Below are 144,179 nucleotides of genomic sequence, written 5' to 3' on the forward strand. Positions count from 1 at the left end.
CCTTATGAACTGTCACTGGCTTGTCTCAGTGACTGGCTCTCCCATGAGAATGAGTAGTCATTGGATATTATTTCTCTTTCCTTTCTCCAAGAATAAATTATTGTTAATCGGCTGTGACTTCCTACTCTCTCACCAGCATGAGAGGACACTAGTTTCTCTGTTTACTTCTTTGTAATTAAGAAATTAGACACAACTTTGGAGGTCTGAATGCATGACAATGTAAGGTGGAAGAAAATGTTCAGCCAAGTATCATAATCCTAAAAAATCCCTTTTTTTTTTTACCTTCCTATGACTTGGAAGTGCCAGACAGGGTTAAATGTGCTCCAGTCCTGCTGGCAGCTGCTGCCTGCCCCAAAATAAGGGACCCAGGGAAGCTGTGACAAACAGGGATCACCAGGGATGCAAAGGAGGATCTTGGATGGGAGTAAGGCAGAGAGTGGTGGTGTGAGATTTCCATGGCAACAAGGTGCCTGACTATGGGTCATCTGCAACTCCAGTGCAGAAATAACTCCACGAGCCTTCTGTAAATAAATAAGTGCCTGGAGCTTGATCCTTCACTGGTATAAGTTCAGACTTGTGTGGTTGCTTTTGATAGATGACTCATGCTGTGAACATATAGCTTGTGGAAAAAGAAAAAATAACTTACAGTTCCCTGGTGCTTTTTTAATGCTTATAGAAAATCTGTCTCTTTTTAGTGGAGGTTATTTTTTAAAAATATAAACATAAGTTCCTGAAGATATAATAATTGGTAACATAGCAGTTTGGTTTATGAGATCTACTGTGTCTGTTATGAAAATCTTCCATATCTTACAGTTCGTAAGAGTGAAGGTAGAAGCATACCAAATCCAATGTTTTTGATTAAAAATTTCTGTCCTCTGAAGAACATTCCTAAAGTCAAATCCTATTTTGTATCATATGTGATGCTTTAAAAAAATGCTGGACTCCACTGCTTAGAATTAGAATGAATGTGTTAGAGCTAACTCCTGTGTTTTGAAATAAACCTTGAAAAATGACTATAAAGTGGTGCTGATAGTCAAACCAAGCATAAATCTATAGGTATCTGATAAAAAATAAAATGTCAGAGGAAAAGCAGAAAGGAAAAAATCCTATCTAGTTCTCTTCTCTGTGCTAAGACTCAGTGTAGACTTAGACTAACTTGTGACACCATCTTTTCATGGCAAATGTTTTCTAAGGTTCCCAGTGTCATAAATAGTATCCATTAGCATCATCCCTTTGGTTTCCTTAGTAACTGAGTCAATTCAATGATAGTTTCATCGGCACAGAAAAGCACCAGCTACCAGAGTTATGGACAGAAGTACAAAAAGCAGGTAGGATGGAATCTATTTGTCTACAGACAAGCTTTATTTCTTTCCTTGTTTCTATTTTATGAGTTGCAAGCCTTTAATCACAAATTAAGCACAAATCTCTTGAAACTGTGCTGTGCTTGTGCATCAGTGATGGTTGATGCTGACTCTAAGGGGATTCTCAAATCCACTCAGCCCAGCTGCAAGAATCTTGATATTTTATCTTCACAGCCTGAAAACCTTCTTTCATTTTTGGATTGAGTGTGAATATATCACTTTCTTTTTTTGAGTATTAATTAGAAACTTTCAACATTATGGTAATGCTGGGACTTGTTTCAGCTTTCAGTGGGTAGAGGAAAGGGGCCTGGTTGCTCCTGCTGCTTTCTTCATTCCTTTCCAGTACAAAGGGGTCACATGCAGTTTGTGTTTTCTGTCACTCAGATCCACTCTGAAGAAGAAATTCAGAAAGCAAGTAGGAATTGCAAAAGGCTGGTGTTCATAAATTGTTCTGCAGACTCCACTTGTGCAGGAAGATGATATGGCTGGAAGATGCTGGAAGATGCAATCCTTTTAAATATATATATTATATACATATTTTATTTTCTAGAGAAGCTTCTTTAATGTCCTGCTAAAGCTTCAGGACAACTCTGTGTGGTTCTGTCTGCAGAAAGGCTTTCTTCTCTTAATTTGCACTGCATTGTCAGTACCAAATATCACTAAGGAGGGAAGTAGTGCTATGATAGTGACTTACTGGAAAAGCTCTATACTATTTATAGGAAAAGTATTTTTTTTCTCTTTATTTAATTTTTTTTTCCATTTCTTCAGTTTGACAGATGGATGTATTCTGAGGAAATACCACATGTAAGATGAAAACATGATTGTGTCAACTGCTACTCCTGAAACACAGACAAAAGTTTAGTGTTATTACTTTTGTTCATTTAGATACTTAAAAAAATACTAAAAACACAGTTAATATCAAACCCCTTGAAGTAGGTCCAGAAGGTCTCTTAGTTTCTTGTGGAAACTTCCCAAGCTAACCATGGAACATAAAAAATTATTAAACAATAAATTCACTGCATACTTTACTTAGTTATGATGACTACTGCTCCTAAACTTCAATGGTTTCTGTATCCGTTCTACCAATCCCTAAGCCCACTGCCATGAGTAAGATTTCTTGCAGGTTTCTGAGTTCAGTGTTGGAAAAAATCAGGTGGACGAGTCAGGCTTGCTCACTGTCATGAGTGCTGGGAATAGTGCTCACCCCCTGAAGTAACGGGACACAGTAGCATGAGTCAGTGGCTTTTTTGGGATTCTGCTTTCCCCCAGCCACTTTGTGATTCAGTTCCTACAGTTGCCATGAAGGAGCTGTGACAAGTTCAGCCTGATGGCCACAGAGAACTATATTCCAGCTTAACTGAGGCCATGAACTTTTTAAGAATGTGAGAATGTCTTCATAGTTTCAGTAATGTAGGGATTGGAAGCTGTTCAACAGTCTTCCAGCACCATTACCTTAGTTCTAGTGGAACTTCAATGTGGCACTTGCCTGTTGGGATTCCAGTAAGGATATAAGCTCATTTGATCTGAGGTGGAGGAGGAAAAAGGCATGGCCTCTTAGGCATGTTAGAGTTGTTGCTCAGTATCTCATGTTAGTGTGGACATTTGTCATCAGTTTTTGTTTGGCCATGGTGTAAGGTAGAAGTATTCAGTGTGTATGCAGATGATTTTTTTTTCCCTCCCTGAGTGTAACAGACCAACTAGTTAGCATCTACCTGGATGCATATAGGTCACCTGTCATGACCACATGTCTCTCTTGTGACTGTGTAAGCATTTTTCCCCCACACACCTTCTTTTTTCTTTCTCCCTCACATTTGCTTTTTTTAAGTACCTTGATGTTTTTGGCAGAACTCAGCACAACAGATCTCCTTCCTACTGGTCAGCTCTGGGATGAGCTCACTCCTACCTACTGGTCAGCTTTGGGATGAGTGATTATCACTATCCTGAGCAGCAGTTGCTCAGGGAATTGCATGTTATGGATTTGATGTTTGTATGTTCAATGAACATGTTAAATGCAATTCCAAACAGGTTAATAGTGTGAATGTTTGGCTGAAAAATAAAGGTTTCCCCCCTACTAATTACCATTCCCAGAATTAAATTTTTTGCTCTTGCAAAATCTCAGGATGTATTTGCAGACCTGAAACTTAAACTGTTGTTCTTTACTCAATTCGCACTGTTTGGTGGAGGGTGTGGAGAGAATGCAATTTTGACACTAAGGTAACTGGGCTATGAACACAACATTTTAGATCTGTGGGAACATTTGGAAATTTGTTCATGAACAAACTTCCAGGTACTTGAAAGACCCCAAATAATATTTGGCTGAGCCACTTTGTGGTTCTCTCAAATTCAGGGAACTCTCAAAATTCAGGGAAATCTCTCAAAATTCAGAGAAACTTAATTAAAAGCCTAATTAATTATTTTGAGATGAGATGCACCTGTATCCATGAGCTTTAAAGCATGGAAGCCACCACTGATGCTTCAGGTTTCTGTGCTGTCCCTCTTCCATGGTGATAGGAAAGTGCAGTTTATTTACAGTTGATGCAACAAGGTAATATTGATGAAAGCAGTTGATATATGTTTTCACTAGACATACAGATACCATAATGATGGTACAATTCAATGGATGCTCCTAAAAATTGGTAGGTATGAGTCAAACAGGTCTTGACTTTCAGTGCAATCCATATTCTTAGTTAATGCTTTTTGATTGCTAATGCAAATAAAGGGTGAAAGTGTAAGCAGCATAACAACAAGCAAGTAATTTTCTATTGGCCATGTGACATGGGACTGTGTGTGTATATCTTTGCAAAAATAAAGGCTACAGAAAGAACTTAAAACCAAATTAACTGAGCTATTTTTTTTTTCTTCATTCTTTTAAATAAGTGGTTCGTGAATCAACTATCACAATACTCGGGACTTCTGATAATTAGGACAAACCACATATTATATGGGAGTTCTGCTATGTTTAGATATCCAGTGGCCTGGAAAAGAATTCAAAGGATCTAAGCAGAAATGAAGTTTAAAGGACCTTCGGGGCAGGAGAAAGAGGAGATTTTCCAGAAATGCTTGTGAAAACAGCCAGGACTATTTCACATGTGATGGTCCCAATTCAAAAGCACTTTTGGAAAGCAGGAAGAAAATTTTCTGTTGGAGAATTGCTTCAATTCTTTGAATTTCATCATTAATGCTTGAAAATATCTTCTCTGTAGAAGATTTGTATAATATTTAATTGCTCTAATTATAAATATTTATTATAGAAGCAATTACACTCATACAACCAGGACATATGCAACAAACTGGTCATAGCAGAGATTTAATTTCCCCTTTTCAGATGGTGTTTCCTCAAGGAAATAAAGTGCAATAATATTATACCACATAAATATTACTGAGAATATGTTACATGTGCAAGGGCTTCAAGAAGTGAAAGTGAAATCTTTACCCAGCAAATTAATCTGCAAGCATAGTTACATTCGCTGTAACTAAAATGCTGCGTGAAGGCATCGTATTTAAAAAATACCCACAACATCAAGAGATTTCATTGGCATTTCAGAAACAGAGGAATGTTGATGTTAGGTTTCATGTCTTGTTCCACTCCACCAGCCTTTGTAAGCTACTTTGTTTGGCACTACTTGTGTCAACCACCTCAAAATAGATTTGGTATTAAAACAACATCAGCCTAAGTGCTTTGAGCAGTCATCCTTATCATGAGAGGATCTGTTAACTATCCCATGAAATGGACTTGTTGGAAGCAAACAGCCTGGAATAGGGAATGAATTACTTGCCTGCCATCAGCCCTCCTTTGACAGTGTACTCAGATTGAATTCTAGTCTGGCAAAGTGTGATAGAAATATACAGCTTGCTCATGCAAAAGTGTTCACAGCCACTCTTCTCTGCGAAGATCTCTGGTGAGGAAGAGCAGAGCAATGATCCTGCAAACAGCTCTTTTCTTGTAAGGCATGTCCCATGTTCATCTATAAAACATTTTTACTAAAAAAAGAAAAACAAAAAAACAAAAAGCAAAAAACCCTGTAGAGTGCATTTAAAAATAACAAGAAAAAGTCTACTTTTTTCCCCTACTAGGAAGCCATTACCTGGCAAAAATGGGAGTCATTGCACTCCTACTGTTGAGAGCCTGAAAGATGCTCTGCTGCCAGGTGAATGAGCTGTGCCCAGGTACCAGCAGACATATCTTCTTCCTGTGCTCTCCAGGAGTGGCTGTCTTGCAGTAAGAGAGTAATTTCCAGGGATGTGTCTACTTTAAGCTTTCGTGGCTTCCTTTCTATTCATGCTGAGCCTGTGTAAAGGTTTCCATATACCCCCCTGATGGGCTTGGGGAAGGAACAATTTTTCGTCTCCCCTGCCTTCCTCCTCCCTGTGAAATGTGCTATCTGACACTTTTACAAGCACAGAGAAAACAGAGCCAGGACAGTCCCTTGATTCAACTTGTCTTGCTGTCAAAATGGGTTTTAAAATACCCTGTCAATTAATCTCACTGAAATGTGAAGGTTCTACTAGCTCTATGTCCTAGTTTGGAGGACAGGTGTCTGCTGAGAAAGGCAGGAGCTTCTCTTTGAAATGGAGAATGTAAACTCCCTCCCTTCAAATTATTATAACTTTGAAATCAAACGGCTCTCAGGTAAAGATATGGGAATTAGGAATAACAGTTCTTTTCTAGGGAAATTAAAATAGAAATACAATACTACAAAGAAACAAACCCCAAGCCCTGACAAAGCCAGAGTACAACCTGACACCCCGTCAGGCAGGGTGTTGGTAGCAGCCCCATTAAATGGTGGCTGCAGTCCTCTTGCAGTGACAGATGTGATTCAGTTGAAGCAGTGCTCCTGCAGAAGGTGCAGTTTCCTTCTGGAGGTCCAGTGGTGATGTGGAGAAAATCCAGCTTCCCTCTGGAGTCCAGTGGAGAAGGGGTTAGCCTGGTGTCCCAAAACCTCTGTTTTTATCTTGGTAAGAAATGTTGGGCCCTTCCCCCTGGCTGGAGCGACTTCCTATGGGATGAAGTAATTTTATCAGTCACACAGTGGGACTCAGTGGGCCATTAGCAGAAAATGACTCGCTGGAGGAAGGATGGGTTGTGAAAAGGTAAAGAACAATGCCCCGCCTGGTTTCAATGGATGGCCCATTAGCAGATTATCTGCCATTGAGATAAGGATCACTGCCCCCACCCTCAACAGATGGTGATAGAACAGATCTTTTATCACACCCTGTATTGTAACCCAAGACACTCTATCCTTGCAGCTCTGTGGCTAATTCATTTCTGATATGGAGGTGGGTTAGTAGAAGTGGCAGCGGCAAATTGCCCTCCTATCACTGCAACAGAAAAGTTAAAATTGAGTGATGCCCCATATACTGCAAGCTAGGAAGCCTTCTGCTAAAGAGAAAACAGGATACTTTAAATTAATGTTTTGTCCCTTGAAATCTGCATGCCATATTAATAAGGTGATTTCATTGCTATCTATACACCACCAGCCTGGTCTGGAGTTGATTACTCAGCACCCATTTGACTGGCAGGAACTGAGCGGGAGACTTTCCTTATATAATACTGGTAAAAAAGATGAAATTGGTGAAGCATTCAGGCTGCTAATCCAATACTTAGTCATTGCAAGATTCAGACCCTGGTTTCCTATGATACTGCTGAATTTAGCATTCAGCTTAATTCCGTTTTCATTCACCTTCAGCCCCCAGTGAAATATCATTGCCCACCTACAGGTTCATTTGACAGCATGAAACAGCAAAATTATCCTTTTCAGAGCAAGTATTTTAATTTTGGATTGCTAATAACCATAGCACAGTCATGATGTGGTGATGTGGAAGTGCCTGTGGTGTCAGCAAGCCACAGAAACCATCAGTGTTTTATGAATTTACCAGAATGCTAACCTTTCCCCAGGAATTTCCTGCTCCCTTCTTGGAATGGGATTTCAAAGAAGACAAGTACTTATACTCAGAAACAGCCTAAGAATGAAATGTTCTTCCTTGGGCTATATCAGGGTTCATTCATGCTTGTGAACATCAGGGACTTGGTTTGCAGAGCAACTTGAATGAAATGAGGCATTTTCCAACAGAGGTTCCTAACAGTCCTTTCTGAAATAAATGGAGTGGCTGATGGCTCTCAGAGCTGCAGTTGGTGAGATACAGTGTGTTTTAGCTAGTGTAGTGATGGGGTCTGCCTTTCTTTTCTACCACAAATCATATCACACTGAAGTATTTTGTCAGGAAATACTTAACAAGTATCACAAATACTGTTTAATCTCCCTACCTTTCTAAAGAAACTTGTATTTATTGTGGCTGTAAAGACTGGCAATTGAACTGGCTGATGTACAGATGTATTTTGGCTAACAGGAGAAACTTTTTTTTTTATTGACCATTCTTCCATTAGCTTTTCCCACAACAGAACCTGAAATATTTCCTATATGGAAACTTTCTCTGAGGGTAATATGCACTTTTAGAAGAAAGAGCTGCTAGACACCTCTCAGCAACTGCCTTCTTTAGTGTTTAATTAACTATCTAACCTCAAGTCAATATCAGAGCATTTTCCAAGAGTGTTAAACCTCACGTTGCAAGCAGTTGCATAAGTGCACCCTTTGAATAACAGCATCTGTTGCCCTTTGTTTTGTTGCCTGTACATCTGTGGCACCCAAGAGGCAAAGGTGTCTCCTGAGGGCCATCTGACAATGCACTGTCACAGGCGTGCACAAACATGACACTCTCGCTGTGCATTTCCTCATGGTATTAGGCACAGCACCAGAACATGAAGAATGAACACTCTTCTAATAAGAGAAAATCAGATTTTCTTTTTATTTTTGAGAGATGTGGGAGATGATGTGTACTCTTGTGCTAATTTCTAGTATATTCTTGATAGATAAAACCTAGAAAACTCAGTTCCTAAGGGCTTTGATTCCACCACACCATGAATCTGAGTTATAGTTGGCTTCCATATAGTTGCTGCGTGTGTTACCTCTATTCGTGCATTTGACATCAAGTTTGTAACCAGGAAAGCAAAACAAGAAAAAATACAATGTGGTAGGTTGCATAGGAAGTGCCTTAGTATATGTACCATATCCTGTTGGACAAAACTGTATTTCAGTGTGAATCTCTTTCTCCACCTGGAAGTTGAGGTTAAGATGACTGATCTCTTTTGTGAAGTACAGTAAATTCACGAATACAAGCCGCACTGAGTATAAGCCGCATATCTGGGTGTTGGCAAATATTTCGGTTTTTGTCCATAGATAAGCCGCACACGAATATAAGCCGCTCTGTCGTTCGCAGCGAGGACCTGCGTGCAATTAGTAACAGAACCGCGGGAGGGCGGGGTTTACTGGCTGAGCTAAGGCTGTGCAGGCTCGGCCCGCTAGGGGCTGCTGACGGGGCCAGGTGGCCCAGCCCGGTGCTGCCGCTCGGGGCCGGCCGCCGCTGCCACTGGGCTCGGTCACCCCGGGTCGGCGCTGCCCCACGGTGGCAGGCAGGGACGGAGCTTCCCCCGCTCCTACAGCAGCGGCGGCGGGCAGGGACGGAGCTTTCCCGTGCCCGTGGCGCTGGCGGCAGGCAGGGACTGAGCTTTCCCGCGCCCGTGGCGCCGGCGGCGGGCGTGGACAAAGCACCCCGCCTCCTCCCCGGGCCACAGCAATGGCTGCGCGGGGCTCCCGTTGGCTCCCGGAGCCGCGGCAATGGCAGCGCCCCCCCCCCCCCCCCTCCCTGAGCCGTGGCAATGGCGGCGTGCCCCCCAACCCCCCCCCCCGTCCTCCCCTGGGCTGTGGCAGAGGAGGGAAGAAGAGAGCTCTCCCGCCTCTCTCCCCACCCCCCCGTGCTGCCTGCAGGGAGCCAGGGCAACACAGTAACACTGTAACAATCGTGGAATGCCGGCTTTTACTGGCAGGTGCTTGGCTCGGCGCCCTGGCTGGCACGTCTGGGGTTGTAAATGTCAGAAAATTATTCACATATTAGCCGCCCCCGACTATTAGCCGCACTTCCGGGTTTCCACCAAAATTTTTGTCAAATTGCTGCGGCTTGTATTCGTGAAATTACTGTACATTAATATCTACTGATGAAAAAAACAAGATAACACATAGACTGCTATAAAACTTTGGAGTAAAATTGTACCTCACATTAAAAGTGTTTCTATTGCCTTACTTCCCTAAGTATATCAGTTCTGCCGAGGCATAAGCATCAAGGAATAGATATGATAGATCATTAATTGCAAAATTGAATTTCACTGTTCCAAACTTATTTTTCCATTAGCTCAAGCACCTAGTAAACACCCAAAATGTGTTCTTGAACAAATGAGTTCTTGGAAATTTTCATGTTGCAGTCAATGAGCTTGTACTTTATTTTAGAAAGGAACAGCAAATTGCATCTCCTGAGGTTTAAAAAAAAAAAGGCAGAAAAAAACCCCTGTAATTGTTTGTTTGGTGTTGGGTTTTGGTCTTTTTTCATGATGTAAAAAATACCCATAAATATTCTTAAGGAAGTCAGAATAAACAGAATCTTGATCTCCTATATATTGGTGGGGGTCTTATTTATTTATTTATTTATTTATTTATTTATTTGTGGGTTTCCTGTCTGTGATTGGGGATTTTTTGGTTTGTTTGTTTTCTTTTTTTAAGCATACAAGAATTGGAGTAAATGATATTTCAACACACAGAAATTGGAATTTTAAATACTAGGTAATCATAAACAAATAATATGAGTCCTCCTGTTTCCATCAGAAATCTTGACTGACCTAAGCCTTTACTTCTTTAGAGACGTTAGAAATTAAGTACACTCATAACATTATGTCTGTGAATTGTATCTATTGAAATAATTTACAGGTAAACAGTCTTTTAAAAGCAAATATAGCTACAGAGAAATGTAGTTAGAGTAGCTGAGAGTTAAGAATCTTGTCTGCTAGAGCTGTTAGGGACAGAAAGAAATCAGGTTAAGCATATTTATGATAAGACTTTCATCAGTGCTTCTATAAAGCCACAGCAAACAATGCAAGTGTGACACGAAATCACAGCCATTTCAGATTGTTTATGCAGGAGCTCTGGTTTATGCAAACCTGAAATGCCCTTGGGTGTTTAAGAAACCAACAAATTGACCTGAAAGTGTTGCTTCTTGTAACATTTAAATACATTAAATTAATTGTCTCACAAATGAAGACCTTCAAGTAGATTTTGTAATTGCTCAGATAGGGTCTATGGTATGAAGACCCCATTCAAAAGACTCTTATTCAAAGGAAGGCCAGAACTTTGGAGAAGAGGGGGACCCTGCCTATGGGAAAGGAAGCAAAATGGAAATCTACCATAGATATATATCAGGGCTAATTAGAGGTTAATTAAAGTAGATAGATGACTTTTCTTTTGTACATTAAAGATGCACAAATACTGACTTAGGTCTTGTTGCAGTGTTAGGGTTTTGGGTAGTGTTGCTGATCTGCTTTTCCTTATCAAGTTAAGTATTAGGTTAAGAATAAGTCCACCAATTTCCAAGGAAAAGTTTGATCTACAAGTAATATTTGGAGGATATGTAAATTCTGATATCCTTAATGAGATTTGTTTAGATCTGTTCAGTCTTTCCGCATTCCACCAGGCTCTGTTCCAATGTAGTATTTTAATATATAGTGGGTAACCCCTCCCTACCTCTGATAAATCAGGTCCAGAGGATTACCTCATGTAACCACAGTCTGAACTTTAATCACTCAGTGCCAGATAAAACTTGATAGTATGTTGGAAAGTTTTTCTTTGAGTTTTCATATTATTACTTAGTAAAGTGTTCAATTCTCTTTGCTGCTAAGCACTGGTAATAGTAGAAGACTTGAAGTTAAGGAACTAGTCCAATTATTTTTGGAGCATTCTGGGTCCATTATAAGTAGAGGACATAAGATGGTTAGATTCATTATAGCATAATATCTTTTCCCATCAGAAGCCCTGGAAAATAGGATAGTTCTGGCAGTGCACATCTTGCACTGAGAAACTATCAGGATATAGAAAAGGATTGTTTGGAAAATGGTACCTAATTTTAAAGAATTTAATATTTTTCCCCTAGGCACTTGTAATAGTATCTCCAAGAAACAGATTTTTTCTTAACCATTTCATTTCTCTTTTCTTTCTCTACTTTGGTGTTTTCTGCAAGTGCTGCTTTAGACAGAGTTCTCAGTCACAAACAAGTTGCTGTTTTTAATGTATTTTTGCTATTTAGGTTTCCAAAAGTGATTAATTTTTTGTCAAGACCCCACCCCAACTATTCTCCCTATCTCAGAGGGCTTGCATGCTAGATTTTTTCCTTTGTTTTGTTGGTTTTTTTTTTTCTCTTCCCCCCCCCCGCCTCTTTTCTTGGTTTTTGGGGTTTTTTTAGTTTTTTTAGAGGCTGGAGAAGGGGGAGGAATTTAATTAAGCCCTCTCTTCAGACGAATCAGGGAAAAAGAGAATCTTATAATGTTGCCCAATAAAATGAGATCTGGATGTTCTAACTCATTTTGAACCATTAATTAGCAGTAATTTGATGAGGATTAGTTGCCATAAACAGACTTCAGGATTTTCTAATTGATCTTTTCTTTGGATGGTATATTTTCAAACATATTAGCCAGAACTGACTTCTGTTAAATGTACCCAGTTGTCCCTGCCCTAAACATTTGGCCCCATCCTAATCTGTGACCATCATTACACTCACAAAAGCATAACTAATTTTGGTATGGGATAACTGATAAAATAGTCTCATGCCCATTTAGTAAATAGCAGCACAAAGATAGTAGCATAAATGTGGTAGCAGCATAAATATAGTGATAACTGTGATGTGTGGGAGACCCTGAATGGGTAGAGGATTCCACTGAAGAGGTATATCTTAGCTTAAATCATATCTTTACATGTTTATTTCACAGTGTCATGGCTCTTGGTTTATTTCCTGGATTTTTGATGTCTTAGGTAGAATTGGTTAATCCTTTCTATTCAGATGTGAAATGTTTGTGGGTTTGTTTTGGTTTTTCGGGTTTTTTGAGGTTTTTTGTGTGTGTTTGGTGTGGTTTTTTGTTGTTTTTGTTTTGGTGGGTTTTTTTGTTGTTGTTGGTTTTGTGTGTGTGTGTGTGTATGTTTGTTTTGCTTTTGTTTTTCTTAAGATAATGTCTTCCTTGGGACATAATCTTCCAAAGATTCTGCCCTTTCCAGCTAGGAGGGTAAAAATGTTATGGTCTGGGGTGCTACTCTTAATAATTAGGCTTCTGGCATGGAAACAGTTAATTATTCAAAACCAGGATTTCACTGAAGAAATTATATAAATAAATAAATTATATAATATAAATAAATAAAATATTTTATTTACTAACCCAGATTTTCATGCCTCCAGCATTTTTGGTGTTAAAATAAGAAACAGGCAAAAAACCCTAGAAGCCAGGGTGTGAGAACAAACAATGATAGTGCAAGAGCATCCTTGGTACCTTATTTGTATTGTACTGGGAACAGTCTGTTCAGTTATCAGCATCAGGGTGGCTGTGATCTGTCATGAAAGTAAAATTGGAACCACTGATAGGACAGCCCTGTGCTTAGAGACACGCACAGCTTGCTGCCGAGTATCTACTGGTCTGCTTTTGTGACCTGATCTGAGCTAGAAATTCTGCCCCTTGCTCTGCTGTGTCCAATAGAACAACTTGCTCCCAGGGTATCCCCAAAGACAGGTGCAGCAAAATTAATCCAGCCTCTAAATGCAATTAAAAAAAAGAAAAAGAAAAGAAAAAAAGGAAACAGTTTCTTGTTTTTTTTTTTTTTTACACCAAACTGGCTGCAGTAAACCTGCTAAACCAGAGAAAACTTAGATTTGTATGCATGAGCAGTAGCTGCCATTTAGCTTCCAGTCTGTAGAAAGGAGATAATGAGAATCCATGGCCAGGAGGGAGGATGGGAGGGCAAGGCCTCTTTTCATGGCTTATTGCTACTAGACTGTCAGGTAGAGGTAAAACTGCAGCTTGACTGCTTATCTTGGTGCCTTCTCCATCCTGTCTCTTAGCAGCTCTGACACACAGTGCTCCAAGAAGGTCACAAATTGAAGAATTGACCTTGCAGCAGGGCTTTGCTGTTTAGGGGTTTTTTATTATTATTTTTATTATTTTGGCAATGTCAATTTTATCCTTGCATGAGTTAGGGGAGTGTGTATCTGAACAGTATGATAAAGTACAGGCTATGGAACTACATTATGGTTGTCTTCCTGGTAGCAAACTTTGTCAGGGAGAGTTACAATGCACATGTGGATATGTTGTGGTTTAGGAATGGTATTGCCTAATTTAATGTTCCCACTGAAACCATTCCGAATTACACACCACCCACTCACTCCCCACTTCCTCTCCCTCCTCTCTGTGGAGAGGAGAATTGGAGGCACAAAAGGTAAAAATCACGAGTTTCTGTAAGAACAATTTACTGGAAGCAGCAATGAGATAAGAAAATGAGCCAGAACAGTGACAATATTAATGACCAAAGTGTGCAAAATACAAATGCTCACCATGATACCATGCAGAGTATGATAATTCCTGACTGCTTCCATGTACCTCCACCTGTGTTCCCAGAAAATGATGTGAGGTGCTGTTGAAAACCACTGGTTCTTAGCCATGCACCCTCCTGGCTACTGCAAAAAGTAATGGTTCTGGCTGGAACCAGGAGAGGATATTCTTTTTCTGCAAATAAGTACATAAACCTGCCTGATGTACTAGGTTGTCTGTCATATCTAGTGTCACTTAAGACCAGGGTTACTCTAGAAAAGGTTGGCTGGTAGACTTCTGTTCACAGAAACATAGAATATTCTGAGTTGGAAGTGACCCATAAGGATCATTAAGCCCAACTGTTCCACGAATGGCCCATATGGAGATCAAACCCGTGATCTTGGTGTTATAAGCACTATGCTCTGACCAACTGAGCTGATGTCAGTGTCAGCTTTCTCCTTTCCAGCCCCAACCATTATGTGATTCTATGGTTCTGTAACACAGTTTGGAGTCAGGAAACTCTGGTCTTCTCTCTGATCTTGACCAGAGCCTTAACATCTCAAAAATATCAGATTTCCACTATTCCCTGGTGATGATAACTCAGAAAGCTTTCTCAGAAATGCTCTGCAGTGGGGTTGCTGAGCAATGATTCCTCACAGCTCAGCAATGACCACCCCTTTACTTTGGGGAGATGAAGAAGCTTAGTTTCTTTTACAGTTCAAGCAGTACGAACCTTTTGGTATGTGCAGTATGGGGGTAAAGTCCCTAAAGTCCCCTCCTAAATGTGAATACAGAGCAATGGAATTTATGCTCACAATCAGGGAAGGGAACTCTGTTTGCTATGATACCAAGATCCATAATTGCTCTGTAGCCCTGAGAGTATCCCAGGAGCAATGCATTTGACTTTATGGTCCTAATCTGGGAGCTGACCTTTCCTTTTGGAACGACTGTTTGTTTCCCTCACCTACATGAGAGCTGTAGGTATGCAGTGAAAATTGTGATTAGAACTATGCAAACTAGAGAAGGAAAGGAAGGAGGTGTTTAAAGAAGGGGGTGAAAAGCTCAACCCCTCTTCCCAACTTCTCCTCAGATTTCCCTTGAATTGTTTGTTTTTCTCATTGTCTTCAGTCAGAATGGAAAAAAGGCTCCAGTTGCAGGAAGAACTGGGGATTTCTAGGCATTTTATACCAGCTGAGCTCATGATGCTGTTTTAATAGCCTATTGGAGATGACTCAGCCAGCTCAGACTGTGTAAAATCATCAATTATTTATTTCTAAGTTTCGTGCATTGCTGGTCTGTGGAGATCATTAATGTCTGGATAAAAAATTACTGGAGAGAGGTGGTGCCTTGCTCTCTTGCAACATCACTAAAATTTTCAAGTAAAGGTTGTAAACAAGGATGCTCCTCTAGAGCAATTGCAATCTGAGCATTTAAGGGACTATTCCTAATTTAGTATTCTGTGTTCTTTCTCTCTGCTTACGTAGTCAAACAGCAATGCTTGCTGTCGCAGTTGAAAAGACCTAAATTCATCCACATGCAAATTTTTGTGTTGCATATTACGGTGGCTTGGTTTCCTTAATAATTCTTCCCTGCTGTTGCACAAAATCATGTTACTCAGCTGTGACTCACTGGGCATCTGTTCACGTGTCATTTTGCTATTAGAACTTAATTGAAATAAAATGGGGCATTCTCTCTTCTATCCTCTGGTCTAGGCACTATTGTGATTTGCACTTTTTAAGAGATTTTTTTTTCTATTTAGATAGAGATTTTGCATTTGCAGCTGTGATGTCTTTGAGGTTTGTTAAAGTGATGTGTTTGTGTAGAGGCTTGTAAAAGTGTTACACTTTTAGCTAACTGATGCAGTTGCAGAAACCAGTACTCTGGTTTTTGGGTGCAGTGAGTCCTTCTACAGCATCCACAAAAGCCACAGTGTCGGTGTTAGAAGGTGCAGAGAGCTTCTTTCACTGAGAAAATTCATTCAAGCCTAGATCCTCTAAATCCATATATGTAGGAAGCATATGTAACACTTGTCCTTGTGTTCTTATCTGCAGCTCTTTTCCTATGTACTTTTGTTTTTAACAGAGCATCTCGTGTGTAAATACAGGTAGAAATTAGATGTTACTCTAATTAAATGGGGAGCAATCTACTTAGTGGTACCCAGTCTGTGCCAGATCTTGGCACTACAGCTAGGTCTTCAGAAACATCGTCTGCAGTTCTTCACAGAACTGTTTTTAGCATTAGTGCTTGCACTCCTACCAAAGATTTTAGTTTGCCAATAACATTTATATTGTAGCAGGAAAAATACAACAGTACCCAAAAAATATTCTAGTGGTGCAGAATCTATAGCTATGCTTCAGTAACATCACCATGTGGAACAAAAGGCAAATAAATAAAAAAAAAAAATCTTAAATTGGGGATCTGGCTTATTTTTTACTGTATCCAAGATGAGTAGTAGTAACTCAGCCATCAGGATGTATTTTATTAATTTTGACACTGTATTTGGGACCAAATTCAGTTCCCATTATGTAGCATTAAAATGATACTTTGCATATGCTGCTTGTGGGTGTTTGTAAAAAAGAAGCTGTCTAGAGGATTTTATAGTACCCTGAGACTGAGATATGTCTAAATAGGGGTAGGTGACGGATGGATTTGAAATATGCAGATATTTGAGCTGTTAACTGGTAATGCTAATGCCTGGAGTGATTTCTCATGTATTCTTAGTCTGCTTCTAAAGGGAGAAGGCTCTGTGCTCTCCAGCAACTTTATAGCTTCAGTCAGGCTTTGCCAGGAATGCATCTTGGTATTGTCCTAGGTTGGTGAATGTTATAAGGGATTTCAACCTTACCTCTGAAATTTGATATTGGGAGTTTGACCTTCCAGATTTGATCTTGGGTGCTGTGAGGCTTTTTCACATAGAATAAATTTCACTGCTCACCACCCCCTTTTCCTTCTCTCCTTAACTTATACTACTGAACCTAAAAGCAATTCATATTTGGCAGAAGTTGAAAGACAGTGATAAAAACTGATCCTAAAATGAATGGAGTCACTTGTGAAGGTTAGAACAACAATGTCAGAGCAAGAGGAGGTATTTACTTTCTCTGTGCGTGTGTGCTTTTTTCCCAAGCCTCCACAGTGAAAATAGCTCATCAAAATGTGCATAATCAAGCACTTTCAATGAATCATCAAATGCCATGAAATGTCATAGCAAAAAATTATTCTTGGGCCACTTGCTGAAAACACTATGCCTACTGATTTCCCCGGGTGGGTATGTGGCAGGACAGAAACGTGATGTGGAAATGCAGAACATGGAATCCCACCTTGTGAGAGCTCTACTTCCCTTCACTTACATCTTCCAAGGCATTGCTGTCTTCCATTTCTTCGGTGACTTACAAAAAGCTCCCTGTCATTATTTGCCATAATGCTCCCAATGTCATATTTAAAATCAAAGTAATTTTAGCAGAATGTACCATGTATGTGATTTAAAGGTCTCTCCATTTAAGTCACATTTTGCTTGATTATAAATAAGACTTACCCTACTACTTAGTTCATTATTTCCTTTTCTCTTATTAGTAAAACAAAACTTCAACCCTAAATGTAACCTAGCCACAAGGTCAAGGATCAGGACCATCAAGGAAGAATATAGAGAGGACAAACTATGATGATGGTTTGTTGGTCTATCATGTGCAAAACTGATTTTCATGTGCTGTGCTGTTGGAATTCCTTGTCTTGTTCTCTTTGTCCTTTTGTGCTGGCCCTCAGAGACCTGTGCACTTGTACAGAGGCAGGTTTGCCATGATGTCCAATGTTGTCAAGCTTTTTGCACCGCTATGTATTTGAAGAATGCAGTTTTCCATAAGTGCTGTACTGTGGCAAAAGAACAGGGCTGTGAAGAGAGAGTGGAAACCATGAGAGGGGAAAGCACCGGAATGACATATTTAATTTTCATCATCTTTGACAGCTGCTTCATACTGAGAGCAAATAAGAGTACCAATGACAGTATTTCTAGCTAATCCAGGTCTGGCATCTGCTTTTGGGGGGGCATTCTGCATCGCAGTTCTTCTTTGGCAAGTTTTCCCACCTCAGAAAATCAGTAAACAGGAGAGTTGCCTTGTACCTTTCTAAATCTGACACCCTTACAGATGTAAAGCAGCACCTGTGTGTTCAAAGAAAACATACACAACCCCCAAAACTTTCTGAAATCTGGGTCATGAATATAGATGCTCAAGTAAAATGGCTTAGCCTTCAGTGTCCAAACCTCCCTGTATCCGTGCCCTCTCTGATCACCAGTGCTGACCCTGCTGCCTGAGGCAGATGCTGCCAGAGGAGCTGACTGGGCAGCCTGGAGCCTGGTGGAGAGCAGCTGCATTTTATCTTCTCTGCCTCCTGCTTCAGCTGCTGCAGCATTTCGAAAGGGCAGGCTTAATGAGCTCTGTGGGGGGAGTGATATTCACACAAATCTTGATAATATGCTTTGATTAATTCAAGAGCTGAAGGTAGATGAAAAACATTTTTTTTTCTTTCTTAAATCCAGGGTATTACTTTATTGCTTTATCTTGCCTTTAATAGCACAGTGTATGTAAACACCTTTCAGTAGTGCACAAAGGAAAATTATTAACAAGGATTACATCTTTTCACTTGAAACACGTATTAGGCTTTCATGTAAAATCTGGTTTTCCTTCCCTCAGAGTGGGTATAAAAACAAACAAGCAAAACCCCTGGCATAAACCAGTCAATTTCCCATTATAATCAGTTTGGGAGTTGGGTGCCTTCCTGAGGTTTTCAAGCTCAAAGGGAATTCAATTGTGCCAAGTATTTTTTTCCATGTAATGTTAAAAAGTACATTAACCACCCTCACCAGTTCCAGTAGGAAATGAACTGCTCCCTTTCATTCTCTCTTTCCTGTTCCATCCTCCATTATTATTTCTTGCTTATTTCTTTGAAGTGGTGAGGAGCACTTTTCCCTTCTCTCAGTAAGCCAAATCCATAGAGGAATAGGAAAAATGAGCCCACCTTTCCCTGTGAAATTATATTTTTTTTTAACCCTGGGGTGACTTATTTTCAGACTTGGTCAGACACAGAAGTCTTTTACTCCTCTTGTACTGTGTGAATGGACTCAAATATTTTTTGGACTTATGTGTCTGAGCTTTGTTTATAGTGCCAATGTTTTTAGTGATTTTTTGTTTAGAGGTGTCTGTGTTTGTTTCTCTTGGATTGTGGGCAGTACCCTTCTACTTCCAGTAGGAACAGTAAAGCAGAAGATGCCTCCTGCAATATGAATGTCACCACAGTGGCCTTAATTTGTTTTCCTCTTGCTCAGTTTCCATCCCTCCCCCCCATTTCTGATGTTTTTATTTTTTTTACTTAACCAACTGGTCTTTTTGGTGCTGCTCCAGTCAGCAGCTTTGTATAAACTGAGTGAGCCTTCCATTTTTTTTCCTTAAAATATTTAATATTATGTAGATTAAAAGAAAGCTGCAGAGATCTATCTTAGGGTACTTATAAGCCGTGCAGCCATGTGATGTCAGCTTGCACATGCTGGCCAATTGGCAAGCTGCTGAATTTTGTCTCTGAGCAGTCGTTGCTTTCTAAGCAATTATTGGCAATGTAAATGCTGACCCTTGCTGCTCTAATTCTGCATGACCATGTATAATTCTTCTTTTGCTTTGAGAACTCTGCTTTGAGAGAGGCAGCGATATTTGAACACTAAAATTGTGTTAAAGGCTCAGATTACATTATTTCTGAAAAAACTTGAGGCTTTAGTGGAATTAAATGTAGCCAATTATGAGACAGAGTGATCTGAATTTTTTCTGGATTTTTGTTCACTCATGCCCTGAATAACATGAGCATTTCTATACTTTTTCCCTGCTACTGAATGCAGTTTTTTGTATTCTTATTAGGATTAAATAGTTATATAACGTACCTGAAATCTTCCAACTCTTGATTTCATTGATGTATTTTATCACCATTTTTTATAGACAAATTGCACAACTTTCCACCTTGGAAAGAAATCAGAAATACACAATTGTTGTATTTCAGCAAACTTATTCTTCATGCTTGCTTGAATCCTGAAATGCTGTTTTTTTTTGGTGCTGTATCATGTCTGTTTTCTATCAATATTTAGAAAGCCATTTTTTTTTCTCTTTATGTATTTGTGGAGGGTGTGGTTTTTTAGTGCTGAACTCTATACTCTGAAGAGAATTTGTGTAGAAACAACTTCAATTGTAAAGGATAAACAATATGTTTCTAGCCAATTGCAAGGCTAGGCACAAGATGTTGCATTTGCCTTCAGTCAGTAACTTAATGTGTGCCCTGGCAATGTCTCAATCTGTCTATACCCAAATAACACAAGCATCTTTGATGTGTACTTATATTCAGTCCTTTGGGAGAAGAGCTTTAAAGAAGGTATTTTGGTTAATGAAAAAGTCTGTGTTATATGGGTCCTGTGGAAGGATGATTTGACTTTTGAGCTTGAAGAAAAAATTAGTACACCAAAAAAAGTGGGTCCCAAATTGACACCTCTGGGATTGAATACCAACAAATAGTGCTGGATTAATATATTTCAGTCTGCAAACTGACTCGGGCAGTCCAGTCTTCAGCTGGTGGCAATGCTATATGGAAAAATGTAAGCCTACCTTCAAACTGCTGTAAAAACTTGAGGATGAAGGCACCCTGAGAGTTTAGCTGGGTTAGACTGGCAGTTTTCAGAGCTCATAATATCTGAAGGGTAGAATTCTTGACCAGAGTGTCCATGACAGAGATTGTGTCAACATGAAGCTGAAAAAACAGGAGGTGGGGAGCGGGAGGGATGTATCCCTCAGTTCTAATTTTCTCCTCAGATTTGCAGTTACCTTTACTGTAGGGATTTTCTTTGCTTCATAATAAAGTAGAATGCCAGAATTAAATGCAATGTAGATTTCAAAAAAATTGACTGTGATAATCCATCGCTACTGTCTTCAGGTGGAATACTGTCAGGTACAGTGAGAGAATGTATACGCTGTTTTGCATAGTTAAAAGAAAACAGCAAATTTCACCGTGGGTGCCTGTCAAGTTTCTTATCCATATTTATTTAAATATCAGAGACCATTACAACTTCCTCTAACAAGTATTTCAGAGCATTAATTAACTCAGGTTATGGTTTTCAAATAAATATTTACAGATGAATCGTGATATGGTTTTATGTTATACCAATGAAGGGTAGTGTGGTTGTCTGGTTTCTGTACTGATGCCATCTGGTGACTAAAAGTTATTATGGAGCCTTCTCTCCTGCAGCTGGAAGGGTACAGGATAGGTTTGGCCAAGGATTGAAATCGAGAATCCAGAGAAACTCCTCAAGAAGCTGCCTTGGATCTTAACATGGGGGTTATTGTCCACTTCTGGAAAAAGCAGTGCTGAGACTGACACTTTAGAGAGGTTGTGAATTAATTTTAATGTTTGAATGATTAGCTGAACTACAGAGCCACTGCAGTTCATAATTTTTCAGAACTGAATAAACTGGCTTCAAGTTAATTTGGGCTGGGGGAGGAATAGTTTTGGAATCAGTGGTCATCACCTTGAATTTCAGCTTTTTACTGTCAGGCATCAGGTTCAAAGAACGGACTCCTTGCTACAAATAAACATATTTGCAGTATGTTTTTGCCATAGGAGGCAACTCTCTAATCCCTTTCAGACTTCTTCCTTCACTCAACAATTATTAATGTCCTTTTAGTCAATAGGAAATAGATGTGTTTTGATCACTAGCTCTTTCCTAAAGTCATTTTAGTGTTTCTAAGAAAAACTGGATTTTGAAGAGTTCTTTCCAGAGCATGGTCCAGGAATGATTTGAAATAGTTTTAAAACAGGAGGCAAACAAAATCTCCAGTTTCCCATCCTCTATGCTAAAATGCTGTCTTATATTTCCCCCCTGCCCAAATACTTGTTGCAGAAAATAGTGTTCTGTCATCACATTGCAGTGGTGGCTTGACTTATGGCACTTCAGCATGCCCAGTAATTGAACCTGTGATTCCTCAGTGTTGTTCTCCCTGTCTTTTCCTGCATTTTCCTGCATAAAGGCCAGGGGAGAAGAGAACAAGGTACCTGGTGAAGTACAAGTCTAGCAGGAAATGAAGAACATCATACAGTGGGAGTGGAAACTGTAACCCTTCATTTCCAGAGATGGGGGTTCATGCCAAACTCTTTGTCACAATGCTCAACAAACAGTTCTGGTGGTCAGTTCCCAGAGTGTTGAAACCCAAAATTTCTCCTTCAAAGGTGCAAAGAGAAGTCACCCTTGGACTAATTTTTCCTGTTTTGGGTCTGGGGTTGAAATTGTGTGCAAAAAACCAAACCAGCCTGTTCTCACAGCCTAACTGAAATCCTGCAGGCTTTGATGGACAAATGAGAGACTGAGGTTTATTCCAACTGCTTTGTTAATCCTTTCTTATTGTCTTCAGGGAAAATAACTAATTTTGCCAGCTCCAGGAAAATAAAATAGATATATGTAAGATAAATAGATGATAGATAGATAGATAGTACATGGCTAGCTAGCTAGCTAGATACAGCTACATAGATATAGCTAGCTAGCTAGCTAGATATTTAGATAATGATTGTACATGATAAAATGCTGATAACAAGTACCTGCTATATTACTATGAAACTTAACCATATATCATAAGAAATGACATCTGTGTCCATTAAAATTTTGAGAATTGCAATTTCTTCCTGAAAGAATACTTGTGAGTTTATAGGTGTATATTGTGCAAGTCCATACACAGCTATGTGTGTTTATGGACACACCCAGATTCCTAGAGAAGACAGAGTTTCTCAGAAAACAGCCTAGCCTCAGTTGTCAAGTGCAGATGCTCAGTGCTTTTTGTAAACTGTTTCTTCAAATCCCTCAAGCTGAAGAGTCTTGGTCTGCAAGCACTCAAAATCCCTGTGCATCTGTGCATATCCATGGAGTCTGTGCCTGAAAAGAAATTTTTAAAATCATGTACGGGATCTTGTATGAGAAGTTATGTGTTGCTTCAGCAATATGGAACCAAAATGGAGCCTGGAAAAGGTGTTAAGTGAAGAGGATACTCCCTTGTGTGCTGAGTTCAAAATTAGAAATGTTATTTTCCAAATCTAGTTTGACTGTAGCCTGGGATAATGCTATGAGTGCACTATGTTTCCTGACTTTTAAAATAATTTTATACTAAAAGACTGCTGTTCCTATAGAGGCAGCCACCCCTGAAGCATCATTAATCATACCCACTATCTCCCAGTGGTGGCAAAAGCCATGACATCAGCTCTTCATGCCAGTCCTGATGGGCAGAAACAGTTTTGGGGCTTCTTTTCCATCCCTCTGCTTCTTCCCTCAGACAATGGCCCAGAGAGAAGAGTAAGCTGCTTCCAGGGTAGAGGAGTTTTTGGGGAGGCAAGCCTGTGCAGAAGCACAGTCCTTAAGATAAAGTCAGCTGCAGCTAAATAAGGTTAATGAAGGAAAGAGGGAAGAAAAATTCGGGTATAGCCTTACTGTGATGCCTGAGACCTCCTTCATACTTCTATACCCTGAGCATTTAGACTGTGGAGACTCCAAATTCACAAGATTATCTAAATGCAAGTCATTAGGCAGAAGCTGGCTAAATGCAAGTCATTAGGCAGAAGCTGGGCTGTCTGAATTTGAACTTTTTTGCATCTGTGTCTGTTCCTTCAAAAAGTATAGGAATTTCTTGCCTGATGGCCAGAGTTGAAGACAAAGGATAGCACCAAGTACCTGTGCCATTTTTGATTCATCTGTGAGATTCACCTGCCAACCTTTGGACAGGGATCAGTGGAAATGCTACTGAAGTCCAGAGCCGCTCCCTCTCTCAGCCTTTGCTGTTGGACCATGGTGTTCCTGAGTGTATCTACCTGTTTGTCAAACAGCAAATCTCCAAGACAGAGTATGAAAATGGTCATGAGTGACACTCTTTCACGTGTTTTGGAAGAGGAGTGGGAAAAATCTTCCACTTGCTTTTATCAAGACTGTTTGAACCCTACTAGTGGAGAGCAAGCAAGCAAACAAATTTTAAAAAGGCAGTTTCCTCACCATGGTTAACTTTTTAAAATGTCTTTGTCAAGCTGACAAATACTTGTGACTACCATAAGTATGAGTGTGAAGGAGTGACTCATTAGACCCCAACATCTTGTGGATCAGAGTAGATGAGTTGTATTTTCAAAACATTTTCTTAGACCTGCCTATTTTTTTTCTTATACAGGCCTATCTAAGACTTGAAAACTCAGACATTGAATCAGAGGATGGTTTGAGTTGGAAAGGACCTTAAAGATCATCTAGAAAGTTTTGTGTAATTGTTTATTTCTAGTTTAGTGCTTGATGGTATCTTTATTCAGACAGGCTTGAACTTTACTCGTGTATTGTACATGTGAATGGAGTTCTGAAAATGACAGTCAGAAGCAAGAGAGTGTGCTGCCACTATGAACTTTTCTTAGCTGGCAGATCTAACACCAGGCAAAATTTTTTACTCAGATTTTGCCCAGCGGTTTGTAACTTATTTTCCATAGCCATTGTATGAACTTAGATGACTTAGACGTTGAAAGCCATGTGTGAATATTTCACTTGAATGGGCTATATCCCTCATGCTTCCAAAGGTTCTTTGGGAAGAGAGGAAAGTGCTTAGCTATGCAATCATACAGTTGTAGACTCAAGATCCATATTCTAACCCAGCAAACTAGGAGGTAGGATGTAATTCCAAATCATATGTGGATAGGATGTTGCACACTGGAATGACCATTCTTGTGACGGTCATCTTACACACAAAAACAATTTTCCTCTTGCCCAAATGAAGAAAGCGTCTTTTACACAGGACTTCCTTTTGCTGTGGATCACCTTGCTCCCATCTACAACTGCCTAAAAATAGATAAAGCACAGAACTCTTTACATCAAAAATTAATTTCTTGTGAAAGGACTGAGGATATACAGAAAGCTGTACCTGATTACTGGTAGAGGCTAATTATGTATAAGGTGCTTTCCTTTCTTTTTTCCTTTTCCCCCCTACAAACCCTTCCCACTGCAGGATTTACAGTCATTCCAATATTTTGTCTTCTTACTGACCATGGATGAATGCAGAGGATGCCCTTTCCCTTGTGCATCTCTCAGTCACTACATTCAGCTGCCTGCTCTTATTAGGCTGTGCTTGCTACGGTGATGTGGGACACAGTCTGTGTCTGTCAGATGAATTTCCTTCACGGTTCCCTGAGGAACCATCAGGTCACAGTGAGCATTTGTAACACTGCCATCCCTGCCGTGCTGGCTCACCCCCACTGCTTATCAGGGGAGAGCTTCAATGACAGTCAAAGGGGCATGGGGAGCTTTTGCTATTTTTAAATATTTGCAGTATAAGTGAAATGTATGAATAAATCAATATTTATACAAAGAAGGAATGAGAGCAAGAGTTTTAATGCCAGTACTGTATGGATGTCCCATTCTGGATTTATTCTTCCTTTTATCTGTGCATAGCCAAATAATAACAAGGGGAGAATCTCCAACACAAAAGAATGAAAGACAGACATTTTCTGCCTGACTCTGGGCAGATGTGGAGAATGCTTTTCTATGGCGGAAATGCTGAAGTTTAATCCTGTTGTCTTTATCTTGTGGGCCAAGGGGTTTGAAGTTCCTTATTTGGTAAATGTCTTTATGCCAATGCTTATTGGTGTTTCACTTCTGTATTACTAGGTGTAGAACTGCCTCTCATACCCAATAGGATATTTTGACCCACAAACTCCTTTAAATCCAGGAGAACACAGGGAACTTTTGTTTTTGGCTGAAGCCTTCAGTGGGTTTCGGCAAAATGTGTAGCTGGATAGGATCCTCCAGCCTTTCTGGATAGATAACTAGATATGTAAGTCTACAGAAAAATTCTGCCTTCTTACAAAAGAACAAGTTTCAGCTTAAATTCAGAAATATGTTGTTTGAAAGGGCTGTTTTTAAATCAATTTAAAAAGTACAGTTTTATGATGATTAACTCTTAGATCTACTTCTGAGCAATTTCAAAAGAGGCAGAATGTGGGCAGGTACCAATTACCTGTCACAATTAGTGTGCACCTTATTGTACATATTTGAGAAATTAATGACAGTAGGTGGTTAGAACTGTCTCATTACTACTAATTAATACGATAAGTCTTCAGTAGGCCATTGGCAAAATAAGAATACCAATTAAATGTGATGTCAATAATTATTAATTATAGGAGAACAGATATACTTGAAGTCCAGTAACAATAACGGGAAGCTGTGCTTTCTTTCAGAGACATTTCAGTGCATCTACTACTTGAAAAGCAAGTATATATTTCATCGTAAATATTTATTTAATTAAAATCATGAGTGCATGAAGTGCATTCAGTTGTCCTTGAACACTAGAAATTGAAATTTTGTGGCTGTTCGATAACGTTTTCATCATCCTTCTTGTATTCGCACCCTTTTAATAGTGTTATCAATGGGATGGAACAGCACAAATGGAGAGTTTATGTGCCTAGTTTAGTGTCTAGCTGATATAGGCTCAAGATAATGTTGTTCATTGTATCTTTAGTTATGATCTCATCTTCTTAGTATTTACCTCTTCTTTCTCTAGAGTAACAGCTATTCAGGGTGGAACTAATAGACAGTTCTTCATGTGGACTTCTGGTAGAGTATACCCACATATTATATAAGTAGACCAATTATGATAAAATTACTACAGAAATATTAAAAATCAGAGTAAGGCCAAAGATGCTAGAAAAAAAAATAAAATCTTCCTGATCTGCCTGACGTTTAATGGTTCCAGTTTGCACTTGCCTAACCAGACCTGGTGGTTTGACTCTGCTTGACATTAGGGTGTCAAGCACTCCTACGGGGGAGGAGTGTCATAGGTAAAGCCTCCAGTGTTTGCTGCAGCACTGTCCTGCAGCTAGGGCATGAAGCCTGAGGGAACTCCAAAGGAAGGACATGGCCCTACAAGGCTGGAGACAGAGAGCTGCCCACAGCTTCTTGCTGAAATTAGGGCAGAGCACCATTGAGGAAGAAGCAACTGAGAGGATCTTCAGAGACCCTGTGGAGATGAGAGCCTGAACTCCCAACTGCACAGAGGAGAGGCAGCTAGAAACTGTTTGGTTTGATGGAGAAGACGGGAAGCTTAGTCCTTGTTTTTGCACCAGGAGGGTGGCTGGTTCTCCAACTACAGGTCTGCAAGTGCAGGCTGGCTCCCATGTCCTCCTAGCTAACAGGGGGCAGAAAATCACATCTCACTAAGTACTGAAGTCACCCGAGACTGAGCCAGGCAGAGAGGCAAGCACTGCATGTAGATTGAGGGAAGTGATCACCCCTTTCTATCAGCACTTGTTAGGCAAAATCTAGAGTCCTATTTTCCTGCTACACCAATATAAAAAAGATATTGATGAACTGGAACAAACTTAGCACGTGGTCCTTAAGATGCTGGAGCACTTGTCCTGTGTACCCTGTTAAAGAGAGGGCTTCACAAGGACCTCATAGCAGCCTGTCAATACATCTAAGGAGCTTTTCAAGAGGATGGACACAGGGTCTTCTGTAGTGAGTCATAGAAGCATAATAAAAAAGGATGCAAACTGACTGGAGAGCTCCTAAGATTCATTTTCTGTTATCATTGTGAACTTTCCTCCACCACAACAACCCATCCTTGATGTACTGTGAACTTTTAACTGATGGTGGGTTTGACAGTGTACAGGTAACTGCTGGTTTAGGACAGAGGAGGAGAAATGTCGAGGCAAGTAACAGAAGGGTGAAATATGATGTTACAAGGAAAGAACTTTCAAAGTGTTCAGGATTCTGGAATTAGGAATGGAGTAGTTGAAAGCTATACAACAAGAAAAGTGTTCACAAAATTCTCTGGGTTGGAAGGGATTCATAAGGATCATCACACTCTGAAGTGAATGACCCCATATAGGGATTGAGCACTTAATCTTGGCTTTATAAGAACCATGCGTTAACCAACTGAGCTAATCCAAATGTTTCCTTTTGAGGAGTAGAATTGCCAAGGAATCCTTTGGTCTCTGTGACATAATAATGTCAATTTTAATATGTGAGACTGCATTATTAGTGTTCTGCTGGATGCCAGTGATTGAGCACAAGAGAAATAACTGCAAATAATGTTTCCTGATAGAGGTGGAGAGGCTGCCCTTAAAGCTGCATTCTGGATGGACTTGCAGATTTTATGATGGTGTTGTTTCACATAATGAGGAGACTATGGGATTTTGTCAGCTTGCTTTGTAATTTTGTTTCCATGCAAGAACCTTCCATTTAGCTTGGTAGTAAACACCTCTCCACTTAGGTTTCTTACTGCCTGTGGTCTTGAATGCTGCTGCTCGAATGCTGCTGCCTCTTGTACAGAAAAGGTTTCTGCTGTGAGGGCAGACAAGGTGCTTTTTAGCATTTTATTAATGGTAAATCAGGGCAAAAGCCAGACTTTTTCCAAGGGGGTCAATGTATCATTCCTTTTCTGTTTTAAATTACAGTAAAGCCATTGTTTTTGAAAGAGGAGCAGCACTCTCCTCCTAGCATCTCAAACAATTTTATTTACTGCTCTGACCTCAGCTGCCACCCTCCATTTGACAGATTTTAAATGATCAAATGTTGCACCACTTTGACTTTTGCTGTGTTGTCTTCAGTCTGATGACTGCAAATATTCCCTTACCCTTGCAAGACAGCTGAATAGTTCCATGTAAGTGGTTTCAAGTGAGTGAAACAGTGAAAACAAAGACATGATTAATTTAGGGTACAAATTAGAGAAAACAATGGATTATCTCTTATTCCTGTGGCTGCCCTTCTGTCTGTCTGAAACTTTGAATTTAAGTCAAATAAAGGTATCAAAGATGGAAAAATATGGCATAGCAACTGTAGCTTTTGTGACCACTGTGGAACTTCTTTGGTAATGCAAATAGTGGGGTGGTATCAGGAAGCAAGGCTGAATGCACAGAATTTCAAGCAGAATGTCAAACTCAGCTGAAATTATATCTTAATGAAGACAGAAGCCAGTGGAAAGCAGGACATGAAGAAATCAGTGGACAGCAGGAGATGAACAGACTGAGACAGGATCTCAAAAATATTCTGCTGGATCAGCTAGAAACCAAGCTGAAGTTTTTTTGACTTTTTTCCCTACTTCCTCTCTTCTCTTCCACATACCATCTTCCTCCTTTAACTAATCTGGTATTTTGAATTTCATATCCAAACAACACTTGGGTATGATTTTGCATTATTTAAGACATTGCTTTTGGGGTGATGTATTTCCAAATGTTGTTCTTTTTTCATTTTCTTGTAAGCTCAACCTCAAATACTCAATACAAAGACTGACCTTCAGCTGGGGCTGAACTAGAAAGTTGAAAGAAAAGGAAAAAAAAAATTGGGTAAGACATCGGGCATGGCAAGTTGTTTTTCCTTTTGTGCTTCTTTGTTCTGGTGGTTTTATTTGGTTGGGTTGATTTAAGTAGTTTTTCTTTTTTTGCCCCCAAACTAGACACTTGTGTTTGGAAATTTAGTCTTAAAATTATATATGTGACATTTTATTTTTGTTTAAACAGTCTCAAATAGTTTTTTCAGAGATTATATATCTCTGAACAATAATATCACACAGGATTAATCTATTCTATATAATTCTAGTGTATGTTTTCCTTCAGCTCTTGTCTTATGAGTTTGCAGTGATAACTCTTCACGGTGTTCTTCAATTCACCCTTCCCCTGCTTCTTCCTTACAGCTCAATGCATTTTCCAATCATTCTAGTCACTTAGGTAGACAACAATATACTTGGGAAAGGGCATTTTTGTGTCAAGATTGTCAAATACATTCTTTATGCCAACATAAGATGTTTCTGTGCAGTAATTTGGATAGGCAGCATGATTATTTTATTTTTTAATAATACCTAATCACAGAAAATACACAGTAATAAAAAGTCAGGGGCAGTTGTACAAATGAAATGCAAAAGAGGTCCTGGTTGTCTCTTGGAATTTTGTTCCAATTTTCTGGACAAGAGTGTTTGGACTTTATGGCTCTTCTAAGAAAGCTTTCATTAGGGAATTTAGCACCAAATGCAGTTACACAGACCCAGCAATTATCTGGGCTTACATTAATTCACTACCACTGGGAGGAGTTGGTAACTTCCAGACACTTTAAATATCAGACTTACTCAAGAAAGTGGAATTGTGACTCTGACAACTGCATCAAAAGAGGAACAGCTCCCCTGGTTTGAAGGGAACCAAAACCTATAGATGTTACCAGTCTACATGTACCAAGCACACCTGCAAGGGTGGCAATTTGGTTTTTATGTCCCTTTCCCTGGCCAGGGAAAGATGAGAAAAGCTTGTACTGGAGCCAAAAGAGAGGGAGGGTTGGTGAGTGACATGGGAACTTGTATTACTACAGATATGAAGACACCACTGTATTATCACTCTGTAGAGCTGGCTGAAATAAACAGGATTTATTTTCTGGAGGGGCAAGGGGGGAATGTTTTCAGGAAATTATTTCTTGTCTGGGAAAGTGAATGTGTGAGAAGCATGAGACAGGCTAGGGAAACATCTTTTGTGCCTGAGGAGAAAGAAAGGGATAAGCTTCTCCTAGCAGCTGGCAAGCTTGAGATCTTGAGAAATGATGGGGAGTCTGGTACAGACACAGGTGCTCCTGAAAAATGAGAAAATTGTTTGCATATTGATGCCCCTTAGAACTCTATCCTAATTCACTGCAGATGGTTCTGATTTGAAACTTGCTTTTATGCTTTCCTTCTTCTCTCTAGTTTAACAGGACGAACTTGTGGGATAGTTACTTTAAGCAGAGCTAGTCTTTCCCTGTTTTCAGTTCAGAGTGGGAGGTCTGCCTGTCTGTTGTATGAATGCAACTGCAGCCTCTAAAGAGTGTTTGTCATGCTATATGAAAACTGTACCAGAGCAACCTTGGTACCACCAATCTTCTCTGGGCAACTCTGCTCTGTGCTGCCCTTGTCACTCCACTCCATTTGGCACTCTGCTTCATAGTCTCATGCTGGCTTTGTCTCCCTGCTTTTTTCCTGCCTATGGATTTTCACTGTACCTGCTTGAGCTACAAAGACTGCAGATGCAGCAATGGAATAGGCTACTTAGTCATTCCTGTTGCCTGGAGCACCAGAATTTTCCCTCAAAGTTTTAAAAATCATTTGTGTGTTTAAAAAATCATTACACATGTCATGTCTAGTGCTAGCAAGACCTTGATCCCCTGTCAGGACGTGTGCACAAAATCTCTGGGTCAATTATGAGCATGTCCTAGAGAGATCCTTCTAAGAAGGTTTCATTATGCTTAATGCAACTTTTTCTAGCACTACACAGTATTTTCTCTCATTCATTAATTAAATATTGCTGCCATCTACCTTTCATCACTGGATTTCCTAATTTCCTAGTATTTGCTTATATAAGTCAGTCTGTGCTCTGTTTTGTTTTGTGAATTATCTTCAAATTATGGTAAAGCCTTTCCTATGTCTGTGTTTTTTTCTGCTTTCTCAGAAGGTTATTCTGTTTATAGGCTGAGTTCTTAGAAGCTGCTAATGCTCAGTCTGACCTGAGCTTTCAGTATTTTGATTCTTAATAAAGTCAAGCCTATGCTAAATGACTAGCTAACTTGTCCAGTGATGCATTGTGGTTTCCATCATATAATATAATCCAGAAGCCTTTAATCTATTTAGCTATTTTTACTGATAGCAGTAAAAGATAGGGTTTGCCTTTTTCTCAATCTTTGCTTCCCTGCACAGTCCCATTACTCTCACTGAATTGCAGTGCTGAGACAGTGAATGCTTTTGATCCTTGCATCCTATTGTTTTGTGCTTGGGTGAAGCTATTTATGTATAATATTAAAATATCTTTTATGTAGAAGTGGAAAAACAAAACCTATGCATCTCTATACAAATTTGTAAACAACAAATTTGTTATGTAAATGAAGGGATTTAGAGGTTGTCTCAGAGGGCATCTAGGGAAGGTTTTTTTCTCTCCATCTGAATCACATCTGTCTGAATCATGCCTGATGGCCATGTAGGGTGGGTGACCCTCACTGGGAGAGTGACACAAGTCTTTGGCAGGTGGGTCTGACAAGGTTTCTTGGATTGCTTGGTATTTGCTCCCTGTCCAAATTAGGATGGTGGGAAGGCAGCCCAGCTCAGAGTGAGCTATCTGAGACTTTAACCACCTCTTTGCAGGAAGACCCTAAGAATTTTTTCGTCTTGCCATGCACGTGGTATGACTCCTGACCCTTTCAGTTTCACAGTTTTTTCTTCTCTGAAATGAAAGATTCTTTTGAGTTTTCCTTTTTTTCCCATCATCAACCAAAAAAAGAAATAATCCCAAGAAGGTAAAATAGTGTTAGGTAATATCCTCCTCTAATGGAGTAAATTTAATAAATAGTTTAGGGTGGCATAGTATTTTATTTAATTTCTACGTCCAGTGTCATGCTATTAATCATTTAACTGATGGACCAAAAAAGCTTTACTAAAATCTCCATAATGTTCTGTCTTTTATAAGTATGGGTTTTTTAAATGGGGATAAGTTATTTTGCTGCAGACATTTTCTCTGGGTGATTAAGATGTAATATTAGGCTAGCATAAAAATGGAATAATTATGTTAACTTTAGCAATGAAAAATCAGTTTTGAAACAGCTTTAGAATACCTAGTGAGTTTGACTGCAAGGAAGCTGGTGATGTTATTGGCTAAAACTTGGAAACACCAAGTGCCTTGCCTTCGGCTCGCATATCTAGTGCTAGCCTGAAATTTCTGAGTACCTGATAGAACATAAGAAATGGAATCCACTATAGTCCCTTTTCAACAGCGCTGTACTCCAAGTGTTGGAATAAAATTGAAGATTAATCTAAAAAACATTATTATTTTACATGATATTAGCTAGTTGGTGTTTTTTTTCAGATCCTGCTGTATCTGGTCATGGTTTGTTCTTTTGGCATTGTATTCTGTCCAGAAGCTCTTTTAACTTCTCCCAACTCAAAATATTCTATGAAGGGCAAATACTCTCATATCCTGTGCTCAACACTTCCCTCAGCAATTCCTCACTGAGTAACTCTTGTGATGGGGCTGGGGGTTAAAAAAGCACTTGAACATTATTCATATGCTTGAATACTTTCCAAATCAAAAATGCTCATCATGAGCATCTGAAGTGAGAAGATAATCTTTGGTTTGCTGTCGAGCTGTCAGCACTCCATCAGCGCCCCGGGTGTGAGGGGTGTAGCTGGATGCACGGGGTACGTGCTGCTGGCTGGGGAAGGTGCAGCCTGGCAGCCACCTCGTTTCACTCCCTGAGCTCACAAATATTCTCTGGTGTTGGCTTGAATGATGGCAGACATGGCAGACACGGCAGAGAACTTGGCCTTCTGCTTGCTGTTGGGAACTCACCAAGGCAAAATTGAGCTCGGTGGTGACTGATTTGCCCAACTGATCCTGCTGAGTTGGAGGGGAGAGGCAGGGGTGTTATCTCCATGCTGACAACACTGAAGCAAGAACCAAGTGCGCATAACTGGTTATTGGATTCATATGGGTGCTGAATACAATGCTTGACAAGATTAAAGTGCTCTGTTCCTGGAAGGCAGCTGCTCTTAGTGCAGATGTCAGAAATCAACCAGTTTAACCTTTTCTTAGGGAGTAAGACCTGCAAACATGGACAAGTCAACTAGGAATGCACTTTACAGGTGATTACATGTTTGTCATTGTGAATTATTGGTATTTGTGGCTTCCTGAAATGATAGAGGACTACTGAAGTCACTGTTTCATTGCCAGCCATTTTTAGGAATTCTTCTGTAGATACACACTGTAGATACACATATATTCAAATTCAATGTGCATATTATCTTCATCTGGTGCTGTTACTTTTTTCCTTTCTTTTTCCTTTTATCTTCTTCTGTAGGAAGAAGTATGAAATTCCCAGAAAAGTAGAATGAGATCTGGGATAGGGCAAATCAACTTCAGTCTTTCAATCAGTGGATGTCAGTCACTTCTGTATAATGTTCTCTCTTTTTAAAGCTAAGATTATTAAGTGCTAAAGTTTTCTTGACTCTCCTAACTTTACTCTGTGCATACTCCTTTTAGACTGCAAATAAATAACAGGAAAAGAACACAGTCTGCACACACACAATTGACCTCTGTCTGGTGTTAATTAAAACTGGTGACTGAGCAATTGAAATACTATAGCTTATAGAATTCACATTAATCTGTTTATACTAATAACTTTGACTTCTATACTCATAAGAGGGCAGAAGCAATTAAACCTCTGCATAAATTGTAACAATTTCTATGTGAGTGCATATACAAATTGTACAAGAGAAGTTGTATTAATTCTGTGTGCTTTAAAAAAAAAATTCTTAACCTTACTAATTTTGGACAAGAGAGTGGCTAAATTGTGACTGAATGGGTTTCTACTTTTACTGTGGCATCCACGGATACCTATTCCTCATAATAATAGTGTTTCTTGCACAATATTCCTGATATATATTCAAAAGTACTAAAGGAAAAGTGGTTGATTGTTAACCATATCAACATTAAGTTTTTATTAAAAAGAAAAAAAAAGAAAAACAAGGGGGAGGGAGGAATAAAAACCCAATAGTGACGGATCTGGTTAAAGGTAGATGGAAACACAATCTACTTTCAGAATAGAAATTAGAGAGCCTATAACCTTTCCAAATGAAATTATGTTCCCTGTTCTGGTATATTGCACCCAACTTGACTCACAAAGGAATTTGAAGAAAATCTTCTGCCTGTAGCTTTGTAAACATTTGCAAGATGGCTGGGGATGCATGATAGAAAATGGTGACTGCTGTTGCTATTTTGACAGTAGGAGCTTAATATTAAACCAAATCCATGACAGCTCTGGGCTGGGAATAGCTTTGTGGCAATATGAATAGTCAGTAGTTTGCTGGAAGTCTCTTTGTTCCTGACATGTATGCTCATGCTGAAAAAATAGTCAGAATTCAATTTCAAGGGAGCTTTTAGCTCTGAGTTTGCAGTGCTTTTTTTTTCCTTTTTTTCTTACTAAATGCACAGAGGAGGAGATGTGGCAAGAAGGCTGCAGGCATTCAGGAGGAGGCTCCTTTGGCTCACCCTCCTGTGGAGGACATCGGTGTTTAGAGGTGTTGGAGTCTTTGACTTTCATCGAGGGCTTTGTCCTTGAACAATCCAAATGCAGCTTTCTATTTTTGAAGTACTGCAGAAAACTGTTAAAAGTACACTTTTATACCCAAAAAATGTTATTCTACCAGGGCATATAGTCTTTTATTGTGTCTCTGTTTGCAAGCGACTTAAACCATTTGTTTTTACTGGAGGCATCCAGAACATGTTTTTTTGTTTTTTTTTAAAGCATCTACTCCTGTAACAGTATTTCCCCTGTGTGCTGTATAACTCTTGTTTAGGAGATAGAAAGAATCTAAGGGTTACCATGGCAGAGAAAGCCCTGCCTTTCCTTTGTTCTTAAGGGATGTTGTCATTTTTCAGGTGCTGCTGCTTGGGATGGATCTGCATGTTTCTGACTGCCTCCTCCATCTTTGTCCCCAAAATCTTCCCTTGTGGTATGAGGGTGGAACTAAAGTTTAATCACTTTTGTTTTCCAGAATTTGAAAACCATGTGTTATTGCTCTGGGGACTGAGCTTCTCCAAAGGTCAAGCTTGAAAAAACAGCAACTTGAATTGCTGTCCAAATGGGAAAGAATTAGTTTTGTTCTCATGCCTCAGTGTATTTCTTGTTGACTTTTTTTTTTTAAGTAATTTCACTTTTCCTCATATTTTACTTCTTCTATTCTGTAATTGTCTGCTCTGTTCTTTCTTGTGGCCTCATACCTCTCTTTCATTCAGACCATTTATCTCACCCTTTAATATTAGAAAGAAGCTGCTTATTGTTTGGGTATATTTGAGCATATATGAAATTATAGACGTCTGCAGAGACAGACTCTGTCATATGGGAGAACTTCTTATCAGAGCATCACACTTGCCCCTCAAGCTTTTCTTGCCCACGCTTGTCTTCCCATTCAGTGTCAATGCTACTGCTGGTGGTACTTGCCCACACATTTGTGATTAACTACAACCTTTTGTTTTACTTTAAGGTTTTGCCACAAACCACTTCCATTGTAGCAGCATAAAGTTGCTTTAATCTGGCATATTCTCTGAGCACACCATCTGTGCTGATGGAGATAGTGGGATAACTCAGGCTTCATTCTTTTTCTTTCTTATACCAGATATGGTATAAGCTTGTTTGATTTGCCTTGTCATGCCCAGGTCTAATTGGATGCCACTTTGGAGTCCACCTCCAGTTTCAGTGCAGACTCTGTGGCTTCTGCTACTTGAATTCCAGTTATGTGGTCATGTGTTGAAGTAGGAGCTTGGGAGTGATCTGCCTGCCAGGTCTGCCATGATGCAGTTTCCCCCTGGCATGCTCATCCCTTTTCCTCACTCACTTTTGCTTTTGTGAGATAGGCTTCTAAGCTCTATAACACTTTGTGTCCATTTTGCTCTTATCTGTTTTGTGTCTCCTCCAAAATAATTTGTTTTCCGGTAGCATGCAGTACTCCTCAAATTCCTGTAATTCTGCTGCATAGTTTTACCTCTTGCCTGTCTTGAAAAGCTATTAAGATAAACAAGACAGAGCAAGCTTTATGCACCAGCTAGTATCAGAAATTAATTTATCTTGGTTTTGTTTTTCTTCCTGCTTAAGGACACAGCACTGCTCTCAATCTGCTTCTGTTGTCCTACATGCTTTCAGAGACCTTCGACTCTCATGGAGCATTTTACTGCTCAATTACTCTAATCAAGCTGTTTCCCTGGCTATGTCTAGACTCTGTGGCAGGAATATGCCTCAGAGTCTGCCTCTCAAAGTGCACCATGCACCATGTCTATTGCTTGGCCTAGGAACAGGAGTTTTTTCCAGCTTTGAAAATAAAGGAGTGGGGGGAAGGAAAATACCACCCAATTCTGAAGGTGAGGGTAACTGAGGGTTGTGGTTAATAGATCCCTTGGAGCGTAGATTAGAATGAAATGACACTGAATGACCAATGTTTATATATGTATATACAGTAATTTCACGATTATAAGCCACACCATTTTGACTAAAATTTTGGTCCAAACCCAAAGTGCGGCTTATAATCAGGTGTGGCTTATATATGGACAAAGAACGAAAAGTTGCTGTTTTAGTTTGGAGGACAGGTGTCTGCTGAGAAAGGCAGGAACTTCTCTTTGAAATGGAGAATGTAAACCCCCTCCCTCCAAATTATTATAATTTTGAAATCAAGGGGCTTTCAGGCAAAAATATGGGAATTAGGAATAGCAGTTCTTTTCTAGGGAAATTAAAATAGAAATACAGTACTACAAAGAAACAAACTCCAAACCCTGACAAAGTCAGAGTACAACCTGACACCCCGTCAGGCAGGGTGTTGGCAGCAGTCCCATTAAATGGTGGTTGCAGTTCTCCTGCAGTGACAGATGTGATTCAGTTGAAGCAGTGCTCCTGTAGGAGGTGCAGTTTCCCTCCAGAGGTCCAGTGGTGATGTGGAGAAATCTGGTTTTCCTCTGCAGTCCAGTGGAGAAAGGGGCTCCCTTAGTGTCCCAAAACCTCTGTTTTTATCTTGGTAAGAAATGTTGGGCTCTTCCCCCTGGCTGGAGCATCTCCCAATGGGATGAAGTAATTTTATCAGTCCCACAGTGGGACTCAATGGGCCATTAGCAGAAAATGACTGACTGGAAGAAGGATGGTTGTGAAAAGATAAAGAACAATGCCCTGCCTGGTTTCAATGGATGGCCCATTAGCAGAATATCTGCCATTGAGATAAGGATCACTGCCCCCACCCTCAACAGATGGTGATAGAATAGATACCTTTTATCACACTCTGTATTGTTATGTGCGGCTTATAATCAGGTGCAGCTTATATATGGACAAAGAACGAAAAGTTGCTGGCACCCAGAAGTGCGGCTTATACTCAGTGCGGCTTATAATCGTGAAATTACTGTAAGAGAAAGGAAGGAGAAGAGTAGATAGCAGAGAGGGAAGATATCATCACCTGTTGGATCGAGTGATGAGACGATGGCTGCGATTTTGGTGTCTGTCTGTCGAAGTGATGGTTGCAGTCTCGGTCTGTCTCGGCTGAGGGAGGCCCATGAAACACAGAATTCAGTAGGTTAATATAGGTTCAGGTTCAGGTGGGAATGACCAGGAACCTCCCCTGGGAGGGGTGTGTGTATTTAACACTTTTACAACACTGTGACCCATACACAGTTCTCTGGCAAAAGGCCCCAGAAATGAGTCTGGACACCCTTTGGAGGTTCTTGATGGTTTATGACAACTTCTGAGTTATCTATCTGCCTTCCAGGATGTGCAATTTACCCTTATCCTTCCTGCAGCAGCCCTTGTGCTCCCTGGATCCTTTGCTGGCCTAATTTGACTCACTGAAAGGGCAGAAAAATAATTTTTTTCTTCTTCCTCACAACTCACTTGTTATTAAACTAACTGCTAAATAGGAAGAGAGGAGAGGATGAGTAATGCCCTATTGCCTATCTCACATCCTCTGCAGAGGGTTTCATTTCCAAAGAAGTGAAGAACAGTGAGAAAGCATATACATATAATACATATAGCAAAGGAAAATTTTTTAGATTATGAGATCAGTTTTTGAGGAGTTGTAGTATTTAGAGTAGTATTAGAGTTAGCCTAAATATAAAAACTTTTCTCACTTGTGTGTTTGCAGTGCTAGAATTATGTGGTCGTGTACCTTGTATTCTGAGGCCCACTGTCTCATTCAGCATGGAATAGGCTGAGTGAAAGGGAACCAAGGTACTGCTGAATTGCTCTATTGTAGCAGCTTATCCTGGCAGGAAAGCTGTCACTTAAAACACACACAGTCCCTCCCAAACCTGGGTTTGTTCGTAACTGAGTTTACTGGAAAACAGGGCTAACCTTTATTACATTGCTTACCAACTAAAAATGGGTAAAGGCCTTATATCACTGGCTGCTAATTGTGTTATTTTATATCTTTCATGGAAAGAAGAGAGCTGCTGCCTAAATGTAACAATAAATTTTCTTCCAATGGACCACAAACAGCACTTTTGGGGAAATCTGAACTATAAGCCAAGTTTATAATTACCCTGCAAGAGATGCAGGATATGTTTTTGCAGACTAAAGGTAGATTCAGTGGAGTGTGCACACAAAGAAAATACTACCAGTTCTCCTTACTTGCATATAATTTGCTAATATATGATTGTGTTAATAAATTAATCACGTGAAATGATCAAAAGCAAACTTGACATTTGAATGATAAAGGCCTTTTACAGATGTTTTGTATTTTCTATTTTTCATAAGATCATTTTTATATGAAAGGGATATGTGTATTTTAAAATTACTGACTAAGTTTCATTCAGTATCTCTGCTGGCTTTAGTTTTTATGCAGTTTTCCAAAAGTGATGAACACATTTGGTGGTGTGGTGTATCCAGACTTGATTCTTCTGCTATTGCCTTCTTATTTTCATAGTTTGGTTTTAGGTATCCACCTTTAGGAATCATGGCACAATGCCATATCTCTGTTTTGGTTCCTTCCCTACTGCTCTTGGGGACCCTTTTGCTGGCAGTGACAGATTGCTTCTCATCTGCCCTGTGGGTTTGGTCATTTCCATTTTCTGTGAATGCTTCCTGCATGTGAGCCACGCATTACATTGATGCTTAGAGTGACTCTACCAGAGCACATCCTTAAAATTTAGTCTAAAAGTTGCCTGAATTGAGCATACAGGTAAGAGACAAGTTCTCCCTCTCTCTGCCTAACTATCTGACTTGCTGCTGTTATTCTTCACTCCACATCAAGCAAATTCTGGCCCTGTTCTTCCTATACTGAAAGCAACAGGAGGAGGAACAGGTCAGGCCTTGATCTTCCGTGACCTCTTTGCTTTGCCCTCCCCAGCCTCCCAACAAGATGCTGTTGCTGTGCCACAATCAGATGTTTTAATTTAGTCAGATGTGTAGATGTAGAAGATTGTCAATGGCTGCTTCCGAATTCTGAGGGACTGCTGGAGGGGTTTATTACTTCCTCTTGCTAAGCAGAATCTCCTGTTGCCAGAGACTCCATTGTTTCCTCACTCCTGCAATGCATCCATGGGTGTTGCATATTGCTCTTAGAATTGGGAAGCAGGTGGTGAATAAAAGGATTCATCTGCCAAGAAGAAAATAAATGTTTGTGGGATTTGGTTTTTTTTCTTTTATTTATTTTTAAAAATTTTATTTCCCTATTGCTTTGTGTTTGGTGAGAAGATGCAGCAGGTGCTAAAACCACTTCTGCTACCTTGGGGGCTCTTGTCCTGCTTCTGTTACTGCCTCCCTGCTATTGCCTTGTTCCTGCTGCTTATACAGCAGGGCCTTGTGCTTTGCTAGGAAATGGTCTAACACATTTTTGGGGGTGGACAGCTGGCAGTATTTTGGAGCTGACTAAAAGGCAAGAAGGGTAGTAGCCTTCTCTTGTTTCTGGGGTGGGGTTTTCTTTGGTTTTTTTTTGGTTTTTTGTCTTTCTTTCCATCCATATGTTTCCTCTTTTTGTTTTTGTTGTCACTAGACTGTCTCACGCTGTCCCTAGCCAAATTCATGTTCTCTTCACATTTATCCATCCAGACACAGTAATGCAACCAAGAAAGGATTCTTTATAATTCTACTTTCCGTCTAAATTAATGTCTAAATGCTACTATTGATGCTGATGATAGATTAAAAAATTAAATTCCGTGTTTTCACTTCCTCTTCATGTTTCTGCAATGTTCCCCAATATTCTAAGCAAACACTCTTTCTTTTCATTTTTCCTTTGTGATTAAGCTAATGTTAAATTTCTGAATTCCTTCCTTCCAAGCATCTCCAGTCAGGTAAGAAGTCTTGTTTTTAAGAACAGTTGTCCGGTTATTTTGGTTGGTGATAGCTGTAATTATAGTCAGTAGTCACAGTGACAAACAAGTGTAATTAGGCTTCCACTTCCAAGTTCATCACCACAGAAATGAGGTGTAGGATGTTAGGGCATTGATTAGAGTAGTATTTTATAAAGTATTTCAATGTGACAGTTCCTGTCCTGTTTTTATAGCTGATGCACATATTTATGTTACATCATCAGATGCTATACATGTTTGTGTTGGCATATTCTCCAGCACCCTTCTGAAACCCTTTTAATTACTACTAATACTTTTGGATTGGGATTTTAGGCTTTGTATTAATTGATATCTTTCTAACATAATCCTTCACAGGAAATTATCTCTGATTAGTAGCTGGTTTAAGCCCATAGAGAAGAAACAAAGTATATGTATGGATCTGGATCAGAGAGATGGAAAATGACAGGAACATACATATCCTTTGTACTGTACAAGCATAACTCTTCCCTTGTGCAAACACAGTTTGGACTTGACACAGCCCTGTAGACTTCAAGAATATAAAGCAGAATTACATCGAACCTTCAAATAATTCAGTCGTTCTGGGATTGTTCTAGATTTGCATATCAAAATCCGAGTCATAATCAGATGAAGGATTCAGCCTTTTGGGTCTATGGGCAGCACTCAAAAGCACTTAGTCAAGTTCTTTTTGAAATTGAAAAGTAGTAAATTTGTAAGTACACTTTTTTTCCCCACTAGCTCTGTTCTAAGCACACCATTACACAACACAGCCTTTGCTTTACTTCCAATATTCTACTAATTTGAGGTTAAAATATTCTTTGAAACATCAGGAGAACTTTTCTAGTGTTCATCCAATGAAAAAACAGAGGAAATATTTCTGAGCCCTGAGCTTAAATGCAAAGAAGTCTGAAAAGGGATAATATATACAAAACACCTAGTTTATTTTAGATTTGCTAATGTTTCAGTGATTTAAGTTTTCAAACTCTTAGGAGAGTGTAAAATTAGCCCTGAGAAAAATAAGAGCTCTATTTCTCTGGTGGTATGAAATTTCATGCTTTTTTTGGCATTGATTTTACCAATAGTTCTCTGTGTAGCTGTGTGATGGCAAAATGAGGAACCTGAAGCCCTGCCTCCAGAGCTGCTCCAAGCTGGTGAGTCTGGGGATTTCCTCCTGTTGCAGTGCTATTGTTTCGTATCTATTCCTGGTATAATTCTTCAGAGCTTTAGCATGCCGATGGTAGGGAAATTAATGGTTAATGTCAAATTGTACACACTAAGGATTTGTAAAGCCCTAGAGCATGATTAGACAGATTGTTAATTTTAAGAATAGGAAGTTATCTCTTGATGCAAATGTACCTTCCACTGAGAGTATCAGTGAAAGTAAAATACCTTTTGGCTTAATTGTCACCAGTTATACCCAGAGGAAATTAAGACCAAAAAAAAAAAAAAAAAGGACATAATGGGAGTCCCTGTGGATCTGTGCCTGAGTATTGGGGTCTGCTTCAGCATTGCTCCGTGCTTTGCAAACATGATAGATGCCAAGATGTGGGGACAACACCAAGAACTGCTCCTCCTTTCTCTTGCTCCAAGCTGCCTTGACCAACTTTGCTTCAGTGGATTACAGGGAGCAAGTGACCTGGGAATGAAAGTTGATATCTGGTTGGTGAGGACTCAGGGTCCTAAGTTTGGCTTAGCAGGTCTGCTCTTCAGCCATGTGCACCTGTAGTCTCTAGTGGATAAAGGGAAATGTTGATCCTCATCTTCCCTCCTGATGCTTGCAGTTGTGCAAGTTAGTGGTGATGCTGGTGGCTGGAGACCGGCTCCCGTGGTCACTTTGAGGGAACTCGACCTGTGTGCAGAGAGCACACAGCAAAAGAATTATAAGCAGCCACAAAGAAACCACTTCATTAGAAAAGGACATTTTGATTCAAGAGTTTTCAATGGTCTGCAAAACTCTTCAACAGTCCTGAGCTCATCCACACATGCTGAGGATGGAATTTATCCTTGAGGGTCAAAAGTTTTCAAGACATCTAAAAAGTATGTGAAGTCATGTCAGTCCAAGGAATGGGGATCTATGACAAGGTATTGGAAAAAAATGTCTTTTGTTGTAGGCTTAATACATTTAAACAGTTTCCAGGAAGATTTTTTTTTTATTTTAGATTTTTATTGAGAATGAAAAGAAAAAGGTCTTTGAGGCTATTCAGCTGCAGACCTGTAACTAGGAGATATCAAAAAAAGCTGATTCTTTCAAACATGGTGGTGATGTGGGATGAATAAACAAGAGAATCATCCCACTACAGGAAAATTTGTTTGTTTTTGTAGTAAATATTTACTCTTTTGTCCTGGTTAAATCCGCTATTCTTTCGGATGTCATTTTATGTAAAAACACTAGGCTGAAGTTAGCCCCATGTTAAATAAACTAAACTACAGAGTCAAAGTGAAACAAATCAAATATAAAAAATATTGAAAGGACTTTAGCCACCTCTCAGTAGAGGTAGGGTTATCATCAAGGAATAAAACTCCTTGAGAAGTCACTTTTGATTGATTAAGACACTTGCAATTTAATGTGCTACTGTAGCAAAATTTAAGAGCACAATAGATTGTAAGGAACAGATTGTTGTTTAGTTTGTTGGCAGTTCTGAAAAAGAGAAAAAACATTTAAAAAATGAGCATTTCAAGTGCATTACAATTTGTTTCAGGTCCATCACCCTTCTTTTGATCTGACATGAATTTTTTGATACTGATTTTTCTCTCAAGTACTTTTAAAAACAAAAAGTGAGGTGCCTGATGTAAAGAAACTTATTTTTTGATTGCTTTTCTTTTTTTATATGGATGATTGAACAGAATGCTTGAACTGTTTCATTTTCTCAATTCAAGTGTATAAATGTATTCTCTACTCATTTGCTTCTGTGAAGGTAAAAGGTGAAGTCAAAGCAAAAGTGATATAGTGGTGCTTCATAGCAAATGTTCATGGAGGATTAATTTATTCTGGGCTGGCTGTGAAAAAAAAAAAGACAACAACCAAACAAGAAAAACAGTATTCTTATTAGATTTTTTTTTACCTGTATGAAGGCTGTTAAACAAAGCCATGTTGGAATACATTGAAAGGATCAAAGTGAGAAGGATAGAAAAAGATGACTACTGAATGATCTCAAGGGTTTTAAGAATGCCAGAGGGAAATCCTCCCACTAGGACAGGAGTCACTAGTGTTAGGTTTGCAGGTCAGTGTTTAGCAACCAGGGAGTTTGGGGTTTGCTCCTGAAATGATTTGGGACAGCAGTCTATTACTGGTGAATGGAATGACAAGGATCATATTTGTGTATATGTAAAAAATCAGCTTATTTATACTGCTTTGGTTTTAGTTCTGCTTAAAAAAAAAACCCAAACAAACCATTACTTTTCTTGGCTTAAACCCCCTTTACTTATGGATGTCCTGATTTTCAGCTAGACTGCCCAGGTTAAGTGCTCCTGAGCTGTGAGTGTCATGTATTTACTTGTAGCAAAAGTACTTTAGAGCTAGAAGGGTGCGCAAAATGATGTCAGTAACATTCACCTAAGTATCTAATCTTTTGGGAAAAAAATTCTATAGTTTGTAAGACACAAAATGCATTCCTACATGGGGTTGTGAGAAGGACATGTTGATAACCACTTTGTGTGATTTGTCTGTTTTGCTCATGCCTGTAGCACTTGTGACTTATTAAGAGATGGTGAGTCATCCTGTTCCACATGGCAATTAATTACATCTTTGGAGGGCTGTGCTTTGTTACAAGAGCCAGCTTAAATATGAGCAGCTGTATGGCTCTTTCACAGAGCCTACCTTAGAAGCAAAAATAGTCAGATTTAACCACAGGTTACCATAAGTTATGTAAAAAAGAAAAAAAAGACGTGGAATTTGGTGGAAACCTTGGTAAATCTAAGTGGTCTTAATTTGGCTTGACACATCCATTTGGATAAACTGAAATGTCAGCTGTAGCTTTCACTAGATCTCTCCATGTTGCTCTGGGTATTCAAGACAGAGGAGGAGGAGAAATCTCAATGCTCAAAAAAGGAGGAGGAGGAGGACGAACTGGTGGGTTTGCAATGGTCCTGTCCCAAAAGGGTGCTCATGTTACACAAGTAAGCCTGCATATGCACATTTATACATATACACACCCTGTCACACTTTAAAATATATCTTTTTAAATGTACTTCAATTAATTCCATTAAAAAATAACCAATTTTTATAACATAATTTCAAATAGGTGAATTATACTTCACTGTATTCAGAGTGTCAAGTGGAAAATCATTAAAGTCTTCTGATAAGTGTTACCAGTAGTAACCAGAAAATACCAGTATTTTCTTTGAAGGATTTATGATTTCAAATGCTGGGGTTGGGAAGAGGGGGATCTTTTACTAGAATTCTTCGGACAATCTTGTGCAGCATTTTTAGAAATGGAGGGTAAAGGATCTTCCTGCTGGGTTTCCTCCACTATCCTTTCTTTAAACTTACCTGCAGATAGTTAATCATCGTTATGTATTGTTTTAAAACAATATGTAATTCGTGTACTGAAGGCTGCATTTTCTCAACCATATTCTGTGACATTTAATTTAAAAACAATTTTAGTATAATTATTACAGATGTTTAAAGTATATCCCTTGCAAAATTGAGAACAGATACAAGAAAATGAAGTTAAGTGCTGCTATTGCATTTTCCATTTGGTTGAAACTTAGCTGTGTGCATTACCCCCATGGGAGCACAGTAAATGGAGTGGAATTTTCATTTCATTTGTTATGAAAGACAGTCAGTTCCTCAGATATTTCTCAGTCTACAATGTCTTTTGTTTTACCAGTTGGAGCTACTTCATTTCTAGAAATAGTGTAATTTTTTTGTATTGTGCAATGCAAAAATCATACTTGAGGTCAAACACACCATTGCTGAAATGATTTTTTTCTTAAAATCCATTGTCATAATGAATCCACTTTCTCCCACAAAGTTTAAAGCAAAAGCTTGAAAACCTTTGTACCCTGAAAGTTGAGGAATCACCCTACCTGGCTTTTGCTGTGACAGCCTCAATTCCAAAGGCAGCTCTGTATTAGTAGGATGAGCCTTTGTCCTTTTTGGTCAGGTTTTAAGTTTAAATTGTGAAGTTTCATGAGTATCTTGTTGCATTGGGAAGAAATGCTGGCAGTTACGGAATTTATTACCTTCATTCTTCTAAGTGCCACATGGCCTCTATAAAATGGATTCAACACTCCAACTATCTTTGTGTGCTCTAATAGCTCAGATGAAGAGGCATTGTATAGATGCTGTACCATTGCAGGATCAAAGCCCTTTCCAGAGACAATATTATCATTCTGTACTAATGGAAAAGTTCTCAAAATTCAATGGGAAAACTTTATGAAAGGTTATTTTGTAAGCACTCTTTTAACTGAGCAGAGGATTTTATCTCTTCTGTGGAAGGGCTCCAAAGGTTTTTTAAAAGGAATTAATTCCACATAAAATTCTTAACCCTTGGTTAATGCTTTTATCCCAGTGGAACTTCATTGTCTTCAGTAGAGTTATTTGTGTTTATGTTGTGATAGGAATAACTTCCTCAGAAACCTTTCATTTCTGTGCAAGGTGATTAGTTATCTCCTCGTTAAATCTGTAGGGCTTTTCCCTAAAGTATGGAGAAAAGGAGAAGGAGAGGACATTAGTAACTCTGTTTCACACTTGCAGTATTAAGATATGATGCTCTGGAGAATATAAAAGAAACATGTTCTGCATTTCTTCTTTGCCTCAGAAAAGAATAACTTCCTCTGCCTGGCTGACTGTGACCTGTCAGGTACCTGCCTGGGTCAGCAATAACAAGAAAGGATTGATGGGCCTAGATAGATAGACAGACAGACTGCCATGATGGCATTTTGACTGCCTTGAAATATAGACATTTTATTTCCATTTTGTGAAAAGATTCCCTGCATGCAAAATGAAAAGAATTTGGCTGATGCCTCTTTGGTGTTCTGGCATGTCAGTGGTCTTAGTTTTTAACATGAGAGAGAAAGATTGTGATCACAGGAAATGGATGCAGCTCGACAGAGCCCCACATTGCCTGTCTGACAGACAGTGCTGGAGAGTTTTCTGTCTTGCAATGTGGTTTTTTGGCTCAGGTTTGTTTCTGATCAGTCACTGACCTCTCCCATCATTTTCCTTGTAAAGAATAATTTAACAAGCTGAAATCAGTGGGAGCAAAGAGAGAAAAAGAGCTGGAAGGCTGGTTGCATCTCACTGGTTCCTGTGTAGGACTCTTGAATTAAAATTTTGCAAACTGTGTGCTTTTAAAGCAACTCTCCCTTTCTGCATTTTCTCTCTTCCCTATGCCTTAACCTCACTGGAGCCACCACAAGCTGGGCAAAGTAACAAATCTTACAGCATAGAGTGGTGTAATTCTGGGTTGTGTTGAAGGAAGATGATCATGCTGTGCACTCCCTTAGCATCCCAGAAGCTACCTGCTGTCTCCTTTTCCCTCCAGGTCTCCTGCTATTCTTGCATATGAGAAAGGATCCTTCATGGGCATTGCTCTGTGTTCGGCTGACCATTAGCAGCTAAGGTAAGCTGCGGGCATGAGGGAGGGAAAGGGATGAGTTTAAAAGGACATTTGTTCTGGACGTGGCATCCACAGATGAAGAAAATATAGGGAGGACAAATGGCAGAACTGTTGTGGCCCAGGTGTGACAGTTGTTGAGGATGGGAAATATGCTTCTGTTGGGGTTCCATAAATTAACATGGTGCTCACTGAGAAACAGCAGTTGTGATGGAGGCAATAGAGTAGGAAAACATCACTTAATATGGATACCTTGGGCAAGATGCCCTTTAAAGAGGGACTTCTGAAACCTGAACCCAGGCTCCTGTTCCTGTAAACATCTTCCAGTGCTTTTTTGCAAGGACGAATGACAGCATGATAACATGAGGCAAATGCAAATCTTTGTGAAATAATTTTTCTAATGTGGGCACTGAGAAAAAACTAGGAAAAATAGTAAGGTGTTAAGAAACTGTGGCCTCATAGGAAAGATTAAGAGAATGGGGTTTGTTACTTAACAGTTCCTTAGCTATTTCTAGCTATTTATACAGACTATATAACAAGATGCAGTGCTCAGTCTATTTTACTGCTTATGAGAGAAAGAAATTAACTTATGTTTATACAGTGCAAACTAATATGCTTCCATTTAGTTCTGATAGCAGGAAAGAAAACTTTCTACCTGTTAGCCTGATGAAACTTGGGCTACATGGGGAGTGCTTGGTGGATGCCAAAAAAAAAATTAAGGATCAGGTCAGACAAATATTTTCTGAGTGCTGGATGCTCCCTCAGAGCAGGTGGTGGCTTGGGTCATGCTTGAAAGCTTTTCCATTTCACTGAGTCTTTCTTTGCCATCGTCTTTGTTAGCTTGGAGTGGTTAAATCAAACTTACTTGACAGCTGTGGCTTTTACCTTCTATAATGATTTGGCTGAAGGGAGAAAGAGCTGTGTAGAAAGTCTTATAGACAAGACACGTGAAATGAATTCAAACCACAAAACCTGAATAATCAAGCAGAGTCTCAAGATCAAACTTCTCCATCTGAACTGCTGTTTTGTTTGGGATACACTACTGCCAGATAAAACATAATTAGCGACATTTTCCTCACAAAGTTAAGTAAAAACACAGGGTCTGTGTTACATTTTTTTTTGCTTTCCAACAAAATTCAGATGAAATTTGGATTAGCCTTCATTTCTAGTCTTTCTCTGTATCCAACTAATTGGAATATCTGACTTGTTTGCCAGATGGTGAAAAAGAGGCAGATTGTGTGCTTAAACTCATCTGTTGGAAAAAAAGGTAGAAAGAAAAAGGACATTATCAGGTCTCTCAAGAAGACAAAGTAATATAAAAAAATGCCACTTGCCTATTAGTTTTGAAAGGTGAGTGCCTCAAACCTTCCTGGCAGATAAAGTTTGATAACGAGTTGTATCTAAGATGCCTTTGGCAAGGCTTGCTCAGAAAGATTACCCCCACGTATCAGATGGTCTGCACATTCAGTATTGTGCAGATCCCTGGGGCATGGACTCAGACACCTGGGAATGTCTGTCAGTGTGTGCATTGCCCACAGTGGCAGAAGAAGGGGTGGGAGAAGGTTACAGGCAGGAATAGTGAAAAAAAGGACATCATAGTAAGTCTGTGCAGAGGCTTCAGGTAACTCAGTGGAGTTTGGATAAAAAAACTGAAGGAGGAAAATTGCCAGTTCTCTGGAAGGAAAACAACATTTTGAAGAGGGTGCTGGGATACAGTCTGACATGAGTAAATTGCAAGCTGAGATAAATATGCCTGGAACTATCAAAAAGAGTGCTGTACAAGATGCACAAGGTATGATTAGCCATCCATTACAATTCATGACAGTCCTGCTGGTGTAAGTACTGGAGCAGCAAGAAGGGCATGCTGCTTTTGCAGTCAGTCTTGTTATAGGGAGCAAAACCTAAGTGAATGCTTAGTTAGTAATTTTAGCCTCTGTATATGTTAAAAAATACAAGGGTTTCCTGCAGTGTTGGCAATCAGGCAATACTTATTCAGGAAAACACAAATGGCTTTTGTCCACAGTTTTGAAAACAGCAAGAGAATATAGTTCATACCTTGATTCAAAATGCACTGACAGGGCCAGATTAAACAGATGAACTTTTAGAGCAGCACATAAAGCTTGTACTGTTTACATAAAATATGGCAATTTATTATAGAGAGCATCATTTAGGTGTAAGTATCTGGAAAATGATTTGGATTAAATGACTTCCACAGCTTTGTAATCAAAAGCAAATGGACTCACAAAAACAAGCTGCAGAAAAGTCTTTTACTGTTTCATTATATACCTAAAAGATCATGGCCCACTCTTTACCACAGTGTGGGTTAGGGTGGAAGGAAAATCTTGGGAATTTTTGCTGCAAAAGTGAGTGCTGGAAAAAGATTAATGGGGTAGAAAAAGCATCGACTGTCATCTTAAGGAAAGCTGAACCATTTTTCAGCCTGAAATACATTTCTGCCCAGACATGATGCCAACTAGACTCAGTGAATCATGGCCAATTGTAGTGTTTTAAACCATCAGTCCCTCGGATTCATTTCAGTACAAAAAGACCCAAATTTCACAGCACAGCAAAGCTGGGAGCAGGTCTTGCAAGCCCCTGGCAGGGGAGCCAGAAGATAATTTAATTGCATTGCTCTACAAAAGTCTCCCTTGTTTACTGCCTCTTTTAAGTACCCAAATCTGTGCTTCAAGCAGGAACTTCAGTTGCTGCGCGTAGTCATGTTGAATAATTTTCTTTGCTGGGAGCAGCAGCAGCTCTGCTAATGGACAGCAGGACAAATCCAAAGTGAGGATTAAAGATGGCAGACTTGGAATCATATGACTTCAGGAAAATTGAGCCAGATTAATGGTGGGCCACAGATTGCCGAGTTGTTACTGAAAGCATTAAATAAAGTTCAAATGTTTACCAAATAAATCACTGTCTGGAAAATCCTCTTGTTGTGTATTGTTGCTTGTAGAGAATGAAAGGAATCTAAAGTAATCTACACCCAGTGCCTTACACACGTAATAAATCTGCTGCTACCAGACAAGGGGAAGGTTTGTCAGGTTCCCTCTGGTACAGTAACAAGATGCTTTGGTCTCTAGACAGAACAACTAAATTTTTATGCCAACAGTTTGAGGATGTTTATTTTTCTATTTCATGTGGTATTTAAATCTGAAGAAAAATGAAGATGATAATTTGTGTGGGAAAAATATAGTAACTAATTTTTCTCTTAATTTGTGGAAAAACAGATTATCTTAATTTTTTTCCAATCCCATGCCTACAAATCTCAGGCTATGTATTGCTTCTGGTGCAGTCTCTTATCTTTTGCTTGACCCTTTGTTGCCTAGAACAAACATGAAGAATTTAAACTTCTTTTGCACTAGAAGAATGGTATCTTGGCAGCAGTGGATAAGAAAACCACCTGATTTCCAAAGGCTTAAGGGATTCTCAGGGTTTTGGGATCACTCCAGTATTTGTACAGTAAACCTTCAGTGAAGTGGCAATCCCTTCATTTTATGCAGGTACAGATGAGATGTATATAATATATATATCTCAGGAGCTGATATAAGGAGATGTCGACTCTGGCAGAACTGCTCTTATGTTATCCAAGTGGCTGAGTGCCTTGCCATGTTTATCCCATGTTTTAAATGTCCAATGTTTCACTAGTCTCCTTCAGTCTAGTTCATGGAGCTGAAACTGGAACAGCAGGGTAAGTGAAATCCAAATATAGTCTCTTTTTGACCTTTCCAGTATATTTATATGAGGCACTGGAAAAGCAATGAGTCCTGACAGAGTTCTCTTGCTTTGTCATATGGCTGTCCTTAGTCATGTTAGCAGTCAGGCACTGTAGGAGCTACTGTAACCTGGTTTAACACTCTAATTCTGAAATAAGATTTGCCATATGTTGCCTTTCCTTTAAATAGCAACCATTCATAAATGTAAGGCGTATTTTTCTCAGCTCACAAAATCCAGTGCTGGCTGAGATGATATTCATATCTATGGCCCTTCTGAGAAATGTTGTCTTTATTTTAAGCAAAATTTTGCAACATGAGCACATTGCCATTTACTTCCTAGTGCAGGATACTGACTTTTTTCTTCAGTGTCCTGTTCTCTGTTTAGTACAACTTTATATTTAGGAGAGTTGATCTCTAAGGAGTCTCATGGCAGTTTCACCATCAACCTGTGAGAACAAATTTTCTGCTTTGCAAGATAGCATCCTGCTTCCTCCTCTGTCAAATGGTGTTGCAAATGCGGCACTGACTTTGTGGGCAAGCCCCATGGTGTTTTTCAGTGGAGGGCTGAATCCTCTGGCAAGCACGGATTTCTCAGGGCCTCCATGCAATGGTTTTAACTGTGGTTGTCTGGTTTTGTTGATGATTGTTTTCTTACAAGGGCAATGGCGTTTAAGTTATAAATAAATTTAAAAATCACGTTTGTTCTGTTATAATTGTAGCCAGGTAATAGGGTTGCTATCAGTGTGTCTGCCTGCACTTCAGTCTTTAACAGCCTGGGGAGCCCTTGCCCTTGGTTAGCCACCTGTGCAGAGCAGGTGATGCTTGGGTCTGGGACACTGAAATGGTTTGAAACTTACTCATTGTCTGAAATGCTAGATGTCTTCACAGTCAAGTATTTGACTTACACTTGGAGTAATATTTGACCAAATATCTGGGGCTTTCCAAGTGGACATTTCAGACTTCGCTGAACATTTTCCCTAGGTAGCTATTCCTGTGTTTTGGCCAGTTTCTTTGCTTAAATACAATTATTAACATTCTGAGTGAAGAATCTGGGTGTCCCAGTGACACCCAGGCGGTTCCTGCTGCTAAACAAACCACACTGTCCTTTTGTAAGATGCTTGTGAATCAGTAGAAGCTGTTTCTACAGATGCAGAAGTGGTCACGAAGTACAGTATTTTTTAGGTGGGTAAGATGGCTAGGGGGTGTTTTCTATGAAATTTGAGACAATAGCAATGGATCATTCATGCACTGGAGGGGTTATCTCGGCCATGGAGCAGCTGGATAGAAGGAATCTGCAGAGCCACAGTCTAGGGAGTCTCACCTGCCCCAGGTGGAAACGTCACTTGCAACAGACTCCAACCACGGGAATTTTTATCGCTGTCCAAGGCACCTTTGACAAATTCAAATCCCCAGGTGTGGGTTATCCTATGCCAGTAGTAAACCATTTTTCCCCCCTAATGAAACAATCTATGGGAATATGAGTAACAGTTTGCTTTTTTCAGTATCCTTAAATTTCTGAAATTTGGATCAAATCTGCAGTTGACAAATTTCGGATTGTTTTATCAACCTCTGTTCTTAAAGAGGATTTTCACCTGTTTTTTGTCAGCTTCAAAGTAGCACTGAACTGTTTTAAGCTTCAGGTGGTGAGTAATTTAAGAAGCAACATCGTAGAAATATCTTGGAGAAGAGAAGATATAATAAGAAAGAAGATATAATAGTCACTGTTTGTTTATAGAAATGCTTAAGTATTCAGATATACAGGTGACTTCATAAAAAGCATGAAAAATATGAATCCATAAGCATGATTATTGTGCTCACTGTTGCAGAGATAAACATGACTGCCTAGAGATAAAAGAGGAATTTTCATACCTACAGTAAATTTTGTATCTAGACTCTAAGGTGTATGTTCCACAGTTTTTGTGAAGGGACCTCCTTATTTAATTTATTGCAATATTAGTTTTTAAAATTGCTAAATGCATTTCTGTTCACTTTTAAGATCTTCTGTATCTTTCTTATACCTTCAGAGTTTAGCAAAGCTCTGCATAATTTTAACTAAAGCCCTACCATTCAAGCCAATGTAGTGTATGTTCTTATTTTGGTTTAAACATAGTTTCCATTTGTTCAATTCTAAAATTATAGATACTAAACATTAATTTTTTATAATTACTCTAATCATGACAGAATTTGCCATTACAATGGAGCTTGACAAAGTTTTTGAAAGCAACAAAGTGCATGGTTAGTCGCCTGGGTTTCAGGTGGAGAAATACTGGAGAATATAATTCCATGTTGCTACTCTCCTCATGTGATTTGCTGTTGTGCAGCAAAAAAAGGACCTTTGTGTTTTTGGCTTTTGCTGACCTTAGGTGAATTCACAAGGACAGGTGGAGAGACTCAGAAAAGGTTTTTCTTTAATTTTCAAAGCTATAAGCTTCTCGAATGGGGTACAGTGTCTTCAGCTAGAGTAGTCAAGGACTTTATGTAGGGGCAGGAGGTAAGGGCAGGACTGGACTGGGAACTGTAAATCCTGTTTCTGTGTCTTTTCTTATTGTTGTTATATTCAGTTGTTGAGACACTTTCAGTAATGTTCTGATAATAACACTTGTCTCCAAACTGTGCACTTATCCTATTCTGTTAACCAAAGTCCTTGTAATAAAGGCATTTGAAATAAATTGCACAGAGATTAAGGTATTTTTAGAATGTTTTTCTATTTGAATTGTTTGTAGACAGACTCCCAGCATTCCTGCACAGCAATCATAAAGCAGATGTGCACTAGAATTGATAGGTTTAGACTATAATTTTTTCATCTTTTTTTTAGTATTGTTTTTTTAACCACATCAAATCTCTGCTTACAATTTAAAATTAATCTCTATTTGCATAATTATATGTGATAGGTTTTTCTCCATAATGGGAATATCTAACTTTTGAAAGAGTACAAATTGATAATCTAAACCAAAATGTCTCCACAGTGGTTTAAATATAAGAAATTGACTTGTTTCGTTCCTGAATTTGTTGGTTAGGCATGTTGTTATAAAAAGAACATGCATTTTTCAATTTTTAATGGGAAAATATTCATATTAATAAAATATTTTTACAAGTTCTATGGCTGCTTCAGTGTTGGTAATTACCTGAAACAAGAAGTTTTTTCTTATCTGGAAAAGATGGTATCTTACCAATGAAGCCCAAAACAAATCAACATCTTTTCTTAGAATACTTTCATCATAAGGCTGGGATCAAAAACCTACTGTAAGTGCTACCTTTGTCACTGGGAGGGGTTTCCTTCCTTTGACCAGTCCTGCTGAAAAATTTGCTGATAGTTTAAGCTGCACCATTTAATGTTGAGACTAGTCAGGCATTGACTCAGGGTGAGCCAAAAATGATCAAATCTGTGGAGCTGATGTCTCTTGGGATGTATTAGTTGCAAGTTTTCAAATAAAGGCATTTTTATTAAGTACTATCTCTTACAGTAATTCCTTAGGGATTCTTGTTCTGTAGTGTAACCTTATCAACATGCAGTGAAATTTTCTAACACAAGGACAAGGGAAAGATATATCACAGTTCCTTCATGTAGTTTTGCCTCTTTTAAAATTCCTAAATTTCTATTCCTATACTGCGGAATCTGAAAACTCTTTTTTTTTAGTCATCTGCAAAGAGCTTATAAATATGAGGGGAAAGGAATTTAGAAGAGAAAAACAGTAGTATTGCTCAGAGGAAATTATCTGTTTTCAATAGAAATTAAGGCTGGATGCTTTGGAAAGAGTCTATAAACTGGACCAGCATATGATAAAAACTCACTGGTGTATTCTACCAATCTCACTTTAGCTCCAGTTCCGGATTTATTTCTATCTGTTAAAGGCTCTACTATCTCTGCTCTGATATCTGAGATCTGATATCTTGAGAAGGAAGGCATCCCCAACCCAATAACACTGTTTGGAATAGTCCATTAGGACTTCAGGTTCAAGATTTTTAAATCTTTCATTTGAATTGGATTTTTCTGGGTTGGTTATTAATGAGTATTTTGAAATAACGATCTCAGATTGAAGCATTCTTAAATATTAGGGTCTGTTTGTGGATTCACTGTTTCCTCTGTGGTACTGTCACAGATGTGAGGTATTTTTTAAGTCTTCAGTTTGACTAAATGATTATCTTGCAGTGTATTGATTTATTGCTTTCAGCCCTGGGCAAAGCATTCCCCCAGACTTGGTCTTTATTCTATTATGCTAGTTCTATTTACTTATTTTTTTTAAACCATTAGTGTTTGCAAAGTACTTGGGAGGATGACGTGCTACGAACTGAAAGTGAGAGGCAAGCAAGGGCACTTTTGGTGGTGTGCACATGGTCTGCTACATGTGGTAGAAGTGCTTATATGTGTGGTATCACTTAGTGGTGTCAGAATTGCTCTGAGTCTCATGTTGATTTGCCTTTGCATGTTTCTGCATAGTTCAGCAAAAGCATCCTGGGAAGGAGGGAGTCCACACCTTTTTTACTTCATCAGTTAGAAAGACTGTTAAATGCTTCTTCTGCTGGCTGTGTCTGTGTCCAAAACGTGAGATTTCCACTGCTGGCAGTGCAACTCCCACAGAGAGGCTGTCCCATGAGAGTGTCTTTTTCAAGTTACTAGATGTGACAGTTACATTTTCTTCATTACTTGTTATAAAGGATTTTGGCAAATAACAATTATAAACTCATTAGTCTCGTTATTCTAAATGGAGCATATAAGTGCATATTTCTTCAGACATGCGTGTAGGAAACGACTGATAGATGGAGTTTAGGAGGGGTTTTGGTTGAGATATTTAATAGTAATTAGTCTACTCAAGAAAATTATTTACTCAGTCGTATTGACAGGAAATTGGAAGCTTCCATTCTATTAATCTATTATGTAATACATTTGGACATGTTGATTGTGATATTTTGCTTCAAGTGTTTTTCTCTAAGCATCTATGATTAAATTGTGCAGTAATGGACTTAATGACAACCATTGAAAGAGATGACCTTTTACAGGCCAGTAAACAGAATGTTTTAACAATCTGGGTCTCTCCACTCTTGCAAAATTAGCAGAAACTGGCTCTGCAACACACATGAGTAAAGGGATGTGTAAAAAATAGGGGGCAAGAAGTCTCTTGTGAAATATGAATCTCTCTTTTCTTGAACTGTGCTGAATTTTAATGACTTTGGACAGGCCTGAAGGATAGTCTTCTCATATTTTGATAATTCTTCATCCTTTTAAAACATACCACAGCATCACCTCTGGGAAGTGTAAAGTCATGCCTAATCGAAGAATAGACACCCAGTAAACAGGAGTGATAAAGGATTTTGCAAAATATCTAGCCAGTGGGGAGCCAATTGTTGACAAGGATGGAAAATATTTTCTGAGGGGAAAATAGTAGAGAGGCTATTTAAACAAACAGGCATAGGGAGTGGTCAGCAGCAGATTTAGCCCCATTTGCTTCCATTATCTCTCATGTATACACTTTGCCACATATTGTGAACATGTCCCTGTAGGTCCAGTATGTAGATATATTGACCTTACTTTTAAGGCTGAGACTTTTGGTTGATAATTTGGTTGATTTAAAATGGAAGTATTTATATAGGCTTTGCATGAATGGAAAATTTAGGCTTCAATAATAAAAAAAATCTTGACTTTACATGCAGGCCTTCCATTTAATTTAATGGGATTACTGGAAATGGTTTATACTGGGAATGAAGTATATGAAGCAGAAACCAAGATGCATATTTACACTGAGGCAAGTAGTTTTCTATCTTTGCTTTCTTTCATGGGTACATGAGGAGGTAAATGTATTTCCTATGGTTCAGTGGAACATTTGGACTTCAGCGTTCTATAAAAGGTGGAATCTCAACGTGGTCTGGAAATCTAGACTTGGTGCTTTATCCCACAGCTGACAGTCTAACAGAACGCCAGCCAGCTCCCCAGTCTGACTCCAATCCACTCACACTGGAGAATTGTATGGATGATCCAGTCAGCCTTTTCCTTCCTTTGCTGAGGCTGTTCATTAGTGTGGGAGGGGGGCTGCAATGGGCAGTTATGCGCTCAGTCTGTAAAGAGACTGCAAAGTTGAATACGTGAGAAGACTTTGCAAAGTGGGGAAAATGGATATAAATAATTGATTGTAACCAGAATAGACCCCCCTGGTTTTATTCCTGATGGATGGCTGTGTCCCAAAGGAGCAAGAAAAGGGAGGGTCACCCGTTCCATGGAAGACAGCCCAGGGGCAGGGTGTTGGGTGCTGGACACTGGGGAGCACTGGCCTCTGGGAGTGCCATGAAAGCGTTCCAAATTCACTCCTTGGGGGCAGAGGGCGGAGAGAGAGAGCTGTGCCTGTCTCTGGAAGCAGATGTTTAAGTTTAAAACCCTGTCTTGACTGACAAAGCGCAGTTCATGCCAAGCTTGGAATTTCTGGTGGAGGAGATTCATGGAGCAAGAAGGCAGCAAAAAGTCGAGCTGCAGACACAACCTGGATGTGCTATACGAGCATATACTGCTAAAGGTACAGCCAAAACAAAGGCCCACAAACATGCTAAATTTTCCTAAACAACTTTTATGTTTTTGAGTGGTGGTGTTATGCAAAATCACTTTACCCTAAGATAAATAAACAACCACCTTTTTTTCCCCTAAGATTTGAACACTGCTGACCATCTCTGCAAGTGTACGTGCTTGTTTAAAAGTTTTGGTTTTACTCTTCCAATTCCAGAAATAGCAACACTGGCTATGTAACTGCATGTTTATACATACAGTTTCTTGACATGGAACAGGTATTTTCAAGCTTTTAAAATGGTAATGGAAAGGTCTCCAAAGCCTTAATGGACTGTGAAAGCCTAGATAACTCAAACTATAACTCCTTGAGTAAGTTATTGAATAATGTGAAATATTCCTAGGGAATAAAAACCCCAACAGTGTTCTATAACACGTGAGCAGACTCCATGTCTTTCAGTCTGAGAAACTTGTAATTTTTGGGTGCTGGGAAAATAATTCTAAAGGATAGAAAAGGAAGTACTTTTCATTAAAAAGATGTATTTTTCTTTTTAATTACATTTAAAAACTAGATATTTGAGTTTTTAGTAAATTTTCTGTCATTTTTTAGTCAGTTCTGCTTAGATCATTCTAGAGAAATAAATTCAGGGTTTTTCAAGTGCATCATCTACAGAAAATGCATTTGCCTGTAAGTAAACTGGATTCAGTAAGGAATAATCAACGTGCTTAGCAGGATCCTTAGAATCACCATATCTTTGATTTGAGGCAATCATGTCTGGCAGGGAAAGTCAGAGAGCCAGCAAGTCTCCTGAACGCCCTTTGCTGCTCCTCTGCTCAGGAGAGATAAACTGGGTGGGTCTTGCTCTCCGGACCCTCACAACTCCCAGTCTCTGGAATTATTTTTGGGAGTGCCGCTGGATGGCAGCATCTTTCCGTGCAACTCTGCAGAGGCAGGCAGGGAGAGGATCATTAAAGAGAAAAACGATTAAAGGAAAAAAATTAAAGTGAGCCGGGAAGGAAGAAGAAGCCACGTTGAAGGTTGCTACTCTGAAGACCAGCATGCATCTCTGCTTCAGTGTAACTTATGTAAATCTCCAGTATTTTCCTCTCTTCTTTTAATTCTCTGGCAGATAGAAAACATAAATTGAAATGAGGAGTTCAAAGGAAGGATCTGACTGTTTTTTTCCTCCTTTGGTAATTTTCTACTTACAGGGAAGTGGGAAGCTGGCTCTTGTCTCTGGGAAGATGAGCAATGTTTGTGAGTTTTCTCCATTCTCTTTCTTTACTCTTGGAGCCAACACTTTTTTTGGCTCTTTAGGTTTGTGCTTCAGAGGGCAAGTGGACTTGCTCATCTTGTGGTTTGCCCAGGTGCATGACCTCCAAACAAGCAATTGAGTTCATTTCCATCAGCTCTTGGGCTTACCTTGTGATGTGACCTTCTCTCTCCCACGATGTGACCTTCTCTCCCACTCTTGGCACATGTGGAGGGCATGATGGTCCTCTTCTTTCTTTCTCTGTGCTTTGGGAGCAAATATGTTCACTATGTCCTGCTTCTAGCATCCCCTTGGATATACTGCAAGCTGTTACTAAAGATGACCCAAACCCCTGACTTTGGGTCTGTGGCAGCAGTTCCTTTGCGGCTGATTCCTGGTTTGCCTTCCAAAGCTGACCCAGCTTCTACCCAGCTGTGCTTTTCTGTAAGCCCCTCATCAGGTCATGAGTTGGAAGGCAGCATAAAAACTAGGACAGAGCTCAAGCTAGTAAGCTTAACAATGGATCAGGGAAATAGCTTGTCATAAACTCTGTGGCACTGTATTCCACTGAAGATTTATGGAGAAAGATATATGCAGCCTATTGTTGTAAGTGTGTGCTCTATACATATGCATATATATACACACACATCTATCTGTATCTATCTACCTATCTATCTATCTGTATAACTCAAAAACAAGGGATAACATATGCTGACCTAGACAATGGGAAAATATATAGCCTCATGAGGAGTTGAGTTTCATGCTTTAGAGGTTATATATATAGATATATGTATATCAATGTATTTACATTTTTTTTTCTGTATCTTGTAGTTAGGAAGATGACATTTTCACTAGGCCAGAGGGGAAAAAAGGCAGCAGTTGGATCAGTTCTGCTGGCCATGACATGAAGTAGAAATGGCTGTATCTAATAATTGTTAAGTATTTCAGTATTTCTTCTCTAGCTTAAACCCAAGCTAACTTGCTCACAGATGCTTGAGCAGAATTCACTTGCTTCTCTTTGGAGAGCTAGAGCTCATGGTCAGTATTACAGAAAAGGCTCTTACAGTGTTTTAAGGCTTGTTGTTTTGCTTTTGCCTTAGCTCCCCCATCCCTCACCATGGCCTATACTTGAAGAAAATTTGATACTAGACAATATGGTTTCATTTGGGAAAGGTTAATGGTTTAGAGGAATGCCACTGTTTATTTTTCAAGGGATATTGGAAGGTCAGAGAGGGGAAATAAATTGTCCTTTCATGCAAAAATTTTAATTTGATTTTTATTAATTTTACTGTGCTCCTGTAAGGTAGCTTTGCATAGCCAATCTCTAATACTGCAAGTGTATGCTGCTGACTGGTGTCTGCCAAATGCTCAATCCTTCACCATCTCAGAGAGGCTCTGTTTCTTCATCATGGATACCTGCCCTAATTTTAAACAAAGCTCTGCACATATTACTGGTTTCCAGGTTATGCTATTTGTGTCTTGTGGGGGGACCACTGCTTGCATTATTGCCGAGCATTTAAGACTGTCAGCTTAGATTCTTGAGCTCCTTTTGTTTTCTCCTTCTCATCCTCTGGCCTGTATTTGGTCCCATTTCTTTTCTGCTCTCCTTGGCCTTCCCTCCAAAGATATTCACATTGAGCTGGACAGATGTTATCCTGCTCTGACCTTATCTGGGCAGCTCTAGAATCACAGCAGAGAGAGAAGATGCTGCCAATACCCTCGACAGAGTGCCTCTTACTTGATCCTTAGCATGGAAGGAGGAATGGGTAACAAGGGTATGGGTACCAGCTCTAAAACGAGGAACACTGCAATGCATTTCAGGTCTTTTTTTAACATTATTTTTGATAGACATGTCCCTTGAGAATAGGGAAGCCTTTGAATGATGTGTCTGCTGTGCTGCCCAGTAACAATAGCAAGAGCTGGATAACACTGTTGGGGCTCTCAGCTCCTAAAGCAGTGCTAGCCAAACAAATACCATGTGTGAGGCTGTTCCTGTGCCACAATACGTACTACTATTGCATGGCTTGACTTGCTCTCTGATACACCAACCAGATGATTTCTGAGGGAAGCAAAGAGAAGCTGACAAGTCTGGGCCATTAGTACAGCTCAATGGGTCCTTGGCTGTTACACCTTTAGAACAGGGTGGGCTGCTGGAGACAAAATTAATGATGTTTTGGCTGGGCCATTTATAGAAATGTTGTTTGGGGTGAAAACGAAACACCAAATCAGTAAGAAAAGTAAATCTGTGGAGTTAAAAACCTCTGCTTGTCTGTATAGTACAAACCTGGTCTGTGAGGTGAAAATAAAAAGTACTGATATGTCCTTGTCTTAAAGGTTGCTGTTGATGTTTAGGGATCAAAATTATAAACCTGTATACTGGACATTTTAAGAGAAAAAGAAATTATGCTCTGTGTAGATGAATACAGCCTTATTTCTATCAGCCACAATGCCTTATAAAACAGGAAAATTTGCTCACTGTTGTTTAAACAGGGTTCCCCTTCTCCTCATCTTCCACTTGTTATGTTAGGGAAGTGCATGTACCTGCCTCGCTTGCAGGGCTGATCAGGAAAACTCTAAGTGCAAAAGCAAGTGACTTCCAAAAGACTGTAGACTTTGATTATAGCAGCACAGCTTCGGGTCTCAGAGAGCTGTCCCTGGGAGGATGATCTGTACATGCAGTCAATACTGTCTAGACACTGTACATTAAGTATAAGTGTGATATGGTTAATATTTTTGAAGCAGACTCCTCTGCTGTTAGTGATCTGCTTTCCACACTACGGTTAAGACAGGGTTAGTGGCACATACTTGGTTCACCTGAGTGCTCCCTGCTGGATTGGACGATAATTGTCCAGCTTGGTGCCATCAGCCTGATGATGCACAACATTTTGGAGCAGGGCAAAACTCTGTCTGTGCCCCTTGTGGGTGGGAGGCACTGAACAACCTCAGAGCTGACCAGTGTAATGCCTTGGCAAGTTTAGGTTTATGGCACTGGTTACTGAGTGATTTGGATTCTGGTTTATCAACCAGGAAATCATGCATGGGATAATGTCCCCTGGTACGAAGCAGTGTAGGGTAGTTCCCTTGTTTTTCCAGATTAATTATCTGTCAAGGTTAGTGTGTGTGCTGGTGTTTAGGCATAAACTGGTAAAACACTTGTATTTGCTTTACTTTTGTTTTCTCTCTGTTTTTTTTCCCCTCAGTTGTGTGCAAGATAAAAGCAGAAGAGACAAGTATTCTTAAATGGTAGAAAAATGTAAATATAAACAGAAAAGAAATCCAGTATAACCATAATTATACTTCCTATTTATCTTTCTGGTTTTTTATGTATAAATATATAATTGCCTAAGCATATACACCTTCTAAAGGTTTTCTGGGGTAGAAATCCTATTTACTGACTTTTAACATATCTCCACTCCTGTTTTAATAGACAGGTATGCTAGCAAACATCCTAACAAGCAAACATTGCAATTAGGAATCACAAAGCTGTTAGCAGAATAAAGAGGAGAAATAAAAACTCTGAATAGGAAGACAGTGTCACAGAATTTTCAACTTGTTTCCCCTCAACCTTGCTGCATTATTTTATATTACAAACAAAGCAAAAAATCCAAAGCACAACAAAATAAATTTTAAAAACCCAAACAAAAATATCCTGATGAATCTGATGAGACCTGACTAATGACTTTGACTAAGCAAAGTAAACGGCACTGGAGCAAGGAGGAGCTTTTCTCATAGCATCCATGTTCCTGGAGCCCAGGTATCCTTGTCTGCCAAGGACAGTGCTTTCCCCTTGCAGCCACCTTGAGCCCAACTGCAGAGTCTGGCAGCTCCCAGAACCCTTCCAGTGTGCAGCAGAGGTGATGTTGCAAAAACAATGCTTTGTGTTTCTGCTCTAAGTGCTAGATGGTGTTCTTTGCATCTAAGACGTTTTTCTAGCCTTTTCAAAAACATAAACTCAGTCACAAAAGTACTGAAGTGACAGCTGACCTCTGTGGTTTTATGCAAAGGCAGAGGTGTCTCCTGTAGCCCTTTACAGGCTGGCTGTAATCTGTGCCAGAAAGTAAATCAATAAATGCACACATGTAGTAGCATAACAGGCACAAATTCTGTCACTTATTTTCAGTTTCTGTTCACAGAAAATTGTAGTGGTCGATTTTCCCAACACTATTGGCCTCCCTTTCTGAAAAACTGAAGCTTGCTGGAGCTTGCTGAGAAGGATTTGTTAGAGAGGAGCATGTCTGTGGCCAGCAGGTACCAGTGGGGGCTGCCCCTCGTGCTGCTCTCTGTGCTGAGATGCAGCAGGCAGCCACCGTGCAGCTCTTCAGAAGCTGTCCTGGAGGTAACACTGCAAGATGAAAAATCTTTCAGCTCCTAAGCCTGCAATAGCTGTCGGCGACTAGTGAGAGAAAAATTACATGTTATTCCAGTGCTGTCCTTTGTAACAATTATGCCTTAACAGTGGGAGGAAAGGGTATAGTTGGAAGTAGGTTTAATCCCAAAGGGATGGTTCATTTCCTCTAACTACCACACTCACCAGTAGCTCTGTTCTCCTTCCCTCCTTCCCTCCCTCCCTCCTCCTCTCTCTTTCCCCTTCCCCCAGTCCTTGGCAAAGTTACCTTTGCAGTCCTGGCCTGCTCGTGGCAAGGATTAATGGTTTATTGGAATTTGCACGCCTTACAGTAGTGGGGAACATATTCCTATGAATTTTATTGCAATGCACCACAGTATATAATTTCATTAAGCTGCACGTCATGGTTATTTGCCATTATTCCCAAGCCCTTTATGTACAGTTTTATCAGTCTCAAATGGCAACGAAATAAAAAATGAAATAAAATAGAATAATGCCTAAATACATGCAGAGAGGTCAAGGGACCCTATATGCTGACTACAACAACAAATTTATCATCTCGTTTATGTGTGGGCAGGGGAAGGGAGCAATTTCTTCACTGTATTTTAATTAACTGTGTTTCACTGCTCGGTTGTAAAGATAATAACCATAACATTAGTGCAACTACTACACTATCAAATGCTTGTCACAGCCTAATATTCTCCAACAATATAGTTTCACAATGGAAACATGCACAACAAAAGAGCAGCTTGTTTTGTTAATTTACTGGGGCTCTGTGTTTTTGGAAGGCATGTATATATTTCTGTGAGGCTGATTAAAATAGAAAGAAGTGTACATAGTGGAGAATAATATTTTTACTGGTGTGGGATTCATTTAACAAAAGTGTTCCTTCAGGAAAACAGAACCAAGATGCTAATGTTATACCTCATTTATTGCCAGCATATTCAGTGACATTTCATAATGTACATCTGTCAGCCAGAGATATAAATGAATGAGGTGAACCATGCAATTTACCCTCAGGAAGTTCCATTAGAGCCCCCAAAGTATAATATTTATGAGGTCAGAATCAATTAATCAGATAGCTGTATTTGCTTTTCAGCTCAGCATGCTCTTCTGCACCAAGCTGTTGCATTGAGAAAGTCCTTCCTATTTGATAAGAGGAGTCAGTTTGTATGTGCTGCATGTAGTCTGTTTTGTAAATCAATTGCTTTCCTCATGCAGCTTTTACTCCATACAAATACAAACTGTAAATTAAGAGAGTGAAAAACAAGTCTCTCTCAAAATGCATAGCGGAATAGAAGACTTGTGTGTTTCCTGCTCCTTGCTGTAGCCTCTTGCAAATCTGTTGAAAATGAGAAAAAAACCTGGGAATAAATTTGATTTGTTTAACCAAACACATTTCCAGCAAACAGAAAGTCTTATGAGGAAGGTAAAATTTAGCTATTTTAAAAAACTCTGAAAATAGTGATTTGATCAGAAGAACCCACTCAGCTTTCTGAATAAAACTCAGTAGATTTTGAGATGCATTACCAACATAGTTTTCCTTTGCAACCATGTTCTAAATGCTCATTACTTTAATTTCCCCTTCTCGGTTAGATTGACCATTGGTCCCTGCAAGAATGTGTGTCCTATCATTTTTGTTATAAATTGCAGTCACTCCCTGGGCTATTTTCAGATGTGTTGGGAGATTTTCCTGGCACTCTGACACCAGTGGCAGAGCAGGCTCATGACTGCCAGGTGCAGCCTGGTCAGCACCCCAGGTGTGGACTCCTGGTTCCTAAATGGAGCCTTTCTTGTAAGGAGATTTTTAAAAACTTAACTGTAATTAATCTGTAATATTGTGATTTTATTTTGTTTCCTTTTGTTTTTTTGTTTTTTGTTTTTTAGACAACAGATGCAAAATATAAATTTTGGTAGTAAAATCTGTGGCAATATGTTTGTACTGTCATAAATTTTGCCAAGATGTGATCCAGCATTTCTTTCTTTCTTTGAAAATACAGTAATTTCACAAATACAAGCCGCAGCAATTTGACAAAAATTTTGGTGGAAACCTGGAAGTGCGGCTAATACTCGGGGGCGGCTAATATGTGAATAATTTTCTGACATTTACAACCCCAGACGTGCCAGCCAGGGCGCCGAGCCAAGCACCTGCCAGTAAAAGCTGGCATTTCGCGATTGTTACAAAGTGTTACTGTGTTGCCCTGGCTCCCTGCAGGCAGCACGATGGGTGGGAAGAGAGGCAGGAGAGCTCTCTTCTTCCCTCCTCTGCCGCAGCCCAGGGGAGAGACGGGGGGAGCCCGCGCCATCATTGCCGCGGCTCGGGGGGGAGGGGGGGGGGGCTCTGCCCCCTCCCTCTGCTACCGTGGCGGGAGCAGGGGGTGCTCCGTGCCCGGCTGGCACCGCGGCGGGAGCGGGGCCGGGGCGAGTGAACCCAGAGGCGGCGGCCAGCCCCGAGCGGCACCACCGAGCTGGGCCACCTGGCCCCGTCAGCAACCCCTAGCAGGCCGAGCCTGCACAGCCTTAGTTGAGCCAGTAAACCCCCCGCCATGCCGCGGTTCTGTTAGTATTTGGCAACTTTGTTGCATGTGGGTCCACGCTGCGAACAGCAGAGCAGCTTATATTCAGGTGCAGCTTATTTATGGACAAAAACCGAAATATTTGCCAACACCCAGAGATGTGGCTTATACTCAGTGCGGCTTGTATTCATGAATTTACTGTAAGTTTATTTAGGACAGTTCAAAAATTTCCTGTTATCTAATAAAATTAAAGTAATTTCACAATTATCAGCCACACCTGATTATAAGCCGCACATCCGGGTGTCGGCAACGTTCAGGTCTTCGTCCATATATAAGCCGCACCTGATTATAAGACACACTTTTGTTTCGCAGCGAGGATGCTTGCACAACTTTCACAAAGTTGCCAATTAGTAACAGAATCATGGGATTGCGGAGTTTGCTGGCTCGGCTCGGGGCCATGCGGGCTTGGATTGGCCCCACTTTTCCCCTGCCAGGGCCGTGCAGGCTCGGATCGGCCCCGCCGCCCCCCTGTCGAGGCTGTGCAGGCTTGGATCAACCCCGCTGCCTCCCCGCCAGGGCCGGGTGGGCTCCAGCTCGTCTCGGGGCTGCTGTGGGCTCACACTTCCAGGTTGGCAAATTTCTGAACCTCATCCATGTGTTGACTGCACCTGATTATAAGCCGCACTTCCAGGTTTGGACCAAAATTTTGGTCAAAATGGTGCGGCTTATAATTGTGAAATTACTGTACTTTTCTTAGAAAATTTCTCAAAGATGAAAGTGAAAGCAGGAAGAACATATATGAAATAACTTGTAGAATTATTATTATGAGCAAAATATTAATTGGGAAAAGTCCTAGAAAATGCTTTGCCTTCATAGTTTATGATTAATATCCTTAACAACTAACATTTTGTATTTATAACTTCTTATTTTTGTTGTGGGAGGTTGAATATCTCATACTTCAGATTTAGTCTTTTGCTCTTGAAGAATGTGGATGGTTAGACAAAATGTTTTGGGTTTTGTATTTTTTTTCTGACCAAAACTACTGTCAAAAAGTGCTGATACATCCGAAAACCGATACTTGCCAGACTGGGAGATCTGAGCAACAGAGGAAGGAGGGATGAGGTCCCTGTGTACCACATAACCCTGTGTTTGTAAGTTCTCACTTCAGAAATAAAGAGCAATGTTCAACACCCAGCAGAAATCCAGTTTGGAAGAGGAGCTAGATCCTAAACATTGTGGATCTGGGATAAACACACTCAATTCACTTCTGGCCACAGGGAGAGTAAGAGGGAAGAAGTTTAACAGTTTCAGTAGCTGAGTGTAACAGAGAGCTATCAGCCTTAGAAGAGATCAATGAGCTAATTTATCAGGAGCATAGAAAAATTAGTTTGAATACTTGCTCTGTAGACATTGGTGCCAGTGACTTAAATGCTGCTACTTCCATTCCCAGGTGAGTGTCCCAACCATCCCTTGGGAGGTTTCTCCTTTCTTTGTGAGCTCTTGAGCATCAGAATGAAACAAATGACAAAACCCTGAAGCCAAAATCTGCCTGCCTATGTGGTAGCAGAAAGCAGGGCTAGGTGTATAGGCATTCTCTGCTGTGGCAGACGTGACTCTGTCTTTATGAAACAGCCAGCTTATCAGGAAATGCAGTATTTTTATAAGCATGGTGTGTGCAGAGTCTGATTTGTGTATATTTATTCTCACTACGTAGTTGTATCAAGGCACTGTGAACGTCATTGTGTTTTCGTTTGCTTGTTTTCATTGTCTCTGGGCTAGGGAGCATTATTGGTGGGATATCACTGACCAACTGGAATTCATGATATTTTTCTGGTGTGTGATTTTGCTACTGAAGCCTTGTAAACAGAGGGCAAACACTTCTGGAACAAGAGTTAATACCCTTGTTTGCATATGAATGAGTAATTGTATGGACCCTTATTCTCAGCATTTATGCAAATGCAAACTCATACATGTGAAGGAGTGTGGAAAAGGGAACAAAAAAACGGAATCAAAATGAAAGGCTGGATTCATGGAAATGTTTGTTTTCCATTATTCGTCCTGCTTCCTTCATTTTTCTATTGCACAGGATTTCAAAATGGCCCACACCATATGCGAGAGTGTTATTGGTATAAGGCTTTCTGATTTAACCAGATAGCAGAAGGAAAGAATAGGTCATCTGAATGGAGGAAATGTCAGGCAATTGTTTCCAGTCAATACTAGTTTTCCTAATCTCCTACCATTGTAGAGCAACTAGGGCCACCAAAATCAGTGATGATTTTAGATAAAGATGAGGACCAATTTCACTACTATAAGGCGCACCGGAGTATAAAGCGCACTTTTATTTTTGCTGCGAGGATCCGCGTGCAACAAAGTAATGAATTAGTACCAATCACGCCAGCTGTGCTGTCTTGGGTTACAATACAGGATGTGAGCAAAGGATCTCTTCTATCACCATCTGTTGTGACCAGATGGGGCAGTGATCCTTATCTTTGTGGGAGATATTCTACTAATGGGCCATCCACTGAAACCAGTAGGGCATTGTTCTTTATTTTTGCATCCCTATCCTTCCTACAGGGAGTTATCTTCTGCTAATGGTCCATTGAGTCCCACTGTGTGACTGATAAAATTACTTTATCACATTGAGAGTTGCCCCAGCCAGGAGGGAGAACCCAGCCTTTCCTACCTAGATAAAAACTGAAATTCTGGGACAAGTCACCCTCTTTTCCCTGGACTCCAGAGGAAAACTGGTCGTTTTTTCCATATCATCGCTGGAACCTTGGAGGGAGGCTGCACTCTTCTACAAGACCACTGCTTCAACTGAACCACATCTGTCACTGCAGGAGGACTGTAGCCACCCCAACATCCTGACTGACGGGTGTCACCCTGATAGGGTGTCAGGTTGTGCTCTGCCTTTGTGTCTTAGTTTGGAGGACAGGTGTCTGCTAAGAAAGAGGCAGGAGCCTCTCTTTGAAATGGAGAATGTAAACCCCCTCCCTCCAAGTTATTATAAGGCTTGGCTCTCCCCCCTGGCTGGAGCAACTCTCAATGCGATGAAGTAATTTTATCAGTCACAGAGTGGGACTCAATGGGCCATTAGCAGAAGATACCTCCCTGGAGGAAGGATGGGGGGTGCAAAGATAAAGAACAATGCCCTACTGGTTTCAATGGATGGCCCATTAGCAGAGTATCTCCCACAGAGATAAGGATCACTGCCCCCACCTGGTCACATCAGACAGTGATAGAATAGATACTTTGATCACATCCTGTGTTGTAACCCAAGACACTTTGTCAGTGTTTGGGGTTTGTTTTGTCTGCGTTTTGACTCGCAGCTCACACTTTCGGGTTGGCAAATTTCCGAACTTTGTCCATATATAAGGCGCTCTGGAGTACAAGGCGCACGTCCGGATGCCGACCAAAATTTTAGTCAAAAGGGTGCGCCTTATAGTCGTGAAATTACTGTAATAGCTTCTTTGTCATGGCAGGCTGTTGCAGGCTACTCTACGTTAATAGGTAAGGTAGTTTAGATATTACCTTTTTTCTTGAAAGTGGCATAGTAAATATTTTTTTATCTATGCAGGGGAACTCTCCTGCAACCAGCTAGGGCTATCTCATCTTGCTGTCCATTCATACAGTCCCTGTCATACACTATCCTGCTGGGAACTATCTGGGATGCTGCAGGCTGGCTAAGGTTCAGGTGGCAGGGTAGTGTCAGGGGGAAATGTGCTTGATAAACAGTTTTTGCAGATAACTGTTCTCCCAAACTAGAGCAAGAACGACAGAATTATCAATTAGCAAAGGAATAAGAGAAGCTACAACTAACTGGTATGTCTGGTATTTACACAGCGCTTTATGGTAAGACCTGAAGCAAAGTGTGGCAAGGTGCTGCCTCTTAATTTAGTGGAGTTCATTTATCTCCCACAGAACCATGCCTTGGAGGCCCCTTTTTGGCTAGTTTGTATGTGCCCCCTTGGGTTTATGCATATTTTTTATGGAAGCATTTAGCTTTTCTTATCCAGGCCTTCTTTTCAGTGTTCTGCTTTTAAAATTTTATCTGGTTTAAGTTTTCATGTTAGCATGTGCTGCTACTGTTTACTGAGATACTGTGGGATTCCACTCAGTAAATGAAGCTATGCTTCCTCTGTTTAGATTTATTTTTCCTTCACCATTTCAAAATCCCCAGTTTACAGTTGCTATGTCCTGTGACTGGAGATCAGATATCCATTACTCATGCGTGCCATGACCCCTTTTAACACTTAGAATTGCTGGTTAGCTGCCTGCATTACAGCAAAAGCTGTGACACAGTCACCTTCCCAAATGTCCTCCAGAATCCCTCTCGTATTCTGCAAGCAGTTCCTGGTGGTTCCTGCACAGCCTCTCAAGCCACATCTTAAACTAATATTTGACTTATGAATGACAAAGGGGAGAGGCAAAAATGAAACCTCTGTAGAGGGGGAGGAAGATGGGAAAATCTAATCATGACATACTCTTTAAACAAGATCTCAGAAAAGTTAAATGATTGTATTTTGGTTGACTAAGAAGATTTATGATCTTTGTGTAGAGGGAAATCTAAAGAAGGCCTTGGAGGTTAGATAAGAATAGTATTTCTGGTCATGTTTAACCCTGAAAAAAAGAGAATGGTACTAGAACGTTTTTGAAGGTAAGAAAAAGAAAAATAAAGCAACAAAATATTGCAAATGAACATATTTTTTGGCCATCTGGGATGGGGAATGGTACCACAGAAAAGGAGTATCTGAAGATTGAAAATCAAATAGTATATGACAGCAAGCTGAAAAGAGGAGTCAGGGAATTGTAAAGAATGATGAAGCAAAAGCAGAAAATCTAGTTACTACATGCAAAGTAGACTGAACAAACAAAAAAGATACTACTCACAGATTATTTTAAATGAGAGTAACAAAAAAACTCCTTTTCATATCTGAGGCAGTGTACAGTGAGCACTAGAGAGATGAACAGGGAAAATACTTCAGGGAATAAATAAAGCAAGATAAACTTTAAACTCTAAAAGAAAGGTCTACCAATACTGTTGTGGGGAAGATAATTCATTGACTGTTCGAAATTGATCATAGTTTAAGGGCGTATACCGCCTCTTAATGTTACTGAGGATGGTTTGGGGGTTTTAAAAAAGCAAAACAAAACAAAAACACGGAAAAGACCACATGGTCTGTCCAAACTGATAAGCATGGTTTAGCCCATAGGTTTACTGTTCTCCATGTGGTTTCACAGAGAAGTGAAAAGGCAGAAGGATGCCTTTCCATAACAGTGACCCTGGGAAAGGCACATGAAGCTGCAGAGAGTGAAAATGAAAGAATTAATGAAAGAGAACAAACCAAAATGTTAACACCGAGCTAAGAACTAGAGGGACATAGCTGGAGAATAATGCTGCACTAACATAGATTTAACATAGACATGGGGCTTCTGTACTGGAGGCAATAAGTACCTGGCACAGAGTACACTTACTCCACATGTACAATCTGCAAAGGTTGTGTGGATAAATGTACAGTAAATTCACGAATACAAGCCGCACTGAGTATAAGCCGCATCTCTGGGTGTTGGCAAATATTTCGGTTTTTGTCCATAAATAAGCCACACTCGAATATAAGCCGCTCTGTCATTCGCAGCGAGGACCCGCGTGCAATTAGTAACAGAACCGCGGGAGGGCGGGGTTTACTGGCTGAGCTAAGGCTGTGCAGGCTCGGCCCGCTAGGGGCTGCTGACGGGGCCAGGTGGCCCAGCCCGGTGTTGCCGCTTGGGGCCACCCGCCGCTGCCACTGGGCTCGGGGCCACCCGCCGCTGCCACTGGGCTCGGTCACCCCGGGTCGGCGCTGCCCCGCAGTGGCAGGCAGGGACGGAGCTTCTCCCGCGCCCGTGGCACCGGCAGCGGGCATGGACAAAGCACCCCGGCTCCTCCCCGAGCCACGGCAATGGCGGCGCCCCCCCCCCCCCCCCCCGTCCTCCCCGGGCCGCGGCAATGGCGGCATAGGGCCCCCATCGGCTCCCCGAGCCGCGGCAATGGCGGTGCGCCCCCCCCCCCCCCCGTCCTCCCCGAATTGCGGCAATGGCGGCGACCCCCCACCCGTCCTCCCCCGGACCGCGGCAGAGGAGGGAAGAAGAGAGCTCTCCCGCCTCTCTCCCCGCCCCCCGTGCTGCCTGCAGGGAGCCAGGGCAACACAGTAACACTGTAACAATCGCCGAATGCCGGCTTTTACTGGCAGGTGCTTGGCTCGGCACTCTGGCTGGCACGTCTGGGGTTGTAAATGTCAGAAAATTATTCACATATTAGCCGCCCCCGACTATTAGCCGCACTTCCGGGTTTCCACCAAAATTTTTGTCAAATTGCTGCGGCTTGTATTCGTGAAATTACTGTACCTCTATTCATCTAAGATAATTCTGAGAGCAAATTGCAAGGGAAGCTCTATGGAAGTTGTGTATGAAGTTTTAAGTGTGTTTCTTTTAATTTAAGCAAAACTTATTGAAATCTGTCAAAAATCTACTGTAATGAGATCACTGTAATGATGTTATATCATAAAACCAAAGTAAATTTCTCCCTCATACTGATTTATTTGAATTGGGATGTAAATAGAGCAATGTATTTTCTATACAGAGAGATGAGCTCAGATTGGCCAGTAGATTGAATTTATTCCATGTTCTTTACTAATTTGCTAAAAGAATGGCCTTATTCCAAATCAGTTTAATTCACTGGAGAAATTCCACAGCTGAAAAAGCTGTATTTGATTTAGTACTTACATTTTTTTTTTCAAATTAAATATATATGAGAATTTCAGTTTTCAGGGATCAGAGCAGGATCATGAATAAGCTGATTTATTGCTGCTCTTCCAGTTGAAGATAATGTGAAAGGATCTTAGTAGCCTAATGAAGTTTTTGTAAAGGCACAGCTTAAAGCCCATCAAAAAGTGCCATTATGTGATATCTGGTTGAATGCTTTTATTGTCCTGCAAATATAATTGTTCCTTAAACAATCAGCCTGATTTTCGGAGTGCTATCACCAACCACTTTTCCTTGAAATCATACTGAGTATAATACATATTCTTATTCCAGGAATATCTCTCTTCTAGGTTTTTAAATGTTTACAGCAGCAGAAACTCTACTGAAATCTAACAAGCCTCTGTATTTAATCTGATGCAACTAGCAGAATAGATCTTGGCTTGAGGTTGTGATGCGTGTATCATCCAAGTCCTATACAACTTGCACAATTGTGTAATACATCAAAATTTGTCAAAATGTTGGTACTCCTCCTTTCTCTCACAGTATTTTAAAAGAGAAGTTGGTATCTGAGCATTGATACCTTAATTAAAAGGACAGTTAATTATTTGTGACAAAGACAGTGAAATGGGGAAGCTTCACTGCAAATGTTTTTTTACATGTTTGGGTTCTGCTGAAATGATAAGCTTACTCCCTGTTTGTATAACACTCCTGACTGAATAATGCAGCCAGTTAGTATCAACTCTTATTGGCCACTGAAATTTTTTTGAAAATGTAAACTGCTTAGAAAATTTTACAGAATAAAAATATTTTGAGAGTTATTGCATACTATTAATTAACTGGTTTGGTTTTGATTTCTGGGTTCTTATCATATTTTAAACCATTTCTTTAGATAAACCTATCATGTCCTGTACCAAAAACTTCTCTTTTAACTTGACTTGTAATATATATTTTCATATGCTACTATATGTATCTATTTCTTTCACAAACAGAAACAATTCTCTTGCCTTTCTAATATGAATGGAGGTTTTAAGTAGAAGGGGTTTAGACACTTGAAATCACTAGGACTCTGGGTGTGGATTCTGCCATGCTGAATCTTCAAATGTTGATTTAAACTGTTTACAGATTGTAGCTTCGCCTTGAAGCTGAGGTGTAGTTTTGTAGTCCTTGTCTGCAGTTCATGAATGGAGCCTAGCTCTCCCCTTATACTGAGGTCTGTGCCTTACATAGAGCAACAAGTCCCTGATTTCTAAAGTGACTGCATGCAGAACAAAGCAGTCTTTTCTTTCTGCAATCCAGTGGGATGAGACTGTTGGTGATTTGCTTTTTGTGCAGCCTCCAAGAGCACCACCTGCCTGCCTCAGGCTCTGGAGCCTGGGATGCCAGAGCATGACACAGTTAAACCAAAATGGGACGGGCAGTTCTGTGTGTGCTGCAGTGGTGCCAACAACTGTGGATCGTCCTGTGGTCTCTGTACCTTGAGAAAGCAACACATTGCCCTGCTTGTGTTGAGGAGGAGCGTAGCACAGAAGCTGAGAGGTAATGGGTGTAGGAAGGATTTCCTGCAAGCTTTTCAATCTGGGCTGTGTGCTGAAGCCTGGGAAGAAAAGTAAATTGCCAGATGGTACACTTGTCACTATCCTGTCCTCCTCATCGTCTGACAGGAAGTCTTTGCAACTCCTTGCTTCCTTGATGACAGGCTCCTTTGATTTGATCCAGCCTGTTTTAAGGGAGTAGGATATCTGAGAGGTGGAGTGTGCATGCCTGTGAGCTGGATTTTAGAGAACCATACGCATTATAGGAGTATGTGTGTGCAGTGCTTTTGCCTCTTGAACAGTGGCTTGGACAAGGGTTTGGTGATGCATTGGTTTTGTCATCTAGACAGGATCACTTGCAAATATCAAATTTGCAGTATTTATTCCGTGTAGTTTCTGAAGCTTGCTTTGTGGAAATATCCTTTTACCCTTTTGAACTCTTTGTGATTTTCAGGGGAATATTGTCCCAAATGGCTCTCTATCTTGGGCAACTGTGGGGTCTGTTTTGGAGAGGCAAGGGCAAAAATTCAAACTTCATTCTTGCTGCTACTGTGAAGCAGATTAAAACTGAATGATGTTTTAGGCATGATACTTGATTCAGAGGACTGTACAGCACATAGGTGAATCTTTTTCTTGTGCAGGATTGCCTCTGCATACTGTGTGGAGGAGTGCTGTATCTGTAAAGCAGTTCTTGAATTCATGGTCAGGAGGTGGTAACACCTTATAGAAGCTTGCTGGGCTTTAGGGGAGGGGCTGTTGTCTCCACATCCCGTGGCAGCTGGGGCTCACTGATCCTCCCATGAACATCTCAGGCTGGGTACTCAGGGCCCCATCTCCTCCTTGCTTCCCTCCACTTTCATGACATTTTGGCTAAATTGGCTAGGTCCTGCTTAATCAGACATGGAGAAGGAAAGACCTAGAAGTAAGCTGAATAGTGATCAAGCCTTACTGCAGAAGTTCATGGAACCTTGGCATCGTGAGTGGTCTCCAGCCCTTCTAAACTTATTGTTAGTGTGTGCAGTGGCTAGGGGAGGGGGTCCTCATTCCTGGCTCAGTCTGCTGTAATGCAAGCAAGAGATATTAATCACAGACAAGCCAGACTGGATGTGTTTCAGACACATGTCTAGCCCATCCCTCACTAACCAGCTCATAAAGCTCCCCAGTGATGGGGATTCCACATGTCGGACAGGAGTCTACAGTCAGGCCCTGGATCATCTGCCCTCCTTGCTACTTTACCTTCCAATCTTTTGGCATATCTGTTCGTTTTTGCATGTCAGTATTTTTTGCAGATATTGTTGATTTCTCTCATTCACTTGCAAGACTATTTGATCTGTGTCTGATTTAGAAAGAGACCCAGTGTACATGTTATATACAGTGTGAACAGCTCAGTGCACTTTAGTGGTCAAGATCATAGAGCTCTTTTGTAAAGAGAGAGAAAAAAAAGAAAGAAATGAAATAACCTCACAACTCTTTAATTTCCTTGAAATTTGCCCTTAAAAGGATAATAATGCTCTTAATGTATATAGCTACCTTAAAAAAGATGTAAAAAAACCCCCATGTTCTTTCTAATCCATATTATATCCTTGGAGTTGGATGATGAGTATTTCAAAGTGTGTTCTGTCAAAGCTTTTTTGACAAGTAGTGTTATTTCCTGTGAATCTTAAACTTCAAAAGATATGAGTATTTAGTAAATGAATTAATTTCAAAGGATTAGACTTTCGCTGCAGATGTTTTTGTCTGCCTTATTTCCCTTGAATCTTATAATTGCATCTCTCTCCTGTATCTGCAACACATTAGTAATCTTCCTTTGCTTTCATCACACTCCAGTAGCTTTGGTTTGATTTTATCAGCTGCTTCCAATAGTTTTGATTTTCTTTACTTAAATCTGAATGGAAGCATCAGTGGCAAGGTAATATAGTAAGTGATAATAATATGCAAAGATGCCTTCAATCTCCTTTTCTCTCACCTCCCCTCTCACTCCAACGACATTCACGTGCTAGCAAAAATAAACAAAGAGCACGTGTATACAAAAAAGAAGGGGGAAGTTCTTTATATTTTGCTGAGCTTTGTGTTACTGAAATGCTAAATTGATGCCGGGCTCTGTGTACAGGCCCACAGCTTGAGAAGGAAAAGTCTGTGGATGAAAAGTCTATGGATCAAGGGCTGTATTACAACTCTCACAGTCTGTAGTCTGATTGCCCACATAGCTGAGATTATGTCGATATTCTTTCACCAGCCTGGAGAAGGTGGCAACTGGGAGCATGTGTCACATATTTCAGTTTTCTTTTCTAGGTTCTTGCTCTGGAGAGGCCAGATGTACTCACCTTGCAGTGCCTCTCACGAGCAAACGTGCTGCAGCAGGGAGCACCAGTGAAGATCAGCTGTGTGCTGTGCCAGAGCAGCTGGCAAATCTGTGTCACACAAAGAGCAGCAGCTCCTTTCACCAACGAGCACCTTGGAGGGTCCACAGGGTCTGCTGTGGCCCCAAGACTCCAGGCCACTCCTGACACCTGGATGAGTCCTTGATTTCTACTTTGGCTTTGCTGCCATTGCCTTCAGTTTAGCTTTTTCTTTCTGTTCATCTTTTGTGAATTCTCTGGTGATACCAGTGAGTGGGTTTCTTTCCTTGAGAAAAGGGAATCTATCTCCCATTTTCCAACCACTGGGATATATGAGAGTCATTTGATACGATCACTAAATAAAGTCTACTATCACAATAACCTGAGACTGTGCTAGTTACTGCACTTGATCTTATTAGTAGATGTGTGTTATGTTTTAGGAATGGAGTTTCTAGATTTAGTATTCCCACAAAAACACCTGCCCCTCTGCTACAGGATGTTCTTTGAAGCTTTGCTTTGGCAAGTGCTATCTGTCCCAAGAAAGAGGGAATAAAGGCAGACTTCTTTCTACAGACAATTCCAACACTCTTATTTAAAAGTTGTCCCATTATTTATTCCTGCAGTTTTTATTGCTGCGGTTCCTTGAAGCTTGGGTCATTCAAAATAAATTTAAATTTAAAGATAAGTATTTTAACATCTAGTTCCAAACCCCCTGAAATCAGTGCAAAAAGTGCTAGTGATTTGGATGGGACTTTTGTATCTTAAATCCACACCTAGCTAAGAATGGACATGATTTATGTATCCAAAAAGTGCCTTTATTAGTTATCTAAAGTTATGGACAGGTGGAACATTTTCAGTTTGGGGGTTTCAGGAGAGAATGGAATTAAATTGTAAATAGCAGTATATTATAATTGATTTAACAATGCTCTGACAATGTTTCATAAAAATTTTTATGGCCAACACAGAATTTACATTTTTCTATTGGTTTATTGTAGACTGCAATATTCTGTCTCTGAATGGATTGAACTCTTTTGTTTGACTGGGTACTTGTGTTTAAACCAATACACAGGCTCAGTTTGTTTTACATGGACAATGGGTTGGGTAGTTAATGTCAGCATTAGTATAAACTATTTACAATATATCTGAATGGATTATAACATTATGTAATTAAGGGAGAGATTACTTATCTAAGATACAGGGTGTGCGTAGCTGGCATTGTCAAAGAGTGGATTGAAACTTTTTATGTGTTCTCTCTGATAATTTCTTGGCTTTCTCTGGAAAGTGGCCACTCCTCCACAGACAGCGTAAAGACCAAAATATATTCCTTAAGATTTAACTTGAGGAGATAGAAAGAGAAACAAAGGTCACTGGTCTTTGAAGACAGATGCAATATATAAGACATGTCTCCTGTGCTGCTGTACAGGAGGAGTGTGGATTTTTCAGTGTTAAATAATGGATGTTACAGTCTATCATGTGGCAGTTTTTATAAGGTTTGTGTCTTGCTCAGTGGATTGACTTACACCATTTTTTAGATAATAAGTGGACCTGGACTACACATAGGACTCATAGGAATATCAGTTTTCCTCTTTTTAGTGCACTGCAGGAGGTTTGAAGCTGAGCAGGCAGTGGAATGCTATTTTTATTATGATGCTGTTCTCTCAAATATATCACAACAACAACCACAAAATAAACAAAACACATTGTAGATATTGCTTTTTCTCCATTGTCTCTGACTAGGCTCAAAGACTTCAGCTTTCAAGGCTGTGAACAGGAATGTTTCAGAAACACTGGACTAATTTAAAATTCAGACAACTTTCAAAAGGTAAATAAACACATTTGATCAGATCATCCTATACTTCTGAGGGTTCTTTTTTCCTCCCATAGAACTCTGTAGCCATCCAGTCAGAGGTATGCAGTGCCCACTCTAAATGCAGGGAGCTGGGCTGTCTCTGGGGTGTTTACAAGTCTTGCCCATGCATCAGTGTGATGGATCTCTTTGGGCACTGACTACAGGCTGTGGTCTGCAGTGCTCTAGCACTCTGCTTTGAAAGTCTGGTGCTGTATTGTTTGTAAATGAAGTCTTCGTTCGATGAGATTTACAGACATGTTTGGGCAAATAAAACATCTAATTTGAGTGATCTAATTGCTGACTCTAAAATGCTGGTTGCACATTACACTGTTTAATTACTTCAGTCTAGTAGTTGTCTAGCAATGTCTCAATCTGTTATATCTGCCAGAATTAAAGCGGGGGGAAAAGGAGTTTATTTGGGTGTCATTCACTGTGCAACAATTGTACAAAGCCTTAAATGGAGAAGCAATGCTTGTCCGTTTTCATACTTTTTGTTACAGTGCCACAAAAGCATAAAATAAGAGGAAAAAAATCTGTGCAATTTGTCTCTTAGGTTTTGTGGTTCTTGACAGCAGTAAAATGTAGTCTAAGAATGCAGTTCATGAAATAAATACCAACAAAATACAAACTAACATAGTCTCTACATCTTTCCAACACAGCTCTTAAGAAGAAATGAAATTGTATGTGAGTATAAAGAGAAGAATAAATGCAATTAGCCACATTGTGCACTCCACTCTACTTGATTCAAATTGTGAGAGTGCAACTTGCATTAGGTTTATATATAACCCCATATAATTCACAATTCTCAGCAATCCTACCACAGTTATGTACATTCTTTACAAGGGATGGAAAAGTAGCAAGGCTGGCTATCTTTTCAGGCCATCACACTGCCTTCTACACAAGGGCTTGCATATTTGTACAGTAGTTTCACGAATACAAGCCGCACGGACTATAAGCCGCACCCCCGGTGCCTCGACAATGTTGCTGTCTTTGTCAATAGATAAGCCGCACCCCGAATATTAGCCGCACTTTCGTTCGTCGCGAGAATCCGTGCGCAGCTTTCACAAATTGGCCAATTAGTAACAGGATCGCGGCAGAGCGGGATTTACTGGCTCGGGGCGGGGCCAGGAAGGCTCGGCCCGCTCATGGTTGCCGGCGGGGCCGGCCGGGTGGTGCTGCAACCGCTGCGAGGCACGCCGGCCGCCCTGCTGCTGCGTTTACTCGGCCTGCCGGCGGGCCGGCCCCCGCCGCCGCTGCGAGGCACGCCGGCCGCCCTGCTGCTGCGTTTACTCGCCCTGCCGGCGGGCCGGCCCCCGCTGCCGCTGTGAGGCACGCCGGCCGCCCCGCCGCTGAGTTTACTCGCCCTGCCGGCGGGCCGGCCCCCGCCGCCGCTGTGAGGCACGCCGGCCGCCCTGCCGGTGCGTTTACTCGCCCTGCCGGCGGGCCGGCCGCCGCTGCGAGGCACGCCGGCCGCCCTGCCGCTGCGTTTACTCGCCCTGCCGGCGGGCCGGCCCCCGCCGCCGCTGCGAGGCACGCCGGCCGCCCTGCTGCTGCGTTTACTCGCCCTGCTGCTGCGTTTACTCGCCCTGCCGGCAGGCCGGCCCCCGCTGCAGCAGCGAGGCACGCCGGCCGCCCTGCTGCTGCGTTTACTCGGCCTGCCGGCGGGCCGGCCCCCGCCGCCGCTGCGAGGCACGCCGGCCGCCCTGCCGCTGCGTTTACTCGCCCTGCCGGCGGGACGGCCGCCGCTGCGAGGCACGCCGGCCGCCCTGCCGCTGCGTTTACTAGCCCTGCCGGCGGGGCGGCCCCCGCCGCCGCTGCGAGGCACGCCGGCCACCCTGCTGCTGCGTTTACTCGCCCTGCCGGCGGGCCGGCCCCCGCCGCCGCAGCGAGGCACGCCGGTCGCCCTGCCGCTGCGTTTACTCGCCCTGCCGGCGGGCCAGCCGCCGCCGCCGCTGCCAGGCTCACCGGCCACTCCCTCCCGTCTGCACCACCGCCGCGTTTGCTCGCCCTGGCCGGCACTGTAGGCCCCCGCACCGCCGGGCACCCCCACGCTGCTGGCCCCGATTCTACTGGGCTTCCCCCGCTGCCAGGCAGCCCCACCCGCCGGCCTTACTGCTTCTGCCATGCTCCCCTGCAATACTAGCCCCAGTTCTCCCGGGCTCCCCCGCCCTGCTGGCCCGGGCTCTGCCGCCCCCCCTGCCCCGCCCTGCTGGCTCAGGCTCAGCCGCCCGCCCCCCGCACTGCTGGCCCCGCCTCTGCCAGGCTTTCCCACCTCAGCCGGGGCCGGCCGGGCTCCAGCTTGGCTTGGGGCTGCCGCGGGCTCTCACTTCCGTGTTGGCAGCTTTTAGAATTTTGTTATTGTATTAGCCGCCGTCGAATATTAGCCGCACTTCCGGGTTTCCACCAAACTTTTGGTCAAATTGGTGCGGCTTGTATTCGTGAAATTACTGTAATCTGTTGTCCTCTTGGTAGAGCTTGTCTAAGAAAAGTGCTGGAGTGGGAATGCAGTCTATATAAAGCTGCACATCACAGTATTTTTTAATCAAAGACTACCTCACCTTGTGGGAAAAAATACAGATCATTACTGCAGTATTTCCCCTTTGCTTTCCTCTTGGTTATGAGCATTGGATGGTCATTTATTACATTGATAATTTCTAATTGTTCACACTTGTAGGAACCTGTATCTTCTGCATAAGTTTCATGAGGCATCATACAGTGCCTCAAAGTTTACTGGGTTTGGTTAGGAGGGTGAGCACTGATTCTTTAAAGAATGCTTTCTTGGGGAGCAGTATCTCACACAGGCCATGAAGCTATGAAACAGGATTTGCCTGCAGTGCCCTTTTGCTGTCTTCTGCCATTTAATGTGATCACCACCCTGATAAGCACAAAGAGAGCCAAAGAGAAGTAGTTCTTTTTTAATACTGAGTTGGGGATTGGCGTCACACAGCTGACTTCTGCTACTTTTGGGGAACTTTGGATATGAGACTATAAAAGCTGAGGGAACACTTATTTATATATTTAAGAGTGCCATGTGGTATCTGTTTGTTTTAAAAGAACTGTATGTGTAAGGTAAGCATCTGACTGACCTTTCTGTAATTTCTCAAACCTTGACTTTCTTCCCCTCCTTCCCAAACCTCATCTGTTCACAGCTGAAATCCTAGACTTTGCTACAAGTCACAATCTGTTTGTTTCTGAGGGATCTTCCCTGTGTTGCAAGACAAGAACTAGCAGAGATGTAAGCACTGAGTATATTCCCTGAAGCTTCTCTAAAATGTTTATGCCAGTGGCAAAGATCCTGTTTGACATTTCAGCACAATAGGATTGAGTGCAAGAGCTTCAGGCAACTGCTGTGCACTCTGGTGACATTCACTTTCCTGCAGTGGTTGGAGGAATTTGGTTTCTGCTCCTAACTTGCCAGGCACTAGTCTCTTGTCTTTGTTAGGCTCTGCTCTTAAACTGAAACTACTTCATCAGATCACAGGCTGCACCTCAGGTAGCAGACACAAAGGCATGTTGAGTCAATGACTTGACTGCTGCTGGCCCTTTCTGCATCCATCTAAATCCCTTCTAACTCTCTCCTGCATGAATCATCTCTTAACCTGTGTTTGGGGGGTATTTTCAGTTTGAGTTGGCTGGTCAGCCCATGGGAACAAACTAATGTTTGAGTTGGCACTGTTAGCAGCTACTGGTGTGACCACTCCAATCCATATATTATCCTTGTTCATTCCTTCTAAAGTGTTTTGGACAGCTGTGGATGGCCTTGGAGCTAAAAGCAAAATATGTGCTGGTCATGCTGCCTCTTCATCTCACCTGTAAATAATTTTTGAAAGCTGTAGAAGATTTTAGTTGGCAGTGAAGAAATTAAAATCCCAAATCAGACCATGACTTTTCAGATGTAGAAATACTGATGTCTTGGTTCTTATTCTAATAAAGAATTGGAGTCTCTTTGCAATATTAATTCTGACAAAGATGTAAATTACCATATTGATTTTGGAATTTATTATTTTTTGATTACTTACATATTCGTAGGAATCTTTTATTATCACACTCATAGATTCTTGGCATTGCAGGCAATCGTGGTCAACTATATTTATTTTTATTGCAGTATTAGGAGTACAGTAAATTCACGAATACAAGCCGCACGGAGTATAAGCCGCATATCCGGTGTGTTGGCAACATTGATGTCTTTGTCAATAAATAAGCCGCACCCGGAATATTAGCCGCACTTTAGTTCGCCGTGAACTTTCACAAAGTCGTCATTTAGTAACACAATCGTGGGATCGCTGGGGCTTACTGGCTTACTGCCGACCTCGGAAACATTGTTTCCAAGTGAAAAAAGACACACCCTTTATTTACAAGCCGAAAAAGACAGGAACAATAGTGTGGTCATTTTGCGAGCATTCCCAATGGATCCGCGTTGCCTTTAAACAGCCGCTCAGCCGCGCAGGCAGGCAGCTGAGCTCCGAGTGGAGCCACATCTCCGTGCTGGCACAGGAGTGGCCGCTCTAGCCCTCGCAGCCCCGCCGGCCGAGCGGCCGCTCTAGCCCTCTCCCTGCGGGTTGAGCGGCTCCCCCAGCCCTCTCCCTGCGAGCCCAGCCAGCCCCGCAGCCGCACAAGACTGAAAACACTTTAAAAAGTACAGAGAAATATCACACACTTCTATCGAACTGCCGAGGTAACTCGCCGAGGTAACTCACCCCGATAACAACCCCTGCCCCTCAGTAACGCCGCCATCCACAGGCAGGCAATAAGCTGTTCTCTGATTGGTTCATCGTTGGAACAACGGGAAACCATGGATTTCAGACTGTTTCGGCTCGGGACTGGACTGGTATGATACTAGGTAAGGGCAGATATCACATTTTTGTTCATATATTAGCCACACCCAAATATTAGCCGCACTTCCGGGTTTCCACCAAAATTTTTGTCTAATTGTTGCGGCTTGTATTCGTGAAATTACTGTATTCTGATTGGCTAAACATACAAAAAAAATCCACTATTTTACTTGAAATGAAAATTAGTTTTAAAGTTTCCTGTTGTTTATTATATACTTTTGCTTTTCTATTGAGCATAATTTTAGTAAATCTCCTGTTTGTCACTTAACATTTTAATAATGAACTAGGATATTTTCCAGTCTGTCTAGGTTAATTTTGAGGTCTTATATTCATTATTAGCTGTTCTCCTATAACTCTGGTGGTGTACAGGGTAAGCAGATATCAGAAACTATTTAAGTGTTTTTAAGGGGGTACCAGTAATGATGAGTAGAACAGCCTGAGCAAAATATAAACTGCTTTATCTTTATGTCTTACTACCTTTTAGCTTCTCCCCAACTTTTTGGAAACTTTAAAATATGATAGTGTCTTGCCTTTATTTTATTCTGGACTCCTATTCTTTTAGGCCCAAAGAATCCAAGTTCTGCACAGCAGCTGCTTTCACAGACTCAGGATTTTGAGATTTAAAGTAGGTTCTGAAATTGCTTAGATATTCAGTCACATCCATCAAGACAATGAAAATAACACTAGTAGCAGTGACAGTATTAATGATTTGTCATTCCATGTCTTAGATTAATCGTCTGATAAAGTGTTTATAACAGATTTATGAAAAAGAAATGTTGAACGAAACAGCACCTTTCATTGCAAATGTTGCAGAAAATTTTAAAAAAATTAAGTGTTTAGCTTTTATTTAATTACACATATCTTTTCAATTTCCTATAAATAACTTATTTTCCTAATTAAATTATTAGCATTGAGCAAACATAGGAGAGGAAGGGGAACAAGCAGTAACTGATAAAAGACAATTCACAGATGTTTATTTTGCTAATTCATGAAGGAGATTCAATCTGCTGATATATTCCTTGAAAGTTTTTATCAGTTTAGTGGGATTAAGTGATAAAACAGAAAAAATTCAATGAGCACATGAGCATGTTTTGGGGGCTTTTTATTGGTGCTGTTTGGGGGTTTTTTGTTTGTGTTTTTCTTTTTTTATCTTTTTCTTTTTGTAAGTGTAGAGTTTATGACACATGGTGGCTTAGGAATGTTAAATCATAATTTTTTCAGTTTTATAGATTTGATATAATTTTCTATGAATTTAATTTAACTACCATTACCTGCTCCTTAGCATAAAGTTGGCAAAATATACATAGATTGGGATAAACACAGTATTGATTCTGAGGTTGTGTAACCAATATATTCAGCTGCATGACTATCACCAAAATAAATATTGTGTTTCATAAGTGTGTTATATACATGGGTAAGACCAACAATCCACAAGAACTCTCACTCACAAGAGCTCAGGGCAGAGGTTATATTTATATCTGGGTTATATGACATAGGGGTCTGGGGCTTGAATCTTGTACTGTTGAAATCAGGTGCCTTTCTCTTCTTGGTTTTCTTAAAAGCAGGTCCCAGATGAACTTATTAAATACCAATACTGGTCATGCATAATGTAGGTTTTTCTTTGGAAAGACAAACCTAGTTCTAATAATTGGGCATTTTATACAAAATTATAAATAGATGAGTCCAAAGACTGAAATATCTTGAAAAGATCTTGCTTTTGACAGCTTGAATTATAATCTTGGTATGCATTTTAGTCAGGTAGCAAAAAGATAGCAACTCTCACCTCTCAGAGCTTGCCTGTGCCGCTCCTTCCTCTGTCAAGGGTGTGGTGGTATGAAAATTTACCATGAGCTGAGGAAATACATAGTATGTCAATGGTCCTCAGTCACCAGTTGTACTGTTTGCATATTCCTATTGTCTATCTTGAATATTTATAAGGATAGGCTGGCATTATTGGAGGGACCTAAAAAGAGGTGAAGGAATAAAAAAGAGAGAGCCATCTAGTTTTGATTTTGAAATTAATCCCAAAATAGAATTAAAATTTGGTGCTTAAAAATATACACAGCTATTGAATTCCTATATTGAATTGCAGTTGATATTTAGAATGGAAAGAATAATTTATTGTCTCAAAAGTGAATCAGACTCTGTAAAAGATAATTTTGGGGAAAGAAATGATATTTACAAAATTCAATCAGGAGAGATTTTTTTTCCACTGAAAAAATAGTGAATTCTGCAGTTTTCAATCTAATAACAGTGAAAATTAAAAGCAACCAAAAAACTGGAAAACTTGGTAAATGACAGGAAGCGAAAATGTTTTGTGGACAGGAAAGAAAAGGTCAACCTAAGTTATACTGTAAAATTTTTCCATTCTGGTGTATTCAACCACTTTTTTATTTATCAATAAAAAGTTTCTATGTTAAAGCATCTTTTAAAAAAGGAATGTAAAGTGGATCACAGCTCCTGCAAACACCTATAGAATGTGTCTGGAAATAACTGTCCAAAAGCTTACCAACCAACTGACCAAAAATCCTTTGTGACATTATTCTTCTCAGAATAATAGGGAAATTATTTTTAGAATAATGTTTAAGCTATTATTTTAGAATTACTCTGTGTTTTAAAATCCTTTCTTTCAGATGGGAAAAGCCCTCACAATTTCCATATACTATGGTTAAACTCACCATCACTTTTGGTTTTGTGCATTATAATGACTACATAGTACATATGAAGGCAGAATCTATTTTCTCAGACTTTGCGTCTTGAACTAAAAGTTTATTCTCTACCAGGAGCAGCATTTTGATCCTGTTCAGGTGATACTGTCTGACTCCAAGTCTTCCTTTTAGCTGATAAATTACCAATAGGCCATTTTCAATGTATATTTTTGTGTTTATTTTAGAGATATACCTAAAGGAAAACCCCATAATTGGGCCTTTCCTGTACAGCAAAAAAAAAAAGAGAAAAAAAAAAAAATTCTAAACTTAGCTAAAAAAACTGTGTGCTTATTTTTTTCTTCCACGGGCTCATCTTCTTTTTATCCAGATTTTCCTTTGTTTTGGGAGGGAAAACGCAACAGAAATTGGGTTTTTTCATTACTTCTGTCACTGGGAGTGTTTCTCACTTAAGAGTGTGAGGCAATCATTTTAAGGATTGCCTGAAGTTTCAAGAAAATTTTGTCAAGTAGATCTGATGTCTTGCAACATGACCTAGTTCTAATTAATTTTCTGCATTTGGGACACAGCCTTGGAGGTGGAGTTGAATCTTGCTGCTATGGGTAGGAGGCATCCATCATGTCTGCAACACAAGTGCAGGAGAGAGGAGTGTTTGCCATGCAGGTTGCTCTGGTGGTGGTTGGTGGCCATTCAGCTTCCAAAGGTCCTGCTGTCCCTAAGCTGTCTGTGTGCTTCCTCTTGGAGCTGCTCATGTCTTGGCTGCTGTGCTCATGCTCCTGCCAGGTACTGAAGCTCCTTTAATTGTCCTTCTTACTTTCACTGAGCAAAGTGGGTGAGTGAAATGGTTCTGGCTGTGAGACCCGAAGTCTCACAGATTTCCTGGTGAGCAGCACAGGTTTTTACACAGCTGGTTTGTATTCATGGCTGGTCTAAGCAGCAGAGCTGAGGGAGGGGTTCAGCTTTGCTGCCTTTAACCATGCACAAGTTTGCTGACCCAGGTGCTTTTATATATTGAGTGTGGAGAGAGACAGGCACTTCTAGTGCTATACTAAGAGGAATGAATCACCTTACAACATGCCAGTCTGGTGCTGATGCACAATCAGCACTGATGTTTAGCTGCTGGATGAATGAAGTTTTGTCGGAGGACTCTTGTAAAGAAGGCTGTGCTGCAGAAGTTCAGCCAAGTCAGCATGAAAGTGAGCTCTGGTTTTCTTTTATTCTCCATGCAACTGTTTGTGTTCAAGTGGAAAGGCAATAACATCAAGAAGTGCAAGTCAGTCTTGGCATATGTTTGCCATCAGGTGACTTAACGTGCCCCCCTCATTTCTCATACTTTGGCACATAAACAGAAAGCAGAGTGATAGGTCAGAAAGCTAACTATTAGCCAAGTTTCAAATCTTGCTGATGAGTGTTGTTTGGTGTTTCACTAGCCTGGTAGCCCTCTTGTGGTGCTGGTGAGGCAGGTGTTTTAAGCCAGTTATCAGTGTCAGATACAGCTTTAAAATAAACTCATCTATCACGAGCATTCACGTTTGGGCAGCAGTTGCCCAGCTGTGCTTAGACTGTGGCACTGAGCATGTCAAGTGTCACCTTGCAGAGACAAGCTCAGGAAAAAAGCTTCCCCAGGGTTGTTAATATCCTCGTCAATGCAAGTCAACAGACATCTGCTGACAAAGTGTGGGCAGGGAGTGGGGGGAGGAAAATGCACTGCATGAACTAATATAAATTCAGGCTGTGCCAAATCCCTATGGGCTCCGAGGCAGAATCAGTGTTTGAGGAGGATTGCAGGTAGTCCTGTGGTGGTGGAGGATGAGAGGGATTCATATCTGACCAGGTAGAAAGGGTTTAGCAAATCAAATGCTTTGCTTCTGTCAAACAAAACCAAAACAACAAAAAAAAAGGCTTTTAATTAAGAAACTACTTAATAAGAAGCAGAGAGAACAGAAACATTAGCATTTAACCTCTGCCCCCTCAGAGGGGTTTTGAGCCTGTCTGTGTTCTTGCTTTATCTCTTCAGAACAGACGCAGTTTTTTTTTCATAGAAAAACTCTGGAGATGAGCACTGACTGCATTAAAATGTCATCTCACAAAGCAGGGGCTTTAAATGGGATTTTAACAGAGTATTGCCCAAGCAGGCCATGAATAGTAAGCAGAGATATAATGCAAAAGGACCCATCTTACTTAAATGGGTTTAATTAGCCAACCTCTAAACACACTAGATATGCATAGACTGAAGTTACATGTGGTATTCCCAAGCTTGGTTCTCCTGGTAGGTAATTTTGAGTTTTCTACTGCAGATTCACACTTAATGTCAAGTTTTCAGAATCACTGTAGACTTAGAGGATGAAATATTCTTGGGGGGAAAATAGACAGTCTTTTAATTTAAAGGGAAGTATGTCTTATGGGTGTTAAAATATAAGAATCAAATTACCATGGAGGTGATAAAAGTGGCATCAAGGGAAATAAATGTTGATCTTCAGTCAAACTTGCATTTAGACCACCTGTATCTTGATGAATTTCATGCATGGTACTTCAGATCAGTTTTTGTGAGGGTTTTTTTTTAAAAAAAAATCTCTGCAGTAGCTGCAAAAGCAAATCTCACCTGTACTGCACTGGTTTCCAAACTGTTTCCTGTGGAGGCACTTGTTTCACTCTGTGCTCTCCCACAGACCCGATGCCCTGGCTTTATTAGAAGTTTTTGTATTATAATATTCTAAGTTGCTAAGAATGAGGAAAATGTGATGTTCTGGGGAAGGAAGAGAGGCTTTGCACTACTTTACCAAGTGCACCAGTACAGAGGTAAATGTGCTTAGCTATCATCAGAAAGAGATTCCTTGTGTAAAATTTTTTAAGTGAAAAACCGAAACTACACTTTGAACTTGTCTGTCAGTAGCCCTCTTCTATAGATATTTGTCTACTTTTCTTCTAGGTGGGTTTTTGCTTTAGGATTTGGGGATTTTTTTTTTCCCAATTTTTTATTGTGGAATATTTGATCTATTATCTCCTTTTCACATGACCATTTGCATGCCTTATATAGGCCTGTATCTCTAAAATATGCTGGATCTGGGACCATGTAGGTGAGATCACAAACAGTAAAGCTGTCCCCAGAATTTATATCCAAATTTGGCATCAGATTGCAGAACATCTCCAGAATAACATTCCCTAGAGTTTAAAAAACATGCTAATACATTCATATTAATTTGACTAGTAAGCCCTATTTCTGTCCTTGGGCTGAGCCTTAAATCAATAACATGGCTAGGGGATTATTGTTAGTTGAAGAAAAAGTGTTAGCTACAGCTACACAGAAGACAGAACTGTGAAATCTAGAGGAAAAAAGTTCAGTAGAAGTATCATTCGGAACAAAAGGGGAACAGGAAGATAAAAAAAAGCTGTCAGCAATATTCATGTATTCTGTGCATAATACCACATATTCTACTGGTTTCTAAAGGTTTTCTGAGATTCCTGCTATTCCATGGCTTCCTCTAACCCAAATGGGTGAGAGGCTCTGATGTTGCCTAACTGCAGCTATCAGTTTTGATTTTCTGATTTCACCAGATATCAGACAGCTGAGAGGCTGGCTCACACTACCTGTCTGATGGTCTCTGTGGGTGGCTGACTTCCATGGACTTCAGAGAAGATGAGACCTGTCTGTATCTGCTGAGGAGGCTGGAAAACAGAAGTCCCAGTTCTTCTTTTCTGCTGGTGCAAGCAAGACCTAGCTCCAGTTAGATGAATTAGCTGTTCTCTGAAGCTGCAAATGAAATGACACTCAAAAGCAGCTATTTAGTAACAACATAGATAATGGATAATTCAAAGTATGACAGAGGTCAATAAAGGGTGAATTCTAATTGCATAGTCCCATGGAAATAATAATCTTTTGTGATAAATGCTCAAAGAAAGCACAGGGAAATAAGTTGCTTGAATATCTGCTTAGATATTAAGATCTTTTATTGAAAGTGTAAATACTGTAGATACAATGCAGTTTGCATAATTGAAACAGCAGAGGGGACAAATTTTGTTTTAAGGAATTGGCAGCGATACAAATTGTTCAACCCTCAATGTTTAGAAGGTCCTGAAATAGGCTTAAAAATGAGGCTCGATGAATAATCACTGTTTTCTTACATTTGCTTTCTGAACCATTAGATGTGGGTCAAATTTTGTTTTCCCAGTTATATAATCCCTGGACTCCTGTCTTTGCAGCTTGAAAAAATACCTGTTATTGTCTCCCCGGCAAGGAAACTGTGAGAGCTAACGATAGCCAAAACTGACACTGAATCTACACAAGACAGAATCAAATTTTGTAGTTTGTCAAACAAAACTGTTGTTCAAGTCAATGGGTCTGCAACAGAGGCAATGGCTAAAAAGCAGGAAATTAGTTTGATAGATGGGAATGAATCTGATGCTTAGAAACAGAGGCATAAGGGGAAATTTCAGCTGCAGCCTGCCTGCAGCCCATCTAATCCAATAGCTGGTAATTCATTAGGATAACCTCTGAGAGGATTATTCTGTATGAGCCTGTCCAGGGGCCAGGAGTGGCACTTGGTGCTGCCTGCCAACGAAGGCAGAGTGACTGCAGCTGGGGTGGGTTTCCAGGGCACCCTGGGTGCCGGGGCTGCCGTCTTGGCACAGAGCAGATCAGGCTTCCCTTTGTCTGCACAAGGGCTGCACGCTGCCAGCATCACTCCAGCATGAAAAGCCTGATACTGGGCCCTCCACAGAATGTGCTAGGAGAGTAAATGCTTGGGAGGCACCTGCTCTCTCCTTTTGCATCCTAACTCCAGTATCTCCTCTCATGCCTCTGTTCCCTCCCACATCTGCTCCCCCCTTTTTTTTCCCTGTTAAATTTTATTTAATCCTTCCAACATTTGTCCCAGCTCTTTGAGACTTGTGATAGATGGGAATGAAAAGGCAGCTTTCCAATTGAAGCTAATCCAGGTGGAGAATAAGGAATGGGAAATTAGCTGGGAGCCTCTGTGTGAATGCTGGACAGGGACCTGAGAAGCCTCTGTGCATGCACAGATCAAGTCCTGCCTGAACTGTGTGGAAAAGGCAAGGATGTGCATTTGCAATGACAATTTCTTTGCTAGTCCTGGGCTAGATATTTTGCTCCCTGGGCATGTAGGTGGATTTCTCCTGACATGATTAAAATTTGATCCAACATCTTTAAGCCTAATCCCTTTAACTATTTGAAGGCACTGCATTTTGCTCTCTCTGAGTCTGTTCCACACTTTTGGATAGATGTAAGCTCACTGCATTTCTGAACAATATTTCTGCTGCTTTGATGTGTCAGAAAGCGGCTGTTAAAGCTGATGAAGTGGCTGACCCAAAGTCACAGGGAGCCTGAGGCTAGGACTCAGTTTTTCTTCAGCTGTATTGCTCTTCTCCTGTTCCCCTTGTACAGGAAAGCAGAGGCTCCTTGCAGCAGACATGAGGCTCCTTGCATATCTCCTGTACCAGCAGCACTTCATCCTCGTCCCCAGCCTGACCAAACCACTGATCTAGCCATTGCTCCATCTCCTCTAGGCTCTTGTTGGCTGTTTAGTGCCTCTGTACCAAGTCTCTGTACAGAGACTGCAGTTGGCTACTGATGTATTTTGGAGTAAATTTTCAAAACAGAGATGGAGGAAGATAAAATACACAGCGGCATTTCTTTGTCAGTGGCAGCTGACAAAGGAGGACTGAGGTTTCGAAGGGTACTCAAATCATTGGATTGTGGTTATCCACTGGGACATGGAGATAAAATGGGGAGCAGAGGGAACTCTGATACACTGGCTTGCATGGACATCATGGCAGGCCAGCTGTGGGGATGAAAAGCAAGTAAGTGCTGAGGGGGGAAAATGGGCAAGGAGACATGAACTCTGAGAACAAAGTGAGAAAGGCAGGCTTTGAAGAATGAGTATACTGATAGTTTAAATGTGTCCAAGCTGAGAGGCAAAGTCCTTTCACAGACATTAACAGCTCTTCCAAAATTCAGTCTACTAGGACAGAAGGGACTTTCATTTTCATGTGAAATTAGTAAGTAGCTGAGCAATCCTCTGTTTCCTGTACTTTTCTCTATTATGAGACTAACAATGGTAAAGCTCAAGAGGGAAAATTTTCAATCAAATAATTGTTCTATTAATTGCAATGCACATTTAAGTGCCAGGGGCTGGTGTTGACTGCATAGAGTTGCAAACATTCTGTGGCTGAGAGGAACTGTGCAGTGAGAGGTGGACGCTTGATGAAAATGTAACTTTTCATGTCTTCTGCAGCACTGTGTAAATTAGTTACAGCAGAACATTATTTCTCACAAAATACTTCTGCCAAGATATTGCTCCTTGTAAGTCATTGGACAATGTGACAAATGGATGCTTATGTTGCTAAGACAGGCTGCATAGGTCCTGCTTAAGGAAAGATTACTCTGAAACATCTTAACATGTTTGGGATGATTCCAGTTTTTGCATCTTGTGCAGTAAAGGTATAGTATTTTGGGTGTGGTGCCCACTTGTATAAAATCTTCAGCCTTCTCAGTTCACCCTGGTGGGGATCTGGTGTTGGTATCTGTATGCTACAGCTGTGCCTTCAGCATGGCTCTGCTCAGATTCCTTCCATTCACTGATGCTCTTTTCCTGCTCTGGAAGAGGAGGTGTTTGCAGAAACAAGCTCACTTTTCCTCCAGTCCAGCCTTTCCTTAGTTGTCAGCCCTGTGAAATCCATAAGCAAAACACTGCCTGCTGATTTCAAACCTGCTTTGTGCAGCGCAGCAGCAGACACCCTTGGTGCAAGATGTTTTAGCTCCAGCTGATAATTCTGCTCCATTGATTTTTACATTTGATTTGGAGAGAAGCACCGGCTGCACTACATGTATCGTCTAGTTCCCATCAAGAGCAGTGAGAATGCTGGTGCACAGTAGTGCTCGTTCCCATGCCTTCTGCCTTTATACCTTTCTTTAATAATAATAAATTAATTTTCAGTTAAGAAAATAAAGCTGGTAGGGCCCTGTTAATGGGTTTTCTGTGGCCTTATAAAACAGGGCATATGTTGCTTGAATTCTTTGCACTCCAACCCTTTCCAGCTCTTTCCCTAAGTCATAGTAGTAATTATCTGTTTGGGGTGCCTGTGATACTCATAACATGAATATTCTTTCAATACGGAAGTGCTCCCTCACCTCTCAGCAGGGTAAACCCAGGACCAAAGTGCCTTGACCACTATCACCAGTTTGACCATCCAAGAACAATTGATTTCTAAATGTGCTTGAACCTTGGGTGACCTGAATTACAGCAGCAAGTGTTACAAGCTGGGACATCTGGTGGACAATAAAACTTTTTTTAAAATTTGTTTTTACATGAAGCAGCTGTACTTGAGCAAATGACCAGGGGCTGTGCAATCAAAGTGTGAATAGCTGAATTAGCAAATTATATTGGGCTTCTAAAGCACTTATTTGAGTGCTGCATGCTCTTTTTTTAATTTTGCTTTATTAACATCTACCAAAAACGCAGCAGTGTTGGCATTATTGTTATTAGTGACTTATTTGCTTCATTAAAATTTACAGCACGTTTTATGTTCACCATCTGGGACAGCTTCTCCCATGTTTATGGTTAAAATGCAGCTTAGACCCTAATAGTCTAAAATAAAAGATTTTATAGATAAAACTCTTTATTTGGATGCCAGTGTTACCTCTTTTTGCTAGTGTGCAAACAGAATTCTATTTTCCTCAGTTACTTTGGTACAACCTAGTGCTAGGATGCAGAAAAATATTTCTGCTTTCAATAAAAGATGTACACAAGGCAAGGGTTGATCATGCTATTACTTGGAAAGCTGCATCTTATGGGGTATGGCTGGGGTGGGAATTAGACAACTCGGAGAGACTTCAGATTAAAGGACCTTCTGGGTCACTGAGTCTAAACCCCTGCTATGGCAAGAAACTACCTTGGATAATCCCTTTGCAAAGAACTGGAGCAAGAATAAGCAGTGCAAGATAAATGTGAAATGTGGTGAGAGGCAGCACACAGGAGCACGGCTCTGAACCTGAGCTAATATTTCCAGTTTTGTGCTGCCTTGCTGCTAATAATTTCAAAGCATTGCCAGAGTATGATTTCACTCAGTTGCATATGCATAATATGCATAGCTTTTAATTCTTCCTCCCTTTTCCTGCTTTGCTTTTCTATTGAGGATGGGATACCCATTTTCTTATGTATTCAGGCTGGGAATGTGGAAAGGATGTGTGCTGAGAGAGCAAAATGGAGGGAGACGGAAAGGAGCATTTGAAATACTACTACTAAGGTATTAAGAGTGTCTTCCCCATTGTTTGAGTCTGAAAAATATCAAATTTGAAATTCAAAAGTGTATTCTTTTTTTATCGCTCCTTGGGAGTCCAAACATTGAAAAATATGTTCACTCTCTTTTCCCCTCCCATTCCTCATCTTTTTTATTCTGCAGAGCAGACATCTCTTCTCCACAAAACAAAAATTTGAAGTAAGCAAAAAATTAGCAGAGACTGTACTCCTTAGTAGCTCTGTGAGCATATGGGGCCTCATTGGGTCACAGTGTGGGAACTGAAGATACATTTGGACATCTCAGTATCCTATGGGTTTACATGCGTTCTTGTCACTTTTCCCTTATTTCATCTAGTATTTACATTTGTAGCTGACGTGTTGGAAGAATGACAGTATCCTGGATGTTACAGGCAGCCCATGCCCTTGGTTTTTTTGTGATTTCCTGCTAGTGCCTCATCCTGAGATATATTTGCAGATCCTTTAGATTTCAGCATTATCTGAGAAATGCAGTTCTGTGAGTAGCCTTTTCTGCCTCTTCTGCTCTAACTCTCTCTAGGCTTCAGTGCAAATTCCATGCAGTTTCTTTTATTTTTTAAAGCTTTTGTATCTAATGGATGGAGTTTTTTCATTTTTTTTTCTGTTTTGCCTTGCATATCTTCAATTAATTAATTGTTTACAAGTGGAGCTGCCTGGAAGTACCTTAGAAGGGAGAAAATGATGAATATGACTGATTAATAATAATCTAATCAAAAATCCTAAATCTTTTCTCTTTAAACTGATTTCCTGACTTACTGCCCTGGAAAATTCTCTTACCAGTATATAATGAATAAACAAGAATGAAGTGTGCAATATACATGTAACATTGATTGTGGTGCATAAATTTAAATGGAGATCAGGTTTTAAATGTAACTTCAACTTTGCTACCTGTTTTATAGATTGAATTCAGTTGGAAATTGGATGCAGAGAATTTTTGGGAGTTTTTTCACCTGTATATGTATTTTCATATATTTAATTCCGCAGTCATAATACTTGGTTACTCCCACTACCTGCAGACGTTAGTGCTATTGATGCTTCTTTATTTCTCTGTAATTTTCATTGACTCTAAATAATTAGGAATTCAATATTCTGCTTTTAAAAACTTTTCTTTTGATGGAATAAATGTCAACACTTACAGCTACTTGGTAGATGTGCTTTGTCTCTGCTTTTCCTCTCTTTAAACTGCTAAAAGTGATTCTCGAGATCCTAAGATGAGTGCAAAGCACTACTAGTTTGGGGTTTGGGGGTGGTTTTTTTTGGCCATTCTTGTAGTATTTTGCATGTATTTCTCACCTTTGTCTTGAAGGTTTCTTGATTTCTCTCACCTATGAGTTCCTTGTGTTCCTGTTTAGTGCTCTGTTTAGGACTGCTTTTTGTTTTACCCCTTCCTTTCTCTTTTTACCTCTACCTATCCACAGTCTTGTTTCCTTCTCAGTGATTGGAATCAGAGCAACCCTCGTTTTCCTATTTCTGCTTTTTTCCAGATACTTTAATGCAACAGACTTGGCAAATGAGGGCTGCCTGTTTGTGTGCAGAGTTTGTTGTTTGTGGGTGGGGTTGTTTTCTCTCTCATGCTGTGTTAGCCTGTGTGTTAACAGTTCATGGCTGAGCTGCTCAGTAGGTCTAAGCCCTCTCATGAATAAAAAAGACAAGATGAAAATGACTTGTTACTCCACAATCATCTTTAAAAACCTGATGAGCATTTGATTTTTAGACATGCTAGTTCTGAATAATGGACGACAGGTGTGTGAAGATAAATGAGATTTTGTTTGCGTGTGATGTTAACTACTACAGATTGATGGATCAATACTTAGATGCAGTTATAGGCAGAGCTGAACACCAAATTAAATAGAGGCTCCCGAGTGCTGCAACACAGGCGTTGCATTACGGAAATGTAGTTCTAATATATTGACCTGCCTTCTGTACTCTTTAAAGCAATATTGCTAAGCATATCTATTTTAAATGACTGTCTTTCCCAGGCCTCATAATCTGAGCCTCTGGCTTCAGTCATCCAGAACTGAAATTTGTTTGACTGCAGTTGAATTATACAACATTCTATTGCACAAGGAGATGGACAGTTCCCATGTAATATCTGTTTCATAACAGTTATTAGAAGACTGGAAGCTGTGCAGAAAGGTGGAAGAACATCCTAAAAAATGAAGTGCATAGAAAGTCACAGTCTTTATAAAACTTTTGCAAGCATTCTTTTTAAGAGTGAAATAGTTCCATGTGCGTGGTTCATATCTATTCTTGTCATTCACAGAACAAAAATCAAAGGTACTTCCCATCTAGATTATTTTAAATATGTGTTTAAAAAAACCCAAACAAAAGAAAAAAAAGACCAAAAAAACCCAACCACAAGAAACTTAAATACTGAAGCTATCAGTTAGCTAAACTGTCATTCCATCACTAGGATTTGGCAAATTAGATACTTGATAGAAGGAATGTAGTTGGAGTGCAGTAAGACACCATGCAGATGCCATTCTGGCAGGGAGAATGGTCTCGTCTTGATTTCTGTGTTCCTAAAAGTCTTATAATAGAGATTAGCGCCAATATACAGTGGTCTTTTTTTTATTCATATAAAATTTACAAACATTAAACAATCTGGATGAGAGGCTACAGTAAATATTTTCAGAATTTTCAGTTTCATTTTTAAATAATCCCATCTCTTTTGATTGAGCATTTAAGCAAACGTTTAAATTTCACTGTGTGATCCCATTGATCCCCCACTGAAAAAGTATGCATATGTGTTAGATATTCATTGAATAATTGATGTTATTTGAGAAACAATTATTTTTATCTTTCTCTTTTAGTATTTATAGTCCTAGGAAATCTGTCACTATTTGCAAGTTCTGACTTTGTAAATACTTGAATATGGCAGAAATCCCTGGGCTTTACATCAGAATATATGGTGCTCACAGGCTCTGACATCCATCTATCTTTCCTCATGTGTAACTGTTTTCTTTGTCAAGTTCATCTCCCTTCTCGCTGAAGTAATATGTAATCTTTCCATTCATAACTCACTTTTCAGTTAAAACTTCCTTTTTTTTTTAGGAAATAAAGCATAAATTGTGTTTGGCCATACATAAAATTGAGGGGGAATAAGCATTTTCTAGTTCTTTAATCCCACTTTAGAATTACAGTAAGCACTGACTGATAATTGTTGCTTTTCTTCAAACAGTGTAAAGCACTGACTGAAATATGTTTCTTTTCTTCCAACAGTGTAATATCTACCTGTTGTGTCCCAAACCCCTCAAATTCCATGTTCACATGAACATTAATTTTTGGGGTAGGGGAGAAGCAGACAGGAATGGTCATATATAAGAATACCAGACTAGACCTGTCCCCTTCTCCTCTGGGTTTGGTGTAGAATAGAAACCAGAAGATTTCATGTTGATCTTGGACAAATAATTTCTTTCTCATTGCTTCTCTTGTCTTCCATATCCTTGTGCTTCCTTTATTTGGACTGTGATTTCTTTGGTGAAGAGATATTGTATATTTATTTCAGAATGACATATACACCAAGGCAAATCTTGTCCTGTCTCACAGGGGACTGCTGACTGCGATGTTCTTCTCCTTCTTCTACATGAAAGGTAAATGCATTTTATTCCTGCCATGACCTTCTGGCACACTCCTTCAGCTGTGACTATCTTATTATCTTTAAACACTCCAATGTGTTTCTTTTTAATACACATTTTAAGAAGTCTCTCCAGCTGATATGTTAGTTTATAGTTATCATTAGTTTAAATGAACTTATTATTAGTTATTTTCTTTTCTGGATCTTCCAGAGCTGTTCTGATACTGAACAGGTTAAGAAAGAAGTCATGAGCATCTACTAAACCCAGATACTGAAGAATTGTAAGAAGCTCATATATTCTACAAAAGAAAAACATCCAATCTCCAATGCCTTGGAAATATTATTCGTTTGGAATGCATCAACAATTCTTAGTGATATTCAGAATTCAAACAAGAGAGCACCGAGACACAGAGGCTCTTGTGACTGTATCTAAGAAGAGCTTGAGAGAAAGGCTTTCAGAAGTTCAAAGGACTCCAGAAAACAGCAGCCTACACAGGGTGTGAGGTAAAATTCTAGTTCAAGCCAAGTAAATGAGAATTTTGCAACAAAGAGACAACTGAAAATCACTGTCATCCTTATCCAGGTTTTTTCTTGAAAAAGTACCAACAGAATATATAGTCTGGCACATAGGGAAAGCATATTTGCTTATTAGATAGCACATTTTTCTTTTCCTTCTTCTCACTGTATAACAGATAATTATGTTTCTGTTATTTTTTTCCCCTTTCCCCCACTTTTGTGTTGCTTTAGGGCCTTTAAAATTGGATGGGGGAAAATATATGGTGAGGTTCTTTGCCACTATTGTAAAATGAAATCTTGGAGACCTTTATGGAGACTGCCCATAAAAGGATAGTCCATAAAGGAGATGTTAATGAGACTTTATTAACCTCAGACTACGTAGCGTGAAATATTATGGTCTAAATAAATGTGGTGCCAGGGCCAAGCTGCCTAATAAATGGCATGATAGAGGGGATCATGTGCCTAGGGAGTTATGACATAGAGCATTTCCCCTCCAAGTCACTATTTTAAATTCACCATGGGTTGGCAGTGACTGAAGCCCATTATTATCCAATGATTCTTAAATAGGCTATGTGAAATAAACTGGAGGTCTTGGTTCATTTCCTTAGGGAAAGAGGTCTATGCTCCAGGTTACAGTAATTGTCATCTCAGTTCAAGGCTCAGCACAGGAACTGCACTTGGAAAGGATGTGGCCAAGGAATCACTCTTTTGCCTTGTGCTTTGTCCCCTTCCTCAGCACTCTGCAGCATTGCCATGCTGTGGTGTGAGTTAATGCTGAGGGTTCATGCAGAGGCTCGTTCTTTGGATAAGCAAAAAGCTTCGTTTCAGACCATTACCAATAATATCCTCTAAGGGTTTCTTTCTGTACCCTGCTCTGAGAAATTAGTGCTATATTTAATAGTACTCTTGGTACAAATAAATGAGATAACTTATGGAAATATGTATAGCTGTGGTGAATATAATGAAGAATGAAGTCCTTTGTAATTACTAAATTCATTTAAAAGGAATAATGATTTATTATAAAGTCTTACTTGGAAGTAAGGTAGAAGAGTGGCAGTTTGTAAGTCTATTTCTAACTTTTAAGTGGATTCTCATCATCTAGTCTAATTAAATGCCATGCTATTAGTTTTTAATAACCTGGGAAAATGAAATTACAATTGTATAAGCCATTGAGTAATGATTTCTTCAGGAAGCCCAAGAGAATTAAATATATAAACCTATAAGAAAACCAGTTTAAATTTAAAAAGGAAGCAAACAGCAAGGTAATCTCATGAATGGACTCTATTCAAGAAATTAGAAGTAAAATTAAAATATTAGAAAGAAAAGACCATGTTTTCTCTCCAAAATTTGTGATTTCTTCCTTTTCACTTATTCTCACCTTTGTAATTTTGTTTCTTTTCATTTTATTTCCAAGTAATCTGTTGGCCAATGGAAGAATAAGGAGGAGTGGATTTGCTAACATTGTCGTTGTAAAGCAAACAGAAACAACTATTAGTTTGAAGTGTCATTGAGTATGTAGATTAAAAAAAAATCCCAAATTTGTCCTTGGAGCTTATATTTTCTTTTTTTTTTATTAACAGGGAATAAAGTTTCATTGAAAGCATCCAGGGGCAGAGATTTGTAGATCACTTTCACCATTAAAAAGAAAGAAGGGACGGGAAGGGAAGGGAAGGGAAGGGAAGGGAAGGGAAGGGAAGGGAAGGGAAGGGAAGGGAAGGGAAGGGAAGGGAAGGGAAGGGAAGGGAAGGGAAGGGAAGGGAAGGGAAGGGAAGGGAAGGGAAGGGAAGGGAAGGGAAGGGAAGGGAAGGGAAGGGAAGGGAAGGGAAGGGAAGGGAAGGGAAGGGAAGGGAAGGGAAGGGAAGGGAAGGGAAGGGAAGGGAAGGGGCAGAGCACAAGATGTGCAGAGTTAGTCACCAAATTTACATACACCACTCTGGGAACTGTAAGTAAAATAGTCATACAAAGTGCCTTCATGCTAAGTGCTGGTGCCAGGAGTGGTTGAATATTACATATCCTTGGTACATGGAGATGTAGAGCAAGGTTATGGTGGGATTTTTCCTGTGCTCTCATTTTTTGGCAGATCTTGAGTTATAATATAAAAAGTAAGCCTAAGATCTATCAAGTCCTGGTGGACTGCAAGGTCAGTTAGGTTCTACAGAGTGAATGCAGTCAATTAATTTCAAAATAGGACAGGAGACAATTATGAGGTAAAAACAACCTGCCACCCTCTTCAAATAAAAAAACCCACAAATGCCTCCAAATATCTGGCCTTCCTTACCTGGAAAGAAGCTAAACTCTTTGCACTTATTTATTTATTTGTTTGTTTGCCTCTCTCCCTTTGAAATCAAGACTATAAACCTGAACAGAAGACCTCAGCTGAGACATAATTAGGGGAGTTTGAGCTGGGAAATGATAGTCTCAATACTATTATACTGCTATGCCACAGCTTTACTTTTGTTTCTCCTGTGAATATAATTAATGCCCTGCACCTCTTCTTAATAGCAGCAGAGCCTTTATTGCTCCATGGCCCAAGGAGAATGCTCCTGCTTTTCTGGGCTCAGTGTCATCTGTCAGACAGATTGTCCCTGTCTCTGGAAAGGGCCATTACACACTCAGTTGAGGTGCTGTTCCCACATGTCTTGTGGGAAAGCAATCATTTAGCAGACAGGTATCAGATGCATGGACTCTTTTTTTCGGGGTGTTTTTTCAGTGTTCTGTTGCTCTTTTTCTCTCCTCCCATGTAAAAAATGGTGTACCATTATAGCATTCCTAGTTTCCTCAGTGGTTATGCAGAATCTCTTATTGTGTCTCATAGGGAGTATTTTCTTCATTTGGAACACTGAAGGGAGGATATTTGCTTTCTGATGTCGAGCAACAGCACCTGCAGAGCACCTGCCAAGCCCCAGTAAACAGCAGTATGGCAAGGAATGGGATGTCTCTTAAAAGAGCAATCTCTTCAACAAGTAAGACACTTCAACATCCTCAGTGATAAATTAGCCATGAGGGTCTGAGCCTCATTTCCTGATTTGTCACTCACACAAGGAACATGAAAGGACTTATCTGTTACCTTCCACAATTTTCCCTGATACAGTAGCATCAGTTGACTTTCAACAAGGAGGGACTGGTCAGCAGGATGGCATGGCTGTTTATGCGCGTGCGTCGTTGGTTGGGTTTTTGTCACTTCCAAATGATGTCTCCAGCTTTGGAAAGCCATATAATGACAAGTAAGATCAGATGTCACAAGTGCAGGTGTGAGGAGGTCTGGTGGAAGAGTAGAAGTTTTCATTAGCAGCATGTGTGTTTTTTAAGACAACTGAAGCCAGTTCCTACTATACATGGGTGAATTATTTTGGCCTGAGGGATAACAGAAGTTTGTTTGGCTTTTAAGTCTATGTTGGTGTAACAAGAGCTGGGCTCAGAGAAGTAGTGGGTGGCTGCTTGGACAGCATGTATCTACCAACAGTAGAGCAGTGGATAAGAAAAGGAAGAAATTCTCTTTGTTTAGCTTGTTATCTGTCCCCCTTCTCTACCACAACCACTGTCCAAATTCTCAGTGAGAGAGCAGGATTAATCACAGAGGTGTAGAATAATCAAGGCTGGAAAATAACTCCAAGATCATTGATTCCAGCCCTTAACTGCCTCTTTGCCACTAAATCATATCCCCAGGTGCTATATTCACATGCCTTTTGAATACTTCCAGGGATGGTAACTCCATACCTTCCCAGACAGCCAGTTCCAGTGCCTGACCACTGTTTTAGTGAAGATTTTTTTTGCTAACAATTAATCTAAACCTCCCCTGGTACAACTTAAGGACATTTCCCCTTGTCCTGTCACTGGTTGTCTGGGAGAAGAGACTGACCCTCACACAGCTCTACACTCCTTCCAGGCAGCGGTAGAGAGTGATGAGATCTCTCCTGAGCCTCCTTTTCTACAGCCTGAACACCGCCAGCTCCCTTGTATAATTTGTACCCAAATCCTTCTTCAGCTTTGTTGACTCTGATTGGGCAAATTTTTTATCCTTGGCAGGCTACATTAATGTAATCAACATGAAAAGAGAAGTCATCCTGGCTAAAGAACTCTGGTGATAAGTATGTGTGTGTGTAGGCAGGAGATGTTTGAAGATGACAGAGAAACTTGTACATTACCTTTTTCTGAACTTCTAACAAGACAACCTTAAAATAGTTTCCCATGTATTTCTTCTTGGCTGTTGCACCGAAAACTTGTCATGAAAATGTCTAGGATTCTTGGTAGAAATGCATGATCTACATGTAAAACAAACAAAAAAAATAGTGTCAAGACTTAAGCTAACTAAAAACTTTTTCTTGTCTTACAGAATATTTTTCCATGGGTCTTGAAATATCTGGGAAGTAGGAATGAAGTAGGAAGCAGTCTTATATGATACACCAATACTTGCTTTTTCTGCTGGTTTTCCAGGCAGTTTCTGGTGGAGTCATGTAAGAATATGGCCCTTTGCTGCTCATCAGAGCAGCACTGATCTATTCCTATTGTATATATGGAACATGTGCTACTTTAATGCTCTATTGCTGCAAACTATTAGAAATCTTATTCAAAAGAATTATCTTCCTCTCAAAGAAACAACATATAGCACCAATTTGTGTTCTTGATGCTCTCAGTTAATAAGAACATACAAAATCTGTATTTTGCTTTTGGGCTGTGGTGCATATTCTTCTTACCCAAACCCCAGGCATGATAAAGATGGTGTTTCAAGGCTAATCGTTAAGAAACTGAAGTAGTTTCTCCATCTGCCTTTGAAGTAGAAGCAAGCTTTGGTTATTGCAGGTCCATACCACAATGACTGAGATGCCCAAGTGTGTACAAGCCAAGGAGGTGAGAGTTTCACACAGCAACCAAATTTGAGACTGAGATGCCCTCAGAGATTTTTAATCATTAGCCTCTAGAAGGTACTGTTTGATGGATGTGAGGGAATATTTGTGTTTCTTTGTCCCTGTGCATTCCCTTTACCACACACATGTAAAGCATATTAAAAAGTTACCTCCATGTTCTCATTTAAATGTAAATGTCATATGTTTGCACTGCTAACTCCTTCTTAAAACCGCTTGATCTGCTCATGTTGATTTATATATATGTTTAATAAATTGTTTCTTTACATGATCTCCATTGTTGATTCTCTCAATGAATGATTTTAACAGTACTGGGACTAAACTAATACGGAAAATTGCTTTTGAGAAAAAATGGGGGAAAATGGTCAGTAAATTAGTCTTCTGTGATCTCTGGTCAAAACAGAGTTTTGCCAAATGACATTAAATAACAACTGGGTAAGACAGAAACCTTGAAAAATAAGCTTTCAAAGACTGCCCAGCTGTAATGTCTCTTCTACTCCATTAATAATGTTTCTAGAGTATTTACTTACGTGTTTTTCCTGGTATAATCACAAGATCCTTTCAGCTTTCTATTAGGCCTGACTCAAAGCAGATTGTCACAAAATGCCTAAATTATTAGCTTTCTTGTCTAGCAAAATCTGGCTGAAAATATGTGGTCAAACTCCTGGTTTTATTCTTTAGTGCAGCCCAGGAAAGACTAAGATTTTTTTTCTCAGCTGTAACAGGGGATTTCAGAGGTCTTGTCAAGACTCCTCACTCGAATGTTGTTGCAACCAGGTTTTTATATTAGTTTTCATCAGTGCCATATCCAAGTATTTTTGTGGTAAGTTTGCATCTGTAGAGCTGATCACTTGAAATACTCCTCAGTGCTAACAAGTCAGTCTTTAGGTGAATATATCCAAGTTATAAATCACTGTGAGCTTAAATAGGAATGACCATAACAATTGTTTACACCTCCTGTACATTCCTATTCCTCCTGTAGCTTGTATTGTACCTTACATTCCTTGCATATTGCAGGAAAAGCATATCTGTATCAGAATGTACTGAATGAAATACATCCAGTCTGCATAGTTATCTATTAATTGGAATACATACTGCAATTTTACGCTGGCTTCTCTGCTCCTTTTTTTGTTTAAATGAAGCATAAATTTAGATGGACAAAATTAGCAGACACACTGCATGTTCTGCAATCTCATAGGTCCCTGTCAAACTTTCTCAGTTTCCAAATACAAGTATTATTGGTGCATTCCTGTTGTAACATTACTTACCAGTTGTATGTTGGCCATATGAATACTATAAATTTAAATTTCTTTTGACGTGACTGTCCATTTAAACATTTTTTTATGTCCTTGGTAGATAGTAAATTAAACAGTAATTCATTTGGGCATTTTTTGTACTGGTAGAGGCCTTTTGTTGCAATTTGGAAGAAGGTGTAGTCATCAGTTAATGACTTTTTTAAACCATGTGCATTTTTACAGTGCTTGGCTCTTCACCTTGAAAGAAGGATATGTTTTCTGTGCTAAATGAGAATGGAAGTACTGCATCAGTTCAAATTAAATGCAATGTGCAGATGAGACAAAACTGTAGTGTCTGGGAGCACACTTTCAATGTAGCACTCAGAGAGCTTCTGGAAAACCAAGAGAATAAATGCAGCCAGAAATGTAACCAGCAGTATGGTTCCACTTAGCCCTATGGCATCTGTGCCTCTTGCTGCTGCTACAGGAACACTCCTCTGTCGTTTGGAGGAGCACATTCCCTTCATCAGCTGCTACACAGAAATGATGGGTGCACAGCTCCCCCTGCAGCCCTGCACCTTCTCTTCAAAAACCATTGGGATCACAAGAATGGATGCTCCTGGCTTTTGATGACTTCGTCACTGGAAAATATCTTTTGCACCTGAGTCCTTTTCACCAGTGGGGACTTGTTCTTGTCTGTAATAAACTTGCAGATTGACATCGTTGCCCTCTAGTGCATCTTCTTGGAGCTCTCCTCAGACCACATCATGTTTTTCACAGATGAGTGTATTTGTTAACTTTAAAGGTAAGTATGAAACTAACTAACCCTCCTCCTCTATTCCCTCTCTTATTTCACCTCATTGTACCCACTGCTTAGTCCAGTCTAACTGCAATAACACAGAGAGGACCCTCCTGTTTTTGCTCCCCACTGAAAAATCAGTGTATTTCTTTTACCTGTGTTTACTTACTGGCTGCATTCCACGTATTTGGTTTATGCCTTTCCCCCCTCCTTTCTGAAGATTATTTGTTTTGACATGCATCTTTTTAAAGGAGAAGTGTGTCTTAAAAAGTGGAGGTGAAATACAGGCATATAGAATTCAATCCCAATACAGTAATACTGAGGGTCCAGGATCAATATTCAAATGTAAAATTGAAAGCAGTACTTTGGTTGCTTTGATTTTTTTCTCATCAAGCAACATGCCTTGATCCTGAACGTGCATGTATAGAAAAATTATCTTGGATACTACCTCCTGGATGATAAAGGTTTGCTGTGCAGACTAATAAAGGTATGAACTGAGGGTACCTTAGGTAAACAACATTACAGCCCTGTGAAACCACATATTAAAACTAACAAACAAACAAAAAACCCCCAAACCAACAAAAACATGGCCTAATTTAATTTTACTTAATTTGTTTTTGCAACATATTAAGCTAAAACAAATTTAGGTTGCATTTATGGCAGGCTTTTAATGTGATTCAACTACTCCACTTGAAGGCATTGTTCAGATGAATTTTCCTGAGTGTGCCATGTGGATGAGACATGGCACACAGCACCACGCTGTCCAGTAATATTCTCTCAGGAGACCACAATGTATAGTTGACTTTATACAGAAAAAAAAGATCAAATGCCCTGGGATCAAGTCAGAATCAGGAGAGGCAGAGGAACTGTTGTGCTGGGTGCACCTCCCACATGCTGGCCTTTCTTGCAGCTTTCAAGCCCACCAAAGGGACGTGTTGGTGACCAGCTACGTGCTTGCTGGAAGGTGGCTCACCTGAGAGGAAAAGCCAAGAAAGTTAGGTTTTGGGGACAGATTCTGGAATCTTTGTTGTGATCAAGGGAAATCACTTTGCACAGGAGAAGTAAACTTTGGAGGTTGATCCTGAGACTGCATCTGATGGCACTCCCTGAGGAATAAAGCAGTTTGCAGGGGTTTTAATTATTTCCAACATCTCCACTTCCCATTTATCCACCCAAGCTAGCATGGGGAGAAGATATTAGCAATAATGCCTTTTAGATGCCAAGTTCTTGTGCTTTCTACTAAAGGTACTAAAAGTAACCATCTTGTCTATGGATTGCATGCAATGCATTTTGATAGCACGGTTTTACTAATTATTGCGTTTGTTTCATATTTATAGATGGTTAACTCTGCTGTGGAAAGGGACCCATTTAAGCAAAGGTAGGTTACTCCTAGGAAAGGTAGCTTTTGCCATTTTGTGAGGACCTACCAATGTGGCCTCTTAGAAAATTATGAGAGTCACCCTGTTCACTTTTTCTCATATTTCTGGTAAGTTTTCATCTCGTCTGCCACTTAGGATACACCAAGAGAGAAAGATGAAGGATTTGTGTCAGAGAAGCAGCCAGATGAACTTGCTGATCTCAGAGGGGTGAATGACTGGGCTATCTTGCCTTGTTCACTTTTTAAATTTCCAGTGAACCTCAGCACAGCAGTCTCTATGAGGGATGAAAGACCAGATTTTTTCCTCTATCTGTGTAAACTATATAAATTTTGTGCTTCTTTTAGAGCTTTTGCTTTTATACCAAATGAAAAACAACAGAGGAACAGAATGTTTGGCAAACCTGTTGTGAAAGCATCCCATGAAGCTGCCTGCTGGGCAGAGACAGGAGTAGGCAAGACCTGTCTGACTCTGGGTTCTCCTGCTCCATGTCAGCAGAAAGCCATTTCTTGCCCACTTGCTTATGCTGTATGCCAGATTGAAATGGATTTTAATTTTTTAACAGGAGTAGAAGTCTGCTTTCCAATAAATCTTGGTAATGAATAAAATAAGAAAAGCAGGAGTTAGGCCTACTTTCAAATAATGTGTAGCAGCAGATACATTTTAGGAGCTGGATAATACACAGAGTATGCTTCCCTTCAGTCTTAAGTGTAGCAATGTAAGAAGACAAGGCAAAGCTACATGCATGTATAATGCTAAAAATATCAAGTTAGAGTCCTCAGGCTTTAGGTCAGCTGTTCATAACAGCTGAAAGGAAATCCCCTCTCACCCCCTACCCCATATTCTGTATGAAAGGCTTCTTATACACATATAGAACAATGTGATGCCATGCCTTTTAGTAAGTGTATAAATCAAAGTCAACTGCCTTTCTACAACCAGGTAAACTATTTTAAGTGAAGAATCCATTCAAAGAGGAAGTTATATAATCCACTGCATATAATTAAACAGATAAAAGTATAAAAAAGAAATGAAAATATATATGAAAAAAATAGAACCTCACCCTCTTTGATGCAAATACACTTTTTTTTTTTTTCAGAACACTAGAAATAAATTTGAAAATAGAAAAGGCCTCAAGCACTAAGCTAATTGTATTAACCCCTCCAGCTCTTTACATTTTTTCCATAAAAAAAAAATCTCTTTTCTCCTCTCTTCATTGGAACAAATAGTGGCATTTCTTTTCTCTGCAGGCTGGAGATGGTGAATTGAAACAACCATAATAAGAGTGGCAGCCAAAAACAAGGGCATTTACAAAGGATAATTATTGCTTAGATTATGAATATCAAATTTCTATTGACATGAAAAAAGCTACATCTTACAGAGATATTATAAGCATTGTCATTCACAATGAAGCATGACAGAAAAGATTTTACTCTCAGCTGCCTGTAGAATTAAATCACATGAGCCATTCTTTCTTCAGAGAAATGTGGAGCTGAAACTTAGAAGGATGCATATTTCTATGTAAAAATAGCATCATTCCCCTTTCTTGAATTTGATTCAAGACCAGCATGGAGAATTGGGAGACATAGGAAACACAGGTGGGGAATGTGAAGTTGGGGAATATAAAGTTCTCTGGGAGTGGAAAGAGTTTCCAGTTCTCCACCCACTTGTTATCTTCAGCCTCATTTGATTAAGAATGTCCCTGCCAGGTAAGTGGGTTGGAGACTTCCAAAACTCTTCCTCTAATGAGCAACTGAGATCCTGGATCTCTGATAGCATTTCAAGTGGCAGCAGCAACCTCAAAGTCTTAAGGACTGAGGAGGCAAAAGATGAACATGCATAGCTTTACTGTTCAATTGAAAATAGTAACAATATAAGTAATATATCTTATATATATGGTATTTTGACTCTCCTCTTTTTTTTCTGAACAGTTAAAATTAGGCATTTCCTCTGTCCATGATGTGCTTTAGTCTTGCTGTCAATGCTTGCATAAATCCAAACTTGTTCCAACCATATAGATGTTTTTAAAAGCTATTAGTAAGAAAAAATGCTGAATGCTTTCATCCTTAGCAATTGCACACAAAGTTTGTCAGAAACTTTACAGCCTCTCCGTATTTAAAATAGCATTTTTTTGTGTGCTGTGGTCCATAAGGCATTATAAATTGACTATGATGTCAAATAAAAAAATCTCCCAGGAAATGTATAAGCTCATGTATAATCACAAATAGAGACAGTAATAACTCTCAAAAATAGAGACAGTAATGATTGAATATTCAAAACAGAGTCTAATTTTACCTAGAAATGAGAAGCAACATAACTATACTGCTTAAGGTGGGATGTGGTCCTTCAAATGAAAATTGAAAAATTTATTCGTATTTGCTGCTTCTGCTGTGGCATATTTTAGCATTTCCTGATCTCCAGGAAATTTAATGACATGGCAGTTTTGAAGGCATATTCATTCTGGATGGCACTACTCAGAAGCCTTTGAGGTCCTTGGATGCCCAAGGCACAGAATAACCAAGAATATATTTGTTTGTTGTGATCCTGATATTTAGATTTCATATCTTTACCTTAACTAAATAGGAAATGCCATCTCTAAACTATTTTTACCACCTCTAAACTATTTCAGCTCAACTGGTCTCTATAAAATTCACCTTAGTCCTTTGGGGATTCCACCTGTGTCCAACAGTACGTAGGAGTATTCTGCCTGCAACACACACATAAGGTGGGAGCCTGTGTCCTGATGGAGGACAGTGGGATCCCCACCATGTGTTGTTTCTTTCTTGGGATAATGTTTGAGAGTGCTGAAGACTGGCTTGGAAGAATACAGGAGTGTATTCTGTAATTCTCCTCCTAAAGACCGTTTGTTGCAACTCTGTTTGGTAGATTAAGTTTCCCTTTAATATGTATATGTGGCCATTCTGTGATATGAATTTCTGTAAAGGTCAGCAAATGCTTTTTCCATTCTTTATATGGAACTAATTTTCAGGAATTCATGGCTATTAGCTGAAATTTCAGAGGATGTGATGCTTTAGATGTGGGACAAAGAGGATCTTCTTCATTTGCCATATAATTTATTTCTCTTAATCATATGTATCCTACTATAAATGTGTCATACCTTTGTGTTCTATCTATCTGAAGTCTTTAGGGAGAAATCACTGTTTATTTCTGAATTTCTTGCGGTGTAGATATCTCTTCCAGTGAAGATATCGCTTCCAGTTTAGATTTGCATCATAACTTTTTATATATGTTAGGCCTGTGTCAACTTTACATTTTGCATTGTTAAGGATGTTCACTTTCTTTCTTTTCTCTTGATTATTTTTTAAGGAAGAAATAAAGCAATCTCTTTCTGATGGAACATCATAGTATTGGGAATTTTTTTTATATTATTGTGCTTTTTTTCTTAGCACAATTTATCACTGAAGGAGTTTCTGTAAGTTTTAAGTATGTGAATAATAGCATAAATTACCTGCCTGAGAAACATCAGTGAGAGTGGATGATTACAGGGAGTGAAAATGTCTGTTTTGATAAATTAAAGCTGAACAACCTCAGAATAAAAATTTGCTGTCTATTTATATTGTTGGTTGCATGTATAAATCTAGATGCATTAATACTGTCAGTGGTATTCATCCACATTTCTGATGCGTACTAAGGACACCACTGGTCTCTGCATAATTAAGTACAACAGAACTGAGCCTATGGAAGACAGCCTGTCTACTACTCTGTAACTTTATCCAGGTATTTGCCTGGATAATATTAGAACTACTTAATCTCTGAAAAGAGATTTTTCCTGCTAATATGGGTATTTTTGGTCATAAAACAACTGAAGTCAGATTAAAGAAAATAATTTAATGCTGGAAATAGTATTAGCCAATTGCCATAGGATCTCCCACATTACTCTTTAATTATAGATTGACAGATTTTTCTGGTAGGAAACTGATACACTGGAATTCTTGAAGGATAGGTGTCAAGGTTATTTAAATGTTCAAAGCATTAAAAATAGAAGCAGTAGTTTTTAAACACAAAATTTTAACTTTAGGTACTTAGACTTTGGTATGGCTCTAAGAACAGTTGTACAAAGAAATTCAATAACTGAAAAAAAAAAAAAGTCAAGGCTACTCTTATAGGCAAGTCAAATATTTTCATTATTAGGCACCACACTGTCTCTTTTTCTTCTTTCCACTGATAGTGATCCCTACCATCTCCCACATATTTTCCTGAAATTGTCTAATATGAAAAGTATCTCATACACTTTGTGACAAGAGGCTCCCATACAAAGTTCCTTAATGCACATATTGTGACCATTGTGTATGCACACTCCAGCCTCTTTGCTCCTCGCTTAGTGGAACTACAGATTTAAACAGATGGCGACAATTGTGCTGTGTTATAGCAGTTAAGCTCATAAAATCTCCCTTCTTTCAACTACATCAGTCTCACTGGAAATGCATTTGAGCTGAGTTATGAAAATTCTGAAATGTTGGATTACCTACAACCTGCTCCACATGAACCTCCCTTTTCTGTTAGCCAAGTACATATATACATACCTACGGAAGGGGGACAACTGTAATGGAAAGACAGCATCAGCACTTCTATAAAAATGTTCAACACTGAAAAATGTTGCCATGAAAGGCTCTAACTTTAATACTTGTCAATGACAATGAATAGGTAAATTTAAAATTTTATATTGCGTAAAAGCACAAACTCCTTCCAAGTTTATTTTGGGTTGATGAAAGCCTTATATTCATCATAATCCATGTTAATCTGTAAAGCAAGAAAGGCTCCAATGCTTTTGGTGGCCTGTGGCTGAGGCTCTTGGTTGATCCTTTCATATGTGTTACTTCTGTCAAAAAATTGATTTGTCTGTTTCAGTCTGCTGTTTGCCCTTAAGACTGTTCTGCAGAGCCTAGGACAGAGCTTCTCCTGCCTATGTGTAAACAGTCATGCATGGTTCAATAGTAACAAAGATTAATTTTAAATATATGTATTTCTAACATTTATTTTAACTACTAAGGCATACTAGGCACTTGAATCTGGAGTCAGAAGTGCGAGTAGCAACAAGAAATAGATAAAAATCAGAATCCTCATTTTGCTGTACCGCCTTGTGGATTTATCTTCATCAGATCCAGCACCCAGCATACCATTTCCTTTGATTCATATTTGAGTAATCACTTCAAAACACAACTTTGCAGTAATAAAGCAATGGCTTTAAAGTCAGTGTCTGTTGCTTTCATGTGAATTTGAAATACCCTCATTGCGTTGTGCCTGCCATTACAAAACATACCTTCTGTGTATTCCAAGTACAGTAATTTCACGATTATAAACTGCCCATTTGGACTAAAATTTTGCTCCCAAACTGGAAGTGCAGCTTACTTTCAGGAGCGGCCAATATATGAACAAATTTTGGAAATTTCCCAACCCAGAAGTCTGAGCCAGCAGCAGCCCCAAGCCGAGCCGGAACCCGCCTGGCCCCAGGCAGCGGCGGGGCAGTGGCAATGGCTGGGTGCCCCTCTCCCTCTTCCTGGTGGCACCAGCCGGGCATGCCCCTCTCCCACTTCCCAGTGGCAGTGACCAGGCACGCCACTCCCTGGCCTCCCAGCAGCAGCGGCGAGCGGGGCCGGGGCCGCTCCCTGGTGGCCACCCTGAGCAGGGCCAAGCCAGTAAACCCCGTGATCCTGCTATTCTGTTACTAATTGCCAACTTTGTGAAAGTTGCCCGCGGATCCTTGCTGCGAACGAAAGTTCATCTAATAATCCGGTGCAGCTTGTATATGGACAAAGACCTAAACGTTGCCAACACCCGGAGCTGCGGCTTAAAATCAGGTGCGGCTTGTAATCGTGAAATTACTGTACCTATAAATCAAGTCTTTTCTAGAAATAGAGAGAAAGGTTATTTTAGTTGGATGCTTTGTTTCTGGAAGATTTGTAAAGCAGTGAAGTCTTGTTGGAGTGTTTTCTGTAAAGTTTTGCTGATTTAGAGAAGGTGGGTACCTGATCTAATATAGTCTTTCAATGCAGCAGTGACATAGCAAAGTCTTAAACTTTCGATTACTGAATGTCCACATTAAAAGATTATTTAACTCTACTGGAAAAATCACATCCTGGGAAAAAAAGTTATCAGGAGAAATCTCTCTGTGAGCAATTGCATTCTGCCCTTTGGGACATACTTTGTTGCATGTATACTGAAACTCTTCCAACAAAAAACCCTCTTCACAACTGCATTATTTTCATCACTTAATAAAAATACTCCAGTCTTACTTCTTCCTCCTTCTGAGAAAATAAACACACATTGAACTGCACAGGTTGAGCTTCTTAAAAAAAAAAAGAAAAAAAGAAAAAAAAATACCATGGAGGTTAGAATGGGTTGAGATAATTAAGAAAACAGTTTTCTTTTCACTGGCATGATTTTCCAGACAACAGACTGCTTAATGTAGATACTAGATATAAAGGTCTTCTATCAGAATTTGAAATGTTGCTTTCTGCAAAGCTGACATAAATAAAACCCTGCTTTGCAATCAAGTTTTCTGGACTAGATCCCAACTCTCCTGAACTTCAGTATGTTTTGTTGGTTTTTTTAACATTGTGGACTGTATTAATTTTGTGATTAGAATTTTCTCAAGAAAAAGAAACTTCAGTATTGCTAAAGAAATTGAATGGAAATACCAGGCAAATACAGAGTCAAATCTTCCTGACAGAAAATCTGTCAGAGGTGGACAGAACCTGAGGAGCTTTGAGAAATTTACTTTCCAGATTTTCTGATTCCTTTTCACTTCCCTGGAATGGACTTTAGATTCATTACAGTGTTCAAATGAGAGCCTAAAAAAATTTAAGATCTAATGTAGGATTTCGGGTGGCTAAAAAGCATATTCCCTAAGTCCTACTCAGTTGCCTCTGCAGCCAAGGAAGCAAATGTTTTATGTTAGTTATTTTATTTGTATTAAGGTAAACCTTGGCCAACATAAAATTTGGTTTCCTGTTGTGTCCAGAAGCACCGTGATTAAATGCTTCTATTCACTGGGAGGGAGAGATGGTTCCTCCCGCTTTCTGTCCTCCACACTTGTGGTATGTTCCTTCATTTTGAGAGCTATACATCAATTCCCTGGGATAGAGAGAGACCCCTGTGCCCTGCATGCACCAGGCTAGAGAGTATTCAGTAAAATAAAATTTATCCTTTTAGGGAAGAAAGGATGTGTGCAAGCAGTTTATTTTGGTAACTTATTTATGGACTTATTCTTTCTTGTGATGATGTGCTTTGGTGGTTTAGGGCAGAGTCTGTTTCCTTCACCTGTACTGCTGCAGAATTCTGCAAAAAACACACCTGAGGCCAGGACCTGACACAGGACCATCAGTGAATATGCAAATATGTTATATATACACACACATATATAGGTAAACTGAATCACTTAGCAACAGTAGAGTGTGGCCTATGGTGACATTCTTGCTATTAGTGCTTATGACAACAAAAAATGTCATGTTCATGTCCTCTTGGAACTGCATCTCCCAAAATGTTCTGTGCCTAGATCTGATTGCCATCTTCCATTTGGTCTTGCTTTCCTTTGTCAGGAAGTTTTTAACCTCCTGCTGAGTAAATGCTGTGGGTCTGATGTAATTCAGGAAGTCCTCTGTCTGATATGTGTTGGATAAACACTGTTGCTGAGCACAACACTCAATTTGGGACCATTTAATTTTGTGTCTGTTCTTTGAGATTTCCCTCAAGGAAAGAACACTGAAATCCACACCCCAGAAGCCAAGTACAGTTTGGAAAACAACCCAAATTGTTGTCTTCTGTTCATATCGGTTCATCACCTGGTTTTAGAGCTGGGGGCAGTGATGAAAGTAGTGCAAGAAGGAAATAACTTCCCCAGAACTATAATAATGAGGAGAAAACCTACTTAAGCCAATAACCCTTAATTTCTTCCATTTTCTTACTTTTTATTATTTGTTGTTTAATTTGGTGGCATCTGCTTTAAAGTTAGACCAACTGCTGGTAACTGAGATTCGTCTGAAGTTTTGACTTACAATACTACAGTGTTAAATGCATCATAAGGATGATTATTGAATTAATTGAAAAATGTGTTTCTGACTCTTAAGGTCACCTCAAGAGCTCACAGCCCTGCTTTCCAGATCTGAGTAGAGTTTCTTAACATTCAAAAACAGGATACCTCCTTATTGTACTGGATACAGCTGTCTAAGAATAAGCACACACTGATACATTATGTCCAGAAACTGCTATGATGTCCATTTTGATAGGAAGCGTGTGAAAAATTATATTGTGAATCTTGCTTTTGAAAGACTTTGTGTGACACACTTGAAGGTCAGATATATAAAATACAAGTGTAAAAGCAAATTCTTTTGCCATTACTCTAGCTGTTAGACTTAATGCTAATTTGAAAAGGGTTTTTTTTCAGTTTTACATGGTAGAATTAAAATATTACCTTAAGAACTGAAGAAACATTGGAAGGCATTTAATGTAGAAATTTCTGAACTGTCTATTATGCATCTCTACTGACTAATTTTTAGCAAAGCAGACATTGGATCTAGTGTTTAACCTACTGCTGTTCTGAGGGGGTGTATAAACCTGGCAACTGGCAAGAAGGCCTCTTTGAGTTCTCTAATGGGAATGAATTCAGTAGAATTAGAATGGTCATTTTGGCAAAAGTCCTGAGATTAACAAACAGTACTCAATTCTCTGCTAGAATTATCCCATGCTATGATATAACTTTGTAACTATTTGAAATTTTTATCTTAAATTCTTCCATGAAAGTGGTCCATAAATAGTACTTATATAATCTCCATTGGAAACCTTTGGGGTCGGTATTTCTTATTTCCATTTTATAGTCAGCTGCCATGAAACATTAACAGAAGGAAAAAAGAAATCCTACTAGTTTTTGTGTCTCCTTTTTTTTTTTTTTTCACCAAAATGAGAGTGGAGTGGAATCTCTGGAAGAAAAATCTCTGTTTCAAGTCAAGAACAAAAATGTTCAAGACAAATTTTGATGGAGAAAAATTTTCTCCCACCATGTCCCGTCAGGTCCATTTTCCCCTTGCCTCCCCCGATTAAAACAGTTCCAGAAGAAAAAAAAAATCAAATAGGTCTTTAAAGACCATATAAAACAAGCCATTGTTAAGACTCCTGATTATTTTTGTAAAGATTTTTGCCTGTGTCTTGTAAAGGATGATAGTGTACATTCACAGTGATGAACTGTTCACTTCTTTCTGAGAAAAACTAGAACAATTTTAGGTTATGCTGCTGCTTTGCAGGCAGAGGTGATGACGATGGCTGGGGTGCTCATTGTTCCCACTGCTATGCACCACCACATCTAATACTCAGAAATTATGTGGGTCCTGATTTATAACTGCTCTCACTTGTTATCACTCCCAGTTGCTTCACAGTGACTCTTCAGTGTGTAAAAATAAACACTTGGATTTCTGCAGAATGAGGGCCTTAGTATGTAGCTGCATATGACTGGGTCTGGCCCTGACCTCATGAAAGAAAATAAACCATATGCAAATGCAGAGCTTGTTAATATTTTCTTGAGTCTTTTCACCCAACTTCAGTCACTGTCACTAATTTGTTTTGATTGCGGTAAAATTTCAAGAGTTTGCGTACTTTTATTTTGTCTGAATGACTCTGTAGGGTCTTGGTTATTTTATATTACCTTGACTGTAACAAGCAAAATCAGACGCTGATAAAATTATGTAAATGTATATGTCAATAAAATAAATTGTTCTATTTTTGCAGATGTTCTTCATCTGGATTGAATTTGATTGTGGATGCTTGTCTTCATGCATAATGATCCGAAGCTAAAGGATGAAAGTGTTGGAGCAAAGAAAACACATTTTGAATCTTTACTGTAAATCATACACTATACAAAATCAGTCCAAATTGTTCAAACCCTTGGACAATTACAATGTTATTCTTCTCACCATGCTGAGTACTGTGTAATTATCATGGTTAGCAGCAGTTTGCTTGCTCTTAGTCCTGAAGGGAGATGCAAGCTTTACTGAACAAGAAATAAAAGCAGATGTTAGACCTTATTTTGTTTTCTGACTCAGCAACTGAAAATACCCACAAAATCTGAAGGATTTTTTCCCACTTATTTAATTCATATAGCATTAACAAAAACAGTTCTATTGATCAAATATGCACTGTGCTGTACATAATGGATAGTGTGGTTAGTTGCATGATTAAAGAATTTGCTAAGTTGCAATCCCCAGCTTCATTTGTAGAAAGAAAGAAGAAAATCAGAGATATTGTTGCCAGAGATGGAAGATCCAACTAACAAGGAACATTTCATTGGTTTTCCAGTTTCCAGGCTCACCCTTCTCCTGTGAAGTCAATGACAGCTTTGTTTGCATAGTTAATCATGCAGGAAACATACTTCACATTAATTTCATTTTTTAAGGTTAGTTTACCCATCCTCTTCACAAAGATGATCAGTCTTCCTTACTAAAAGCTTTTCAGTAGAATTAAATTCCAAGAATTTGCTCATCTTATAGGCCAAGCTTTTGAACCTCAACAACCTTTGTGTAATTGTTTTAAACCTTTAATCTAAATGCCAGATACTTCTGCAAAATTTGGGTAGGGCTACTGTCCACTTGATGTCGAAACTTGGAGCAAATGGATGGGGAAATCAGAAGTGGGAGACACCTTTGGCTTGACCAGTTAGAGGAGGATGTGGGATTCCTGTTGTCATCAGGTTGCTTTGTTTAGAAGATAGTAATCCATATTTTTTTCTGCCTCTATGTAATTTCTGCCTAATAAAATCTAAGAAGTATTTCTAATCTGCCCACAAATATGCAATAGGAGTATTAAGGAAGAGTCTGAAAAATAGCAACGGCTGTGCTTTTATGTCCTGTTCGATATTATAAAGTCTTTCCCTGGAGAGTTAATTCCTGAAATGGAAGGTCCCCAATGGAAGTGTTCGCTAAATTTAGTCTCAGCTAACTTAGTGAAGTCTGCCTGGGTCTTCTGGAATGTATTACTGAGCAGGGCATGCTGCCATAGATAGACCCCTGGAAGATGAAGTCACTGTGCACATGCACTTGTCTAAAGGTGGCAGCTGCAGAAGGCAGAAAATAGTTGCACTCTTTCCTTTCCTTTCCTTTACATGGTACAACATGTTTTGAAGGAACTTGTAGAATCTTAACGTGTGGCCTGGAATTGGTTCTTGCTATAGACTGACCCTTAAAAGTATGTGAGGTCTGTAGTGGAACTTTTTATTTCTCAGTATTTAGATTGCTGTGATTTCTCCTTAAAGTGTTTTCTTCTGGTTAAAGAGCTTGCAGTTTTGAGTCTGTATAGGCACAGATGTGCTCGCCTTTCCCATCTTCTCTTTACCTTTAAATTGTTCGGTATCTCTTGGTGCTGACTGCAATCCCCACAATCAAAATATCTTTTTTTTCTGTGTGGAAGCCTCATTAATTCTAGGGATGAGACAGCTTGTTTTCCATATCTGTCTTCCCAGCTTCTAAACATGTGCAATATTTAAGGTCTTCCTCTTCAGGGTTATTCCCAACACCAAATGTTTTGGTAGGTATTTCACCTTCTCATCTAGGGTGGGAATAAAAGGGAGAGCTTTCTATTAATTTCCATATATTTGGTCCACCTTTTTGGTTCTTTATCCTTTTAATGTTCTCTGTAAATGTGATTGAGCCATTCAATAGTTTTGGTTCACTTGAGGTCTCTGTGGGATTAATTTGGGCAAATCTTCCCTATACAACTGCAAGCAAGAGGCAATTTAGGCCCTATGGGTCACATTTTTGTCTAAGTGTGTTTAAAAGGATGAGGAGCACTCTTTAAAGAAAGTATTTTATAAGTAAGCTTTGTGCATTTTGTTACTATTGAACAACACTTATGTGGACTGTATAAGAGTGTAGCATTACTATTGTAATAACTTTTTCTGTGAAGTCAAGTATTATTTTGGTTTATGATGCCTAATTTTAGTCCACAAAAAATTGAGATTTTCCTACCTTTGATACATTCTTGTGCCAAACCAGTGAGTAGGGGTGTCAAGCTCCATCTTCTACTGTTCTTTTCCTTTCATTCTTTTCCTTTTTTTTGGCTAAGGTTATAATTTTTTTTCAGCAAAAAAGTCGTAATTCTTTTTTTAGTGCAGAATATTCTGTAAATGCCAGAAGAACCACAGTGCAAAGTTGTTTTCTCACTAATGAATTTTGTTTCAGTGAAAATTCAGTCTCCAAGAGAACAAATACAGTAAATTCATGAATACAAGCCGTACTGAGTATAAGCCGCATCGCCGGGTGTTGGCAAACATTTTGTTTTTTGTCCATAAATGAGCCGCACCCGAGTATAAGCTGCTCTGTGTTCACAGCGAGGACCCACGTGCAACAAAGTTGCCAAATAGTAACAGAACCGTGGCAGGGCGGGGTTTACTGGCTGAGCTAAGGCTGTGCAGGCTCGGGGCTGCCGACAAGGCTGGGTGGCCCAGCTCGGCGCTGCCGCTCAGCGGAGCCGCTCGGGGCCAGCCGCCGACACCGCTGGGCTCGGTCACCCCAGCCCGGCGCTGCCCTGCGGCGGCAGTGGGGGCACAGAGCCCGCCGGCACCTGCGGCGGCCATGGGAGCCGGGGATGTAGCCTGCCTGCTCCTGCAGCGGTGGCACGTGGGGACGGGAGCCCCCTGAGCCGCGGGGCCAGCAGGAGAGAGCTGCCCGCCTTCCCCCGAGTCGCAGGGCCAAGCAGGAGTGAACCCCTGCCTCCTCCGAGCCGTGGGGCCAGCAGGAGGGAGCTGCCCCTGCCTCCTCCGAGCCGTGGGGCCAGCAGGAGAGAGCTGCCCCTGCTTTCCCTGAGCCGCGGGGCCAGCAGGAGAGAGCTGCCCCGCCTTCCCCACCCCCTGTGCTGCCTGCACAGAGCAGCTCCACCCGCCACGCAACAAAGTAACCAGTTTGTAACAACCGCGTAAATGCCGGGTTTTACTGGCAGGAGCTCGACTTTGCAGTTTGCACTGACTTGGTTTGCACTCCCAGTGTTGAAAATGTCAGAAAATTATTCACATATTGGCCGCACCTGAATATTAGCCGCATTCCCGGTATGGGAACAAAATTTTGGTCAAAACAGTGCTGCTTGTATTCGTGAAATTACTGTATATTTTGCAGAAGGAAAGAAAAGGTGTTGATCATACCTTTGTGATATATTCATTGTATTTTCTTTTGAACTTTTTCTTGCTTGGAATGGACCACTTGAACTTCTTAAATTTTTTTTTTACTAAAAGAAAAAAAAAAAGCTAACATTACTGTGCTTATGTATGTTTTAGGAAGAAATGGACTGAATACACAGTGCCATACACACTGAGCTGCTGTTGCTTAGGATGTTTCCTTTAGAGTGCTACAATTAAGCCTGCTGAACTGAAAAATTAGCTCACCTAGTGCATGCTAATAATGAACAGAAAAAAAAATGGAGTTGTAAGTGGCTTTGTTGCAAGGCTTTACAGGTGCAGTGACCAAAATCAGGCGCAACTGCCACAGTTCAATACTTATTTCTTATTTAAAGTAAGTTAGCAGGAAACCTCTCAGAGACTTTTTTTTTTATGCAAAGGTTTTGAGTGATAACTTGAAAACCATTCAGTAGTCATGGCCTGTCCGTGGGAGAAGCCAGCCCCAAAGAAAACCATAAGAAGATCAGGCAGGAGTTCTTGCTTCTGTGAGGACTAACCCTGGAGTAGAAGACTGCTAGGGAAGCAAAATAGGCCCTGTTAGCCACCTGAGTGTATTTTGTGTCTGAGAGGCAAGAAGATCCTGGACTCAGAGACTCTTTTATATTTAGCACTCATCTGGCCAACACCATCACTCACTGTGAGCAGCTCTTTCCTCTCACTTTTGGCAAAAATTACTCATTTAAGTCAAAAAGAAAAGCACAGAGAGCCTCACACACACAGGGAAAATTTCCCCTAGGCTCTTCGCTCCTGCACAGCACAGCTGCCCAGAGCTGAGTGGCATCCTGTACTTCAGGGAAAATACACATTATCTTGGCTACTGCTGGGCTTGGTGCCCATCTTCACCTTTTTCAGCACAGACTAATGTCACAGAGGAGTTCACAGTACAGCAGCGTGTTCTGAAATGTAGGATGGAAAATTGCACTTCCTGTTGCATACTTTGGTATCCTCTGGATGCCTGACCAGCCGGTTGCTTTTTATATGGATTTGGGGGACTCCTGTTGAAAGGTTTAGCTGAGTCTAAGCATCCACAGCTATGTAATCATGGAGGTGGCTGAAGATCCAAGCTCCACAGGTACAGAGTTCTGGTTTGGCAACTTTTGTCCATCTTCAAAATTAGAAATCTGTAAATGTAGCAACCAACATGAGCTGCTTCTTTACCATCAGAAAACCTGTTGGTGTCAGGTGGAGCTCAGCTGACCATGTTGTGTTAAAGTCTGGTATTGGTTTGCCATCCCAAAAATCTCAGTTTTAGTTCTACTCACTTTCAGCCAGCTTGAATAAATTTGCCCAAACTCTGCATTTTGAGATTTTTCTGTGGTACTGTACTGCAACCCCTGTGCTGCCCAGCAAACACATTTTCTGAGCCTTCTTATGACATTCGGGACTAGAAATTTCAAACTGAACAAACTGTTTGTGCTTGAGCAACAAAGCTTAAACTCAAACCACTTTTGAAGTGCTTTCTCCAACTGCTTGGTGCCTTCTCAAGTTGCCTACATGGAGTAACGTAGGTTGCTGCAGAGGTGTGGTTCTAAACCCAGAGCTCTGGTCTACAGCCATACTGAAAGCTTGCTGTAACGACAGTAAAGTAGATTCTGTATTAAAACACTGAAAAGCTGGCATTTGAACATCTGCTATTGCTAAGTAAATATTATTAATGAATAAGTAGTTCCTCAAAGACTTGTCAGTGCTTATTCTTTGTACTTTTATCAAACTTCTGTATATTATTTTTCTGTTCTTTCCTCCTATGAGAGGAAAATATCTTCCTTCCCTGAACTGTGGGTAAGAGAAAATCTCTGAGGAATCACACTAATAACCTTGCTGTCTTCATTGAACAGACAAGAACTTCTCTGTGGTCCCCAGTTTTCCCAAGATAATTTTCTGTTTGTTTTCCACAGTACTATCTGGTGAATAAACATAACTGTTCCCCACTTCCCATCTCTCACAGCTTGCTGTAGGTGACCAGTCAAATATTTGGTGCCAGATTAATGACAGAAAACAGATTTTATTGTCCAAGTCATCTGTGAATGATGGGACTCTCTGTTAATTCCCATGAAAGCTAACTAATCTTCCAATTGAAATACTGCTTTTACAATCCAGGCTGTCATGGGGAGCAGCTTTTCTTTTTTTTAAGGAGCAAAATAAACCACACACAGAATCTTTTTATTGATGGGGGGAAGGAGGGGGAAGGGCAACTTCACCTCTTTTTTTTGATTCTATTCCACTGAGGGTTCTTAGATTCCATTGGAAATGCAAAAGCCCAGGGTCAGCCTTTCTGCTCATGGTCACACGGCAGTCTCTGCTTTCTCCCAGTCATCTTCAGCAACAGCAAATTTAAAACTTAGAGACGTGGTACGTTTTCTTAGTGAGAGACTGTGTAAAACTTACTCAAATGTTGGACTCAAAGTTGGAATTAAGTGTTATATCCTTGTCAAAAAGTATTACAAAATATTCTGTAAAGATTTCTAAAAAATTACCAAGCCATTGATCTGGTGACTTGCTACTATTTATCTTCATATAATGCATTACTTTTTCGGGATGAAATTATAGATAACTATGTATATAAAAATATATCTTTAGAAATATTGCCCTGTTTCAGGAATGAATGTTTGAAAGAAAGAAAATGCTGGTGCACTACTAATGCAACTCATACTTACAGGAAATACTATTTTTCTATATCCTTTTTTTTTCCTATACTGTCGTCTTTGGGCATTTTGTTTTAATTTAAGGCAAAGCAAAATCATAGTTTCCAACAGGTGTGGGAGGGGATCTCAGGAAAACTAGTGGAATTGATAGCCCCTTTTTTTTTTAAGGCATTTTTTGGAGAAGCAAAAATCTTTTATAATCTGTAAAGCAAAAATTACAAAGTTAAGTGACAGCAGAGTTTATTTGTTTATTATGAGAATGGTTCTAGTCGTAAGGCAACAATTGAGTCCAGCTGTTTTCTGTGAATCCATCCATCAGCAGCACAAGAAGGTGAAGAAGGCAAATGGTGACTGCCTGAGAGGAGAAGGCGAGCAGCAGGGTGAGGGATGGCTGCTTGCCATGGAAGATCAGGACTGGGATCAGGGAAATACGGCTCCCAGAGATGACCAAGGTCAAGCTCAGCAGAAGGCTCATGTACTGCAAAAGACATCAGCAGAATACAAAAGCTTCTTCTAACAAGCCAAATCTGCTCATCAGGTTAATATGTGAGATAAATTTGTTTTCTATGTAATAACCTCAAAGCACATTATTGATACATTTTTAATTAATCTGTTATTAATGACTGAAGATTTTGTAGAGCACGTATTTAACAAGCTACAGATAATTAGCTCATAGAGATATACATACATAGATAATTAGACAGTAATAATTTAAATATAATATAATTATAATTTAGGAAGACTGCAAATTGTCATGTAACTTTGTAAGCTATTATTTTAACTGCCAATGTCATTCATTTATATTTCTCAACACTTCACTGCATATTTTCTATTAAAATAACGATAGGGGAAATTAATCTCTAAACAAATGCAATACAATGATCCTTTTATCTTTAGGTTACAACTTGCTGATCCAAACCCAACTCAGTTGTGGCTACAATTTGTTGCTGCTAGACAATACTGGCAGAAGAACAAATGGATCCCATGAATAAATTCAGACTGATAATTAGAAGACAGTTTTTAGCCATCTGGAAAAGAAGGCAGCCTGCAGAAGGTTGTGGAACAACCTTTAGATGAATATTGGAACGGAATGGTTGATTTTTTTGAAAATGAAACTTGACAATCTTCTGCAATAAATTGTTCAGGGTAATCGTCTGCAACAATGGGGATGGGGGTAGAAATAAAAAATTTTGTGCTGTGATGCACATCCTTTTGTGCAATAGGAAGGAATGAGATGCTGGTCCATAAGGATGAACATCTGTGTTGGGGTGCAGACGATGAATGTGGAGGCCAGGAACAGGATGGACATGGATCACTTCTCACTAACCAGAGGTGAGCAGTTGCCCATCCCAGTCCTGCTTTGCTGCAGTTGCAAGGAATTTCCTCTAACATCAGTGGAAACAAGAAGACATTTTTAGCCAAGTGGCTTCTAAGAGTGCCTTTAGAGATTATTTTGGAGCTGCTAGATGCAAATAGCAATTGGATTAAGAACCACAGAGGAATCAGGAGTGTTTTTAGTCTCTCCTTTCTGGGAGGAAGGCTATATTTCCCAAGATGAGGGTTGGTAGACTGAGGGGTTGTACTGAGTTGAAGGAAGTTGCAATGGTTGGCATTTGCTACTCTGTCCCAAAATGTACTCATTGCTTATTGGTTTTGCTGTATGATTTATTCCTCAAAATGAATTTCAAAAGAGGACAGGCAAGTTCATGGCAACTCAATCCACTGACAGCTGCTGTTCATTGCCCTGAATACAACTTTTGGCTCAGGAACTCTTAACCGGCTGATTAGCAATATTTAGAGGACAGGCAAGGCATGAATATGGTCACTAGTCATGTACTGTACTGTCTCTAAAGGTTCACTACTACCATTTATCAGAACTGGGGCTCTGAAACTGGTAGTCTACAAGCCTCACTCACTAAGAAGCCCCTATGTTTGTTCCGTCTCTTTAAATACATTTCTCTCTCTGATTTTTAAATTTTTTGTTCCAAAATAAATAGATTTGAAGAGTTTTGAAACGTCAGTGTATCAATTTACATTTTCAAAACCATAGTTTGTATTACCAAGAGCCATAAAGAAATATAGATGATTATTCATCTTCCTCAGGAGCTTTTGCAGGAAACTTCCCAAGAAAAGAAATCCATTGGAAAAATCTATTAACATTTTTGTTGTTTATACAATTAATTTGTTCCATGGAATACATTGAGTTGCTAAGAGTTTATGATGTGAACTTTTCTTGTAATTTTGCCATAGAAAATGGAACAGTCCACCATAATCTTAGTTATGCTAGTTCAACTAAGTAATAAACTCTCACTGATTTTAGAAACACCAGCATATTGTAAATCTCAATCTTTTATTTACCTAATAGTCTTGATTGTTGACTATCATTAGATCACTAAGTGTACTTAAAATGTTGTGGCTAGTACCATTTCTGTGATATTTTTAATAACAGTGAAGTGCTACTAAATCAGCTAGTCTCTTGAACTCCTACATATCACAGACTATTACTTTTAACTACAAAAAGCTTGTGGTAAGTCAGAATGTTTTTGTTCCTTCTCTTTCCGACTGCTTGAAGCTCCTTAGGTGATAGAAAACAGTGTAATATTTGTTCACATCCTTAAACCATTATTTGCTTCTGCTTTCACCTACTTTCTAGAATGATTTCCTAAATATATGTTGCCTTTCCAAGATAAGAGATATATTTAAACTGTTTTGTTCATTTGAAGGGGATGCTTTTTTGGGTAAAGAAAGCTCTTTATGTGGAGAACTGTAGCGTGGGACTAAATGTTTTTCTTTACAGCAGCATAAACTTGGAGGGGCAAATCTTGAGAACAGTCATTTGTTTTCTCTGGGTTAATGGCTTTCAGCTGGATGTCTGTCTGCTGAATAATGACTGTACTGCTACATCAACCCATCTCTTCCACTGCAAAACATGTGTTCAGTTAATGACATTGACATATTGGAAGCTGGAATGAGCCTCCCCACTTGAGTTGTTCAAACACGATATATCCTACTAGAATGAAATTAAATAAGGAGATGTGACAAAAGAAGAGGATTCAAGGAAGATGATATTGTGTTCTGAAAGTGCAGCATCAAAGACACTTTGGTTTTTGACATCACTTGTACTGCTTGTTATTTAATCATTCCCATCATGAGTATTTATTTTCTAAAGGGAAAAATTGGTTTTCAGATTTCAAGTCCTATGTTTTTGATCTTTATTATATGCTTGTACTACTGAGTGATGTGGAAAAATAATAAACAGTAGAAAGCTTGAAGTACTCTCTAGAAATGCTGAGAGCAGAATTTGAAAAGTACTCAAGCAGCACATAAAATGTCACGTCCCTTTCCCATTTAGTCATAGGATTAAATTATCCAAGTCACAGAGACAATTATAGAAAATATCCTGGGTTTTCTGTAGCGGGGATCACACATAAGTGTAAAATAAATACCATAAAGTGCATAGGTTTGTGAAATGGCTTTGATTTTTTTTGTGATATTAGGTGGGAAAATGTACTGTAAGCAACTAAAAAGGAAACAAATTGCCTAAAACAAATCAAGAATTGATTTGAATATTTATTGATTTGATTTTGCTTTTCACCTACATGACAGAAGCTGATTATACTTTGAAGACTGAAACTGGTTTGTTTTGTTGTGATAGATTTCCATTTAGCCAGGCTAGCTTTGCTAGGTCCCTTTTGTTCCACCCCCATCTGGCAGCCTCCTAGGTGGCCAGAGCTGCTCCAGATAATGGGAACAGGGGCACTAAGCATGCAAAAAGTGGGAGCGGGAATTGGTGAGGTCCCATGTGAAAGTTCATTGGCCTCCCAGAACTACATTCCAGAAATGACAAAAGCCATCCCTCTTGTGGGTGCAGACCCTTTGGATTTGCTGACAGCAATAATTCCACCCCTAACTCTCTGGTAACACATTAGCATTAACAGTAATTTTTGCCTCTAGACAGGCTCTGCAGTACAGCATGACGGTTCCTACCCTGTAATTGTAGGATCCTCATTAATCAGAAAGAATATTATGACATTGTGAGCTCACAAGAAAGACAATTCATGACTGACATAATAAAGGCCTAAATTATGCTGCTTTGATGATTGGAGGTGCAATTTTTTTCTCTTGTGAAAATAGGATTTAGCAGCTGTATGAAAAAAATCTGTATAATGAAAATAGGGAGCATTGAGAGGCAAGCAACACCAGCTTTATCTAGATGAGACCTTTATTTCAAAAGGAAATTAAAATTTGAAAGCTGGTAGTATTTTTTAAATTGATAAACCAGAATTTAAATAAGGATCTTGCAGGAGGAATATGTGAGAAGCTCATTGTCGCAGCACTGTACTAAGTATTTGCTGCTATTACCCTTTAAAATTACAGAAATTTAGATATTGTTTTGGCCAGCTTCCAAAATGTGTTTTGACATATATGAAGTGATTAATACTGAAACACATCTCATAAATTTAATGCAATAATAGATAGACCTATATTCATTAGGAGCCAAAGATTGTAAATGATAAATGAGGAAGAACAACAAAAAAAAAATTAAATCCAGGTTTCTTCTTCCACTGAAGATATGTGGACAAACTCATTAAGTTGCAAGAATAAACCTGAAGGGTCTTTCAATTAGCACTGCTTTAAGAGAAACCAATCCAATGAGAACCCAACATCCCTTAAAGACAGAGGGCTGGAGATTGAAGGGGTGCTGAGGAGGTGGTGAGTCTCAGAGGAGTGCCTTGTCTTGAGTGGCTGTCTGTGATGGGCTCTGTGCGCTCTGAAATGCTGGGATAAACAGGGAAATTAATCAAAACTCTGTTTGCTCTTCAGGGATTCCTTCCTCCAGAACAGGCTGACTGCAGTACTCATGATCCAAGTAACCAATAAGTTAAACATTTAAGATTCTGGGAGAACCCCCAAAATTCCCTCCCAAGTTGGGGTCCTCTCATGCACTGGGGTTAAGTGATTTACTCCAGGCACTCAAGTTTATCCATAGGTTTTAACACGTGTTTTTAAGTATAGCCCTGACTGCTCAGACATTTCTTCTGAGAGCATTAAAAATTACTCTCTCTTTTCTGGAAAAATGATAGTTGAGGATAAACAAGGAAAAAAAGTTCTTTCTGAGTAGTACCCAGTATTTTCTCCAGATGAAATATCCTGCATGCTTGAGATGGTGACATGTAGAAGAGTCAAATTTAGCCATTGAGAGTAACTGATGAAGAAAACAGCAATTTTAATTTAAAATAATTTCTTGAAATATTTTTGGTGGTGGTGGTACATAAATGATTTGAAACAAGTGCATATAGAGTTTCTTTAAGAAATGATTCCAGGATAGTTCATTGAATGCTTGTTTTCTTCATGGCTCATCCTATGACTTAATGATTCTCTGCACACTCTGGTGCTGCATAGGACACAGTCTGAGAGGACACTTAAAATTCAAATTTTCTTTAGATTTAAGATTAGATTGGGATTCAGGAGTGATTTCATAATGGCATTTTGTCTTCCCTTGACCAGAGCAAGTTAGATGCACCCACTTAAGGAGTTGCTGGCTTTGCCCTGACTCTGCTTTTGAAGCCAAGCTGCCCACCTTGCTATGTCAGGTTTGCACTGGGAAGCAGCCCCAGAGGGTGCAGACTGAACCTCCCCACAAGCTTCACCCAGAAGTTGAGCTTCCAATACTCAGGGGTCAGAATGATGTTAAATTGACCTAAACTTCCCCTAAATTCATGCAGTGGGGATGTTGGGTTTTGAGCATCAGAGATTTTGGACTGTAAATCTGTTGCTGTGGGGATATGCAGCTTGTATCAAAGGTACAATACACTATCTGCAAAGATACTGCCTTGGATGTTACTTTCCAGTGAAATCCAGGGGCATGTAGCAGTATCTCAAATCATGCTGGGTGTCTGTGTAAATACAATTAAAAATATACTCAAATATCTGAATATTTTTTACATATATACAGCTGGCATTTATTTATATCTCAAATTCCTGCAGTTGTAATTTTGCTACCTTCAGGACTGTACCATCTGGAGTGATCTTCAGACTCAGCCATTTCTTTACCTCAAACATTAGTTCATTCTTGGGGGAGCACTCCAGAAGTGCACAGCACTTGGGCTGTGAGACTTCTGTGCCTGTTTCAATGATCACATACAGATGGTATGGAAACACAGGGATCCAGCTTGTTCCCATGGTACCAAGACAAAATTACATGGAGTGGAGAATTCCTTCTGAGAGACTAAAAACACAAAGATGTTTCTATTAAAATCTCAGTCACTGATTTTTTTTTTACATCAGACCTATCCTAGAAATACATAAATCAGACTCTTGTGAGAGGTGGCCACTGTTGCTTTTTCCAGTTCTTCTTGGATTGAACTGCCATGTTTCATCACACTGATGTGGGGTCAAAGAAACATAGAAAAAAATGGTCATGTTCAGCTTCACCTTGAAGAGTCTCATGGCAAAGACCTCTTATTCAAAACTTAATCTACAAAGGTGGATTTAATCAAGTACCATAATAACAGTGAAATCTATTTTGAAATTATCTTTAAAATCACAACATATGTTTATTAGTTTGGAAGACACTTAAAATTAAATATGCATAGGTATTTAAAATAATTAAATCTCCAAAATGAAAAATTATTTCTGTCATTGGAAATTATGAATTTTTCCTCTTGCCCAACACTACAGACTTGTATAATGTCACTAAAAAAACCCAAATTAAGATTTACAACGATGCAGATGTGTTGGTTTGTCTGGGTTTTTTTTCTGTTAGCGGAAATTGATCTTCTCTGATCTCTTCAACTATATTGTATGTGTATTAATGACCAGTACTACTGATGTCAGAGAGAGGTTCACCTACGTGCTAAAATCATACAAAGAGTGTAAGAATTCAAGCAGGAACTATTCATATTTGTTGGTGGTATCAACAGCTGTACATATGTCTGTTCTTCCTACTTGCCCTCCCAAGCACTGAAATTCAAGCTGTATTGATAAAACATGTATTTTAATTTTGTTTTTTTTTTAGGGATTGTGCCTGTATGTGATCATGATTTAATCATATGATTATTTCATTTTCTCCAAGTGTTGTGATGTATAATATTAAGATATTAAATTTCATTTTGTACTAATAAACATGCTAACCATAATCATATACCAAAATAATAGCTACTACAACAAAAAGAGCAATGAAATTAACAATAAAAACAGTGAGGAAGACAGCCCAACAGTTTTTCTCAGCAGCTGGACAAGTTCTCTTCTTCTTATCTTATCAGCAGTAAAGAGAAATTAATGAATAATAAAGAGAAATTAATGAAAACTTTTGTGGATTTACTGGTTGCAGGGAAGAAATTTCTTCCATTATACACTGAAGAATGAAATCCATTTAGTCTCTTTTAATTCCTGACTGCTCAGCAACTTGGATGGGTTGAAGATTTCAATCTACATACACAGTACAGGTACTGTTCTTGGTTTCATTAAATGTTTCTGCTTTTCAATAGACTCTGTTTACCTTGCCCAAAATTTAAAATTGGCTTTAGGAAAACCACTGCCCTGATAGATATGCATCTGACAGTAAAGGGCATCATTTAACAATAATTTTCAATTATGTGAGTCTAGAAATACTAATGGAGGTAATTACTTTCCAATAGCCCTTATTAAAGCTTTACTATATCAGGCTCCATAATTAGTCTCTCTATATGAGGACAGCATTTGGCTCTTCAAATCTCCTTCCAGGAAAGGCACTGAGGTAGAAGTCCAGGTTTCTACAGACTGAGTTTTTTATGCTGTGCATACACTTTTTTTGGTATCACAGTAGGACAAGTATTTCCCTTGTTTTTTAGATTTTCAGGTTTGTATGGATCTCCAGATCATTTAACTATGATATATTAGATACCCTAGCCTATTCTTACTTTTGTTTTTCTGTCCCAGTTCTTCCTTGTTCCCTGTCACAGTAGGCTTTATGACACAGATCCCAATTACAGTTAATCCTATTAAAAGCTCCAGTTATTTGAAAAACATGTTCATTGGCAAGGAGTTAAAAATACAGAAAGTCCTATCAGAACTCTGCGAAGTCCTTGCAGAGATTTTTGCTCACTGGTCTATCATTTAAAAAAAAAAATCTAATCAAGGAGCATTTTGGATAATTCAACCAAAAGATAAATTTTTGGAAATAATTTTTTTTGAACTCTATGAAGGCCAATATCTGGCAACAGCAACAGGACAGATGGGTCAGGCTTGGTTGGCCTGTTCATCACACTAAAGCAATACAGAAATATTCAAACCCTTCTCCTTTCAGCACAAGAATGGGTTCCTATATTTTCATAACTCAGCAGACATGTGGAGTTTGTTTGCAAATCCAGACTACTCCATTGTGTATTTTATCTCTCCACAGCAATGCCAAGGACAAGAAAATTATCAATTTTCTTGTCCTTAGCAATGGCAGAATTGGCAGTGAATGTAGCACAAAACGTTGCAATACAGATCTCGCTTGCAGAAACCTGCCTTAGAAGTACTGTGGGACAATCACAGCCTTTTTGCCACATAATTACTGCTCCAGAAGCTTCATCATCTTATTAACAATTTCTATTGTCCTTCTATTGCAAATATATATTTTTTTGACGTGATAAATGTATTTTATGAAATTTCATAATGGAGATGGCACTTCATCATGCAATAAAAGGTTTGCTAATATCAGGTCTTGCTGAAATAGCTAATTGTGTTGCATTATCATATTACATTAACAGCACTCGGGAATTTAAATAAAGAACTCTTGTCCATACAGCAGTGGTTGTTATTCAGAATTAGTGTGGTGTCAGCTGGAATGCCTGTTTAAATGGTTGAGCACAAATAATTTTATCATCTTTTCTTTGCTTCTATCCTCCTTCTCTGATGTGACCCGGGTAGTTTCATGAAAGCATGGATTTGAGATCTGTCCTTCTGCTGCAGTTTGGAAAAGGAATAAGATAGAATTGTTTTTCCATGTTTTCAATTTAAGTTTTACTTCTAGATTGCCAATCTGAAAACACATCACATTTACTGATGTAGTCTTATCTAAAAGGTAAAATTTAAATGAAAATGCTTCCAAATTGTCTTTCTTTCATTCCATGTTTTAAGTGTGCTTAAAGAATGTTTTAAATTAGAAATGTTTTGCATAAACCATCCCCTCCCCCTGCTTTCCTCCCCATTTTTTAAAAAATTTAAATCCATTTTGGGACAATAGTGTATATATATACATATATAAAAATCTTAGATAATGGTATCCAAGCTCAGTGATGGTGATAAAAATATAGTCATTTTGAAGTTCTGAAACTCATAAAATTGCCACATCTAGTTTATTCTGCATTCCCCAGAGCATTAAGCAGTTTAGCACAAATCTAATTTCCCACCAAACAGCTCAAGGCAGTTAGTGCTCAGTTTGGTTCCAAAGAATTAAACACACTGTTATAAATTGTGATAGTCTGTGTTACTCTGTAGATAAACCCATTTTCCAATATAAGTGTGCCAAGCATGAAAAAATAAGAGGCTGCTGTTGTATGAGGGGTGATTACAATGGAAAGAAAGGTGAAATTAAAGGAAAATTTGCTTCAAGGCTAATTAATAACAACTAGTAGGAAAGGAAGAACTTGTAAAGCACAGTGAGTGAAGGATAAATCAAAGGAATTCACAAGTAAAGGATATTCAATGTCCTAAGCATTGTGAGGTGTAAATCTTACCACAGAGATGCAGCAGACTATGAGTCTAAAGTTTTCATGTCACAGTGGTGTGGAGTGAAATGGATTTTCTGGGCCCCTTAATCTGCCACTATGTAAAGTCAGGAAAGGGGCTGTGGTAGTTGTGACTTCAGTGTATTAGTCTGGACAAAAGAGGATATGTGAGCTGAGAAACTCAGTTCTGCAGTTCCGCTACATATGCAGCATAAAAAGGTAACAGGGAGTCTGGAATCTGACTCAAATCGTACAGGATGTATGGCCAGAGAGATAAGGATTTCAATTTTATGAATTCAAAGACAAAATGAGCCTGGGAGACCAGTGTGGCAATAACCTGAAAATTGAAATGGAAGTTTTGTCTCGAAATTGCATCCCTTGCACCCTTCAGGAGAGGGGAAAATTGTGAGAATAGCACACTAGTATATGATAACATGCTACTGTATATATCTTATAGGTCACAAGCAATTGTAGCCAGCTTCACATATATTGTCAAACCCACATTTCAAAAGGTAAAGTTAAAAATAATCATAAACTTAAAAGCTAAAACAAACACTGCAACTTAAAAATGTATTTGAGAAGTTGAGGAGAGTTTCACCACTGACTTATTAAAACCAGGCTTTACCCTTACTGTTTATAATTAAAGCTCTCTTTCACATTTCTGAGCTCTGTGTCTGGGAGGAATAAGCAGAGGGATTTTGGCTGTGGGACCCAGGGACCTCCAAAAGTCAAATGCCTGCTGACTGCCAGGATGCCCTTTTAAAAGGTTACCTACAGGAGAGCTTTCTTCCTCCTGTCCCTCACTTAGGGATGCCTCTGGGAAGCTCTGCTGGAGAAAGCTGTTTCACAACATTCTGTAACACACCTGTTTCCTCCCAATGACAGCCTGATATTTCTAGATTTGCTGAAGGTGTATTTTCTTTTTCCTAAAGGAAATGAGTGCTCCACAGCGATAGGATACAGATTAAGAGTATCCTGCCTGTCTGAGGGAGGAGAAGCCATCTTAATCTTGAGATATTTGGAGATGGACTAAGAGTGATTGTACATATCTCCATTTTTATTCATATCACACCAATCCCTTGATATCAGAGCTGAACTATGCTAGATGTGGGAGGAGACCATCTTCTCTGAAGCTCCCAACTCAGGAAAGATGGACGAGAAGGGAGAATGTCCCTGGGGTGGCATTATGTGCCAGTGACGGAGCTGACAAGTGAACCTTGTGCTGTAAACTTCCAGGTTCAGTTCCTGAGTTCACGGCTGTGCCTGCAGTGAAACTCTCCATGCTGCTTTTAGCCCCTTGCAGGTTTAAGCTAGTTTTCAGCAGGTCCTGTGTTATTTGGGTAAAATACCCTGCAGTGCTGAGAGGCATCTTGAGACAGAGAGATCATCGAAATGCCAGTATTTGAATGTATAAGTAGGTCAAATGTGTGTTGGATGCTTTGCAAAAGGGGGGAGTTTTGCAAATCCTGTGGGTCATGCTATGTTCTTTGGATGCATTCTTGTTCTTGAATTGTTTTCCCCCTGAGTTGCTTCCTTTTCTGTGCTGCTCTTTCTTAGTTAACCTGAGATGTCTAAGACAACTTCATGGAATTTATTAATCTGTCAGGTAGGGAATGCAGAGTTCTGGTTTTTTTTCTATACATTTCATGTTTCTAATGAATCCAATAATTTCAGCTTAATGGAGCTGAGTTACTAATATTAGCAACAGCCAGCAGCACTGCTAGCACCTTTCATTGCTACTTCTGCTCCAGTGGCAAACTCCCATCCAGGCCAGATGGCAACGGTGCCTATAGTTCTGCACTATACAGAGCAGTCATATAGATAGCTCTTTTTGGGGTATGTAAAATGGAAGGTTGTTGAGATTAGGTTTTTGGAATTTATTTCAATTTGTAGAGGAGTTTTCAATGGCAGTGTTCTAGATTTTGTATCAGAAGTGATCTGTCACAGAGAAGAATGTAAGAGAAAGTCAAGATTTTGATGGACACAGATGGAGCCAAGCTAATAATTAGTTTCCTGTTCCTTAATGTGGTTTTTTTTCCTTTACTTTCTTCTAGAAGTTTTTCTCATAAGCCAATACTTCATAGATGGGAACCTCCGTGATGTACTGGAATATATGCTGTCAAGTGTCAAAGAAAGTACATATAAATCCCATTTTAAAGCTAGTCCAAGATGCCATCTAAAGTATTCACTGTATTGATTGTCATTGCTGGTGTCTGCATTTTTTCTGTCTTGCCCTTTGGTAGGAACAAAAAAACTAGTTGAAGGCTGAGTTCTGCTCTTTGCTGCTGTATTGTTCATAAAGCTAGAGAAGTGGTGAATCTTTCACTAAAAAGAAACTTCTATTTTCTTGGTGATTCATTTTCTAAGTAATTTTTGACAATTACTATGTTGAAATGTCGATGTCTAATCCATTCTTCTACTATGCAGGCAGAATAAAAAAAAAAAAGTGTCAGACTGGCGTCTTGGAACAGCAATGAAAACCCCGGTGGTATTTAGGGAATCTTATTATCCCAGTTACATTGCAATGAATGTAAGGTTTTCTGAATGCTGCCAGGGAGGAACTGTGCTGGGGAGGGGATAAGTGTGCTTGGGCTGGAAGGGTGCTGAGCAGCAAAGTCAATGGGAAAGATTTGAGTTTGAAAGGAACATGTCTGCTTCCAACATGTTAGAGTAATGAATTAAGAAAACCAGGCACCTGGGAAGCATGGCTTAGAACCCTTATCGCCAATGTGCATTACAACTCACTTTTCGTTAAACTGGGCTTCCTACTGGTAATGCTGCATGCTTGAGGGTAAACCATGGTTGCATTTTGCTGTCTGCAGCCTAGATGGAAAGTCTTGTCTTTAGTGCCTGGCTACGTGGCTGAAATGACAGAGGATATTTGTTTTAAAGGCACCATTGTGAATGTAACAAGGTAAAGAAATATGAAAAGAGACTGCTAAAACCTAGAGCCTATTGTTTTATGGGGTTAGAGTAGAAACTTTGTCTCTTTCTGGAATGAGGAGGCCTTCTGAAAAGTAATTGTACAGTGTGAAAAGTGAGAAGAAGGAGTCTTTCGGGGCCTGATGTTCTCTGAACATGTAGACTACTCTGTGGAAAATAAATCTATCAGGTTAACACACAATAAGCTCTTCGACCTTTCCATTCAAAAGATCATGTGAGACACAATATTATTATTACTATTACTATTATTATTATTATTATTATTATTAATAATAATAATAATAATAATAATAATAATAAACCTGTTGGAAACTCTCTTGAATTACTAACTTTTATTAGCTCTTGAATTGCTAACTTTTATTAGCTATACTTAGATCTAAGTAGTTTAAGTCTCCCTCAGGGACCACTGCTTTATTCCACTTGATTAACCATGCTTTGTGCTTGCCTCCAAACTATTCTTTTTTTAAAGAAGATTTTACACAGCTCTACTTAATAATATACTGCATGTGTTTTTACAGTACATAATATTAACTGGCCACAGTGTCAGTAATGTTTCTTACCAGCCCCTCTTCAGTGTTGGCTCTCTTTCCCTAGCAGGTAAATTTATCATTTCTACCACTCTGACATTTCCAGCTCAGCTTCCCAGGACCAGCTTCTTTCTCTCAGTAGATTAGTTTGCATTCTTCAGGATTAAAAAGGTTTAGAAAGCAACAGGGAGTTGGCAGGAAGAGCATGAGTTTTTAGAAATGTCAAAAAGTGTCAAACTGGCAGCCATGTGGGGGACAGAAGCACTTTTCAATCAGTCTGTGCCAGAAATAGCATCACTAAGAAAGGACCAGGGGGCACCACAGAGATGGTAATAAAACTTTCTTCTGTTCTAAGCTGAGAAGGGAAAGAGATTTTCTCACTCCTTGAGGCAACCAAGGCCCAATAAATCAAGCAGCAGGGCTTACAATATAATAAATAGCCAAACTTACTAAAATAGCTCCATAGGGGTGTTTAGAGGGGGGGACAGATAAAGCAGGATAGGATGGCCCTTAGCTGCATGTTTGTTTCTTGCATTTCTTTTTACTGTCCTATCTCTCTATTTTTCTCTGCTTTTTTTTCTTTTTTTTTTTTTTTTTTTTTTTTTGGCTCTCCCCCTTTTAGAAAGCATGTGAGGATTGCTCATAATGTTATAAAATATAATACATGCCTCCTGTGGTAAAGATTAACAACAGTGCTGCTGCTTGGTGTGGTGCAACAAATAGCAGCAGTATCCTGACAGGTCTCAGAGTTAATCTCTTTGCACTTAGGCTTCAAGTATAAATTATTTGTAGTGGTGAATTACATCTCCTGCCTCTCCTGTGCGATATGTGTGTTGGTTGGGGGTCTTTTGTAGGTGATAAACTGTGTACAGAATAGTTCGTGGTTCAGTCTGAATGTGGTTTGGTGGGAAAGAGAGAGAAGGGAATAAAACCAGTGAAGGAACTGTGAAGGTCTCTAGAAAGTCAAATGGGAATCTCAGTTTTGCACTGAGGCTGAACCAGATTCTTTGCTTTTCTGGACCTGATTCCTCACAGCTCATATGGAAAAAGGCCATTTCTGTCTGACAGTCTGATGATTCTACCAATAATTTTCCTTCTTCACTCACTTTCTCTCACTCCAGCACTCTGCCTGGTAGAAGTTCCATTATAGTGGAAAGTGATGCAACCGTTTCATGTATTTTGAGGGCAAAGTCTTGTTTATATTTAATCTCTAATTTGGAGTCACCTATTCCAGGCATCTGGCAGAGGACCTGTCTTAAAAGTTTTGCTCTGAAATCAGTCCTCATTTTTTGTTTTGTAAAAAACATTACAGCTCTGTCCAGGTTTTAGAGGGGTTTTATTCTGGGTGAGTGCCATCTGTTCTCAGCATATTGTTATTAGCCTGATAAAGGTTTGGAAATAGTTTGCTTCAAGTGTTGTCATCTATAGTGTCTTATTCAGATAAAAATGTGATTTGTCACTCACGTTGGATAGAATAGAAACTCTTGCTTGACTGGTTGATTTAGGGGAAATTTGGATACTAGACTAAGGATTTTTGCTATATTTCTCCAGGGGAAAAAATCTGATAGCTGCCAGTGAAAATGTCAGGGTTTTCTTCAGCCACAGACATTTTTCTAAGATATTATAGCAATATTGCCTCAGATGCTCAACTTAACAAAATTCAGTGGCGATTTCTGTAAATATCTACATAACTGCATAAAATAAAGTTAATGGGTGCTAGGCTAAAGGCATGACACTAAATCTTCATAAGCTCTTCCAGGATCAGAGCATAAGACTAATTCCACATTAAAAAAAAAAGAAAAGTAAATTCTTGGGCAGTGTAGGAGCACTCTTATCCCCAGAACCTAGATGAGCTTGAGAAAAGATTAATGAAACAGAAAAAGAATATTTTCTTAGAAGACCCATTTTCCAAGTGCAAATCAAAAGATATACCTCTCTAAAAAATCAGTCTCTGCATGGTTCAGACTGTGAGCAATCAAGTCAGTCAGTGGGGCGTCCATAATGCAAGAGCAGAGGCTGTTGAATGGCTTCACTTAGATCCAAGTCACAGAAAGTTCTGGAAGACTGGAAGAAGTCCTGGAAGACTTTAAATCTCAGAGTTGGTGAGTGTTGTGGTTTAACCCCAGTCAGCAACTAGAATCATGCAGCTGCTCACTCACTTACCACATGGTGGGAGGGAGGAGAGAATTGGAAGAGTAAAAGTGAGGAAAATCCTGGATTGAAATAAAGACACTATAATAGGTAAAGCAAAAGCCATGAACACAATCAAACTAAACAAGATATAATACACTGCTTCCCATGGATAGGCAGATGCCCAGTCAACTCCAGGGAGGCAGGGCTCCATCATGTGGAACTGTGACTTGGGAAGGCAAGCATCATCCCTCTGTAGATCCTCACTTCCTCCTTCTACTCTCAGCTTTATATACTGGAATGATGCCATACAGTATGGAATATCCCTTTGGTCAGCTGGGGTCAGCTGTCCTGACTGTGTGCCTTCCCAGCTCCTTGCACACCCCCAGCCTCCTCACTGGAGCGGAGGAGAAGCAGGAAAGAGGTTGATGCTGTATAAGTGCTGCTCAGTAATAACAAAAACTTTCCTGTGTGTCAACACTGTTTTCAGTGCAGATCCAAAACCCAACCCCATATAAGCTGCTATGGAGAAAATTAACATTCCCACAGTCAAAACCAACATAATAAGCCATGGATAGTAATTAAGAAATCACGTTAAGTGCTTTCTTTTTCCATCAGTTCTCAGGCAATTTAGCAAACTACATTTACAGTACCATCTTTAGGTCTTTCAGCATATTTAGGAAAATATGCCAAATGTCTGCATCATAAGATAACCATGTGTCTAGGACTCCCTGTGGAGGAACAGATTTGATGTGCCACAGGATGAAGCAGAGCTCTCAAACAAGCGGTTCAAATGCCTAGACCTTTCACTTTCCTCTGTAGCTTTAATTCAACAGCTTCAAAACTAACCCTCTTCCTGACTTCACACTGTGATGTCATGCATTTGTTCCCTTTCCCACACGGGTATATTTGGACTTTTTTCTGGACTCTCCCATCTACCCCTGCAGTGAGCCACTGGGCCCAGGAGACAGACCACGAGGAGATGATGTGGATGTGATGACTTTGCAAGGTTACAGTGTCCCCGTGTGATATGACATGGAGCCCACCAAGACTGGTGCCTCTCTCCTGGCATACTCTGTTCCTCCCCTGATGGGATAAGACATAAGGATCACAAAGCTTTTTGCACGTGAAGCTGATAGCTAGTGCACTTTGCATTTTGTTGTCTCTTGGTCTGCTTTTTATTCCTGTCTGTTGCAGGGTGATCTAAAACTGTAGGAACCAGCTATAGGTCAGAAAAGAGCTGTTTTGTATGTATAAAAGATCCCTTTTTTCCCACGTGGAAGTTGTCTGTGAGGGGAAGCTGCATTTCAGTGCTACCTTTGTCAGACAGCAGACTGTGTTCACAAGGGTTGGGGTCTCCCGTGACAATTCACACACAAGGCTCCAATCACTGTCATGTTCATAATTTGATCCCTAGTTAAATCGACTGATGGTTCATATATTTTGTCTGAAGTGATAATGTTCAGGCATTAGCAGAACCTGATACAGCCTCATTGAACCACCCTAATAAACTGCTCCTGCACAGGCTGTAACCTTGCTGTTGTGCAGGCTTCCCTATGGGAAACAGGCATTTTTGCTGTATGTCTTGTTGTCCTATGGCTCAGCTTCCAGACTGCCCCTTTAAATTCAGAATGGCACGATGCTGCTGGCATTACCTGGAAAACGTGAACAGAAAGGTGTCCCCACACCTTGCCGTGTGTGTATATGTGTGTATCCCTGGGCAAACCCACCTCACTAGATGGCAGCAGCACCCCAGCTTTATGAAGTAGCCGCTGGGCATCCTTCCCCTCCCCCAAACTGCTCCTGACTACAGTGGCAAGGTAACAAAAAAAAAAAAAAAAAAAAGAAAATGGAAAAAAAAAAGAAAAATCCAATAAAATCCTTCTGCTGTGCACGGCTCAAATGGAAAAACTGTCATATGCTAAATTCTGTGCAGCTTCCTCATATCTCTCTGTCATGCCTATATATAAACACACACATATATAGGTATTCGTGTGTGAATGCAAATATACGTGCACGTGTGAGTGTGTGTGTGCATATGTGTATGTTTATATCTGGGCTTTTCTTATAGTAAGGAACCTTATACCATGACTGACTTCCCTAGAGTCACAGCAAAGGGGAGTCAGAGCTGGCATGGGCCCCTTGTGGGGGCTGTCTCCCCAGTGGTGTCCCCCAGTCTCCTTTGTCACATACTACTGCCCTGCAGAGCAGGCAGATGTGGCTGACTGCCTCCTCTCCCACAAATCTGAAGGAGCCAGTCAGCCAGGAATGGGGCTCACTGCCTGCTCTGCTGATGACACCATCAGGTGTAGCAACACCTGGCAAAGCAAAACAACTGATTTGAAGATGCTAAAGTTGGCAGTGATTTTCTTCCTCAGGAACCCCAGCCAGTTTTCTCAACCAGTCCAAAGGCTGTCACAGCTGCAGCCAACTTCTGCTGTTGCAGGATGTCTCAGCTAGTTAATAAATATCGTGCCATACATTTCACTTAGCCCAGGATTAAACGTCACATCAATGTAAGAGAATGTCACTTTTCCTGCCAGCTGCTGGCCACGTCCTCATCATCTCTGTGGGCAGTCGCATATGGTGAGTGTGATGCCCTGAACCTTCTGCAGCACACAAGCACAGGAGTGAAAGTGTCAGGGCAAACACTGAGGCTTGAAAGAAAAATGTTCTTGGATGTACTTGGCAGGGGCAGAGCAAGGGCTGAAGGTTGAGCTTGGCAGGAGGAAAGAACAGCAAAATTATTCCTCTAAAAACAAGTTTATTGGCCTCTCTAGTTCAATACAGATTAAAATTGTAACTTTGGACAGCTTCAGCTCTCGAGGTTGCATGCAGCCCTCTATTTGTGTGCCTGTAAGCCTAATAAATTTGAGTGAGAGCTACCAGGTTCTGGAAACAGCTACATTTGAAATTAGAAAACAGAAACTTTTGGTGACTGCAGTAGTCATCTATGTGTCGCAAAGGCTATGTGAAGCTATGGAGGTGTAGTGTGGGCCAGTGAATCAGGCTTGTTTCCTATCTTTAACTTAGCCCTAAGACATCCAAGATCTGCCAATCTTGCTTGTATGAATCCTGCAAGAAAAAATAATAGAGCAAAAGCCTTGAGAGTGCCACCACACAAATGAAGAAATTGTGGAGGTTTGTAGCCCAGGTGGCCTCTTTCAGAATAAAGATGCATGGGAGCACTCAGGCTTGGAGGAATCCCTAGTCTGGGTGAAGCTGAGGATTCTGTACTGAGGGCCAGGCTCCCTCACTGCCTTTAGTGCCACTGCCTATACTGACCTGCTGCTTGGCAGCAGAACCCAGCAGCTGCATTGGGGAATTGTGTTTCCCCAGTGCTCCTCTGGGCTCAAATCCAGTGGTTTTATATTTGGCCGGGACTAATTTGTTTGATTTGGTAGCTGCAGTAGTGACAGTGCACTTTTATTTGGCTGGGTACAGGCATAGAGAAGCCTAAAGCCATTTTTCATAATGTAAAGGCATAGTATATTGTATTTTCATAATGTAAAGGTACTGTCTGGCACACATCACTCATCTCCTAAGCCTCTGTTAGACTGTTCAGCTGAACAGAACTTCTGTCCTCAGAAGACAAGGTGCATGATACTCACTGGTGTTTAAACTGGCTTATTTAAAGGTCAGAACTAAAGAACTGCATTCATGCTTGTTCACCATGTGTTAGAAAATTAAATATACTTTACATACACTGTCCTTGGGCTCTGTGTCTACTGAAAGCATAATCAGCAGTGAAAGAGCAGTGGTATTATAGCTATCATTGTGCTTGCATTTGTATAGCATGACATTCCAGCTGAAGCTGAAGAAGGTCAAGTTGCTGGAAACATCGATTATAATCTTTTAAGATCAATTCCGAATTAGTATGTTTTGTAAGTTGTTTTTTTTTTCAGTATCAAATGTTAACTTATGATTTAAAAGTAGTGTACTATTGGTTATGACTTAAAATTTATCTTTGGCTAAAATCTCTATAATATCTGAGATATTTTCAGATTCTCTGACAATCAGATTGATTTTGTATGATTCTTTGGTTATACAAGCCTTTGTTTTACCAATTGAATATAGCCTACCTTAAATATACTTTCCAATTTTAGGCTGGGAAACGTTCCTGTTCCTACTCGGGCATCCCAACAGCAGGTTGGGATTGCTGTTAATGATGCAAGGTAGAATGTCCCTACCCTAAGACAGAAATCCCTATTCTAAGAGAGAAATTAGCTTAAAAACTATGCTGATAATTACGTCATATTTTATCATTACTTCATGATTCAATGTCTACCTGAAGTCTACCTGTTGGTACCAAGAGATGCACTTGTACCATACAATGAAGACCTCTTTTCTCTTATAGGAAGCCTTGATAGATCAATTAATATATTTGCACTTATCAAAAGATCCTGCTTATAGAGGATAGTTAAACACTTGCTAAAATGTCCACAAATCTGAAAAAAAAAAAGTACAGATCACTTAATTTTGGGGCCATCAACTTCCCTACCTAGAACTAGCTCTCAGTTACCCATAATTGTCCTGAGTGTTTGTAGAAGTTTAAGGGTTATCTATTGCCCCTTAATTAATCCAAAATGGCATTGTACTAGCTGAGACAGTGTTTCTTCTCATGCTTACACAAAGCTCTCTATCATGTATAAGACTGGTTTCTCTCACGATTTCACTTTCAATTTCCCAGTGCAGAAGCAGGGACACATGCTGTGTGTTGATAGGCACTGGAAAAAGCAGAGAAGTCTCTCCTGGCAACTTGTGCTGCTGATATGAAAATGGCAAGGAATCCTGGAAACTTTCCCAAAACTTCTTGTTCATAGATTATGACAACATGGGGATTCCTACAGTCCTGGGCTGTGTCTCTGTCACTTGTCCTTTGCCAGAAGGCACTAGTTAGTGTCTCACTGGAATGACTTATTCCATGTTTTGGCCCTTGATGATTTTGTGCCTCAATAGACTTTAGCAGGTTGGTGGGAAACACATCCCAGCTGCTAAGACTCTCCAAATTTGTCTTGGTTTCTGGGCACCAAAAGGATTCTTCTGTAGCTATGCATTATTAGGATCTTTTCTTTGGCATTTCTGGGAAAGAAAGGTACCTGGTGCTCATAGCATTACTTGAAACCTTGTTCAAAACCTGAAATAGTTTTTGGTTGTTTTATTTATTTTTTTTTTTAATTTGTTGCTTGGAGTTTGGGGGTTTTTTTTGTTTGTTTGAAAAAAGAATATCAACAAGTGCATTAAAGAAGAAAGTTTAAGTTTGGAAACTCAGCTATAATTGGGCTGTCTTAATAGCAGGAAGATGAAGACTAGCAAGTGCCTCATGCATCTTCTCTTGTTGCTGACTGCAAGCAGTACTTGAGGACCTCTCTCAGCTGAGGGAGTTGAAGAGATACTGCTGCATTGCTGGTCTTCAGGGCTGCCTTTTCTTGGGGACACTTCTGCCTCAAATGTGCTCTGTTCAAGTACGGCACAGATTTCAAAGCTAAAAGCCAAATTCCCTTAGAATTGTGTTGCTCAGCTGTGAGAGCTTGCTGGAGTTGCTATTTAAAGGTGCTCCTCTTTCTCTGTGACCCTCAGCCCCGTGGAATATGTTGTCTGAGACCTAATCTCACGAGGAGGAGGGCATGGAAGTGGGACTCGGAGGTGGAGGTGGCATCACAAGCTCACTGGAAGCCTCAGGCAATTTGAGGAAAATCTGGGCCTCAAAGTTCCAATACCCAATCCTACTTATGTAAAGACAAACAAAAACCAAGCATTATAATAGAAAACCAGTGTTTCTTTAGCAAGGAAAGAATGGCAGTAAAGAGGGAAATGAGATGTGAATGAATGGTTGTCTATACCAAAATGGTCTAAGAGGTGAGGAAAAATAGTCATCTTGGTAGCTCAAAAATCATAAAAAGGAAAAAAAAAAAGAGAAAAGGGAGGTTTTACTGAGTTTTTGTCTACCATAAACCTATAAGAAAACAAGGGAAATTCGATCACCTCAGAAGGATCGGATGGATGCATATACAATCTAGCAAAGTTATTCAATATCTGACTTTTAAGAGTGATATTTACCTGTCAAGAACTGACTGCAGTTGAACAATAGGGACTGTTCAAAATGTGTTAGGATACACTATTTTTGTATGAATGGAGAACAAAGGAATTAATGGGGAACTCTACCAAATTTGATTCTGACAAGGCAGTCTTGAAGGGGAAAAGCAGCAACTAGGAAATAATGGAAAACTAAGGAAAGGAAAATCAGTTTCAACTTCAGTAAGCTGAGGAATTTGATTTCTATTAGTTTTTGGGAAAACCCCTAACAGTGAGGTAGAGTGTCAAGGAGGAGTTTTGAGTGTCTATTGCTGGGAGGTTTGAATGAATGAGAAAGCTGGGTTGAGGGGCTGGCAATATTGTATTGGAGCAGAGGTTGTCTGCTTGTGGTACTTTCTGAGCCTTTTGATGATCTGATGATAAAGAGACCAGATAAAGAGGTTACACAGTTTATAAAGTAAGTCCTACCCCTACTTATGCCTAATTGCCTAAAATGATATTCTGTATTCCCATGAATGTAACTATTTGCTTTCTTAAATGCTTGGAATCATCAAATTACATAAAAAACACCATTAGCATGCAAGTTGCTCCCTCACAATAAACACCATTTTAGAAAGTAGTAAAGATGCCAACATTTTATGTGATATCCCTAAACTGTTTTTTCTTCCCCCACTGTACTCACCAACTGTTGTTTTTCAGACCACATTTGATGAAGAGACGAGTCAATATTAATATGTTTGTATTTAAGGAAGGGATAAATCCATGTTCAAGCAGTTGAAGAAAAATGCACAGCACGCTAAGACAGCACCATATAAAGTGGCCCAGAATAGTATGGAAATGCCTGACAAATGTGAGCCTGCTGACATGGAAGGACATTTTTAATGCAT

General features: G+C 39.9%; 2 long non-coding RNA genes across 2 annotated transcripts; both read left to right on the forward strand.

Annotated features, from left to right (window-relative positions):
* The first annotated feature begins 1,253 nt into the window (after positions 1–1,253).
* Positions 1,254–103,017, forward strand: LOC117007538. The gene is made up of 5 exons (XR_004420159.1): positions 1,254–1,328; positions 47,148–47,225; positions 97,295–97,379; positions 97,575–97,867; positions 100,695–103,017. It is a non-coding gene; the product is annotated as an uncharacterized LOC117007538 (long non-coding RNA).
* A 1,206-nt stretch (positions 103,018–104,223) lies between these two features.
* LOC117007544 lies at positions 104,224–116,544 on the forward strand. The gene is made up of 3 exons (XR_004420160.1): positions 104,224–104,781; positions 106,113–106,153; positions 115,887–116,544. It is a non-coding gene; the product is annotated as an uncharacterized LOC117007544 (long non-coding RNA).
* Positions 116,545–144,179: the final 27,635 nt, after the last annotated feature.

This window comes from Catharus ustulatus, chromosome 1 (assembly GCF_009819885.2).
Source record: "Catharus ustulatus isolate bCatUst1 chromosome 1, bCatUst1.pri.v2, whole genome shotgun sequence".
In the NCBI taxonomy this organism is placed as follows: Eukaryota; Metazoa; Chordata; class Aves; order Passeriformes; family Turdidae; genus Catharus; species Catharus ustulatus.